Raw genomic sequence first — 124,662 nt, forward strand, 5'->3', positions numbered from 1 at the left:
AAGAGACAACATCATAAATGTAAATATACACTCCCAGACAGGCGTTGCTGTTCGAGAAACTATTGGCAGATTGTCGGACAGACTGTCAGGAGCATGTACACACTGTAGAATTGGCACAGCGTTGTTCCATCGTTAATAGTGATTTTTAGTCAGTTTATAAAATTAAACGATACAATATGCTTTGGTACAATAAAACATGCCCGTAAGCGCATACACACTAATACGATATCGGACCTAACAGTCGTTTGTGTGATTGGAACGATTATTGGTTGACAAAAATTTGTGTGCATTTTAATGTTTTTTAAAAAGTTAGAAGTGTCTTCCTGGTTGTGCATGTATCTGCGTATCTAGTCATGTACCTATCTATAATATAAAAGCCTAGCGGCGTGTGTTAGTCTGTGCGTGGAAAAAACTACCGGGTGACAGAGTGCTCAAGCTGCAGCGCCACCTGCTGGGCGGAGTTATATACTACACTGACCTACTAAATTCTTAGCATTATCTAATATATAAAAGTAAAAGCCTAGCGGCGTGTGTTAGTGTGTGTGTGGAAAAAACTATTTTCTCAGAAAGGGCTCATCCAATTGACCTGAAATTTGGTATACTGACATTATTTGACAAAAAAATTAGAATAGTGAAGTCAGTTAACTTCCATCATCCCCCCTTCCCCTCGTGGGAGGGGTAGTAAAGGCTAAATTTACGAGTTGAGGGCTCAAACTCATTTTCGTGAGGTAATTTTACCTCATGAACACACATTAAAAAGGGGGCTTGCGTAGGGAAGTAACGCTCTTCCCCTGAGGAGGCCTGGGCTAGGCCCAAATGCATGACAAGAACCTTTTTAAGACCTTAAGTAGCTTGATTTGACTAGAATGCATGAGTATCATGCACGGGTTAACTTGTCCTTAATCTGCACTCTACTAAAGAGCCCCCACCCAGGTTAGATCGCTGGAACGTACACATAGCTCCAACCCTTCCTTAAACAACAGGCCGTCATGTATAGAAAATAGTTCCATGAAATCAACCCTGTTACATGAATATTGGGATTTTGAAGCATTTAAATGTTTTTTAAAAAAGTCAGGCGGCCATCAGTTTCCTGTGACCCACGTCATCAACAGAATCTTGTTTTCACATGCAGGCACAATATATGGTGCATGAGAGACCAAACTTAGCAATGACGTCCAGATATCCTTAGCTCCTTCCATAAGGAGCAGCCATGCAGACACATCCTGAAACACTACACTCGTATCTCTATAAGTGGATGCTTTGGTACAAAAATAGCAAAATGGCATTACAAAATTGAAATTGCACTATGGGTCTTTTTTGCGTCTTTGTAAATGACGCCCAGTGAGATAGTAACAGAGATTACAGAATGATATAAACCATGTCACATCTTAAATTAGAGTATGATCAAACATAATGCAACAGTGTCCCAGGTCCCACATTATATCTCCAGCCCATTTTCAGGATAACATGTTACTTAGGACAATGTGCTCTTACTGTGGAGAGTGACTGATATATAATGACATAAGTAAACTGCAGTAAGTTCCACACATGAGCGATCTTTTCCAATCTTATGTTGGTTACACACATTCCACCTATGTATGTGAATGGAAAATTATAAAATGTTAATATACTGTGTGACTGACACTTTGAATAACTCCAATATACATTCTGTAAATGTATTCATGCCTGTTTTTATTATTTACATGACTAAATTCAATGACTTTTAAGAAGGTTGAAATAACTTAATGACAAGAAAAGAAGTCTAAAGTAATGAAGGTTTACTTCAAAATAAAAGATATCAACATCATCATCAACATTTATTTATATAACGCCAGCAGATTCCGTAGCGCTTTACAATTGGGAACAAACATTAATAAGACAATACTGGGTAATACAGACAGAGAGGTAAGAGAACCCTGCTCGCAAGCTTACAATCTATAGGATAAGATAGATTGTAACAGGAAGCAAAACAGCCATCTTACAAGATGAGAGCATACATCTCTGCTGGCTTCAGTCCAAAACACTCCAATCTTCACACTGGATATTAATGGATTATATAACTAATCACATATTCATGATATTATAACATGTACATCTCTATTTCTTAGAAAACATAAGATATTGTCTCTTAAAGGAGAAAGTTCCAATTCTCATAGTCCGGAGGCATTTGTTACATAATAAGGCTTGATCTCCATTAGTTGATTTCTCTTCCAATTCAAAGAATCATCATCATTTATTTATATAGCGCCAACATATTCCGTAGCACTTTACAATTGGGGACAAACACAGTAAACTAATAAACAAAGTGGGTAAAACAGACAAAGAGGTGAGAAGGCCCTGCTCGCAAGCTTACAATCTATGGGACAATGGGAGTTTGATACATGAGGTCAAGTCTAAATTTTGCATTTCGGCCCAGTCAGACTGCAAGGTAAAAGTGACTCATAAGCTAAATGATCCTGTCACACAACAATGTTGGTCATGGGGTAGTTATCTTGTGTGAAATTGTGTAACGGATGGTAATTGGGTAATGTAGCGAGGTTAAGAGGGTGGTTGAGGAATATTATAAGCTTGTCTGAAGAGGTGGGTTTTCAGAGAACGCTTGAAAGTTTGTAGACCAGAGGAGAGTCTTATTGTGCGAGTGAAAGAATTCCATAGAGTGGGTGCAGCCCGAAAAAAGTACGGGAGTGGGAGGATGCAATGAGGGTGGATGAGAGATACAGATCTTGTGCAGAACGGAGTTGCCGAGTTGGGAGATATTTTCAGACAAGAGAGGAGATGTATGTTGGTGTAACTTTGTTGATGGCCTTGTAGGTTAGTAAAAGTATTTTATATTGGATTCTGTAGAGGACAGGCAACCAGTGTAGAGACATACAGAGTGATTCAGCAGAGGAATAACGATTTGCAAGGAAAATCAATTTTGCCGCTGCGTGCAAAATAGATTGTAGGGGTTTGAGTCTGTTTTGGGGAAGACCAGTAAGGAGGGATTTGCAATAGTCAATGCGGGAGATAAGTGCATGAATTAAGGTTTTTGCAGTGTCTTGTGTGAGATATGTGCGAATTCTGGAAATGTTTTTTAGATGTATATAACATGATTTAGATATAGAGTCAGTGTGGGGAACAAAGGATAGGTGTGAGTCGATGATTACACCTAGGCAGCAACCTTATGGGGTGGGATTTAAGGTCATTTTATCAACAGAAATAGAAATGTCAGGTATGCTCTTGTTGGTGGGTGGAAATATTATTCAAAAAACAAAATAATAGGAAACACCTGCGATTTTGTGATTGTGATTTTCATATTTGTGATTGGAAAATATTATTAACTCTGTTTTAGAAAAATTAAGTTGGCGAGAGGACATCCAAGAAGAAATGGCAGAAAGACAGTCAGTTACACAAGACAACACAGATGTCGAGAGATCAGGAGAGGATAGATAAATTTAGGTATCAACCACATAGAGACGATACTGAAATCCAAATGAACTTATTAGATTTCCAAGAGAAGCGGTATAGATAGAGAACAGCAGAAGACCTAGCACTGAGTGTTGCGGTACTCCAACTGATAAAAGAAGCGGAGTAGAGGTGGCCCCAGAGAAATTAACAGTGAAAGAGCAATTAGAAAGGTAGGATGACAACTAGGATAGAACAGTGTCTTGAAGACCTAGGGATTGTAGCGTTTGTATGAGAAGAGAGTGGTCAACAGTGTCAAATGCAGCCGAGAGATCCAGGAGAATGGGACGTCTTGCTTAATTTGAGTATTAGCATAATGAAAGCTCTTTTCCTATGTCCATTTTAGAATGTCCATACAGATCAGATAGTTAAAGCAGTCATCCTTGTTACTATAAGATTTACAACCCACAATCTTGATAACAACTTGTTGAAGCCATGAATGACAGCTTAATTTTATGTAGTAACATACTTTATTCTAATACAAGTTATACATATACATTTATATTCATTTCTGATTAAAATGCCCTATAATACATTGTATTTTTTTAATAGCTATGCAATAACACACTTCTATCATACGTTATTGACTTCAGATATCAAAATATGTTCTAGCCTTATAATTACTTTAACACATTTAAGATATTTAAGAGTATTTTTGCAAAACCTATTTCATGTCTATCAGCTCATGAAAATCACTTTTCACTAGTATGACTTCTCAGATGTCTAACAAGATGTGATATTTGTGTAAAACATTTTCCACACTCAGAACATGAACATTGTTTCTCACCAGTGTGAGTTCTAAGATGAGCAGTACATTGTGATTTATTTGAAAAAGATTTCCCACACTCAGAACATGAAAACGGTTTCTCGCCAGTGTGATTTCTCTGATGTATAACAAGATGTGATTTGCATATAAAACATTTCCCACACTCTGCACATGAAAATGGTTTCTCACCTGTGTGATGTCTCTGATGTATTACAAGAGATATTTTACATGTAAAACATTTCCCACACTCTGCACATGAAAATGGTTTCTCACCTGTGTGATTTCTCTGATGTGTAACAAGAGATGATTTGCGTGTAAAACATTTCCCACACTCAGAACATGGAAATGGCTGCCCACCTGTGTGAATTCTCTCATGTGCAACAAGACTTAATTTATGTGCAAAACATTTCCCACACTCAGAACATGGAAATGGTTTCTCGCCTGTGTGAGTTCTCTCATGAGCAACAAGATTTGATTTTTGTGAAAAACATTTCCCACACTCTGTACATGAAAATGGTTTCTCACCAGTGTGAATGCTCTGATGCATAACAAGATGTGATTTGCGTGTGAAACATTTCCCACACTCTGCACATGAAAATGGTTTCTCACCAGTGTGAATTCTAGGAGTAATAATTTGTGATTTATTTGAAAAACATTTGTCACACTCAGAACATGGAAAGGTTTTCTCACCTTTTTGAGTTGTCTGATGTCTAACACAGTTTGACTGATGTATAAAAAATGTGTCACAATCAGAAGAGAAACATATTTCATCACCTATAGGAGCTGTACTATGTTCAGCAATATCAGAGTTATCTGGAGAGCATTCGTCATTATTAGAGAGATCAGATGATATATCCGCATTGTAAAGTACTGGATGTATATTTTGATTAATGCAGTTTTCTCCTGGAGAGTCTTGTATGATGTGAGGAGGAGACTGGCCAGATCTCTTGGCTGGTAGCACACAATGATATGATGTGAGGAGGAGACTGGCCAGATCTCTTGGCTGGTAGCACACAATGATATGATGTGAGGAGGAGACTGGTCAGATCTCTTGGCTGGCAGCACACAATGATATGATGTGAGGAGACTGGTCAGATGTCGGGCTGGTAGCACACTATGATATGATGTGAGGAGGAGACTGGTCAGATGTCTGGGCTGGTAGCACACAATGATATGATGTGAGGAAGAGACTGGTCAGATCTCTTGGCTGGCAGCACACAATGATATGATGTGAGGAGGAGACTGGTCAGATCTCTGGGCTGGTAGCACACAATGATATGATGTGAGGAGGAGACTGGTCAGATCTCTGGGCTGGTAGCACACAATGATATGATGTGAGGAGGAGACTGGTCAGATGTCTGTGCTGGTAGCACACAATGATATGATGTGAGGGGGAGACTGGTCAGATCTCTTGGCTGGTAGCACACAATGATATGATGTGAGGAGGAGACTGGTCAGATCTCTGGGCTGGTAGCACACAATGATATGATGTGAGGAGGAGACTGGTCAGATGTCTGGGCTGGTAGCACACAATGATATGATGTGAGGGGGAGACTGGTCAGATGTCTGGGCTGGTAGCACACAATGATATGATGTGAGGAGGAGACTGGTCAGATGTCTGGGCTGGTAGCACACAATGATATGATGTGAGGAGGAGACTGGTCAGATGTCTGGGCTGGTAGCACACAATGATATGATGTGAGGGGGAGACTGGTCAGATCTCTGGGCTGGTAGCACACAATGATATGATGTGAGGAGGAGACTGGTCAGATCTCTGGGCTGGTAGCACACAGTGATATGATGTGAGGAGGAGACTGGTCAGATCTCTGGGCTGGTAGCACACAATGATGTGATGTGAGGAGGAGACTGGTCAGATCTCTGGGCTGGTAGCACACAATGATATGATGTGAGGAGGAGACTGGTCAGATCTCTGGGCTGGTAGCACACAGTGATATGATGTGAGGAGGAGACTGGTCAGATCTCTGGGCTGGTAGCACACAATGATATGATGTGAGGAGGAGACTGGTCAGATCTCTGGGCTGGTAGCACACAATGATATGATGTGAGGAGGAGACTGGTCAGATCTCTGGGCTGGGAGCACACAATGATATGATGTGAGGAGGAGACTGGTCAGATGTCTGGGCTGGTAGCACACAATGATATGATGTGAGGAGGAGACTGGTCAGATGTCTGGGCTGGTAGCACACAATGATATGATGTGAGGAGAGTGATCAGATCTCTGGGCTGGTAGCACACAATGATATGATGTGAGGAGGAGACTGGTCAGATCTCTGGGCTGGTAGCACACAATGATATGATGTGAGGAGGAGACTGGTCAGATCCCTGGGCTGGTAGCACACAATGATATGATGTGAAGAGGAGACTGGTCAGATCTCTGGGCTGGTAGCACACAATGATATGATGTGAGGAGGAGACTGGTCAGATCTCTGGGCTGGTAGCACACAATGATATGATGTGAGGAGGAGACTGGTCAGATGTCTGGGCTGGTAGCACACAATGATATGATGTGAGGAGGACACTGGTCAGATCTCTGGGCTGGTAACACACAATGATATGATGTGAGGAGACTGGTCAGATGTCTGGGCTGGTAGCACACAATGATATGATGTGAGGAGGAGACTGGTCAGATCTCTGGGCTGGTAGCACACAATGATATGATGTGAGGAGGAGACTGGTCAGATGTCTGGGCTGGTAGCACACAATGATATGATGTGAGGAGACTGGTCAGATCTCTGGGCTGGTAGCACACAATGATACGATGTGAGGAGGAGAACATGAGTCTAACAGTAGCTGGTGGCTTCTGACCCCCCCCCCCCTCTGGGCAGATCCTCTTTCTTTGTAGTGACTGAATAAGGAGAATGTGTGATTCTTTTCTGCAATAAGTGTTTATTACTCACCAGTGCTGATATCTGTAGGGATTTCCTCCTCCTTACACTGCTGATCACCCCTCACACACTTCTCTTCTTCCTTTATGTCTTCCAGCTTAATATCAGTCAGGTCTTCACCCTAAATAAACCAAAAAATTATAAAATTAACACTTTCATAATGTCTGATTTCATTTATTGAGATTAATCAGAATAGTAGCAAAAAGTATAAGACCCCCATCGCTGCTCTACAGTTCATATAGTGAAAAGTCACTTTGATATCATGGTGAGACCCTCAATTCCATCTACCTGATTCTCCTGTAGGATACTGTGATTTTCCTTTGTACAATTCTGTGAATAAAGAGGAGACGGACATCTCTCTGGGGTATTTCTGTTACTGGAACTATCTGTAGAAGACACACAGTGACTGAATACATTGTAAATAGATGATGATCAGATAATGTGTCTTTCTAGGTGGCCCTCAAAACTGCTCTGTCCTTTACAATAAATGAAAGTCACTTCTTACCCAGTGATGTGAGCGGCCGGTGCTTCTCCATCATCATGTCCTTGTTTCCTTCTTAATTCTCCTGCTCCTGCATGGAAAAATAAACAGTAATATTCTGACATCTTATAGGAACCTGACAAATACACAATGATATAGTCGTCATCCAAATACATCCCCTAGTGTTACTATATAATGTCCTACACTGAGCAGTCACCTCTCCGGTCACCAGCTGGATGATCTTGCTGGTTAGTTCCAGGATTTTCCAACAGATTGTAACCTTGTGAGCAGGGCCCTCTCACATCTCTGTCTGTCAGTATTACCCAGTATTGTTTTATTACTGTGTTTGTTCCTATTTGTACAGCGCTACGAAATATGCTGGCACTATGTAAATAAATGTTGGTGATGATGATCTTCTGGTCATTGTTGGAGTGCGGTGGAGACACTGTGATGGGGATCTGGGCCCTGCTCAATCCTCCTGACACACAGGGATAGCTCCTGGGTGTCACACGCTCACCGGATGTATTTGTTACTACTGTGTAACCCGGAGTAAGGACAGAGATATCAATAAAAAGGTAAATTGACCATTTAGATTTTTTTAATGGGTTAATTGTGCAACAAGTACAATATTTACTGTGACATTCCCAGAATATCTCATCTCTCCAGAGAGGTAGATGATCTCAAAGGTGAAATTCAATAAACTTTAATAATTTTATTGCTAACCTTGTCCATCCTTAACGTGTCCATGACAGGATATCTACAGGACTGTCTCCCCAATAGTCACCTTTTCTTTAACTACACTACACTCCAACAGCTGAATCACTTTGCAAATAAGTGAGAATAAACTTAAATATAAACCTAAGAATAAAAACACAGTAATTGTAAATAAGTTGTTTGAGTCCCAGTAATTTAAATTGTTATAATTAAAAACTGTCATTTTTTCAAATCTATATTAATACAGTAGAAATGTATCAACTGTGGAATCACAACCAGAAGACAGCTGAGTCTAGATATATTGTACACCACAGTCAACCAATAACAGATGGAGAGAGGGGGTGTAGCTTGTATTTATATGCAGATTATCCACTTTCACCTCTGCTCTCGTCTGCCTCTATACTATGTATATAATACCCACTCTTCCCTTGTAAGGTCATCCCTCATCCATACTACCACCATAGTTCCCACAATATACAATTTACACCAAGAGTAAATCATCATCATCACCATTTATTTATATAGCGCCACCGATTCCGCAGCGCTGTACAGAGAACTCACTCACATCCGTCCCTGCCCCATTGGGGCTTACAGTCTAAATTCCCTAACACACACACAGACTAGGGTCAATTTGTTAGCAGCCAATTAACCTGCTAGTATGTTTTTGGAGTGCGGGAGGAAACCTGAGCACCCGGAGGAAACCCACGCAAACATGGGGAGAACATACAAACTTCTCACAGATAAGGCCGTGGTCGGGAATTGAACTCATGACCCCAGTGCTGTAAGACAGAAGCTAACCACTCAGCCATTGTGCTGCCCACCTGTAATCTATGCCAGAAGTAATCCTAGCATAGATAGAGAAGTAGAAGGGACAATTAGAGATAGTAGGTATCAGAAAACAGATAATGTGTAGAAGGCTTTTATTAAGGACCATGGGGTGTTCTTGTCAGGTATTTAGCTCTTCCAACAAGGAACTAGAAGCCTGAGGTAGCCATCTCCCCATAAAATGTTGCCAGCCAGGTGGCATTAAGAAGTATTCGGGCCAGGGCAATGTAGTACTTTGCAATAATAATACATTTTGAAAAAGTTTTAAAGCCTTTTAGCAATTTGAAGATTCACATTTTATATTTTAATTATTCTCTTCTTTTTACAGGCCCAGTTGTTATGAACGTTATTTTATTAAACCTTTAGCTGTGTTGTCATGTTGTTAACTTCACGAAGTATGTACAAACCATAGCCTTGCAAGGCTCAAACAATTTTTCCTAGAATATAGTGTGTGGTAGTTCATTTTTTGCCAACCAATACATAGATCTTAAAGCTTCCACAAAAGCATCTCTCTTCAAGTTAAACTTAAAAATTGAAACAATGGCTTTAAAGCCATTGCCACTTTAAATTTTCAATGCACACTCGCCGATTTCCGATTTGCAGACATCAGCACTTAATATATTTACACATTGAGACCATTTATACTCCTCTTGTGATGAGAAGAGTCAGGTGACAATGGGCCTGATTCATTACCATTCTTATCTGCCGATTTTGTGCAGATAATACGAATATCCATTTTGCGCATGCCCAGAACAGGGAAATAACAAGGAAAATCCGTCACTTAAGTAAAATCTTTCTTAAGTTAAGATCAAAATCCTTCTTAACTTCAATTAAGAAGCTCTCTGACCTCTTAAGAAAAAAGGGTTGGGAAAGGGCGGGGAATGGGCAGAGATAGGTAAATGCACTAACCGTCACCTAAAGACCGCAGTACTATTTGTGTAATATATATGACATCCTTCTCACTAGTCAATGAGCGCTAAGCTTTAGTTATATATTTTGGTCTTTAAGGGAGAGATACCCCTTGTCAATGCTGCTCTTGCAACATTAGGAGTAGAGTGCAGTTCTCCTCCCCCTTTATTTTGGTAATCTCTAATAGTTAGCCTAGTCAACAATTGACAGAGAGAAGAAGAGAAAGGTTTAGAATCTTAAATTTAAGACATCAAAATTTAAATTAATAAATATCTGGCACAAAAATCCCAAGATAGAATGCAGAAAGAATTCAATGTAATGTCAATGTTAAATATGATTTTTTTGTTATGGCCTCATAAGGCCTTTGTTAAGCCATTTATTGTAACTCGCATAGAAATATTATTTGCTACAAGAGATTATTCATTTTTCTGCTGATATGAAGTTTTACAAGATGTAAGCCCATGGCCTTGAGGTTAAGCTGACATAGAGAACACCTGAAGAATGTATCAAGATATGAGAACAATAAGTAGTTTCATGTTCAGCTCGTGGTGTGGGAGCTGTGCCCTTGATGTTGGACATGGAATACAGGAGATGAACCTCCAGCTCCCCTTGAGATAAAAATAATAGGCTCATCTGTCCTTAGAAGGGGGAGAAAGTAAACACCTCAAGAATACGTGAGATAGTTAATTAGTAGTGCTTCTCATAGACTTAGTATGCTTACGATGTAGGATTCATTTATTCAGTAGGCTATAAAAACTTGTATCTTTTTATCAATAAATCAGAGAATATTCCTTGTATACAGAACTTGGTCTGTGTCAATTCTCTCCAGCTGATTGAAGCGCTTCCAGATATACTTGACACCACAGGCAAACTTAGATCAGAATTTTAGATCTAACATCAACAACAGAAAGGGACCTAGGAGACCTAGTTTTATATGATATGAAACAGTGTAAACAGCAGTGGAAAGAGCCAGCAGCAATATTACTTAACTACTTGGTTGCATTGGAACAGATATTAGTAACAGGAAGAGGGAGGTTATATTGCCACTTTATAAGTCACTGAAAAGACCTCACTTTGAGTATTCTGTACAGTTCTGGAGGTTCTATCTCCAAATAATCATTAATAACATAGACAATATTCAGAGAAGAGATACCACAGGGGGGCACAGCAACACTAAGGAAAGACTACAAGGGCTGACCATGTATGGTTTACAGGAGAGAAGGGACAGAGGTGATACGTTAGAGAAGCATTAATAGATATCAGGAACGTAGCATATTTATAAATAATGGTATTTCTAGAACTAGGAGCTAAGAAGAGTGAAAGTAAAAGAAAGAAGAACTTTGTAATAGGAAGGATGATAGATTCATGGAACAGTCTCCCAGCAGCTGTGGAAAAGAGTAAAAGAATTCAAGAAGGTGTGTGATAGACATATTGCTATTGTTAGACGTAAGGAAAAAATATAAAAAGACACAGAAGACAGGGCTGATGGATCTGTTGACTCTTTTCTGCAGCTAAATTTTAAGTGAGGGTAAATGGTAATGCATCATAGATACAAAATTTTTTGACATGTCACACTGAATACTGATAGATAAGTGTTACTGTGCATGCTGTAAATAATACATGCTGTACTACTACTCTTGCTCCTCAAATAATACAGTAATTCTTGGTGAATGAGAAGGACAGAGGGTCCTCACTCACATATGTATACATATACACATATATACATACATATACATATATACATTATATATATATATATATATATATATATATATATATATATATATATATATATATAGAGTTTGTAGACGAATATCATCAACGCCCATGCACCGATTGAAATAAAACCAACGCGAGGTGGTCCAGTTGGACCCTGGCCAGGTTTTGAGGAGGTTAGGGTCCTGGTCGGACCACTCTTTGGTGTACGCTGGGCAGAACTTTGACCCGGGAGATCTGATTTGAGCCTTCCAATGGATGGATTTGGTTGATATTTAATATAAAAACAAAAACGACACAGAGCAGTCAACTCATGGGTGTGTGGAAAGAGCTGCTTAGCCGCTAATTATTTTTAAAATGTTTACAGTTACATCCAACTAATTAATAACTTGAAGATTTAAACACAGGCAACGCCGGGGACTTCAGCTAGTTTTAATCTATTTCAGAAATAGATACAGTACAAGATGTTAGAAATAAATGTGTTTTCCACAACGGGCTGCTGACAAATTTTAAAAGAATATTACTGTTTCACATAATTGTTTGAAATTTAGTTCATATGTGAATTATGTTAAGCGCGGTTAAAGGGAATTATAGCACTTATTACAGTGTAAGATGCACCTGACAGTAATACAATGCAGAGTAAAAGTACATTAATAAGATCAACTACTGGTTCTTCACAAGCACATAGATAGAAAACACATAATACCCGCAACCTATTCACAACCAAACATACACCGATCACACCCTCAGCCTATTCACAAGCACACGTACACCCATGACAACACAGCCCACCTATAAACTCAGATATTCATGAACTCATGCCATTAACAAACTGTCCTTCCCCTGCCACGTTTCTGAAACCTGCAGCTCCTCTTACATTCAACCTCCTCCTACACCCAAAACCAGGCTTACTGTCACTGCAGTGCCACATCATCTTCTGTCCGCTGACAGTCTATTCCTGAGCTCTGGCAGCTTGTCCTCCTACCTCCAGTCTGCCCTCCCCTATTATCTCATGTGTGCCTCGGGCAGATTCATTTACAGCTTTCTGTAACGTCCTGATCCTTCCCACCAATGACTGCCAAAGAATCCTCATCTTACCAGGGGGTATATTTACTAAACTGCGGGTTACAAAAAGTGGAGACACTGCCTATAGCAACCAATCAGATTCTAGCTCTTATTTTGTAGAATGTACTAAATTAATGAAAACTAAAATCTGATTGGTTACTATAGGCAACATCTCCATTTTTTCACACCCGCAGTTTAGTAAATATAACCCCAAGGCTTTCTTCACCCTAGCCATACTTCTCCAGTCTGCATAGTTTATTCTCCTCTGTCCAGTGTCCGCACACTGCTGTCTGCCCAAACCATCACTGATACCTCTCTGCCCAGTAATTACCATCCCTCCATTCTAACCTTTTCATCACCAGAGCTACATGTTAATGCTATTTCCAATAACAACTCCTCCTCAATACTCCCAGAAGTAACTCACCCCGATTCACCAACCCTAATATTTCTTCTGCACTCACCCCGTTATGTTGCTCCAACACTTTACTTAACCCTTTACATGTCCATCTCTCCTTCTGAACTCTGCTCTTTCCTTTTCTGCCAGATGGTTCTATCCTGTCTCCTTCACCTACGACACATTCATTATCAGGCTTCCATCCATGGCTGAATTTTACAAGGGTCTGCTTTAAAAAATAAAATAAGGCTGACTTCCGGTGGGCGGGGCATCTGGAATGGCCGCTTTTTAGGAAGGCTCCGTGCAACCTTAAGCTATCCGTTGGCATCAGGGTACTAGACAATTCTAAAACAATATCAGAACTCGGCTAATAGTAAGCCCAAGAGTCTAGGTGAGACCCATATAGTAGCACGGGGTCGACTCATTGTATATCCCCGGAGTCCGGCTCTGAGTGAGAGCCACGCTAAAATTTTCGGATATGTCTCCAAAGAGCTAAAGAAGATTACTTTGTCACACTCGTATGTGCATCATATGTGAGGCGATTAATACCACAAAAAGAAGGGTCAGCCTAACCGGGAGAAGGCGAGAGATTGATAGTCCCGGCACCTATACCGACTCCTACATATAATCCCTACCCGAAGACTCTGTTAGGAGAAAGACGGATGACAGATGTGAGGGAAACCCTCGGTGAGATTCCGACGGGGAGCGGTGGCGGCAGAGCCAGAAGAAGTACTATCGCTTGCCCGGGAGCCGTGTTGGAGAGTCCGGTGGCGGTGAGAGCGGTGACCCCATTGATGGAGATCGTGCAGCCTAAAGTATCACCACTTACTTGGAAGCAGAGCTGGAGGACCGCATCTCGGCGCTCATGGATGGGCGGCAGTGGTGAGACCTCTCGAGATCGGCAGGTAGCTTTTCGTGGAGAGTGCTACTGCACAGTGCATGTGAACGCCAGACGGCTGCGCTGGAGGGTCCATATCTGACAGCGGAGATCGAACGGAGGCTTTCTGGGGACAGCTGAGGCGCGGAATCGGGGTAGCCCACAACTGGTTTGGACAAAACAGACTTTCTTTTCCCAGCTATACATGCTAGAGTAATCAATACTGCAGTTGAGAAGCAGTAGGTGATAAACTTTACTGTGTAATTTCGCCTTTCTCTTAGCATTGTTTAAATGAAGCTAGGTGTGTAAACAAAGAAAAACAAATTCTTATATGCCTCTAAAATTATCCACATATGTGCAAACTTTCATATGTGTGTCCAGAGATAAGAGAAACCGTAAAATATTCTGTTAAAACTGACATCCCAGGCACACATACTACATATTAGTGACCTCACTGCCACCTAGTGGCGACAATTACTTGCATACTTCTAAAAATACTAAAATTAAAATAACTAGACGAAACAGCAAGAGAACTATAAGATTGTTTACTATTGTGTGCTGAAAATATTAGTTTTAATATCTAGCATATTTGTGACCTTGCTATCTGTAGGTGATGGTGAATGATTTATGCTTTTAAACATCTCACGCAAAACTGTCTAAAAGGTTGTTTTATACAAACACTGTAACTCTGCTGTCACCTGCTGGTGGAAGATATTCAAGGTTTTCGAGTATCAAAGGTTGATATTGCATTACAATACACACAGAAAACCCAAAGGTCACCTGGCCAATTCTAGTGGAACCAAAAGGTCACGCAACATATCTCTGATTTATACGAGATAACTCAATCATATAAAGTGACTTGTTGACTAAAACAAACAAAATTCAACTATATTAAATGTCCCACTCACTTAAATAAATACAAATGTAATCGTTTAAGGAAAGAAGTAAATGTAAACTTTTACCTAAAAATTGACAACCTAGGCAGACCCCCTTAACGGGGGCTTCCTTTTTCTAGATATCTTGTTCATCCCATGGAATGATACTTACACAAACAAATAACAGGGATCAGTTTACCCAAAGTTTCCCTTTCCACAATGGGAAAGCCAAAATCACAAACCAACAAACCTGTCCGCCTCTCCCCCATCCCCCCCATTGTCAGATACTGCTCAATCAAATAATCCTGACCCCACAGTGGCCTTACCGCAGAGCGCCTCTCCCTCTATTTCGGCAATGGAATTCTCAGCCATATTCATGCCCCAGATTGATAAACAATTCCAGGCTCTGCATAATAGGGTTGAAAATGTCCTATCGACTATTGCGGCTAATACAACCCGCATCGCCGAATTGGAACAACGTACTAGTGATGTAGAAGATAAAAACCAATCGCTAGAGGGCAAGGCAGATGGTCATACTCAAACTTTACAGCAACTAATGGACAGGATTGATGACCAGGAGAATAGGAACCGGAGAAACAATCTCCGGTTCATAGGTATCCCAGAGACAATTAAGGGTCAACAACTTACCCATTACTTAAGTGTTCTGATTCCTTTGGCGCTGGATCTCGAGGAAACAATGGAGAAACCCCAAATTGAAAGGGCGCATAGAATTGGTCAAGAAAGAGAGGGAGATAGACCCAGACCTCACCCAGTTATAGCCCGATTTCTGGATTACAGAGCAAAAGAATCGATCCTTGGGGCGTATAGAAAACAGGGGTCACTGATTATCGAAGGAACAAAAATTCTAATATTCCAAGATTTCTCTGTCATAGTGTCCCAAAAACGCAAAGAGTTCTCAGCTGTATGTAAACACTTGATAGATAATAATAAACGCTTTGCCCTACTCTTTCCGGCTAAACTTAGGGTAGTAGAAAATGGAAAGACCCTGTTCTTTGAGGACCCAGCAGAAGCCACTAGATACTTCTTACGTAAGTCACCATCACACGGGACACCAACTGGAGACAGAGTGTCCCCTCACCGCTGAGACATTACATACACTGATAGTGTTCTAGAGCTTTAGCCACTTTTACGAATATTGTGCCTCTTCTATGTTAATAGGTTGTGTTATGTTTTACACTAATATAATAAGTTACATTTCTTCTCGTTTTGATTATGAATAACAAAGTTATTGAAATGTTCACGTCTTTAAGGATGAGTCCCGACTACATGTCTGGGTCTCACCCTAGCTTGTTATTGGAAAAAAGGAAAAATAGAAAATGGTGGATGAAGATTGTTCAGATAATAATGCTTTTATTTTTTTCAACATGTACAGGGATCTTAAATTTGCAAATGTATGGGGGGTGCGGAGGAGACCAGAATCTCTTTGAAGGGCTGGAGACACGCCTCCCCGTCATCTTAAAAACATATCAAGAAGGACTGAAGTTCGTAAGTAACCAATCCCCGGGTGGGGGGGTGAGCTAGCCATGCCGTTAACACATTCTGACATGGATTCATCTCCTCGTCCTCCTCCACCCTTGAAGGTAATCTCATGGAACGTAGACGGTCTAAATACCCCTATAAAGCGAAAGAAAGTTATAACACACCTTAAGTGCCATAAGCCCGATATCATCTTCTTGCAGGAAACGCACTGGAAGACGGGGGATGACTCTAGCCTTAAAGATACTTGGATTGCTGAGTGCATATCAGCCCCTTACAAAAATAAGTCCAGGGGAGTGGCCGTGTTGTTCGGGAGGAATGTGTCCTATACCGTTTCAGATAAAATAATTGATCCAAATGGCAGATATATACTACTTGATGTCCAAATCCATGACTATAAATATACACTCCTAAACATATACGCCCCCAATGTAAATCAAAAATAATTTTTTCATTCTATATCTCAATTAATCTCCTCAAGAGAAACGCCAAATTTAATAATAGGAGGTGATTTTAATGTGGTAGATGATCCAACTGTGGATAAAAATCCTGTTCCCCAAAACCTCAGATTGGAAACATGGAATCAAATTTCTACTCTAAAAATGGCACATAATCTCACAGACCCGTGGAGACTACTAAATCCCTCAGATAGATCTTTCACGTTTCACTCGGGAGTGCATAATTCTTTTTCCAGGCTAGATTACATACTATTAGCCGATTCCTTAATAACTGAAGTCCTTAAGACTGATATCGGCCCTATACTTATATCTGACCATGCCCCTATAACAGTAACGCTCCGTCTGCCCTTGGAAGGACAACGGAACTCAACTTGGCGATTCCCATCTTATCTATATACCTCAGAGAATTTTAAACAGCATCTTCAATACCATTGGTTGGATTACCAAGACAATAACATCGAATATTTTGATAACCCTATAATATTCTGGGAGGCATCTAAAGCAGTCTTGCGAGGGAATATAATAACATATATGGCCAATCGGAAAAAAGAATCGAATAAACTTTACCAATCCCTCTCACGGACAATGCGAACCCAGTACAATGCCTATCTCTCTGACCCTAAAGATATAACATATGCTAGCTATAAACAGGCAAAACAAACATTAGAAAACTTACTACTGACCCAGGCTCAGTCCAAAATAGATTACACAAAAAATAGGTACTATAGGTGGGGTAAAAGAACTGGTAGACTTTTGGCGAATCTCTCAAAGCCTTCTTAAAATACTATCAGACACTATATACAGCTACCCCATCTAATGGTGCACTCCTGAATGAATTAATGCAAGAAGCTAATTTGCCAAAGTTGTCTCTTGAACAACAGGAATTACTAAATGCAGAAATTTCATCTCAAGAGATCTTAGATACTATTTCAGATCTGAAGCTTCATAAATCTCCTGGCCCAGATGGATTTACTGAGGAATATTATAACCTGCTGAAAGTAGAGATAGTACCGACCCTACTGGAGTTATATCGAACTATCCAACGTCACCGCCCTCATTACCCATCTTTCAACCAGGCATACACTACTTTAATACCTAAGCCAAATAAGGACCCTATGTTGATGTCCTCATATCGCCCCATAACCCTGCTAAACCTGGATTTTAAAATTCTTTCCCGTATAATGGCCAAACGCCTCCAGACAATACTGCCCTCCCTGTTAACCTCACACCAACTAGGCTTTGTGCACGGACGCCATTTGGTACGCGGTATTCATACTGCAATAGCTTCAATAATTGCCTCTTCCCAAGACCCCCGCTCACCTAATATGCTTCTCAGCCTGGATGCCCATAAAGCATTTGATACAGTGTCCTGGTCTTTCTTATCAGCTGTGTTGAATGAGAGGGAATTTGGTCAAGATTTCATAGCAGTGATAAATTATTTCTATGAAACCCCATCAATGTCTCTAATCATTAATACAGATCCATTAGTGAGATCCATTAGTGATGTCGAGAGGCACTCGACAAGGTTGCCCGATGTCCCCACTGTTATTTAATTTATCACTAGATCCAATGCTGAGATTGATCCAGCAGTGACCCCGGATGGAAGATATCTCGGTTGGCACAGAGTGCACAAAAATTACAGCATTTGCCGACAATATTCTGCTTCATATCTCAAACCCTCAGTCTTGTCTGGGTCCACTGATGGAGAAAATTATGGAAATAGGGTCTGTGTCAGGATTCGAAGTAAATCTTGAAAAATCAACACCAATATATCTGGGGAGAGGTCCGGCGGAGCCTCAGTGGGCTCGGTCACTTGGGCTGCAGTGGGCGAATAGGTCAATACCATACTTGGGGGTCCGACTCCCGAAGAACATGGCCACTCTCTACAATATTAATATTAGCAAAGTCATAACGGACATGCAAAAGGAGTTAGAGGGTTGGGAACTACTCAATGTATCCTACTTAGGCAGAGCAAAGCTCCTGAAGATGCAATCGTTCCCAAGATTACTATATCCACTGCAAACATTGCCACTCCTTCTAACACAAAAAGACTCTCAAAAAATTAATTATCTGTTCCGTAAATTTATTTGGAAAAAAAAGCGCCCCAGGATTAGCCTTATTAAACTTCAACAACCCAGGTCCAATGGAGGCATAAATTTCCCGGACATGGTACAATATAGTCATGCAGCTCATCTGCGATACTTGAAGGACTGGTTAATGAATCAGAGCACCTTTACCAATTTAGCAGTAGATAAACAATTTCTTTCGGACATTCATTTAAAGGCTTTTCTTCACCTACACGACCAGGAGTTGCCTCCTCATACTCTTGAAAACCCCCTTGTTGTTTCGGTTAGGAAAATCTGGCATATTCTGAGACATAAACTTCATCTTAATCCCTATAAATCTATACATCTACCGTTTATCAAAAACCCTGCGTTTCAGAACGGCATGGCGGCTCGCCCTTTCACTGTGTGGGAGAGGGAGGGGCTGCAGACAGTAGGACAGTTGTTGAGCAGAACTGGGAGGAGACCACTCCGCCACGTGGAGGCACTGGAGTTGTATCCATTTCTGGGTCCATGCGGTCTTTCTTTTATCCAGGCCCAGCATTATGTTCGAGAGGTGATATCGCTCTTCTCAGCAGTGGATTGGGATAACCCTCTTGATACTTTATTATTAGCTGTTTCCTCCAAGAGGGGAGCGATCTCGTCCAACTATGCTTTTTTGAGAACTATAATAGATCACACCAAAATTAAGTCGAGCCTGAGTGGATGGCTGCGTCACTTCCCCCAATTAACAGAGCAGGTGTTGCTGAAAGGGCTGGCCACCTCGATGAAGCTTTTCCCAGCCTCTATATATGCAGAGATGTTCCTCAACATATTTCATAGAGGCTACCTCTCACCACATCGTCAAAATATTATTGGTCTCTCAGCTGATTCTAGGTGTCCTAAATGTGGTAGCAAGCAGACCTATACCATTGTTTTTGGGCATGTCCTATAATCAGGGCCTTCTGGACCCGGGTATGGAGGTTTGCAACTGCAGATTTAGTTAATTATTTGCCACTCACTCCCGAATGGGCAGTATTAGGTATTTTGCCTCCTGATGCGCGAACCTCTGTAGGAGGAAGGTTAATTAAGGCAATATCTGCGGCTGCTAGGAAATCGATCCTCCATATGTGGATCCAGAACGCCCCTCCAACACTCGATCTATTCAAAGAAAAGATGTACTTTCTCCTGAGAATGGACTGGCTGGAGGCTTCTCTCCAGGAAAGTACCCTAACTCGTAAATTTTTGGAGACTTGCGAAAGTTATATTGATATCCTACCCTCCCAACTACGAAACCAACTTTATGAATGCTTTCACCAGACACTGTGGTATGAAACAAGGGTGCTTCTCCGAGACCCCCCAATTCTTGTATGAGATGATGGGCCGGGCCTGTCCTCTCCCTCTGGTCCCTCCGCATCCTGATGAAGGGTTGGGAGCGGGGAAACTACATGATGCGAGCGCTCCTCTCATTGAGGGGATGGTGACATGTTTGTTCTCATCACAAATGTTATCCTATTATAATAATGTCCTACTTCATGCTACAGTCCTGTAGTAGAATAATATCAGATATACATACCCTGGAATATACGTAGCAAGGTAATGTCAGACCCCCTCAAGTAGAATCTATAAAAAATGTAACAATATCTATGTACATGTATGTTGATTGTATTTACAATTGAATGCTTCTTTTTCTGTATGAAACAAATTATATTGTATGATCTGGACATCTTCAATAAAAATGTTTTAAAAAAATATATAAAATAAAATGCCCTTGTAACAATAAATATTGCAATGTGCTAGTTCCAGTGTTTAAAGAGATATGGTTACACTGGTGCTGTCTGTGTAGATGACAGTCCTCACTGCTCCAGCTGTGCACTTCCCGTTGCACATAAGTACATGAACAGCACCAGTGATTGTCATCTCTATATTTCAGCCTGGAGCATTTCTGTATCACTATTTTCCTTCTCTGTTCCCCTCTCCTCCTTCCACTAGGACTGGACAGGAGGAGGAGGGAAGAACTGTACAGACCAGCTGCAGCTATGCTGCTCCTCACACAGCAGCTCATCAGAACTGTTACAGTTACTGAATCATTCAAAACCTGTCACAATAACTTCCGTCCAGTAACGCTCCATTACTCTGATGTAAATCACAGCGTCCGTTCCTCAAGTGTTATGGAGTCGGTACTTCTCATCAATGTTTCACTAATACAGTGTGTGTTGGAAGAGGTCTTATTCCTCATTATAACAAAAATGTACAGACCCCTCTGCTCTATATAATAATAATAATCTTCCATATAATACACAGTCTGTGCTGGGAGCTGTCTTATTCCTCCTCATATTTCACTGTACAGACCCCTCCCCTCTATATAATAACATAATATAATATGGATATAATACACAGTGTGTGCTGGGAGCTGTCTTATTCCCCCTCATATATCACTGTACAGACCCCTCTCCTCTATATAATAATAACATAATATAATATGGATATAATTACAGTGTGTGCTGGGATCTGTCTTATTCCTCCTCATATATCACTGTACAGACCCCTCTCCTCTATATAATAATAACATAATATAATATGGATATAATACACAGTGTGTGCGGGGAGCTGTCTTATTCCTCCTCATATATCACTGTACAGACCCCTCTCCTCTATATAATAATAACATAATATAATATGGATATTATACACAGTGTGTGCTGGGAGCTGTCTTATTCCCCCTCATATATCACTGTACAGACCCCTCTCCTCTATATAATAATAATATAATATAATATGGATATAATATACAGTGTGTGCTGGGAGCTGCCTTATTCCTCCTCATATATCACTGTACAGACCCCTCTCCTCTATATAATAATAACATAATATAATATGGATATAATACACAGTGTGTGCTGGGAGCTGTCTTATTGCTCCTCATATATCACTGTATAGACCCCTCTCCTCTATATAATAATAATATAATATAATATATAATACATTACCTGTGAATAAATAACATTTTCCACCACATAAAATGGCGTCTGGAGACTTTGGCCACGCCCCCTCCACAGCGTCACCGGATGTAACTAGAGGATGTGATGTAAAACCATTGTGGAGTCCGGAAGACTACAACATAATGGCCGCCGCTTACCAAATGTAAGGACACTAATAGCAAATATTGATTTTACTCTAGTAAATATGTTTTTCCCAGTATAGTTTCTGCTGTTTACAGGACGCTGTATGTATTTGCCTACAGAGGTAAAGTACAGAATTTCCCACTAGCAGATATTCACAAATCTGTGCTACAAGGAAATGGCCGCGGCTCTCCTATATTTAGGACACATAATATTATACATTATCTATATGGATTTTCCTCTACTGTTTCCATTAGTAATCGAGCATTGAGCTCATAGCTCTGTCTTGTACACAGTCTATTCTTCTTCCTATGTAATGTATGTGATATGAATAGTGTTCCTATTATAATATATACATGGTATTTCCTATTTATACATATGTATGTATATATCTGTACTGAACTTTATTTTATACCCTATTATATATTATGTACCATATTAGACATCATTATATATTATGTACCATATACATATCGCCCAACTTTCCAGCACCTTAAAACATCACAGTGGACATGACCAGGTCACGCTGCTCCTTACCCCCTCCCCTCCATTGTAACTATGTTGTGGCCGCAGTGCTTGTATATTAATGGTGAATTATACATTACAGTATGATCAGAGAGTTGAGCAGGGGGCCGGTGTAAATGCTCATGGGGTCTGGGCAACTGGAAAGGGAATCCTGCTCATTAAATTGGGCACAGAGGTTAATGTTAATATGTGTCACAGGAAAGTCACAGCTCCCAATAATAATGGATACCAGACCATATCCCATTAGAAACTTCACTTTATTTACCCCACCACCGTACTGGCTTCAAGTTGCATTAGAAAAACACTCATAATTAAAAATAACAGAGTTCATGCACAAGAGCTGACACTCCAGTGTTTCCCAGTTTTCCCTCTTCTTCTATGAATTCCCACCCTGACTTCTCCAAATCTCTGACAAATGTCCACACTGCTCTCAGTGGTCCTGGCAGTCCTCCGAGTGCATCTGATTGTCTACCTTCCCCTACAGCTCCCTCTCTCTGGGTTGACTGCTCAGTCCCAGTTGCAGTGGTTTATCTGTCCCGTCGGTAACACTTCATACCCGTACACAGGTCCGGTGTAAAGCTGCTGGGCACCCTAGGCAAAGCTTAAGCTTGCCGCCCCTCCCCCCCCATAAAAAAATTCTACTTCCCAGCCCCTAACACACTTGACATTTCTAAAATATAAATAATAACTCCTCTTGGCTGGCTAGGATGCAGTCCAGATGTCTGACGCAGCACTGATGTCTGATGCAGAATGCTGTCCAGGCTTCACTGCTGCCCAGGAGCAAACACAGGATATCTAGAGGGGAGGCTCCAGATGCTAGACTTCAGAACAAAACAAACAAAAGAAAACATGACATCACTCACCTGTTACACACTGACATGTACCCCGCTGCCCACCAACTTCTCTCTCACATGCCCATCTGCCCACTAGCTATTTTCCCATGTCACCCCTTGCCCATCAGCTTGTATCACATATGCCAGCCGCATAGGCGACACCAGCTTTACTCACATGCCCCCCTGCCCACTACTTGGCTTTTATTTTTTTAGTATTTGCCCACTACTTGGCTCTCCTCTGTTGCTGTCTATTAATGTATTCTGTAGATGATATATTAAATATACTAACACATGCAAATAAATAGAGAAAGGTAATCTAAATGACAGATAATCTAGACCGTTCTATTTTATTTGCATTTGTTAATGTATTCTGCAGATGTAAAATTAATTATACTAATAGAGGGCAACAAAGGAGAGCCAAATAGAGGGCAAATACTAAAACACATAAATGGTTCCTTAACTATCCTAGAGTAGCCCCAGTGATGTGAATTAAAGCGTTGCTTCATTATGCATCGCTGCATTACGTCACAGCACTATTTTAGTTCATAGACCCCATAGTCTCTAACTCAAGGACATTTCTATGTGTAATCCCCCATCTCCCCATTTTCTCCAGCCTCCGCCCTCTCCCCAATATTCTGTAGCATACATTCTCCCCCCCCATTTTCTGTAGCCTCCATTCTCCCCCCCCTTCTGTAGCCTCCGTTCTCTTCCCCCTTTCTGTAGCCTCTGTTCTCTCCCCCCTTTGTAAAGCCTCCATTCTCCCCCCTTTGTATAGCTTCCATTCTCAACCCCCTTTCTGCAGCCTCCGTTCTCTCCCCTCTTTGTATAGACTCCATTCTCTCCCCCCTTTGTATTGCCTCCATTCTCTCCCCTCTTTGTATAGACTCCATTCCCCCCCCCCTTTGTATTGCCTCCATTCTCTCCCCCCTTTCTGCAGCCTCCGTTCTCTCCCCCCTTTCTGCAGCCTCCGTTCTCTCCCCCCTTTCTGCAGACTCCGCTCTCTCTCCCCCTTTTCTGTAGCCTCCTCTTTCCTGTACTCACCTTAGCTTCCTCATTTTTCTTCTTTTCTCTCCTTGCCCGCCTTTCGTTTCTTCTTTCTTCTGCCTCCTACCGGCTCTTCTACACTGGCAGTCACGACGCTGCCAGAAGCCAAGCTCCGGGTCGATTTTAAAATGCGGTGCTGCACTGTAGCAGCACCGCATTATTGAGGGCGGGCGCTCTGCTCTAGGCGATCGCACCGCCCGCATTCATTTAAGAAAATATGACTGTGTTCCCGGACTTAGTGCCGCCCCCCAGAGGCCGGCGCCCTAGGCAGCTGCCTAATGGGAGCGCTGGCCCTGCCTGTACAGACTGCCTATAACCAAGGGCCAGTTCCCAGGCATTGGAAGGATATAAAGGGGTCTATTTATGACCCACCGCATATTGCTCATGTTAATTATAATGTCTTATTGTAATGTAGGAAATTAATAAACTTGGTCATTTATTAAAATCGATTTGCCACCACAGCAGTTCTGATAGGAGCTTGCCCAGGCCAATGATCTACAGTACAGGTTCTTATGCACATTTTGCGTTGAGGAGGTGCACGAAGCCTGCCGGGAGGGATCCAAATATCTCTCCTGAGATGCTCTCCTCATGGGATAGAATGGCTAACACCATCTTCAGATCTATGTTTATATTTATATATAATGTCTGTTTTTTCAATTTTTTTCCCCTGTAGCCATAACTCTGTAGTAGTTATGATGAGTCCAGCATTGGATGGACCATAGACCTTACCCACCTCCACTTTCCTTCCATTCTCCTCCTCCCTGCGGCTTCCTTCTTTGACCGGGACTGTGCACTGAACAGCAGAAGACAGAGATCATTGTGAGTAGTGCAAAGCCTTCCCACACCCTCCCCCGCTCTCTTCTGTGGACGAGGCTGCACCTTCATCATCATTTATTTATATAGTACCACCAATTCTGCAGCGCTGTACAGAGAGAATATTTGTCATGCACATCAGTCCCTGCCCCATGGGAGCTTACAGTCTAAATCCTCTACGACACACAGACTAGGGTTCATTTTGTCAGCTGCCAATTAACCTACTAGTATGTTTTTGGAGTGTGGGAGGAAACCTGAGCACCCGGAGGAAACCCACACAAACACGGGGAGAACATACAAACTCCACACAAATAAGGCCATGGTCTGAAACTAAACTCAGTATCCCAGCACCGCGAGCCAGAAGTACTAACCACTGAGCCACCTCACAGAGGGTCGCAGGGGAGGAAAAACTGACTGACAGCAGAACCAGATTTTATTTCCAAGTTCCCATATTCAGCTCTACAAGATCCTCGCTGACAAGTAGACTATTTGGATAAATAAATTTATGCTCAATAAACATTTTGTTTACACAATTTAGTGTGAGTAGCTTCTCTTCTCCTCCCGTCACTCCATCTCCCTTGATGTTTGTGTGTGTGGCTCTCTGCTCCCCCTTGTGAGTCTGTCTCTGTCTCCGCCTTTCTGTTTGTTTCTGCTCTCACATTTTGCACCTTTTTTCCTAACTGTCCCACCATGAGTGTCTCTGTTCCCCCGTTTGTGTGTGCAGCTCTCTGTCCTTCAGCTTTATGTCTTTCTCTCTGTCTTCCCATTTTGTATGTGTAACAATTTCTCCCAACTATCTCTATCTCCTCTAGTGTGTTAATCTCTGCCTGCACCCCTAAATTGTGTGTGTCTATCTGCACATTATGGGTACCTGTCCCTTTCTTCCTCCTCCTTTGTATGTCTCTGTTTGTCCCCCATCCCTTCTATTCCCTCTCCTTTTCCTCCCATCTGCCCCCAGCACCCACTGTCCACTTGCCCAACACCTTCTCCCCCTTCTATTCCACTCCTCCCCTCTTCACTCCTTTCCTTAGTCCTCTTCTGTTCAACCATGTACAACCCTACATAATCAAACCTCAGGATGGCAGGTAAGCACAATTTTCAGTCTTTTGTTGTAAACTTTTATCACATTATGGATCTTATTCATCATGTTCAAAATCCCATTAGTGCTCGCTCTAGTGTTGTTGTGAGACATTGCTGGTCAAGGAATCCGCATTGGAGATTTTGCATTCACTTGCCCTGGAATAAATCAATAGGGTTTTTAGTCTCTTCAAACCAGAGTCGTAACTAGGCAGGTGCGGGTGGTGCCGTCGCTCAGCGCGCAAGCCCAAGGGGGCGCAGCACCCCGCTACCTACCTCTGTACCTTCAGCCCTTAACTTTCGGCATTTGGAACGCAAACTTGCGTTCCAAATGCGGAACTTCCTGTTAGTGGAACGCACATGCGTTCCACTGCTGACGTAAAAAGGATGAAGAATCTCTCTCCCCCCCAAGTGCTGGAAAAGTTATACACATGTTAAACTAAATATTGTTTGGAAAAAATTAATTAGTGGAGAAAAATTTGCAGACAGGACTCCATCACTTCTGAAGTGGTGACAGATGGGGACATTATAGACCTCTTTATATTGTAAATTGATTTTTCATGCACAGGTCTAAACAAGCACACAGATGAAAAGGAATAAGATCATTTAAAGGAGGCAGGGAGAAACAAACCAAACACATACAGCAAGCAATGGAAGGAGGGACAAATTAAATACATTGAGAGGGAAAATAAACTAAAAGTTCAGGTAGTGGCAGCAATAACTAATATCAGGGATGGATAAGACAAGTTTACCTATTATCTGACATTCCCCCAGTGAAGAGATGTAAATCAGTGATACTGACAGCAGATAATAGCTGGAGGTGATTGGTCGCCTGTGAGACCCCTTGTACCTCACCTTACAGAGGATTTTCTTCTTCTCCTCCGTAGTTTTGTGCTCATGTTTGGGGTCTGCAGACATGTAACAGAATTATTTCAGTAAAGTGCTAGCCACACCTCCACATTAGGTTGGCCACACCCACTTGACAAATGTCACTCCCACTTAGATGGGGGGCGCCGGTGCCAGGACACTAAAATGTCTAGTTACGGCACTGCTTCAAACCCCGCAAGCAGACAGCTTGTATCACAGCTGCACTTGTACCACCGCGATACCTGTTCTGTTATCGCCATCTCAGGGATAGACCCCACTTACCACCACTGTGGTTAGGACTAATGGTGTGCTAACCCCAACTTCTCTGTGTAGGCCCCACTTACAGGAACCGGCGCCCATACAATGGAGGCACTACCAGACCGCCTACTTGACAAGTCTGCGGCAGGAAATTGAAAATATTCAGACCTCCCTAGACCACAACTTTGATTTACTGGAGAACAATATTTAAGTTATAAATATTTAATACTATATTAAAACATATGGGCCTAAGCCATTAAGGAGCGTATCTGGCTTTTTTGAACGTATCCTCCACAGATGGTTTTGGAGTGAAAAAAGACTTACTACAGCCTACGTTTTAAGAGATTGAACGGGGTGGGGAATGGGCGGATTCATGTAGGCAATGTACAGTAAGGGCGTTTCCGTGCAGGGGCATCTAAGTCAGGTTCAGTGCGCTGATTTTATTCTGTATCTCCTGCTCTACCTAGCGGTCTAGTTTAAGTGCTTGTGCCATAGTAACCTCAAACCCTATTTGATCTTAGTTCTTTGTAAGGATATCCTTATGTCTATCCCAAGCATGTTTAATTTGCTCTTCTGTATTAGCCTATACCACCTCTGATGGGAGGCTATTTCACTTATCCTCTACCCTTTCTGTGAAGTAATTTTCCTCTGAACCTACTTACCTCCAGTTTCAGTGCATGTCCTCGTGTTCTAATTCTTCTCTTCCTTTGAAGAATGTTTCCCTCCTGCACCTTGTTATAACCCTTGATATATTTGAAAGTTTCTATCGTGTCCCCCCTTCCCTGCTTCAAACTATATATATTAAGAACTTTTAGTCTTTCTGGGTAAGTTTTGTGCTGTAGGCCATGCACCATTTTAGTTGCCCTTCTTTGTACAGTCTCTAGTGTATTTATATCCTTCTGGAGATATGGCCTCCAGAACGGAGCTCAGCATTCTAGATGAGGCCATACTACAATGGCATTATTACTTCCTTCTTTCTGCTACTGATTCCTCTCCCTATGCAACCAAGCATCTGACTTGCCATTCTCATTGCTTTGTTACATTACTTACCTGCCTTTACGTCACCTTAAATAGTGACTCCTAGATCCCTTTCTTCCTCAGTAATTTCCATTATTGTGCCATTAATACTATATTTAGCCTTTGGGTTTTTGAGACCCAGGTGCATGATTTAGCAATTTTTGCATTAAACTGTAGTTGCCACTTCCTTGACCATTGTTCTAGTCTACCTAGATCATCAATCATTTGTTTTACCCCTTCTGGTGTGTCTACCCTGTTGCATATCTTTGTGTCATCTGCAAAAATGCATACTGTCCCTTCAATACCATTTGCAATGTCACCAATAAACATATTAAAAAGCACTGGTCCAAGTACAGATCCTTGGGGTACTCAATTGGTAACCTTTCCTTCCTGTGAATTCACTCCATTTACAATAACTCTCTGTTTTCTATCTTGTGACCAAGATCTTATCGATTCCACCATCTTAGAATCCAATCCCGAGTTTATTTCACAGTCTGTGATGTGGAACAGTGTCAAAAGCCTTACTAATATCTAGATAAGCTACATCTACGGCCCACCCTTGATCTATGACTTTAGTCACACAGGGCCTGATTCATTAAGAAAAGTTAAGTAAAAGAATTGAGTAAGTAGTCTCTCCTGGACAAAACCATGTTACAATGCAAGAGGTGAAAATTAGTTTTCTATTTTGCACATAAGTTAAATACTGTGTATTTTTTTATGTAGCACACACAAATACTTGATAGCTCTTTTGTTCACTGAAATTTAAAGTTGATATTTGTGTGCTCTCCTGTACTCAGGACACATAATGTCATACAATTTCTATATTTAATTTCCTCTACTGTTTCAATTAGTTATCAGGTATTGAGCTCATATTTTTGTCTTGTACAGTTCTTTCTTCTTCCTATGTAATGTATGTGATGTGGATAGTGTTCCTATTATATATGATAAAATATACATGTATGTCTGTACTGTATTTTACACACCATTATATACAATCTAATACTCCATTATATATTATGTACCATATACAAACCTCTCAACTGTGATGGTGGTGGGGCTAAATGACACTATTTCACATCATCAAACCCTGTGACCTGCTTTGAAACGCTGTGTATTTGAGCATTTCTTAGCAGGGGGTGGGGCTGTGATGACGCAATAGCGTCACCACGCCCCCTGTCACCTGATCTCTGCCCTAGGATCAGAGCCGGATTTACACCTCATGGGGCCCTAGGCAAGATATCGGTTTGGGCCCCCCCTTCACATAAGCAGTGGCCCCTCACACACACACATAATACACGGATGCAGTGGCTCCTCACACACACACATAATACACGCATGCAGTGGCCCCTCACACACACATAATGCACGCACGCAGTGCCCCCTCACACACACACATAATACACGCACGCAGTGGCCCCTCACACACACACACAATACACGCACGGTGGCCCCTCACACACACACATAATACACGCACGCAGTGGCACCCCGACTCGCGGCACCCCCGCGACTCGGGGGAGGGGCCGATTTTTTTTTTTTTTTAAAAAAAAAATTAAAATTGCTCCTGTCCCCCCATCTGTGCCCCCCGAGAGCCGCTAGGCCCTAGGCAGGTGCCTAGGTTGCCTAGCAGTAAATCTGGCCCTGCCTAGGATCCCTCGGAGCAGAGGTTTAAAAAGTTGGCAAGTATGCAATATAGTATGAGCAGATATTTGAGCAGTGGACCGGTGTAAATGCTGGTGGGGTCTGGGCAACTGGAAATCATAATTCTGCTCATGCCGGTCTAACAAGACTGTTTTAAATTGGGCACAGAGGTTAAAGTTAACAGGTGTCACAGTTCCCAGTATTAATGGAGTCCGGACCATCTCCCATTGGAAACTCCACTTTATTTACTCAGCCAGCAAACTTATAATGAAAAAGATTTTTGTACTCACCGTAAAATCTGTTTCCCTCAGCACAGTTGGGTTACACTGCGGACCATGGGGTATAGAGGGCGTTGTGGAGTCAAGGCACTAGCAAAACTTGTCTAGCCGGCTCCCACCCCTCTATGCCCCCTTCATCACTGGAAGTTCTCAGTTTATTTTACTAACCAAGCCGCAAGAGAGAGAAAAATCAACATAATATACAACGAACTGTCAGAAACAGTGCCCCCCAACTGTGCTTAGTGAAACAGATTTTACGATGAGTACAGGAATCTTCTTTTCTCTTGCACTTAGTTGGGGGACACTGTGGATCATGGGGACGTTACAAAGCTGCCCCTATAGCTGGGAATGCTCCAAGCAAGCCGCATGTAAAACGTTACGGCCAAAACTTGCATCCTTTGAAGCAAACAGGGGTTCCAGGGTGAGAGCGTTCGCTAGTTATGAATAATTTCCCACTGGCTTGTGTGCTATAGAGAATCCGAAAATTACTATCAAATGCCCATAAGTTTCACACATGATCTTAAAGATATCACCAGTAAAATGAGTACCTCTATCAATTTTTATAACTCGCAATACAATATCTGCATACAAGTTCCTGGGTATGAAACAGCAGTATTAGTGGCAGCTAGAAATGTATTTACCCAGTTATAAAATACACAAGTACACACCATACATACTTGAGATTCTTGCAAGGTGGAAATTGGATGAAGTTGATTTGTTTTACCTGGAAAAAGTCCATCTGTAGGAGGGGTATTGGATGGCTCTTTTGGGATTGTCTTTCCAACATTTTTCCTCAATCAAGTAAGACAGGACATTGTAACATATTATATTGTGTCTTCCTACTAGCTTGAAAAGATAAGTCTAGAGCACACCAGTATGCTCTTACCAGCTTGCACATACTTTCTTTACCCAGATGAGTTACACTGTCACTGAATTTCAGAGATGGCCACTAATCGGCATTAGCGCAACTGAACCCCCTGTATTCTCCAGGTACCCCCGCAAGGGAATTTGGGCTTAGCTGCAGAAGGTACGTAGGTCTCGGTTCTCCAAGACAGTCACCGGTGTAGCGACAGTAGTAGTCAGGCAGTCCAGGTCAAAGCCAAACGAGCAGTGTGGTACACAGGGAGGTTCCAGAGAGAAATCAGGTCAAGCCAAATAGTCAAACCAGCCAGGCAGCAAGGTATCAACATGAAACACAGGAGAATAGTAACAGGAAGCTGAGTCAGAGCTGAAGAACACTGGATCAGAAGTTCAGGAAGCGCTGGAAAAGGAGTGAAAAAATACTCTGGCACCCAACATGTGTCAGAGGGTGCTCTATAAACCATAAGGTGCATCCTGATTGGGTTATGGAGACATGGTGGTCAGATACGCTGATTGCCGACAAGTGAGCGGAGATCGCGTTCCGCTGCCTAGCTATGGGATGCTACTGAACAGAGCATGCATTGTGTGCAAGGAACGTCCCATTGCCTAGCAGTCTTTTTGTCACTGTAAAAAGTCCTTTTGTGTGTTGTGACTGTACTACTGATGTCCTGTTACTGTCATAAAATTTCCTAAGTCACCATAGAGCCCCAGAGTCACGCACTACTTTAAAGTCAGTGTACATATTAACTCTACCACATCACATGCCTTTCTTAATCTCACGAGTTTGGCTACTTGGGTTAAGTATGACGGGCCAAGGTTCAGCTTCAATAGTGCTTTCATCATCTATATAACAGTATAACCAGTACATGTCCGTCTGTCTGTGAGAAATATAGAACATAAAACATACAAAAAATTCACATTTTCTAAGGGGGTGTCACCTATGTCAGGTCTTTTCAGTAAATGTCTGATTCCAATATTCTATACAATCATGCGTATATATATATACATGCCAAATTCACCTTCAGCCAGAGTCTCTTCTTCTTCCATGTACATTTGGAGACACACTTTGTACACCTTGCTCAGGAGAGATATGTAATTTATGCAAAATTTAGGAGGGCAGACACTGCATTCAATGTAGAGACAGTTGAATTATGTGTCTATGTTCAATACAGTACACCTCAAAGGTTTTTCATAAATCGGGCATCCACAGAGAAAGTGCTTTTAGTCAGACTCTCTTTAATGTTATAGAGAGTTTGCTCTGACTCTCCAGTATCTGAGACATGCTCAGGCCTTGTGGAAGAGACAAACAACTGTCATGGTAAAGTAAGATTTGAAAAACCTCGGATCCAGCAACAGTACTCACACATCCCTAAGAAGGTACGGGGATCCGTAGCTGGTTTTGCGGCAGTGTCATGTCTTATGTGGTCTGAATCCTGTCCGTTGTCAGATGTCTCAGCCCCTGCGTGAGACAGTGTCTCAAATATTTTAACCCTTGTCTAGCATGGCTGTAATTTATTCTTTGCAACCTTTTGTCTGTGAGAAATAAAGTAACAGATGTTTAGTATGATGACATAAACCAATCAGAACACAGCAATACTACATTTACATACTACTTAAAACCGACCCTTTGCTTTGGTTGGACAGAATAAAAACAGTCATGCCAGGCTTGTACCAAAATACTGAGGCTGTCTATGTATATTGTACCTTTTTATAAGAAAAGAATGGGACACTGACAGTCAAAAGTGCAAGAACAGAGAAGAAAACAGCAAAAAAATAATAATAATGAAATGATTTGTAGAAAAGGAGATTTGTAGAAAGATGACAGCTGGATTGGGCACTACGGGAAATTGGCTCTCAACTATTGTATTAATCCCCTTAAAGCTTAACTAATCTATGGCTCCTCCCCCATTCTTTTTAAAACTAACAGGGAGTTACATTACCCATCCAATCCAGTGTCCTGTCCATCTTTAGTTCATAAGGAACCCGGTATCTCCAATAACAATATTTCTACTACCTGTGATGGACTTATATCTATACCAGTGGAGTGCAAAATTACCCTTGTGAAGTATATTCTGTACCTCCCATGTCTTCCTGGAATATCTAAAATACACGATCAGATGCTCAGTATATTATACATCCTATTTTAAATATTAAATCTTGGCCAAATAAGTGAGTATGAGCCACCGCACTAGAAGAAAGAATGTTAAAATGACCCAATTTTGACTTATGACTTTGAGGGAAAATTGTACACTTCTCCTGTATCCACCACAGTTAATAAATATATATATTTCTGGCCGTCCTTGTCTAAAGAAGAAAATAAAAGTTTAATTAGTATCAGTAAAACAAAACAACACATTTTCCTTTATCTCTTTTATGACTTGCTCACAGTGGCACCAAGTGGGAGGGCGGTTACTAATTACCCAGGCCCGGACATGCCTGGTGGCCTGGGCCTGGCTCTCATTGCCGACCGGCGTTATTTTTTATTTTTGCTTGGGGAGGGGCGGGTTTGGCTGACGGGGTCGGACTGGCTCCGCCCTCTTCGTTGGTGGGGAGAGCAAGGTACTAAAAAAATAATTAAATAAAAATCTTACCTCATCACAGCGTCGGTGCCCCTCCTCCGTTCGCATTAAATGTCGGGCCCGACATTCAGAGAGGAGCGGTGCAGAGAGATCCAGCAAGAAGACAAAAGAAAAGAGATGAAAGAAGCCTATAGAAAGGTAAGTAAAGCAATGGAGGTAAGGGGAAGAAAGCAACATGGCACAGAGTGATGAAGGGGAGGGAAGCAGCATAGCACAGTGATAAAGGGGGGAAGCAGTATGGCACAATGATGAAGGGAAAGCAGCATGGCACAGAGTGATGAAGGGGGGCCAGGTGAAAGGGGGAAAAGCAGCATGGAGGGCGCAGTGTGATTATAATGGGGCATAGCATGATGATGATGGGGCACAGTAGTGTGTGTGTGTGATGGAACAGGGTGCTTGTAGTAGTGTGTGTGTGATGGCACAGGGGGTTTTGCGGTAGTGTGTGATGGCACAGGGGGCTTGTGGCAATGTAGTGTGTGTGATGGTACAGGGGGCTTGATGCAATGTAGTGTGTATGAGGTAGGTGGTGGCTAAATAATGGGTGTTATTTTGTTTGTGGGGTGATGGTGGGACAATTTAATAGTTGGGACTGTTAATTTAAGATGGGGTGGTTTGAGGCTATTAATTGAATGTGGGGGTGATTTTGGGGAGAATGAAGTCTCTATTAAATGTAAATATGAATTATTTAATGGCAGTGATGTTTTCGGGAAATAGGTATATTTATGAAATGTAAATACTATTAATTTATTGCTGGGGCTGTTTGGAGGGAGACAAATAGGTTTATTTATTAAATGGGAAAACTATTAGTTAATGTTGGGGTTGGTTGGAGGGATATAGATCTATTTATCAAATGCGAATACTATTAATTTAATGTTGGGGCTGGAGGAAGTAGCTAATTATTAATCGTGGTTGCTATTGACTTAACAGCGGGGCTGCTTGGAATTTTCTAAATGTATAATTTTTTTTCCAAATAGGGCCCCCAACATTCCAGGACCCAGACAAGATGCAACTAAAGAAACCTGCAGCCACAGGTGGTGAAAGTGACAAGAACAGGTAGGAGAGAGCAGGACAGTGTGCCAAATGTTCTGATTCTAATGGGACAGTCCCAATTTTTGGTGACTGTTCTGCCCAATCTAAGGGGCAGGCCAAGATTGTTAACACTTTATATACACACACACTGCATTCTTTATATACTACACTATGGTGCTAGATGTCCGTTATGGGCTTACCACACCCACTCTGGTGGGCCTCATGCTCCAGTCAGACACTGCACTTATGTGTATCAGAATGTGAATTGGGGGCACTTATGTGTGGCATAAAATTAATTGGGGGCATAACTGTGGTATAATATGAACTGGGGACTCTAGTATGGGGTATGTTATTAATTGTGGGCATGACTATTTACCATAGTATTAACTGGGCTTCTATTAAGAGGCATGATATGATTTTCGGGCACTATGAGGTCCCTGTCCCGCTGTCCTTAAAGTCAGAACTGCTGGGACATATGTCACGCTCCGGCGAGCGGGCACTGCGCACTTCTGCCAATGATGTGTACAACAATGCAGGGTTCATCTCCGTAGGACGGTAGCCTAGCGCTTATCAGGGTATGTGACAGTAAGGACAGCCTATGCCACCCTGTCTGTTGTTGCTGGGAACCAGCTAGACTTACTTTGCTACCATTCCCTTTCTTTATCCCAATTATGCCCTCTCCGTAGTAGAAGGGGCTTACAATGCTGCCACCACTGGACTCATAAAAAACAACTAGAACCACGTTCCTTCTGGGTAACTGTCACTGTTAGTGTACCCTCTTGCTGGTGCACCTGGGCTGGTATCCATGACCTCTTCCTATAGATCAGGATTGCTGTGGATGGATCCCCCTGGCCTATCACATTGGTCAGAGCTGCTGCGTAGCGGGCAGAGCGGTGGTACTAGGAGCTGGGTCCAAACTTCAGAACAGCCGGAAATGGATTAGAGTTTGGTCTAATCTGTAGGTCACAGGAAATTACAGCAGGGAAGAAGTTGTCAAGCAGGTCTTGAAGCAAGTGATGTTTATTTAGCTCAAGTGTCCTCACAAGAATAGTTCATACTGATTAAAGGAACCAGTGATCTGAAGGTCAGTTGGAACAATAATAATACATTTCAGTGCACAACGGCTCTCGTTATAGTTTTTGACAGCAGGAGGTAACGCTGCCCCCTGATCTTAGACGGTTCCAAGAAGTGCATCAGGTTGAAGTAGTCATGGTTTCACCTGTCTTATTTGTGATGCCATGACAGTAAACATCAAATTGAGATATTGAAATGGAGGCAATGAAATGCACTGCTGAGATACTACCTCGGGCTCTCCTGTTTACTAGACAGGTGCTTTAACTAACTAAGCAACAGCACCACATCACAATCATTAACTTTAAAAGCATGAATTATGCTCACACAGCATGGCTATTAGTCTTGTGTGACTGGATCACTTATAAGTAACTTATGGTATAAGTTTATTTAAAGGAAATAGCGCAGGGCACTTATTTATATAATTGCCAATGCACTTATTTTGATATTGTGTATATTTTGATGTAGGAAATCTTTATTTCTGAGACCAGGGGAGAAAATTTGTTTTTTTTGTTTTAACCTTGCTAGAAGAAATGCATTATTTCTGATGTATATATCTGATACAATAAGCCTTTATTTAGAAAGTCTTTTGTATATCTTGGTGTAAGGAAAATGCAATGTTTGGGATTTCTAACTTTTCTTGGGGAATAACGAAAGGGGAAGGTGGCAAAGTAAGCCTTGTCGATTCCATGCAACAATAGACAGGGTGGCACAGGCGGTCCATCCTGTCACATCTTGGTTTGCTGATTTTTTTTCCATGTACAGGCTCTACTTAGGTACTATAAAAAACAGAAAGATTAACTGAAAACACTAAAAGTAACAAACAAACATCCTTACTAAGGGCTTACGTTACGGGTGTCGTTCATCTTTTTTGGGGTGGGCTCCTGGTCCAATATCTTTTATATATATGGATTAATAGTGTTTTACTCTGCGATTGCGATCAGTACGCCACGTGTTACGTGTCATGGAGATATCGCATAATGAAGCACGCATGCATACACTCGCAGTTTCACATTCATTTATATACATATTTCATATTTATAATGGTTCCATTCCACAGTCGTTTATGAGCAGATGTTATTTGGTTTATAGTTATATATTATAAGGTTATATGTACACTTTAGTGATATTTTAAATTCAGGTCAAGGGAAGCATGTCATGTTTGGTATCATTCTAATCCCCTATTTATCCGCAGTTGTCCGATTCATTCGCTGAAAGGATCGCACATTGTGTGCGCTAGTTATTGATGATAGGGAATACATGATCATAATGATAGTCTGTGTAATGCTAATAATCCAGTTTGAAACAGTTCTTTGCAGGAAAACTAAGTATGCATCATCTGGAGAGCTGACCCCCACCCTTGCGTTCCAAATGCCGAACTTCCTGTCAGTGGAACGCACATGCGTTCCACTGCGGAGGTAAGTAAAAGGCTGAGGTGGAAATTAGGAAGCTTAAGTAGTCCTACGGAAACCTGCCAGGTGAAAAGCATTGAACGCTGTGAGGAATGTACCAGATGCAACTGGCTACACGCGTCTTCGCCACCTGAGTCCGGGAATGCACTGTTCTGCCCACCTGCGCTTGGACGCATGATCGACTATTGTCGTGAGAGGCCGGGGAGGGGATCATTTTAAGTGACCACCCTAGACACTGGGACATCTGCAGACCGTATGTAATACTTTGATTACTAGATGTTGGATATATCTACTTCTAGGAACAATCACTGTTAGAATTTCATTTCTTTCAATACATGCAATATAATTGTGTGGAGTTTTCCGCTTTATTGAATCAATTAACACTTGTAATTGGCTGTCCTTTTTGCTAGTAGTACTAATTACCCTATTAAAAAGGTTAATGGAATCTGTTGTATCTTATATATGATGCTAGAAGTGTTCTCCATGAAGACTGGTGGAATGCTCACGTTCACTAGAACTAATTGTATTAATTAGTGATCGTGTTCTATTCTCTGCACCATCTACATGTTACCAGTAGCTGCTGCATTTCTCACCCTAGGCTTATACTCGAGTCAATAAGTTTTCCCAGCTTTTTGTGGTAAAATTAGGTGCCTCGGCTTATATTCGGGTCGGCTTATACTTGAGTATATACGGTATATATATATATATACACACACACACACATACATACATATATATACATACATACATACATACATACACTGGAGGATTGTAGCTCAAAAGCCCACATGTACCATGTAGTAGGAACCTTGACAGTGACATCATATCTATGCGCTCAATTGCTTCGCACCTGGAATTTCTTCCAGCTCACCGCCCAGAGGACTTACCGTAGCAGTGGCCACTTTCCCTTTGATTGGAGCCTGTAGGGGCCAGATCAGCCACATCCTGATGTCTTGATGATGATGATTACAAGTGGGCAATATTGTCAACCCTCCAGCCTCTGCACACGACCCCGTGCTGCTACCCAGTTGTAACAGGAAGCGTCTCAGGAGAAAAGCACATGAAAATTAAATAAACAGAGGGATACGAAATATAAAATAAATGTGCACTTAACACACCAGTAAATGAGATGTTTTAGATATTATCTACGTAAATGTACGTGTTAACATTACATGATGAATACACTTTTAACCGCTTGACATGTGTATGCAGGGTGTATACAGGTGTACTTAACCTGTGTACTTGTCCATGTTTGATAATGGCCATAATAGGCTATCAGAGTGGAAATCTATATATATATATATATATATATATATATATATATATATATATATCTATATAGTTAACGGGGCTCCTCGCCTTTATACACACAAATCTGGTAAGATGTTTGCAAGTGACTCTTGTGTACTGGACTATTGTTACGGACTAGATTTTCCTAATTTATTGAGCTTATTTTGTTTGGTTTTATTCAGGTTTTTTGTGTGGCAATTACTATTTATACCGACCTTTGTTATTCCAAATTGATTAGATTTTCTAGACATTCGTTTTATTTGCACTCAGTGTTACATTAATAGGGATGTACTAATTAAAGCAACAAAGTGTAACTGCGGTGACACCTAAAAGGAAAAATAGTCTGCTGTGGGAGTAACTGCACATCAAGAAGCAGCAAAAACATGCAGGGCGGAGAAGTATAAAGCCCCATGACAAACTATGACTGATGACCAAAGAACGCAAACATGATCGTCATCGCCTTGCAAATGTGACTCATCAGCAAATTTCCCGTCACAGAGAAAGCAATTGAGAAGTGAACAGGATAGAGGTAATATCATGTCAATGCCTACAAAGTAAGCAAACAAGATGCCATTCTTAATGTCAGAATTAATGATGAAACAAATATTAATGCTCATAACTGTGGTCTGATGAACAGTATTTGTGAATTTTGCCACACCAAGCATTCTGCAGCTAAACAGCCATCTGATAAACTATTCTATCAATGCTGACACAAGGGTAAACTCAAATTGGGTGCAAAAGGGTCCAACGTGATCTTACTCCTATTTTGTTCCATCATTTTGAAGGGCTTTTAACACACACACACATACAAATATACAGAATTGAAGAAATGGACACGTCGTAAATCAGTAAATAAATTGAGAATATGTATTTTCACAACTCTTAACAATTCAGGTTGCATACATTTACATACAGGAACACATAGGCGACATATTTGAGCATATAAAAAAGGTTTGTTATTGATTTGCTATGAAAAGATCACTACTTCCAGGTGCTTCATGTTTAGACAACACGGCACGTGGGAGACGTAAGAGACATCATAAATGTAAATAAACACACCCAGAAAAACGTTGGTGTTGGAGAAACCATCAGCAGAAATGTCGGACAGACTGTCGTAAGTATGTACACACTGTAGAATTGGCACGACATTGTTCCATTGTTTACATTGATTTTTAGTCAGTTCACAATGTTAAAAACAAACAATACAATGTGCTTTGGTACGATAAAACATGATCATGGGGGAATACACACTAATGTGATGTCGGACCTAACAGTTGTTTATTGTGTGATTGACACGATAGTTGGTTGAAAAACCTGTAGTGTGTACCCAGCTTTAGTACTAAACAGCTGTAGTACATGGTTAAATCACTACAAAATACTGTGAGATATGTATGTCTGTGTGTCATAAATGAATTATGTAAGCTACATGAATTTGTGCAGTTTAATGTTTTTAATAAAGTTAGAACTGACTTGGATCATGCAGGTATTTATTTTTACGTATCTAATCATGTACCTATCTTAATCTGCACGCTACTAAATAGCGTCCACCCAGGTTAGATCGCTGGAATGTACACGTAGTTTCAACCTGTCCTTACACAACAAACCCCACTATGTATAGCAAATAATTCCATGAAATCATCCCTGTTACATGAATATTGGGAGTTTGAAGCATTTAAAGGTTTTTAAAAAAGTTAGGCAGCCATCAGTTTCCTGTGACCAATAAAATCTTGTTCTCACACGCGGCCAAAACATATGGACCAATCTCAGCAAGGGATGCCCAGATATCATAGCTCCTTCCATAAAGAACAGCCATGTAGACACTAAGCCACACTCGTATCTCTATAAGTGGATGCTTTGATACAAAAGTACCAAAATGGCATTAGAAAATTGTAATATAGGCCTTTATTTTGCATCTTTATAAATGACGCCCAGTGAGATAGTAACAGAGATTACAGAATTATATAAACCGTGTCACATCTTAAATTAGAGCATGATCAAACATAACACAACCGTGCCCCAGTTCCCATATTATATCTCCAGCCCATTGCCAGGACAATGCTCTTACTGTGTAGAGTGATGGGTATATAATGACATAAGAAAACTGCAGTAAGTTCCACACATGAGCGATCTTTTCCAGTCTTATGTTGGTTACACACATTCCACCTATGAATGTGAATAATACTTAAATTTGAAAATGTTAATATACTGTGTGACTGACACTGAATTGCCCTCCATAACTAAATATACTTTTAACTACACACTCTGTAAATGTATTCATGCCTGTTTATTTTAATTTACATTACTAAAATCAATGACTTAAGATATTAAAGATTATTTTTCAAAACCTGCTTACTGTCTATCAGCTCACTAAAATCACTTTTCACTTGTATGACTTCTCAGATGTTTATGAAGTTGCGATTTCTGTGTAAAACATTTCCCACACTCTGCACATGAAAATGGTTTCTCACCTGTGTGAATCCTGTGATGACTAACAAGATATGATCTGTGTTTAAAACTTTTCCCACACTCTGCACATGAAAATGGTTTCTCACCAGTGTGAATCCTGTGATGACTAACGAGATATGATTTGTGTTTAAAACTTTTCCCACACTCTGCACATGAAAATGGTTTCTCACCAGTGTGAATCCTGTGATGACTAACGAGATATGATCTGCGTATAAAACTATTCCCACACACAGAACATGAAAATGGTTTCTCACCAGTGTGAGTTCTCTGATGTATAACTAGAATTGATTTGTTTGTAAAACTTTTCCCACACTCTGCACATGAAAAAGGTTTCTCACCAGTATGAATTCTCTCATGCACAATCAAATGTGATTTATCTGCAAAACATTTCCCACACTCAGAACATGAAAATGTTTTCTCACCAGTGTGAGTTCTCTGATGTATAACTAGAAGTGTTTTTTGTTTAAAACTTTTCCCACACTCAGAACATGAAAATGTTTTCTCACCAGTGTGAATTCTCAGATGTGAAATAAGACGTGATTTGTGTGTAAAACATTTCCCACACTCTGTGCATGAAAATGGTTTCTCACCAGTGTGAATTCTCTGATGTGTAATAAGAGTTGATTTGTGTGTAAAACATTTCCCACACTCTGTGCATGAAAATGGTTTCTCACCAGTATGATTTCTCTCATGCAAAACCAAATGCGATTTTTGTGCAAAACATTTTCCACACTCTGTGCATGAAAATGGTTTCTCACCAGTGTGAGTTCTCTGATGTATAACAAGATATGATTTGTGTTTAAAACTTTTCCCACACTCTGCACATGAAAAAGGTTTCTCACCAGTATGAATCCTTTCATGCACAATCAAATGTGATTTATGTGCAAAACATTTCCCACACTCTGTGCATGAAAATGGTTTCTCACCAGAGTGAATTCTCTGATGTATAACAAGATATGATTTGTATGTAAAATTTTTCCCACACTCTCCACATGAAAATGGTTTCTCACCAGTATGAATTCTCTCATGCACAACCAAATGTGATTTTTGTGCAAAACATTTCCCACACTCTGTGCATGAAAATGGTTTCTCACTAGTGTGAATTCTCTGAATAGGAAGTTGTGATTGATTTGAAAAACATTTGTCACAATCAGAACATGGAAAAGTTTTCTCACCTGTTTGAGTTGTCTGATGTGTAACACAGTTTGCCTGATGTATAAAAAATGTATCACATTCAGAAAAGGAGCATATTTTATCACCTATACGAGCTGTACTATGTGCAGCAATATCAGAGTTATCTGGAGACAGTTTGTCATTATTAGACGGATCAGATGAAATATCCGCATGATAAAGTACTGGATGTATATTTTGACTAATGCAGTTTTCTCCTGGAGAATCTCGTATGACGTGATCTTCTATTTTAAAATCTGAAGACAAAATGAGTTGTCCCTCCGAGGTACTCCTGCTTTTGCATCCATCTGCTGGAAAAATATGTATAGAGATGGATATCTTATCTTTACATAAGGAACACATCATATTCTCCAGAATGTTTACATTATTAGTCGGTTCAAGATGTTCTGTTGTTTAATTTAAATTTGCAAGCAAAGAATACTTCATTATGATTATAAATGTACTAAAACAACATATATGAGTATTTTTTGAACAGATAAAACATTTTCTTACAAGATAACACAACCCTATTACTATGCACATTGCATAGACCCAGCCAAAGGAACATGCAGACTTCTTATTTTGCTTTAGTATTGCTCAGTGTTAGTATGTGCACACTGAGGATCAGACATTCAGATTGTCAGTACCAGCAGTCTTAGACATCACTGGCAGCCTCCAACACTCAGCAGACCACTGATTGCTGGGATTCTAAATTAGAATCCTTAACAGAACTCGGCTGGGCTCAGCCTCAGGCTAGAGATGACATAACACCTCTCTCAGACCTTACCACTAACCTCCATTAGTGATGGTTAGAGTTAAACAGAAATGTGGTTTTCATGTGACTATATACCTTCAATGAATACTATTTTCTCTACTTAAATAATGTAACCATCGATGGTATGCTGTGCTAAGCAAATCATACATTGTATTATTACCTTATATGGTCATGGTCAAGGGGACCATCTGTAATATAACTTTTATAGAAGCATGAGTTAAACAAAAAATGACCAGCCTCATACTGGAATCACAAAAAAATAAACAAGTCCAGGAATCTTATCTAAAGAAATCAGGTGTCTGAAATGAAACAACAGAGCTCCCTGACTGATCACTGCTTGTAGCTAAATATAATCTATTTAATCACTTAATGGTTGCTTGTTTTTACTGCTAGAAACTTTCTTGTAGGCACTTAATAAATCACTGGCATTATTTGAAAATACGTTCCACTGGGAACACTGATCTGTGTGTGTCTACTCCACTACACTTGCTGTTTGTCTCTGTTCTACCTGATTATGGCGATATACTAAGTTGTATCCAGTTGTTTATTGCACGCTATGCGCTGTTCACAGTGCCAACACATCCGTGTACCTCTCTACAAGCTACGCACTGCTCAACATGTGATAACACCTCAGTATACCTTATCGCTCGCTACCCGCTGTTAAAACACTTGCAACACATCCGTGTACCCCAGAACACACTACGCGCTGCCCAGGCCATGCCTAAAAACCCTTTGTACTCTATTGTACGATCCTCTCTTTGTATCGCATCCGCTCATCTTCTGGTGTGTTCCCCTTTGGATAAAAAAAATCCCAAGATCTCACACAGGTATTATTTACAAAGGGGGTCATATATAATGTCACATGGTGCAGTGCATACGGAGGATTATGGTTAATGTCAAACTGTGTCTTATCCGACTAATCCATAAATTAATCACTATGGTGATGTCACTTGTACAGATGTAAGGAAATTAGAGAGGAGGAGACCAGTGAGATGTCTGGGCTGGTAGCACACAATGATATGATGTGAGAAGGAGACTGGTCAGATGTCTGGGCTGGTAGCACACAATTATATGATGTGAGGAGGAGACTGGTCAGATATCTTGGCTGGCAGCACACAATGATATGATGTGAGGAGGAGACTTGTCAGATCTCTGGGCTGGTAGCACACAATGATATGATGTGAGGAGGAGACTGGTCAGATATCTGGGCTGGTAGCACACAATGATATGATGTGAGGAGACGACTGGTCAGATCTCTGGGCTGGTAGCACACAATGATATGATATGAGGAGGAGACTGGTCAGATGTCTGGGCTGGTAGCACACAATGATATGATGTGAGGAGGAGACTGGTCAGATATCTTGGCTGGTAGCACACAATGATATGATGTGAGGAGGAGACTGGTCAGATCTCTGGGCTGGTAGCACACAATGATATAATGTGAGGAGGAGACTGGTCAGATGTCTGGGCTGGTAACACACAATGATATGATGTGAGGAGGAGACTTGTCAGATCTCTGGGCTGGTAGCACACAATGATATGATGTGAGGAGGAGACTTGTCAGATCTCTGGGCTGGTAGCACACAATTATATGATGTGAGGAGGAGACTGGTCAGATATCTTGGCTGGCAGCACACAATGATATGATGTGAGGAGGAGACTGGTCAGATATCTGGGCTGGTAGCACACAATGATATGATGTGAGGAGACGACTGGTCAGATCTCTGGGCTGGTAGCACACAATGATATGATATGAGGAGGAGACTGGTCAGATGTCTGGGCTGGCAGCACACAATGATATGATGTGAGGAGGAGACTGGTCAGATCTCTGGGCTGGTAGCACACAATGATACGATGTGAGGAGGAGACTGGTCAGATGTCTGGGCTGGTAGCACACAATGATATGATGTGAGGAGGAGACTGGTCAGATATCTTGGCTGGCAGCACACAATGATATGATGTGAGGAGACGACTGGTCAGATCTCTGGGCTGGTAGCACACAATGATATGATATGAGGAGGAGACTGGTCAGATGTCTGGGCTGGTAGCACACAATGATATGATGTGAGAAGGAGACTGGTCAGATGTCTGGGCTGGTAGCACACAATTATATGATGTGAGGAGGAGACTGGTCAGATATCTTGGCTGGCAGCACACAATGATATGATGTGAGGAGGAGACTTGTCAGATCTCTGGGCTGGTAGCACACAATGATATGATGTGAGGAGGAGACTGGTCAGATATCTTGGCTGGTAGCACACAATGATATGATGTGAGGAGGAGACTGGTCAGATCTCTGGGCTGGTAGCACACAATGATATAATGTGAGGAGGAGACTGGTCAGATGTCTGGGCTGGTAACACACAATGATATGATGTGAGGAGGAGACTTGTCAGATCTCTGGGCTGGTAGCACACAATGATATGATGTGAGGAGGAGACTTGTCAGATCTCTGGGCTGGTAGCACACAATTATATGATGTGAGGAGGAGACTGGTCAGATATCTTGGCTGGCAGCACACAATGATATGATGTGAGGAGGAGACTGGTCAGATATCTGGGCTGGTAGCACACAATGATATGATGTGAGGAGACGACTGGTCAGATCTCTGGGCTGGTAGCACACAATGATATGATATGAGGAGGAGACTGGTCAGATGTCTGGGCTGGCAGCACACAATGATATGATGTGAGGAGGAGACTGGTCAGATCTCTGGGCTGGTAGCACACAATGATACGATGTGAGGAGGAGACTGGTCAGATGTCTGGGCTGGTAGCACACAATGATATGATGTGAGGAGGAGACTGGTCAGATATCTTGGCTGGCAGCACACAATGATATGATGTGAGGAGACGACTGGTCAGATCTCTGGGCTGGTAGCACACAATGATATGATATGAGGAGGAGACTGGTCAGATGTCTGGGCTGGTAGCACACAATGATATGATGTGAGAAGGAGACTGGTCAGATCTCTGGGCTGGCAGCACACAATGATATGATGTGAGGAGGAGACTGGTCAGATGTCTGGGCTGGTAGCACACAATGATATGATGTGAGGAGGAGACTGGTCAGATCTCTGGGCTGGTAGCACACAATGATATGATATGAGGAGGAGACTGGTCAGATGTCTGGGCTGGTAGCACACAATGATATGATGTGAGGAGGAGAACATGAGTCTAACAGTAGCTGATGGCTTCTGACTCCCCCTCTGGGCAGATCCTCTTTCTTTGTAGTGACTGAATAAGGAGAATGTGTGATTCTTTTCTGCAATAAGTGTTTATTACTCACCAGAACTGATATCTGTAGGGATTTCCTCCTCCTTACACTGCGGATCACCCCTCACACACTTCTCTTCTTCTTCCTTTATATCTTCCATCTTAATATCAGTCGAATCATCACCCTAAATAACCCACAAAATAATAAAATAACATTTTCAATGTCAGATTTAATTTATTGAGGAGATTAAACAGAATAATAGCAATAAGTATAAGACCCCCAACAGCTGCTCTACAGCTCATATACTGAAAGTCACTATTGTATTCTGGTGAGACCCTCAATTCCATCTACCTGATTCACCTGCAGGATACTGTGATTTTCCTTTGTACATTCCTGTGAATAAAGAGGATGGGGACATCTCTCAGGGGTATTTTACATCTCACAGGGGTATTTTACTGGAACCATCTGTAGAAGACACACAGTGACAGTGACAGTTAGGATCTGTCTCAGGACACTGCTTCATCTCGGCAGCTCCCGCCTCTGGAACTATATTAGACTGTTATTGTACCTACCCTGCAGTACCTGTGAACCACCATAGGTGCTGCTATTCTGCCTTCCCGTCCCACTACCAGGGGTTAACTAGCTGCAGCTAGTTAATCAATTGCACCCAAGTGTCTTCTATATATATGCCTGCCTCTCCCAGCTTTCATTTGCTGGTCATTAATGTTTCTGTGCCTGTTTATGTTTTTACCTTGGACTGTCTTACATTCTCTGTTCACGTGGATATCCTCGCTTAGCCAGTTCCTGCTTCTCTGTAAGCATTTAACATTCACCTGTATCCTGTCTACTGGAGAAAAACCTTATATCTGCATTATACCGGTTATTTTGCAATACCTGGAAGTCTGTTTATTGACTGACCTGGTCTGTGTTTACCTTGCATCACCTGGACTATGTTTTCACTGCAATAAACCGTTTAATGGTTTCAACATATGTCTGACTCCATGGCTGTAATTACAAGGACCTAGTTTGTGGAACTGAATTGTAACAATAGTCACCTCTTACCCAGTGATGCGAGCGGCCAGCAATTCTCCATGATCATGTCCTTGTTTCCATCTAAAATCTCCTGCATGGAAAAATAAACAGTAATATCCTGACACCGTATAAGAACCTGACAAGCACACAATGATATAGTCATCATCCAAATACATCCCCTAGTGTTACTGTATAATGTCCTACTCCCAGCAGCCATCTCTCCGGTCACCAGCTGGATTATCTTGTTGGTTAGTTCCAGAATCTTCCAATAGATTGTAAGCTTGCAAACAGGGTCCTCTCACCTCTCTGTCCGTCAGTATTACCAAGTATTGTTTTATTACTCTGTTTGTTCCCAATTGTAAAGCTCTATGGAATATGCTGCCACTATATAAATAAATGTTGATGATGATTGTCTTTTGGTCATTGTTGAAGTGTGGTGGAGGGCCTGTGATGGGGATCTGGACCCTGCTAAACCCTCCTGGGACACGGGGATAGCTCCTGGTTGTCACACGCTCACCGGATGTATTTGTTACTACTGTGTAACCTGGTGTAAGGACAGAAATATCAATAAAAAGATAAATAGATTTTTTTTCTAAATGGATTAACTAGGCACCTGATAGTGAAGTAATATCGGTATAATCAGCCCAATAAAACAAAGTGATTAATTGTATGCGTACCCGGTGTATGAGTAAAATAGGCACAACAGTAAGGTTATCATAAGTCACAATGGTATCAGCAGTTACTAGATCTTATAAATCCAAACAAAGGTACCGAACAAATGAAAACACAGATAACCAGATAGTGTAGTAGTTTTGTAACTCCATAATAAAAACACCCAAATAAAGTGCATGTGTGTACCAGAAAAATAAAGATTGAGGCTTATCTCTAGAAATTCTTTGCGCTGTCTCGCCAGGACCACTCTGTGTAACTTCAAACAAGAAAAAAAAGACTATATAGCAGAGTATTTAATACACAATCTAATATAAATATGATAAGGAGAAACACTCCCAAAAGATATTAGATTGCTTATCTGTAATTCCAGACGTCCTAAACTGAAGTCCGAATCAGTAGGTAGTTACCAATTTTATTGGCCCTTGGTTTTGGAATCCAAAGAATGGTTCGTCCCTGATGGGACACAGGTAAAATAGGGATATGATTAAAGAGAATTGCTTTATTTCCAAATTCCTCAACATGTTTTAATTCATAGACTTTGTCAGAAGGATACAGCAGATCAATGTGTCTATTCATTGCGATAAAAATAACTGGGGAGCGCCATTTTGCGTGTATGCCAACATCGGGCTCTGGAAACAAAAGAGCCAGAGAGCAGCTCACAATTGGAGCTGTGTGTGGTGAAAGGGAACATAGATCGATATAATAATTTGTTTTAAAGTAGAAACTTCCTCTTTAACATTCAGATGTGCTTACAGGTATAACCAGTCCAACAGCAGCTAGTTTTGCAAAATTTGGGGAAGATACTGTGAGCTCAGATGTTAATGAAAATGTAAGTACTATTTGATTCAAATCTAGATTTTTGTAGGACTGAATTTCAAACAATTTTGCTGCAACTGCCCATTCTAGTTCCTAATTTCATTGTTTAATAATGCAGGACTTCCATTGTTAGAATAATGCTCAAAAACAATCTCAGAACCCTCATTTTGACTATTGGGCTTTGTATTGCACACACTTGAAAACCAAAAAAAATCATTGGAATATCTGGAATTCTTGCTTCCAAGTGGTTAATAACTGTGTCTATGAATTTATCATAGATTATCATCTTAAAAGTGATAGCATTAGCATCTGAACAATCAATACAAAGGTCTGACCATTCACCAGCAATATGCAGATGGAGATTCTTTAAACGATTAGCAGGGGAGTCTATCAATTCAATAATGCAGTTTTGTGGCTTCTAAGATCGGATCTATTTCTGTTAAATTAACATCTTGCCTTTGCCAAACTTTAGAAAATTTAAACACATGAGGAAGCACATTTGTATGTTCTCATATTTTCTTAAGATGTGTTGTCATTTCGTTAAGCATGTACAACCCATAGCCTGGCAATGCTCAAGCTATTTTTTGCCAACCAATACATAGACCTTACAGCTCCCACAAAAGCATCTCTCTGCAAGTTAATCAAAACTTCAAAATTGAAAGTGATCGTTCAATTTGACCTAACACAATTTCATCAAGTTTTTGAATTATATCTGAACACGAATCGGTGTTTAACTACATTGTTCGTGGTTAAAGTTTTCTTTTCGAAGTCTTCTGCACTCCAATCACTTCCGTGTTTGTGGGCGATCTCTTTCTGTATTTTATACACGTGGAAGAGATCATTCTATTATCTTTTACCACCAATATATAACATGCTTGAAACCAGGCACTGTCTATACCTCATAAGTGGTGGGCAGAGTTACATTTTTCATTTGAAACAGACTGTTTCACGATATGTACCAGCCTCCGCTGGAAATCACTGGCTCTGCTGCTGTTTTCATAGTCTAAACTTAACAGTTTTGTTTTCTGATTTACCTTCTTACTCATTACTGTTAGCTGCTTGCTGGTTGGACTGGACACAAAGTTTTATAATTATTTTTTTTATGCCTAGTTACTGAGCCTCTGACTGCCTGGACTGACTGCTAGGACTGGTCTGACTGGTGGTCCATTGCCCCAAAGATTGCAAGCTTGCGAGCAGGGCCCTCTTACATGTCAAAGTCTGATAATTGGATATAGTCATTTCAAATTAATATCTAACAACTTGATTGTCTTTGTCCGAAATTATGCGTATAGCACACTACGACGTGGAGGAGGGTATTCAGCCGCAACAAGTGGCAAACAGTTTTACACACATTCACACGAACATGCACATTTGTAATTAGCTCATATTAAATGTAGTTGCAACACATAGATATTTGTGTATAAATGTAGCAGAGTTTATGGTTGATATTATAAGGTTATATACATGTTAGTGAAATCTAAGGTTCAGGTCACAGGAAACATATCATGTCTGGTATCATTCTAATCCCCTATTCACAGACGTCCGGTTCAATCGGCAAACAGAACGCACATTGTTAATGGTAGTTATAGATTGTAGGGAATAAATGATTAGAATGATATTGTCTGTGTAATGTAAATAGACTAATTGAAACTGGATTCTTGGCGGGAAAATTGGAATGCATCTCCAGGAGAGCTGACCCCCACCATTGGATATTTTCGTTTGAACTGGCCAATGACCTGCATTACACTGGACCCTCCTGAAGCCTGAACCTATGGAAGCAAGCCACATCATCTGTATTGTTTCACTGTATTCACTGACTGTATATAAGCAGGAGCTCTGGACCCAGTAGCCAGTCTACTTGACCACAGCCTTCAGACCTGAATGACTGCACACTGGATCCAGAGCTCCTGCGATAAGTAACAGATGATATGAAACGGTGTAGTCAGCATTGGGAAGAGCCAGCAGCAATATTACTTAAATACTTGGTTGTATTGAAAGATATAGTAGTAACAGGAATAGGGATGTTATATTGCCACTTTATAAGTCACTAGAAAGACCTCACGTTGAGTATTCTGTACAGTTCTTGAGGCTTTATCTCCAAACCATCATTAATAAAATAGAAATATTTAGTGAAAAGAAACTACAAGGCAGCATGGAGGGCCACAGCAAAACCAAGAAGAGACCTCAAGGGCTGACCATGTATGGTTTACAGGAGAAAGGACTGAGGTGATATGTTAGAAAAGCATTAATAGAGATCAGGAACGTAGCATTTTTATAAATAAGGGTATTTCTAGAACAAGGAGTGAAGAAGGCTGAAAAGTAAATGAAGGAAGAGCTTTTTAATAGAAAGGTTGGTAGATTAATGGAACAGACTCCCAGCAGCTGTGGCAAAAATTAATAGAACTCAAGAAGGCATGTGATAGACATATTGCTATTATTAGACGTAAGGAAAAAACATATAAAAAACACACAGAAGACAGGGCTGATGGACCGGTTGGCTCTATTCTGCAGCCAAATTTTATGTGGGGGTAAATGTTAATGTACTGTAGATACAAAAAAATGAATTTTTAGACATGTGGCATGGATAACTCAGTACCCCCAGGGTATTCACAAGCACATATACACGAATCAAACCACACCCTCAGCCTATTCACAACCAAACATACACTGATCACATCACACCCTCAGCCTATTCACAAGCACACGTACACCCATGACAACACAGCCCAGCTACAAACTCAGATCTTTACGACCCTCTGCCATAAACGAAATGTTCTTCCCCTGCCACCAATTTCTGAAACCTGCAGCTCCTCTTACATTCAACCTCCTCCTACACCCAAAACCAGGCTTACTGTCACTGCAGTACCACATCATCTTCTCTCCGCTGACAGTCTATTCCTGAGCTCTGGCAGCTTGTCCTCCCTCCATCCTCCAGTCTGCCCTCCTCTATCATCTCATGTGTGTCTCAGGCAGATTCATTTACAGCTTTCGGTAACGTCCTGATCCTTCCCACCGATTACTGCCAAAGAATCCTCATCTTACCAAGTCTTTCTTCACCCCAGCCATACTTCTCCAGCCTGCATACCGTTTATTCTGCTCTGTCCAGTGTCCACACACTGCTGTCTGCCCAAACCATCACTGACACCTCTCTACCCAGTAATTACCATCCCTCCATTCTATCCTTTCCAACACCAGAGCTACATGTTAATGCTATTTCCAATAACAACTACTTCTCATTACTCCCAGCAATAACTGACCCCAATTCACCAACCCTAATATTTCTTCTACGTTCACCCCGTTATGTTGCTCTAACACTTTACTTAATCATTTACATGTCCATCTCTCCTCCTGAACTCTGCTCTTTCCTTTTCTGCCAGATGGTTCTATCCTGTCTCCTTCGCCTACGACACATTCATTATCACGTTTTTGAACATTGCTGAATTTCACAAGTGTCTGCTTAAAAAAATAAAATAAAATGCCCTTGTAACAATTAATATTGCAATGTGCAAGTTCCAGTGTTTAAAGAGATATGGTTACGCTGTCTGTGTAGATGACCAGTCCTCACTACTCCAGCTGTGCACTTCCCGCTGCACATAAGTGCATGAGCAGCACCAGTGATTGTCATCTCTACATTTCAGCCTGGAGCATTTCTGTTTCACTATTTTCCTTCTCCGTTCCCCTCTCCTCCTTCTCATGCTTCCACTAGGACTGGACAGGAGGAGGGGATAACTGTACAGACAAGTTGCAGCTATGCTGCTCCTCACACAGCAGGTCATCAGTCTGTCAGTGTCTGCACACAGTTCTCCAATAGAAAGTGAGAAATGTGATTTTGCTAAGCTGACGCTATCTTGTTCCCTTATAGCCATTTTGTTCTCTTATAGCTTAAAGACAGATTAGATACTGCTAGTTTGTAGGAGTTATTCATTGTTTGCAGGAGTCTGTGCCCATGACCTTGAATATAGCAGAAACAGGAGATAAACCAACTCCCCTCCTGTGGAGTATTCCTGTGTGAAAATGGCAGAATGTAGCAACATCTGTATAAAGGGAGAATGAGTGCTTAAAACCTTTTGGGGCATAGTTTTCTGTAATACTGTCACACGGCGCTCATTCGGCTTCCATAACCGAAGACTAAGATACTCACCTGTCCCTCATTAAACAGACTTCAGCTCCTAGTGCTGGATCTGCACATGCACCTAGTACCTGTCTGTCCGTGGCAAGATTCCTATTGGTTTCTGGTTCTGGCTCCAAACTTGAAAAGGCACTTCCTCCCTTTCCTCTGTGCCTGTTGATCAAGTTACCTGTCTGATTAGGATCTTGCCTATTCCTTGTGTCTCCACCTGGATCGTCAGTGCCTCTACTGTGTGTTGCTGTTCCACGGGCTATACTGCTCAAGCTGCACCAGTCTCCGCTGTGTTGCTGTTCCATGGGCTATACTGCTCAAGCTGCACCTGTCTCCGCTGTGTTGCTGTTCCACGGGCTATACTGCTCAAGCTGCACCTGTCTTCGCTGTGTTGCTGTTCCACGGGCTATTCTGCTCAAGCTGCACCTCTCTCCGCTGTGTTGCTCTTCCACGGGCTATACTGCTCAAGCTGCACCTGTCTCCGCTGTGTTGCCGTTCCACGGGCTGGACCGATTAAGCTACACTTGTCTCCGCTGTGCCACCGCTCCACAGGCTTCTATGCTCAAGTCGCACCAACTCCTACTATCGTGCTGGCTGGCTCATCTACTCTGCATCTGTCCCTGTGGTTCGGTTGAATTATAGGTCGTATTTTTCAAGCTGCTTGATCTCATCTACCTCTGCTGGCTGAACCTTTCCTGCTGCACTTGTATCTATTTTGCATAGCTGTATTACGGGCTACTCCACTTAGGCTGCACTTATCGTGATTACCCTGCTGGCTGGACTGTTACCTGTACCTCTCTTATCGTGCTGCCATATTGTGGTCCCAAATATCTAAGCTGCATTGTCACTTCCATTCTGCTGCTGGACTGTTCATACTATTACTGCTATTGATTATGCCGTTATACTGCTAGAGCTGTATTTATTCCTGTTACGCTGCTAGTGGAATTGTTCACGTTGCCATTACTCTCCTTGTGTCAATATTCTAAAGACTGTTCTGTTCAACCTCTAGTCATCATTAAACCGCTGATTGTATTGTTCATCCTGCATCTGTCTTCACTCCGCTGCTTGGTTGTAGAACTTACATCTCAACATCACCAGTGTGTCTACATATCATTTACAATCCACTCCCCTGGGACCTTGCCTAACACTCCTGGTAGGGACAGCGACCTATGGGCGAACGCTGCTAAGCCCAAGTCATCTTGCGGTGACCCCTGGTGAAAACCATTCGTCCGGTAGACTCCGCGCCCTGCTGGGAGTAACATCAAGTTGGGCAGGTCCAAGAGTCCAGAATATCAAACCGTGACAAATACGTGATTTTTGCTATACAGATAAGGACTTGTAACTAATAAAGCACAGCTAATTGTACACGCAAACCATGCCGTATATTTAATTCTCTCCAGCTGATGAGCTCATAATTGATAAACTGACACTTACAGGTGAACAAGCTGATTCAGATTCAACAGCACTGGAGGTCGACACAGAGACTGCTGACCTGAGCTTAGGACAGAAAAAAACTGGAGGTCGCCCTGGACACAGGACTAACTATAACCCGGGTGAGTAGAGTTTTCTATTAGTCAGGCACCTCTGTTTAAAGCTTGTTCATGTCCGTCTAAGGTATCAGGCACGCAGATCTGTAAGTCTCAGATTTATACAGTAATTACTAACTCAATTTGCTTACTGTAATTGTATTGGTAATTAGATTTCTGAAAGATGAGTAAATTTTGTGTGATACACCAACACCATCCCCAGAGCTTTGTCAAGAAGTTTAGAAAGAGTTTTCAGACCTTCATCCCAGATGCTGTCAGGCTATTCTGCAAAAGGGGCATCCAGTGCACAGAGCCCACAGAACCGGACATCCAGTGTAAGGAGTCCAAAAGGGGCATCCAGTGTATGGAGCCCAAAAGGGGCATCCAGTGTATGGAGCCCAAAAGGGGCATCCAGTGTATGGAGCCCAAAAGGGGCATCCAGTGTATGGAGCCCAAAAGGGGCATGCAGTGTACGGAGCCCAAAGAACCGGACATCCAGTGTCTGGAGTCCAAATAACCGGACATCCACCCCAAGGTGTCCACAGAACGGGACGTCCATTATTGGGACAACCCACAGAAACTAGAACAGAGTCTCTATTGGGACTCAAAAGTACTGTCAATATAGGGGGATATAGACAGTAAGCAGATAGATGACAGCAACCCCCTCCATAGAAATGATGCACAGTTTTCGAGGATGTGTGGGGAGTAGAAGGTCTGCAAGTAATTTGTCAAGAAAGCGGGGATAGCCAAAGAAGGAATTGATATGTGTTAATGCAGAAACAAGGGTGTTGCAAGTGGTAATGTGACAAGAACAAAGGGGTATTGAGACCAAACCCCAAGAGATAGTTTGAGGTGGCAAAGGGAAAGTTAAGAGAACTGGAAAGTCGTAATATATGTGAATAGGCTAAATGTATCACAAGCTAAATGATATGACTAAAAGAATGAATCAAGTAGGTTGTGTACTAAAAATGTATGTTTGATGCTGCACAGCTGAAAGAGTGAGATGTGCCCCTCCCTTATTCTGTGTAAAAGATTTCAGTGTGTTGAGATAAGAAGCACGCTGTTTTTTGTTATCTGGCAATGTATGTAACATTGATAAAAAGGTTCTTCAAGTATGCTTCAATATTTCAAGAGTAAAAAAATATGTCCGGAGTGCTGAGTGACAATAATGTTGAAGCTAATTTGTATTTAGTCTAATGCTGGGACTTGTAGTTCCACAGCAGTAGGCTGGAAGATATCGGTTAAGTTTTCTTTCTCTGCATGTGAGTTTTATCTCCGTCTTACTGCGTGTGAGGCAGATCCATGTTTGTCTGTCTTTACGGTTTTAAAAGAGACATGTTTCAAGGTTGAAAAAGTTGTACATTTGTAAATGTAATGCCTGCATTGCTTAATTGTAAGCTTTTGAAGAAGTGCAAAACAAGTGTTGAAATGTTTGGTCCGTCACTGCACGATTCAGTGGACGGACAAGACTGTAAATAATGTAGATAGAATAATGTCAGAAGAACACAGTGACTTTCAGCTGGCTGGGGTCCAAGAAGCCGTTTCTGTATTTGAATAAAATAATTTTGTGTCTGAAGTCGAGAAAAATAGCTCTCTCTTTAATGAAGTTGTGAATTGTGGGAGTGAGCTTTTACAAGCTGTTTTAATCTGTGTAAAAATGGCGCTGATAAATGTTCTCAGAAATCAGGAGGGTTTATTATGCCCATAAAGAAATGTTACGAGATAAAATGTTGTCTGTGAACAAGACTTGCTTAAATGAATATATTTGTACTTTCAACATAGAAATCCCAGAATCTGGAAATGTGTGAATATTTGGTGACGGGAGATTTTGTTGAGAAAATTTTGAGTGATTTACAGACAAAATGTGAGGTGTCTAACGAGAGTACTCCGATTTATGAGAAAAGCAGTGTTTCTTTCAAATGGTTGAATGTCTGGAACCAATAGAGATTACAGATTGAATGTTTGTAACCCGGAAAACATATTAGTGTCATTCAAGGGGGTTGTACTAAGTGATGATGATAAAGGAGTGGCTTAGAAAGCCCAGGTCACGTCACTTTGACATTCCCTGTTTGTGAGATTAGGGACTGCCCCTTTGAGGAAATCATGGCATGGAACGCGTAGCGTCACAGTTAAGTTTTTAGCAGCTATTCACTGCACAAAAATGATTACTGGTTACCTTATAACGGTGTACTGATACTGACAAGCATGATAGTTACTGTAATCCCTAATGAATAAATGTTAATCTCTATGCAAAGTTTTTTTTCTTCATAGATCTCCAGCTACAGAGAAATCCAGATTGAATTTAAGGATTTAGACTCTGTGAGTAATGACCACTGTGCTTTTAAAGAGAAAAGGAGAAATTAACTAAAATAGTTGAATATGAAATAGTGTTTGGGTTTGTTTTTGCTTTTTTAACCAAATTTTATGGTTTGAAAGAAAGTAATGCAATGTCAAATTATGGTAGATAACAAAAGGTTTTTATTTTTATCCTCATAATAGTTTTGAGTCAATCAGTGTTGTAAAGACATTCACTGCCCTTATTTTCTGTGCTATGATCATCATGTACTGTAAATACCTCTTTGTATCATGGGTATAGTAATGCATTGATGGGAATTCAATGTTTGTACATAAATGAAAAATGCCTTAAGACTTTATGAGCTATTATCTGTGCTCCTGCATTAGCATTTCTGGATGATAGCAAGCCGTTTACACTCTCCTCTGAGCAGAGCCAAATGTTTAGCCAATTTTAAGATGAAGTAACTTCAGCGCCAGCACTGACTGTCAGATTATGACAAGACTTTCACATTATTTTGCTATGAAGTAAGTGCACACGCACAAGGGGTACTGACACAGATACATGGTCAAGCTAAGGTCACTTGCATACTACTTTGCACAATTAGACCCAGTCATACGAGCAGCACCTACTTGTGTTAAAAGCAGTAGCTGCAGCGGCCATAGTGTTTGGAAAAAGTACAGATATTGTGCTAGGGCACCCAGTAACCCTAATGGTGCCACATGCAGTAACAGAAATTTGAAATCAAGCACAAACAAAACACTTCTCAGCAGCCAGACTAAGTAGCACTGCCAACTCCCTGTAACGTTGTGCACTTAAGCGGTGCACAATGTTGAATCCTGCTGCCTTATTGCAGCAAGTTTCAAAAGATGTGAGAAGTACCTGTATATATCGGGGTTCCCCTAGGGATTTGGGGGAATCCCAGCTTAAAGAGGAAGAAAAAAATGCAAACACAAAATTTTTCTGAATATGATTGTGTAGAATGAGACAAGGACCTTTGGTTTTATCTGACATAGATACACTGCTGCCAAATGCAGACATCTTATGCTACCACATAGATGGTGTTTCTTATACAGGGTGTGCTGTAACCACACACACAGAAAGAGTGATTCAACAGACTACCGAGTCACATGTCAGCACAAGAAGCTGAATTAAAGGCCCTGACACTTGCATGCATATATGCAAAAGGACAAAGAGTAAACAGTTACACTGATTCAAGTTATGCGTTTGTAATTGCACATGATTATGGCCCTATATAGAAAAGTAGGGACTTTATGGGTTCAGGAAGCAAACCAGTCAACAAGCTGAACATATCAGGGCACTGTTCACCGCATTCCAGCTGTCCTCCAAACTTAGTGATAAAGATGAAGGCACACACAGACACACTACACCCAAAGCTAAGGGAAATAGACTGGTAGATCTGGCCGCACGAGAAGCCGCCATAGCCCCAGTACCCCAAGGGGAGTCTATTTACATGGTGACCCCCTGACCCCAAGTTTTGACCGTACCACATTCCAAATTATGCAGAGACAAGCAACAGAGAATGAGAAAAAGACTTGGGCAAAACATGGAGCACTAGAAGTGCAAGGAGAGTGGTGTAAAGGTCAGCGCTTGTGTCTGCCAAAAGCACTTTATCCCATTATGTCCAATATAGCACATGGGAAAGTGCATCTGGGGAAAGATGCTATGGTTGCACTCACTAGCAGGTTATGGATAGCAAAAGGGGTTTGCCCAAGCAGCACAGGTGTTAGTGGCAGGATGCCTAATCTGTGCCGGGAATAACCCAGGTAAGTCTGTCCCAACTCCATGGAAAAGCACAGCCCAGGCACAGTATCCCTATAAGAGGATGCAGATAGACTTTATACAAACTTCCTAAATGCTCAGGCTTTGAGAATGTGCTAGTCTGTGTCGACTTCTTTAGTCACTGGCTGGAGGCATGGCTGTATAGAAAAGCAAATACTAAAACAGTACCCAAGAAAATTACGATTGAGGTAATCTACAGATATGGGGTACCAGAGGTCATTGAAAGTGACAGAGGGACACACTTTACGGGGCAAGGATTCCAGGAACTGATCACACCCCAAAGTTCGGGATGTGTGGAGCGCCTCAATGGTACTCTGAAATTGAAAATGCAGAATATAATGGCTGAAACAGGCCTGCCATAGATCTCATGTTTACCTATTGCCCTGCACTGAGTAAGAAACACTCCTAGGGTAACAAACACTCCTAGGAAAGACACAGGTTTAGCACCAAATCAGATACTGTTTGGCACAGCACACAGAACAGGCTGTTACTTTCCATAGCAACTACAGCATGTACATGGTGATTTGTTGAACTATGTTGTTTTATTACAGAAACAACTAACTGAAATATATGGTCAAGTGATCTCTTCAATTCCAGGCCCTAATTTTGATGCAGGTACCCATAAACTGCAACCAGGGGATTGGGTGGTAGTGAAAAAGCACGTCAGGAAGAGTCTTGAACCCAGATATGAGAGTCCTTTCCAGGTCTTATTAACGACTCCCATGGCAGTGGAAGTACAGGGAAATGACACCTGGATACACGCATCCCACTGCAAGATCTTCAGACAAGGGGAACATGAGTAAAATGTATTTTACAAGTTTTTTAAAGGTCCAAGGGAGACCAGAGAGTGGTGTTCATTGATATTAGCAGGAGGAATATTGATTGCACATTATGTTCCTTTGCTGTAGGCTGTAGATATGTACTAGTCTAGAAAGGAAAAGTTAGGTCTGGAAGAACCAGACTCACGCCAATAGTAATGTAGAGGTCATTATACATAATGAGAAAAATTCTAATATGAAAGTTTAACCCAACCAAATAAAGAAAAGAGCAACCATGACTGTAGGGGTTTACACCCAATACAGAAATGTATTTGTGAGTATTGTGGCCCAACATATTACATTTACACAACAATAGGTTAATATTGGACTACCCGACAGCTTAGTCTGGAGGGTACTGCCTGACCCTAAATATTTAAATTGAAGCCCAGGGTTTCACCTTTTTAACTAGTGATGCAGATGATACTGAGAAAATGTTTGATGAACACTTACAAAAAATTAAGACATGAAATATAAATTTTTAAAGGAGCACACTGGAGATGCTTATCTAGAAGGATAGTTTTCATGGCTGTACCTGGCCGATTGGTTCAAGGGTATAGGAGGATAGATATCAGGTTTTATACATGTTGTACTTCAAGGACTGTTCCTTATTATTATATATATATATACACCAATAAAATTGATGATGTGGCTTATTAACAAGTGTAGTAAAGCTAAGTGTTTCTCGTCCAGAAAAATTAAAGTTACCACACATGTCTTAACCGCTGTACTGTACACCCTATCTAACGAGTGTGAACCTTGTGGAACTCTCAGTACTACTGCCAGTTGTGATCAATGCAGAGCGTATTATACACGCAAACCATGCCGTGTATTTAATTCTCTCCAGCTGATGAGCTCATAACTGATAAACTGACACTTACAGGTGAACAATCTGATTTAGATTCGACAAAAGCCACATCTCTCATGACAAGAAAAATTATATAAAATTCCCCTGAATACCATAACAAATAAAAACGTTAGAAAATGGTCTGGTAAAAAAGTGTAAAATCATTAAGGGGTTAAGGGGCATATTTAACAAAGAATGATAGTGCACTATCGTGCACTTACCGTGATATTAAGGTCACTCTGTGTGTCCCGCATATTTAAGAAGGGTGCATCGCAGCAGATATCGTGGATATCTGCTGCTTTGCATTCCTTTTCGTTTTTGGGAGCAGTCACCATTCTACAGTATGGTGACTGCTGCCAACCGCAATCTAACAAGTTCCGAAAAAACATTTTTTTCTGAAACTTGTCATGTTAATGTACATGCTGGCGTACATTATCATTAATGAAAAGTTTCAGTGCTGTCAGCTCTGCTCCGGAGAGCAGAGCTGGACAGCGCATGTGTGGAGGGATCACATGATCCCTCCCTGCCACTCACCGCTCGCTCTCTGCAGTCGCAGAGACAGAGCGGAGATGTCTGTGCGCATGTGCAGTTCTTCGAAATGAAGATGACCAGGAGATCCATAGACATCGCGTACGAAGAGGGGGGTAAGTGTGATTTTTTTTTTTAGCACAGAAACAGCAGTTTTTCGGAACTGCTGTTTCTGTGATGCGTTTTTTCATAAATGTGAGAAATAGTTCAATCCTTGTCATTGCGATAAGGATTGAAAACTATTTTTCACTTTATGAATAGATTGATAAATGTGATGTCTTTTAAAGTCCTAAGAGAAAAACACTGACAGTGATCACTTTATCAACCAATAACGTAACATTCCTATAAAGATGACATACAGCAATGTTCTGTAATATGGCTGCATGTTTGCAGAGCATGTCTGACAGCAGGGATCAGTAGTGCACTCACTGTGGGAGGTCCTGTGTTCTGTCTTTGTAACACTCCTTAATAATAATAATAATATATAATTAACAACAATTTATATGTACATAGATGGGAACTTCGAACCTGGAGAATCTGGCAGCATATTACACTTGCAGAACTCAAGCCTGGATTGATATGAAAGTGATTGACAACATGTGGAGGGGGAGCAGGACATGTTACAGTATACTTTGATGTAAATCACATCCTCTGTTCCTCAAGTGTTATAGTCAGAACTTCCCACCAATGTTCACCTAATACACAGTGTGTTCTGGTAGCAGCCTTATTATTCATTATAAGATAATGTACAGACCCCTCTCCTCTATATAATAATATATATAATAGATTACCTCCACGTATTACACAGGACACACAGAGGAAGCCGCAGTCTGGGTCACACCGCATCAGAGGATGTGATGTTGAACCATCGCGGTGTCCGAGACTACAACAAAATGGCCGCTGCTCAGTTGAGGCGAGGACACTAATAGCTAAATTGTATGTAACTCTAGTGATTTAGTTGTTCCCAGTCAGACAGACTTTGCTATGTACAATATATCCCGTGTATGTCACCTCCGATATACAGTACAGTATTTTCCATTAGCGGATATTCAATATCTGTAGTACAAGTAAATGGGCAGCTGTGGTAATAGGGACAGGTGTTTTATATACATAACCTCCCCAGCAGGAGATGATCTACATACAGCCGACAAAGCTACGAACTCACTGCTAGATAACTAGAGGAAACAGTAAAAGACTGAAGTATAAATAATATATGACGATATTTGTCCTCAGTGTAGGAGGACGGCGGACATTTTCCTGTAGTACTCACAGGGAAGATCTGCAAAGGGGAAAATACTGCACTTTGTTTCTATAGACAGATAGAATAATGTCTGATAAACAACAGAACCCATACTTCATTGGAGACAACTGAAGAGCTAGTGCAACATTAAATATTATTAGTGACGTCACTTAGGTGAGCGGCGGCCATTTTGTTATAGTCTCCCAGAAATTGTTTTTAATCATATCCTGTACATAGAAAGGGGGGGCAATGCTGAGGGGGCGTGGCCACAGTCTCCAGGTGCCATTTTCAGAGGTAAAGTATTCTAGGAATGTAGTTTTATATTGTTATTATTGTAATTATTTACATACTTGCCAACTCTCCCGGAATGTCAGGAGAATCCTGAAATCCGGGTAAGTCTCCCGAACTCCCAGGAGAGCAGGCAAGTCTCCCGCACACTGCAGTTTGCTTTGCAGTGAACCACCGCTAACCGGCTGCTCACTTCCGGGTGTGTGACGTCCCCATGACTAAGCCGATACGGCGAAATGTACGTCGGGTCACGTGTGACGTATGACGTCACACACCCGGAAGTGAGCGGCCGGTTAGCGGTGTTTAGCCGCGACTGCGCCACGCTTCCTAGCAGTTCTCCTACGGTGCTAGTAATGATATACTAGATGCTTAAACTAAGATTGAGAAATGGGAATCTAAGAGTAGTTTTTATGGGAACACCCAGAAGGGAGCTTTGCTGCCAATAACATCATCATATATGAGACTACTCAATACAGCGCTATTGAGATTTGACATCAATAGATGTATTTTCCAAGAGACCTACCTGAGGCACTGATTGATCTCTTATTATGCACTATACCTCTGTTTTATAAAATCTGATTGTGCAAAATATTACTAGGTTAATAGGCAGCCAATAAACATTATGTTAATAGGCCTTATGGCCAAAGAATACTCCTTTTTCCCATTATAAAACTACTTGATATTCCAATGGTCCCATGACTTAGAATTTCTATAGCATATACAACCATAGGGATTGCAAAAATTCTATTTTGGAAGTGGATGCAGCATAACAATGTATGAACGCAGTATAACAATGTATGAGAGTTGACACAATGTATCGATGAATATGTGAAATAAATAATTTTTCTTGTTTCCTCAAATATAGTGATACAGTGTCCACACTAATGGATATCATTCCCATATAGTAATAATATTAGTTGTTACAACAACTCACTAACCGACCTCCCGAAAGGGTTCTCTACTTTTATCTTTGTCATCTTTTCTTATTCTTTATCACTTTTCTTTATTTTAAATTAATTTTTCGCCGATTCCATTGATACTTGGTTTTCTTATTTTAAAGATAATTCCTAATAAAGTTTGTTTTTATACTCCCCAAGAGACTGGAGTGCCTCACTACCCAACTCTCTCTAGGTGATCTCTTTTTCACCATTTGTGTTTTCTTACTACTCTGCTTGCCTGTGACCCTTGACCTTGGCTACTGTCTGACTATCCCCTGCCTCCTGGCCTGCCGTTACGGGCCTGCATTACGAACCCTAAACTACACCTGGAGTTTAGTCCTGGGGGCGTCTGAGTACCGGTGAGCACATTAAGGTCTAAGGGAAAGGTGGCTGCTATAGGTGAAGACCTCCGCCATATAGTTCTGTGGGTTGGTGAGCAGACCGTCAGCCTAACACCTACTGAATGGAGAAGTCAGGCATTCTGGGAATGTGACATCATGCATCTGTCTTTTTTTTTTTTTTTATGTTTATTTTAGTCAGAGATGCGGTGATTTCAGTGACCAATAGACTATGCTAGGGACTTGGTTATTCTACTCCTATCCCCTGGAGTTATAAGGTGTCTTAGGAAGATAAGGATCTATAGGACTCCCCTGTAGCTTAAAACTAGGAGACCCAGGACTTTATTAATACACAGGGTAAAGGATGAGTAGAGGTGAAATTAGTTCTATTCTTCCTCAGGACTTTCCATGATGGAATAGTTACTTAGCAGACTGTGAATCAGCCTGCACAAGTCCTGGACCAACATCTTCTTCCTTTTTAGTATTGTGATTCTTGACGAGCCGCAAAGTGTCTTTAGCACAGTTCGTAATGAGCCAGGCCTCCTGCATTGCCCCATAGGTGTGAGTACCAGGAAATAGTCATAAAAGTTCCATGTGGTGCAAAAGAGTTCCTGGGCACACCGTTCAGGGAGTGCTTGAAAGTCCTAAGGGGCAGTCCCCTCCTGGATGGCTATCCATGCCAAGTGTTTATGTCTGTTAGAGGCTACATTCTACCATACTGTCTTTTCTGTTGTAGCAGGGTGCCCTGGAATAGACTTCACAGTGTCCTTAGCTCTGATGAGCTGATGGATAGTTTTTTGTTTCTACAAGTCTGGCTTAGCTCCCTCCAGTTGCTGCTCCCCCACAAACTTGCTCACATCCAGGTAAAACCAAGGAGTATCCTAGTTGTAAGAGAAGGAGCTATCCCACTAGTCCAAACAGAGGCACTTCCAGAGGGGTAGGAGGAAAAAGTGACACATGGAGTTGCCCGCAGAGCACTTGTTCCTCTCACAAATAGTCCTGTGGATGCAGTTAAAAACGAAGAAGGCTTGCAGTATGGTGTGGATATATGGGATCCCTGCCTTTCCCACCTTTGTGGAGCAGTAACTTGTATAACTGCCCACATTACTCTGTCCATTTTTGAGCCCCAGATGAAGTGAAACTATGCTTGTGATGAGACTGCAATCAGAGGTGGAAAGGCCTTGACTGTGTACTGCAAAAGTGAAGTAAGACATCTGAGGCTCCATAATCCAATCTTTTGTCATATGTCACCATTCTCTTGTCCCTGCTCTTCAGGACCGCACCCTATCCACCGAACCAGACTTTCAAGATCTTAGTAAAGTCTGGCGTGATCACTAAGTGGAATGGAGAGGATGACACCAAAGAGCATCGTGTCTGACTTCCTGTAGTTGACTATTGCCACTGAAGCTTGGCTAAGTTCCTCACAGGTGACAAATGCTGTCACCAAATGCTGATCTCTGCAGTAGACAGTGATGTGGTCCAAGTGGAGTGGGCACTGTGTTTCGTTGGTCAGGTTGTGGTGCTATGATCTCTCTGGTGTCTGCATTCTGTCTGATACACACAATGAAGAGCTGTATACAAAAAAACAAAAAGCAGAGGTGAAAGAGGCCTGCTTTCTCTCACCTCAGAGACTACAGGAAAGGGATCAGTTTTCAAGCCCTTCCCCAGCACTAAGCTGTAAATATCAAGGTATATCAGGTTACAACATATGAACAAAACATTTCTCCCAACTTATGTGAGACATGATCAAAAGCCTTCTCCTGATTAAGGGTCACAGGTATGCAATCCTTGATGTAATGAATGTAATGTAATGTGTCCCTGAGTAGGACAAGGCTATCTGCAATCCGGCAGCCAGGTATGCCACAGGTCTGATCCAGGTGAACCATCTCTCTGATGACAGACTTTAGTTCCAGATCAGGACAGAGATGGGATGCCACTTTTTAAGGTTCCATTACTCCCCCATCAGATTATACAAGTCTGTGATTATTTCCTAGCGTCTGAGGCATACTGCCTTCCACCACCATTTCCTCTTATAGCTCTAGCAAGTCCAGACCAAGGAGATCCTACTGCGCTACTTAGAGTTCTGCTGGGAGAGCTTCACTGCCTGGTGTCCTACTTGGCCTAAAGAATCTAGCGACTGAGTACATCTCCTTCAGTGCCAGGGGACAGAGCCGTAACGAGGGGTGTGCAGCCGGTGCGACCGCCCAGGGCGCAAAGCCAAGGGGGCGCCACTGCCACACTTACTGTGATGCTAGATATGTCCCCTAACAAAATCGCCTCCCCCTCCCCCTTCCCGTATCTCTATACATTTGGTCGCATGCTGCCTGTTCCAGTATAGAGGCAGCATGCGACCACTCTGATTATACAGGGGGCATGGCCTCTTCATGTGCACACTGCACAGGCTCACCCCCTGACCTCTCTGCTCCTGGTCACATGATACCAGCAACGTTTCCCCTGCTGTCTGCTGTCGGTAAGCATCCACCCCGCCCCCCTCACTTCCCACAGTGTTTCTATCTGTCTCTATCTTTCACCCCCTGTCTCTTCCTGCTATTTTGTATGTGTGGCTCTGCTTTCCCCCTTTCTGTGTCTGTGTATCTTTGTATCTGTCTCTTTCTTACCCCACTTTGTGACTGTCTTTAACTTAGTTGAACTCTGTGTGTCCCCCAGCCCTGTCTCTTCTCCCCTGTTGTGTTTTCCTCTATCTGCTATTTTAGATGTGTTGCTCTGCTCCCCCCTTGTATGTCAGTGCATCTCTGTCTTCTGTGACTGTCTTTCTCTTTCTTACCCCACTTTGTAACTGTCTTTAATTTTGTTGAACTCTGTGAACCCCACCCCCATCTTTTCTCCCCTCTTGTGTTTTCCTCTATGTATGTGTGGTTCTGCCCCCCCCTTTCTGTGTCTGTGCGTCTCTGTGTCTGTCTCTTTCTTACCCCCACTTTGTGTCTGTCTTTAATTTTGTTGAACTCTGTGTCCCCTGTTGTGTTTTCCTCTCTGTCTGCAGTTTTGTATGTGTGTCTGTGCTTCTCTCTTATCTGTCTGTGCATCTCTTACCCCCACTTTTTGTCTGTGTTTAATTTTGTGCAACTCTGTCTCCCCCTGTGTTTCTTTGCCCACCCTTTGTTTTATCCATTTCCTCACCTTCTACCATTTGCCCCAACACCCACTTTTTCTCTGTGCCCCTCACAGCTACCCCTTCTTCTCCCCTCTTACCTTCTTCCTCCTCTTCTGCTGATGTTGATGGAGTCCTGGTGGCTGCCGATTGGAAGAGCTGCGGACAAACTTGAGTATGGCAGGTAGGCATAATCTTCTTATTATAATCATTTTTTTGTACATTATGTGGCAGATTCAATTACTTACTATGTTGTGAGGAACATCGTGGCCGTGCATTTTTACCGTTACTACGGTAATTTCTCAGCTGACTTTTCCTTACACCTCAATGGGGGCGTGAGAAAAATCAGCAGATATTTCTTGTAAAAATTCTGCAGCCGCAATGTTCTGAACAACATGGTGGCTAAATGAATTTACATAGCATGTTTACTTTGTATAGCGATAAAAGCTTCCCACATGAATGGACTACACTCCCCTGCACTGCTCCGGAGAAGCTACAGAGGAGAAGCAGACAGGACAGAATACCAGATTCAAGGTAAGTAGGCTTTCAGTCAATTACTTTTATCGGTGCCTCTGGCTCTTCAGTGTTGTGGAACTACAAAGCACAGCATGCCCTACCAGAGGGCAAGCTGGAATCTGTCGTTCGACAAAAGCTGGAGAACCATAGTTAACACTGTATCCAGCCAGCCACATAATACACTTGTGGAACTGTCATCACAGAGATGAGCCGCTGGTTGTGCAGGCTTGTTTTGTGATTGCTAACATTATTTGTTGTTAGAAAGTTGTTTGTGTTTTTCTTGTTTTGTTTTTATTTACTATACAAATTGGGTTTGTAACTAGAGCACTGTGACCTCCCAGGGCGCAATGCCGAGCTTTCGTCACGGCTGGGAGAGACCACCTACAACTACCAAGGTAAGTGTGTGCGGGGGGGGGGGGGGGTGCCAGTGCTCTTCCTCGCCCAGGGCACTAAAATTCCTAGTTACGGCTCTGCCAGGGGAGCGTCTCTGGCTGCTTTAACTGCTGAATCAATAGTGTTAGTGATACTGGACAATAACTTATCAAGACTATAGTTTGGATCAACCTCCACGGTGGGTGGCAGAATTTAAAAGTATGCAGAAAAATGGATACTCATCACTAAGTAGCAATAGGTTCTCAAGATCATCATTCAAGATTGTAATTCCACTCTGTACCCAGTGGGAACATCTTACTGAAATCCAGGGTTCCATGATCACTAGCAAGTTGAAGGCATTACTGTGCAGTCTACAAGTTCTATTAGGGAAATAGGTACTTGCTCCTGTATAGCACAGAGAGGCAAAGGTTTTTACTCCAAAATATTCCAAATAGAAAAATCACCAGGGGAATTTCGAACAGTTCTCGGTCTGAGACACCTCAATCAATTCATTTATACATTGAAGACATTACCGCACAGAATCAGTTCAGTCCATTCTACATGCATTAGTGAAAGGGAGATTTCTATCTTCCTATCTTCAGTATATTTTCATGATACATACAGTATGTATACATTCCTATTGTAGCTCAGCATAATCAATTTCTCAATTTTTTTCGTGTGACGGGACTTCATTTCCAGTTTACTTGTCTCTAATTCGGACTATTCATTTCTCCAAGAAACTTCACCAAAGTACTGGTAGTTCTTATGACCACTCTCAGAAAACAAGAAATCAGAGTATGGCCTTATCTGGATGACATTCTAGTAACAAGAAAATCAGAACACATTGCTAGATACAGAAAAGCATGGAGTGTCCCTTTTGGAACCAGAATGGATTGTGAAGTCCATGGACTTCAGAGGGTGGGTTTCTCATCGAAATACAAAAGTAGAGCCTGGCTACAGAACTAAGGACATTTGTACACAAGTATTCTTGAAATTAGGACAGTATGCAGTTCAGCATTTTCAACTCGTCTTAAGACACAAGCATCTCAATGTATTCTCTGACAGTCATACAATGATTGCTTTCTTAAGCCATCAAGGTGTCAAGGTCAGATGCAGAAATATAGGATCCCTGGATCTGTCTAACTTGGCACTACTCTACCCTGAGGCATGGAGTCTAACTGGACAGGTTGTCTTCACCAGGAACCCCCGCAAGGAAGGCAGCCACTGTCCCACAGGTTGCGGACCTCAGAGCATTAGACGAGACCCGTATGGAAAACACAGGAATGGGAGAAACTCTGCAGAGAGATGCCGCAGATTGGCACTGAACAATAACCAGGGAATCACTGGAACAGCGAGGTGAACACAAGGTGGTGATAGTTGTGGATGAGTGGCACTGAACAGCAACCAGGGAATCACTGGAACAGCAAGCTGAATAAGAGGAGGTGATAGTTGTGGATGAGAAGCAGCAAGAGCAAAGGGAGCCATGTCTGTGCACTGTCAGGGCTTGACACACAAAGAACAGGTCCGATTTTTTTCAGCGTGTTAAAATTGCAGCAACTCGCGGGTGATAACCCGCGTTTTTTGTCAAAAATTCTGAAATGTATCAAGCTGCGATTTTTACCTTCACTTTCAAAATCGCTGGTTATCTCTGGCACTTTGCTGCGATGTAAAACACTCCTATGTTTAGCTAACTCTTCTGTGTTATCCTTATCTAACTATGAGAATAGTAAACCTATCACTGTTACACTGCCCTGCTATACAGCCGGAGGTCCCGGCAGCTGTCAAGACTTTTAAAAATAGATGAAAGTTTAAAAAGGAAAATAAAGCGTGGGGTCCCCCCTATATTCACTATTAACCCTAGTGCTGCCAGCCTGCTGCTGGTTCCGTGAAAATCGGGAAAGAATTTTGCGTGGGGTCCCCCCGTTTCCACTGAACCAGCACTAGGCAAACCAGCCGGGTGGGAGGCACTATAGCAGGGGGACAGGCGGCAGGGGTCCCCCTGCCATAATGACAAACCAACCCCAGAATGTTCAGCGCTGGGCTGGATTCCCTAGAGAGTGGGGTCCGCCGAAAAAAAAGAGTGGTTTCCCCCTCTAGGGACACCCAGCCCAGTGCTGAAAGCAATAGGGCTCTTCCTACAACCCTGGTCGGTGGGTGTAGGGTAATAAATGACGATTATAGATAAAAAAATAAACGGACGCCATTTTGTTTTGTGGAACCAGCCAGCCAGGGTGCCATAAATAATGTGGGCATGCTGATACTTTTATAACTACAAGCACCAGCATACCCATGGCAGCCAGGGCATGTTGGCACTTGCAGAACCACAAGTGCCAACATGCCCTGACACCCTGGGCTGGCTGGGACCTGTAGTTCCACAAAAGAAAATGTTAAATAAAGCACCACACCCTTGTTAAAACCACATACATTTAATAGAAATAATAAACCCACAATAAAGACAGTAAACACCCTCATTTATAACACTTATATTTATTAAAAATAATAAATGCCCTATACTCACCACAGATGTTTTCATCTGTCGTCAGCAGCTTTCAATCCCAAAATGGCTGTCAACAAAATCCCAATTAAATTTGTATCCAAAGTCCGGCTTGAACAAGTCCAAAATAAATTTGTAATTCCCAAAGTCCGGCTTGGAGCGTCTCTAGCTCAACCAAACGATACCGCACCTGCCCATCTATCCTCGCTTAATGAATCTCCTTGGGGGTCTCCATAGCTCCCTTCAGGTGGCCAGATCATGGATATTTTTTTTTTCTCTTTGAATAAGTGGCCTACAGGGTCTTTGACTTTCCATACTGAGTGTATTATTGTTATTGTACTGTTTGCAATGTTCCCCCCTACTATGTACCCCCCCTTCCCCTTTTTTCTTTTGTCCTTCCCTTTTCCCTTCCTCCTTTATTTTCTGTACCCCTTAGATATGTAAAACCAATAAAAAATACTATTGGAGTTAAAAATAGTAAGGCTGTCTAAAATAGTATAAAAAGGGAGCCCTTGTAAACTGAAATGTATCATTCTGATGTGCCATCTGACCTGACCACTGATACCTTTAATCAGTGGAACTGTCCTTGTCAGGGCACTTGAGCAAAATAAACATCACTCTCTGCTTCAAGACCCTGCTTGACAACTTCTTCAATATTGCTGTAATCCTGTGACCTACAGATTAGACCCTAAATCTAATCTGTCCTTCGGCTGTTTTTGAGGTTTGGACCCAGCTCTCCAGTACCACCACTCTCCCACTACCCAGTAGCTCTGGCCAGTGTGGTAGGCCAGGGGGGATCCATCCACAGCACCCTGATCCATAGTATGCGGTCAGGGGTACCAGCCCAAGTGTACCAGCAAGGGAGTACACTAGCAGCAACAGTTACCAAGAAGAAACGTGGTTCTGGGGACCATAAAGGAGTCCAGTGGTGGCAGCAGGCTCCTCCTATTGCGGCAGGAGGGGCGTATTCGGAATAACGAAAGGGGACGGTGGCAAAGTAAGCCCAGCCGGGTCCCAGCAACAGCAGACAGGGTGGCATAGGCAATCCATCTGGTCACAGTGAGGTTTGTGCGCTCTATTGGTGGATCAAGCATCCTTTAATTAAATTCCAATGTGCTCACCTTTATAGTTCGGATGAAGTTCACTTGACGTTAGAGGGTATGGGTTTGTTCATCGGGCAGATTTATGGGAGTTTAGGTCTAGGTATGGTGATGGATCTTGGTTCTTGAGTGAACCAGGCATGGTCAGTAAACAATGAGCAGATGGCGGCCTATGTTTGGTGTTTGTTTTATTTATGTAATGGCTGATCCCTCACACACGCTCACCTCCCCCCAGATCCCCCTCACCGACTCTTCCATGTGATTGCTGTCTGTTTGCCCTCCCTGTAGGTTGTAAGCTCTTACGAGCAGGGCCCTCCTATTACTTCTGCTCCAGCTAGACTGCAAACCACCTCCTTGGGCTTTCTGCCCTTGACTCCACTCCTGCACATCTTTGCACCTCTTTCAGTAGATCCTAACCTGTTAGCTGTGCCCACACTTTTAGGCACAGGTTCTCAGCTTGTGCTGAATATACCCTGCTCCCCCCTCTTCTTCCAGCCTTCCTATAGCTGGATACTTGTAGCTGTGCTGTGAGGTTTAGACGTTATAGCTTACTCATTTATTGTTCTGTGCTGTTATCTTGTACGGTCTTATGGTTTGTAATCTGTACAGCTGTCATCTTCTGGCGCCATAAAAGGCTAATAATAAAATCCCGCCTCCTTTCGAAGAGTCAACTTTAGTGTCGGTACAGGAAACAACCCCGGAGACGGGCTTGTTGGTTGTGTTCTATCAGCCCAGAAGGGACACGGGTTCTCGGATAGTTGTGATATTATTATTGTTTATTTATGAGGCGCCACAAAGGCTCCGCAGCACCATACATAGAGCAAGGGACAACAGTACAGGGAAAAAACACATGGCATACAAGCATAACAGTGCAATAAGTACAAAAATTACAAACTCAGCAGAGAGCAGGTGCAAAGGCAAAGAGGTAAGAGAGATTATTAGTGCATAGGAGTGGAAGGGAGTGAAGAAAGGAGACTGAGCTGAGTCCACAAGTGGAGGGCCCACTAAAAGGATCGGGCAATGATGGAGATGCAGAGGCAAGGGAAAAGAGAAGGAGCAGCAGGAGTCGAGTGACAAAAAGGAGAAAAGAGGGGGTAGCTGCGGGCAGAGGCAAACAGGAGGAAGTTAACATGAGGATGGGGGGCCCTGCTCAAGAGAGCTTACAATTTAAAAAGGGGGGGGGAGAGACTGACCAGAGACACAGAGGCAAAATATAGGGTGAAGGGACAAGAACTCTAAGTAAAGGGATGAACTCAAATAGGAAGAGTGGGGGATGGGAAGTAGAGTATGGTATGTGTAAAGGAATAGTGAAGAGGAGAAGATGGTTAGATGGAGGAGGGATAGGCTAATCTGAACAGATGGGTTTTGAGGGAGCATTTGAAGCAAGACAGGTTGGGGTAGAGCATGAAAGAACGGGGTAAAATGTTCCAGACAAGGGGGCAGCACGTGTCAGTATTTACCAGAGAGGAACAAATGGCAGGAATAATACATAAAAATGGAAATGAAACCATGCCATTAATTAATACTTGGTTGTCAGAGAAAGAAGTCCAAAGGCGACTGAAGAATATTAAGATAAATAAAGCTCCAGGTCCAGATGGCATACACCCAAGGGTCCTTCTGGAGTTAAACTCGGAAATAGCTGGACCGCTATTCTTAATTTTCAGAGATTCAATCTCATCAGGCTCAGTACCAAGGGATTGGCGAATAGCAGATGTGGTGCCGTTGTTTAAAAAGGGGACGATATCACAACCAGAGAATCATAGACCTGTAAGCCTGACATCAATAGTGGGGAAACTACTGGAAGGTATTTTAAGGGACAGTATTCAGGATTACTTGGTACGCAATAAAATTATTAGTGGGAATCAATATGGATTTGTGAGGAATAGGTCATGTCAAACTAATTTAATTAGTTTCTACGAGGAAGTTAGTGGGAACTTAGACCAGGGCAGGACAGTAGATGTGGTCTACTTAGATTTTGCAAAGGCCTTTGATACAGTGCCACACAAGAGGTTGGTTTACAAAATAAGGGAACTGGGTCTAGGAATCAAAATTTGTACTTGGATCGAAAACTGGTTAGAGAATAGGGAACAGAGAGTTGTGTTAAATGGAACATTTTCTAATTGGTCAAAAGTCTTAAGTGGAGTACCTCAAGGTTCCGTGCTGGGACCACTCCTTTTTAATATATTTATTAATGACCTTGGTGATGGTTTAGAGAGTAAAGTTTCTATTTTTGCAGATGACACTAAACTCTGTAAGGTAATAAAATCAGAGCAAGATGTAGCTTCTCTACAGAGGGACTTAAATAAACTGGAGGATTGGGCGGCCAAATGGAATATGAGGTTTAACACAGATAAATGTAAGGTTATGCATTCAGGGATCAAAAACAAGAACGCAATCTATAAATTAAATGTGAGAATCTATAATGGAAAAGGATTTGGGAGTGCTCGTAGACAGTAGACTTAGCAATAGTGCTCAATGTCAAGCAGGAGCTGCAAGGGCAAACAAAGTATTGGCATGCATAAAAAGGGGCATATATGCAAGGGAGGACAGTGTAATTTTGCCACTGTATAAATCGTTGGTAAGATCTCATCTTGAATATGCAGTACAGTTCTGGGCACCACTCTATAAAAAAGATAATTTGGAACTAGAAAGGGTTCAGAGAAGGGCGACAAAATTGATAAAGGGTATGGAGTCATTAAGTTATGAGGAAAGGTTAGCCAGTTTAGGCATGTTTACTTTAGAAAAGAGGCGTCTAAGGGGAGATATATTTACTATGTACAAATACATTAGGGGTCAATACAGAGAGCTTTCATGGGAACTTTTTACCCCAAGGACCATACACAGGACACGTGGTCATCCCCTAAGGTTAGAGGAGAGGAAATTTCACAACCAGCAAAGGAAGGGGTTCTTTACAGTAAGGGCAGTCAAGATATGGAATTCATTGCCAGGGAAGGTTGTGATGGCAGATTTAAGAGATATGTTTAAGAAAGGGTTAGTCAAATTTTTAGCGGAAAGGTGTATCCAGGGATACGACCGTTAATTTAAAATGAAGGATAGTAGTGGATATAGGGTAAAAATAGGACTGCAATATTGAGTCTGGGGGGATTTTCACAATTGAAACAGATTGGCGGTTGCTTACTCTGGATTAATTTCAAATATAAGTGCAGGATCGCAGGAGATCCAAAATAGGTTAAACTTGATGGACTGGTGTCTTTTTTCAACCTCATCAACTATGTTACTATGTAATTTTACCTCTCCTTTATAAAGTCCCTTCAGATATCAGTGATATAAGATGCTGGTTAACCAGGAGATCAGTAATCAAGACACAAACATGCCAATGTCAAGAGGGAACTGAGCTGTGCTCATTTATTAGTGGGCTACATTTATACATGAAAAAGCGTTTGATCTGGTTATAGGATAGAAACACGATTGATATTTTCCTGAGTAAATATATAAATCTTCTGACAAAGCTAATTAGTTCTCTTCATGTCACTTTTATGGGTTCTTCTTATCAACTTTCACTGGAGCCACTACTTCCAATGTCATCATCCATTATCCCCTGTCCTAGGGGTCTTTGAGATAGTTCAAGGCTGAAGCTGGTGATTATGCTGAATTTATTTTTAAGGCAATACCAACATTTTTTACTCCTTCGCATATCATTATTACCATAAATGCTGAGGACCCTAGAGGTCCTTTCACACACGGGAGAAATCTTGGATGCGAGTGTGAGAGATGGTGACCAGGTGGGAGGTAAGGTGGCGATCATTGCAAGACTGTAGAGGGCGAAAGGGAGTATGAGTGGAGATGAGGTTGGAGAGATAAGGAGCAGTGTCATTAGAGAGGGCTTTGTAGGTGATGGTGAGGAGTTTGACTGGGAAGTCTTGGGATAAGGGATTCCCAAATAGAAGGGGACTGTTTACATGTGAGAACGTCAAACATTAAGAATTTGAATAATCTTAATAAAAACAAGAAGTCCACTTGATTGGTAATTATAAATTTTATTACATTACATAATTGCATGACATGTTCAGCACGTTTTTTTCAGCTACTTATTCACTATTTTATTTATATAAACTATAAAAAGTATAGAAATAAGACACCTAAAATATTCCATTAGTCACTGTACACAATACATTAGCTAAAATAAAACATAGGATAGAAATGTACATTAGGTTTCATAGTGTGACAGGATGGACTGCCTATGCCACCCTGTCTGTTGCTGCTGGGAACAAGCTTGGCTTACTTTGCCACCATTTCCTTTCGTTATCCCAAATGCGCCGCAGTAGGAGGAGCTTACAAATGCTGCCACCACTGGACTCCTTACCGGCATTTAGAACTGGGTTTCTCCTGGGTAACTGACGCTGCAAGTGTACCCCTGACCTCGTCCCATGTATCAGGGTTGCTTAGGAAGGATCCCCGCTGGCCTATCACGCTGGCCAGAGCTGCTGGGTAGCGGGCAGAGCAATGGTACTGGATGCTGGGTCCAAATCTCAGAACAGTGGGGAACGGTCACAACAATTAAAACACAGATGTCACAGACACACAGTGCAGGCAGATATTTTGTGGCCACTCTTTAGAATGCAGCCAATCAGTTAGTGAAATACCTAAGACATGTCTCTAATGCCTAATGGATAGCTAGGCTGTTTTCTCATGAATGGTTCAGGAAACTAAATGGTTGCCTTCCTATGTGTTATGCTGTAATTATTAGAAGAACTATTTATCAGTTACTACTATAAAGCTGCAGTGCAAGACTAAATTACCACACAATTCTGAGAAATATATGCGTTTGTCACCTTACTAGCTGGGTACAGTGGTGATTTTGGCTATAAAGATACTGAATCATTTAAATTTTGCTTTTTATGGTTTTCAATAATGCTACAATTGCTCTCTAGTTCATGTATGTCTTTCATTTTACATGAATAATGGGAGTGTGAATCATTGAAATGTTTTATAAAAAGACAGACATCAATTAGTTTCCTGTGACTCATGTTAAGACCATATGATTTGTTCAATATGCAAATGAAAAGGAGCCATCACAACGTCACTTAAACAAATGTCCTCAACTCTCTGTATACAAGCCCAAAGAGAAGGTGAAAGAGGTTCTTAGGAAATAGAAAGGAGATGAGTAATCTGTGTACCCAACCGGAGAATTTCTCGATCCACCGGATGTAAGTTAACAACTGGGAAAATGCAACAATTCAAAGCATTGGTTTTTTTTCAGAAGATATTACATTTTCAGAAAATACAATAATCTAATATATCCTGTCACTGAAAAGAAAATCAACATCAAAATGTTTTTTTAATTGAAATTGCAGCAAGTGAACAAAGAGCAAATGGATGTTGTGTTTTTGTTTAAATAACCACCGCCAATAAATGGTTCCTACCTTGGCATCAATTCACATTTCTATAGCAGCAAAAAGCTTGGTTCTACACGTAGGTTTTCAAAATAAAATTAGCATTTAAAAATGATAATTCATTTTTATTTGCTTTTGCGAGTTTGCAATGGCCTTGAATTAGATGTTTAGGAATAATATGGGTAGCCCATTTGTAAAAATAGACAACCTAGCAAAGTGTTTATAGAATCCGGTATGGGAGGGATCTGGGCATTACTCCCCTCTTCCAATCTCTGGATTTCTTAACACTTTTAAAAGTGTAGTTGTTGTCTGGTGAACATCATTCAAAACCTACTAAGGGGCACATTATATGAAAGAGGGGACTGTCCTGTATCAAATGAGGCGTCCCCAAAGTTTATTGGCATCAGGATGTGTGTTACAAAACTCCGCCCACATAATGAACTCCGTTATGTTTTCTGTAGTTGACTCCCTCCTCTGACAGACACTCTCAGGAACAAAAACATCAAATACAAATGGGGATTTCCTCTGTGTATACAAGTCCAATATTATGGGCACCTTTAAAGACACCAAATGTCTGGATACATTTTGCTAAATCCTAGAACTAGAGAAGGTATCTATCTGACTGGCTTATCTCCTATTCATAAAGGGACAAACTGTTAGCTGCAACAAAAGAGAACAAAGGGAACCATCTAGTCCAAACTCACCGTCAGAAACTAATTTGAACATGTTTTTCTTGTTAATAAGCTACAGATTGATACGGGGATCATAAAACCTCCTCACGTAACACAAAGTAAATCCCCTTTTACAATGGTCCTACACTTGTTAGGGAAGAGTTTATAGTTCATAGTTTGTGTTTTTTACTTAATGACGGATGAACATCATTAACCCCTCCCCTCATTTTATACGCCTTCGACCTATTGATCATGGGTCATTTAGTTGCACTGTTGTTTCTGTGTTTTGTTGTTTACACTGTTACATTGCTCCCCTATTCCTTTATATGGAATTCAGCAAGGTAAGATGCACTCTACACAATCACCAGCTGGCTGACACATGGAGAATACAATATGCAGATGATATCTCACTTGCATGCGCACCGAACATATATTAAAATAGACTATATCTTCTTGAGTCACAGACACCTTGCCTTATTGAAATGGACACATACTGGTTAAGTGGCATGGTTGGACCATGTGCCAATTTATCCACCTATGTGATACACACTCACCCCACCCCCAAGCATTATTACTGGCAGTTTAACAAAAGCCTTATAAATTACAGATAGTTACAGATAGCCACTGGAGTGTATTTCCCTTAATGACAATGATGCAACTTACAAAACTACTATTTGGAAGGCACAAAAATGTGTCCTATGAGGGAAGTGTTCACAACTTAGCACCTTCCTCACAAAACAAAATAACTTACTAATAGAAACCCTGACAAAGACATTCACAAAAAGAATCTCTCAACAAACCCATATAGACTAATGATACAGCTGCCCTAAACAAATTACTGACAATATTATACTGTCATATCGGAAATGTTAGATCAGATACTATCATTGGGGCAATAATCCTAGAAGGTTATTGGCCAAAGCACTTAGAGCCCAACACAACATGACTTTTATACACTTGAACAGGGCACAATCCATCACACTAGAGATGATAGCTAGTTCACTCCATGCATATTATTCAAAACAATGTCAAGCCTAGCAATCAGCAAATGAACCTGCTGACCAAACACATATCCTAGACTAACTCGATCTAATTGAATTCCCTAAACGATCACCAGAGACCACTCTTGCCCTCAACTCTTTACAAATAAGAGCTAGATATAGCGTCTTTACCAAATGGTAAAAGTCCAGGTCCTGACGATTTCTTCATTACATATTCTAAGACATTTAAATAACAACTAGCCCAGCTCCTACAGGTGTTCAATGACATATATGACACCTTTCCCTTTTCTGCTCAATCTCTTGAGGCCCACATAACAGTGCTGCAGTTACCAACCAATCTCGTTGAATGTGAATATAAAACTTTTTATTAAACGGATTGCAAACCAATACTCCCACTTACCTTGAAAAAGATTTCCAGTTGAAACGCATTGGTTTGGAGTGTAAAGGACTGAAGATTCTTCTTTTTACACCTACCTGAAAGTTTTGGAGATATTGATGGGTTCATCTATCAGCAAAGCCCCAGGACAATGACATCTGATGACTGATTGTTTGATGCTCATTTGCTTCTTCTCTCTGGTAAGGTTATATATGTATACCTTCATGTTTTGTAAATTATTTATTTTTATGTGAGTATATTTTTGTATTAGAATAATTTGTGTTTTAGAAAAACAATATTACGCCAGAATTTCTTCCTCTACTTTTTACATTTTGGGTTTTGTGACCAACAACAAGAGGGACCCAACAAGATTCAAGAGGGACCCATGCAAAGAAACCTTTATAAGCTTTTTTCAAGTTATCTCCATTTACCAACAGATCTTGTTTAATATCTATATAAAAAATTTGTTAAATGGATTGCAAACAACTTAAAAGACATACTCTGGTAAATTGTCCACTCTGACCATGTGGGCTTTGCCCCCGGGAGAGACTCACAAGATTTCTAAAATTATAGACATAGTACATAATTATACTGTAACAGACACCCGCACTTTGTTAATTTCCACTGATGCCAAAAAGTTGTTCAACAGGGTGTATTGGCAGTTTATGCAAGGGACAATGGAATGCACTGGACTGTGCCCAAACATGACCTCCTACATAAGTGTAGGACCAAAGGAGGGTCCAAACTCCCCTGGATTCAGGGCTATTATTGCAATGCAATAATTTAAAATAGAGTAGTGGAATGGACTAAAACAGCAATTCCAAGTGGGGAGATATAGAAAACCACTCTATTACCACACCAAATGGACACAAGACATGACACTTATACCCCCCAACATTGAACGAACCACGAAGACATGGAAAAAGCTCAGGACACGCACACTGAACTTATCCATTGTATTCACTATCTCATATCACATGCACTCACAGAAATTCAGAGCTTGGAGTACCTTGGGCTTTCTGAGAGACAGTCACCTGGTGGACTCAAATTCCATCATTTCCCAAACCGACGGGAATTTCTTTCACTTACTGTCAGAGAACACCGTATGTATTTTCAAATTACACATTTCTTAATGGTGCGGGGTTGGCAACAGGTCCGCCACCAGAAATGAACTCCCTTTGATGGAGGATCTCTGCTCATCATCTCAGAACCCGAGCCACACCATGTTGTATCTCTACCAAATCATATTAGATAACCCCAATGCCTTATTGCCCAAGTATAGCCAGGCTTGGCAAAGATACTTAAATATATCTCTGGAGGAGGATCATTGGTTAAAGTTCTTTACAATGGCAAATATATGTTCTACTAGACTTTTGGTTGTAGAAATGCATTTCAACATTATGACACAATGATTACAGGTGCCCTGAAAGATGCCCTTAACAAAATATTACCAAATATCCCATCCATCTTTTGGAAATGCAACTCTGTAATTGGTATGTTCATATGTGGTGTGAATACCCAAGTATAGCACTCTTTTGGCCAAAGAGGTTTCAGCTTTCAGGTTTGCACATAGATAATCTGTACTGAGGTTCCAGAAGACCCAGGTTCTGCCTTCTTCTACACCACAATCTCCATAATTCCGTTGCACTGGAAATCTGACAGACCCCCCCCCCCCCCCCCACTATATAGGAGTGGTTCAGCAGGGTAGATTTATAACTGGGCATGGAAGACCTGGTTTTCTCAGCCCAAGATAAGTTCACCAAATTCACAGCTGCATTAGGTTGACTAATGTTTAAAGAAACTGATGGTTACTGCCAGTGTCGGACTGGGACATGAAGGGCCCACCGGGGGAAATGCAGCGGTGGGGGCCCACTACAATGGGGTGTGGCCAACTGTAACAGGGGTTGTGGTCAGTCATTAAAGGGGATGGGGTCAGCCCATGGAGGACAACGTATAGCACCATAGTATGGTCCATAAAAAAAAAGTGGACATTTGCAGTGAGGAGCCGCGACGGACAAGACAGAATAGAAGAAAGAAGTCAATAGGAAGGTAAGTGAAGGGGAGCAAATGCAGCATGGAGGGCACTGTGCAAGACATGGGAGACAGGGGAATGGGAGGGATGAATTGAATACAATCAATCGTCATCAGCTATTAATATAGTTTCACTAATTCCGCAGCGCTGTACAGAGAACTCACTCACATCAGTCCTTGCCCCATTGGAGCTTCCAGTTTAAATTCCCTAACATAAACACAAACAGACCAAAAGACACCAAGGTCAATTTAATTGCAGCCAATTAAACTACTAGTTTGGGAGTGTGGGAGGAAAACGAAGCACCCGGAGGAAACCCACGCAAACACCGGGAGAACATACAAACTCCCCACAGATAAGGCCATGGTCGGCAATTGAACTCATGACCTTAGTGCTGTAAGGCAGAAATGCTAATTACTGAGCCACAGTGCTGCCCAAAACAAGGCATTTCAACAAACTAGACAGTAATAGACATCAATTGATACACAACACTCTTGTGCTTGCACCATCGCAACACAGGTCTAAAAGCAACTATCATACATATACATATCATACATATATGCCAGTATACACATGGCAAATATTGGCACACATGCACACAGACCTACACCTCCTAACATTTGTACGTATCAATTGGAACAAAATAAGCCCCATCACTGATAGCTACTCCTCCTATCTGTCCAAGTCACTTCCTGATTCAAACATCCACTGGTTACAGCAAAGTCACAAACTTTAGGGAACTGAACATTTCGACTTTCTCACCAAAAATGGGACTATGGAGAGATACGTGGACGTTTTTTTATAAAATCTGTAAGGGCCTAAGCAGAAAGTGGAAAGCCTCAGGAAGCCATACTCCAAATTAATAACAATGGGTCAGGGAGAAAATCCAGTCCTTTTGGGAGCACTGCAGTGAATTGGATGACAGTGGGTGATGAAATGGCACCGCGCAGTTTTGCTAGGGCCATGGTTTATTTTCAGTTTATCATGACGTTACACAAATATTTTTTCGCACATACATCAAATGTGGTAACCTTCATATACACTGTAGAAATCAGTTGTCAAAGTATAAATCAAGAAGTGTCGATATGGGAGATGTAAGTGAATGGTGTCCTGGTTTCCGCCAGGGCCCCCTGCAGCTTCTAGGAACTTGATAGTTTAAATTCATTTTAGATGCTTTTTATCACTAGGGACAGATACATATTAAATGCAAGGCTATACCCTCTGTGTCCATCTGCTCCCATTTCCCTTACACTCCCCCTCTGTGTGCTGTCCATTCTTTGTGGTTAGTGTTCTCTCCTCTCATAGTGTACACAGAAAACAAATGCTATAATACAGCACTAGAGATCAACCATTCATCATATGAAAACCACAATATAAGGGTATAGACTAAAAATTAATATATCCATGAAGCACTATAGAAACCACAAATTTATTAGCATAAAAATATATGCACATTTAAAATATTACATAAATCTAATCACACTCCCTACACTCTAGACACTGGCAAATAAAAACAGGACTCTAAAAAATGATCTATCCACAAAATGTACAATCAATAATAATCCAATGCCACTACAAAGGACAAAAGCAAAACATTAATATTAAATCATGTAGCAGATGCAATCCTATAAGGACCTAACTGTCTCAATGTGTTTTATTCTGATTAAGATATGCTTCTATAGGGAAGAGTCCCAAAATTGATTGAAAACAAATAAACATGGAACATGAGATAAACAGTGAATTTGGTACTAGTTTATTAGAAATCCATTCATTGGTCAGCTGCAATAGGATCCTTTTATAGAGGCACTGAAGACGTATATCACCATGAAGCCATTCTAATTTATCTCCCTCCCTCCGAGGTCACACAGTGGAGAGTTCTAGAGAAGTTTGCACGATTTATTACACTTACTGATTACACGGTCTCACACTGCAGTTAGGACGGCAACTTTATGACTACAGGACGCCTGCAACTACAGCAGAAGGAGTAATCTGAGATCTGTGTCACTGGGCAGCATTTCTGTCTCGGGAGCAGGAAGTGTTCTCACGTGTTGGCTGTAGGGAGGGATTTATTAGTTTCACAGTCTCCGTTTCATATGTAGACTGACCGCAACTCAGTAATTCTCTGCTCCGCCCCACCAACAAAGAGGGCGGGGTTATCAGGCAACAGGGCCTCCCGGGGGATACCCCGGCTACCCGGCAGGCCAGTCCGACACTGGTTACTGCTAGTACTTAGTACTTATCTCCCACCAAAATCCAATACTTCCTTCACAATAGTTTAAACTACTTCTAAATAGAGCTCATTTTATGCTACTCTTGGATACTGAACTATACATTTATAGTTCTCTTGCATCTCACACTACTAAGAACCACACCGTCCATTTAGCAGTCTGTCTCTCTGTATTCCTTTCCCTTCTACTCTTTTACTCCTCCCAGTTTTAATAGATAATATTTTTCTCTGTGACAATTCTCAGGCCACTGTTACATTCAGGACAACTGTTTACAGATTTGTGTGGAGTTGTATCTGTTTATTTAATGGTCAACAAGCTATAAAGAAACAAAATAAATGATTAGCTTCTTACATATGGATGCTGATACAAAAATAGCCACATGGCATTACAAAATTACATTTGCACTGTGGTTCTTTTTTTGTATTTTGTAACTGACGCACAGAGAGATAGTAACAGAAATCACAGAACTAATGATATAAACCATGTCACATCATAAATTACAGAGTATGACCAAACAAAGTAATTGCTTCCCGGACCCCACCAGTCTATTGCCGGGATTATATATTACTTTGGACAATGAGGTCTCGTCATTACTGTGTAGAGTGGCTGATATAATAGAATAAGGAACTTACAGTAAGTTTCACAGATGAGATCTGTTCCAGTCTAATGTTGATTACACACATTCTACCTATGTCTGTGGAAGGCAAGTATAACATGTTAATATACTGTGTAAATGCAGCTTTGAATTGCTCTTTATTACTCAGTTGACTATTTACCTTTAAATATTCTCTCTATAAATGTGGTCAAGCCTGATTCAATAATTTACATTAACAAAAATCAACGACTTACTATATTTAGAGTACTGCTGCAAACCTGTTTTGTGTCGGTTAATTCATGAAAATCACTTCTCTTTTCTGTGAAGTTTCTGATGTCTAATGAGATTTGCTTTTTGTGTAAAACATTTCCCACACTCAGAACATGGAAATGGTTTCTCACCTGTGTGAATTCTCTGATGTTGAGCAAGGACTTTTTTATAGGCAAAACAATTCCCACACTCGGAACATAGAAATGGTTTATCGCCTGTGTGAATTTTCCAATGGTCATCAAGAGCTGATTTTTGTGTAAAACATTTCCCACATTCAAAACATGGAAATGGTTTCTCACATGTGTGAATTCTCTGATGTTGAACAAGGATTGATTTATGGGCAAAACAATTCCCACACTCAGAACATCTGAATGGTTTCTCACCTGTGTGAGTTCTCTTATGGCTCTTAAGCTGTGATTTTCGTGTAAAACATTTCCCACACTCAGAACATGTAAATGGTTTCTCACCTGTGTGAATTCTCTCATGTCTATTAAGATCTGATTTCTGTATAAAACATTTGTCACACTCAGAACATGGAAAGGTTTTCTCTCTTGTAGTAGTTCTCTGAGGTTTATCACAATGTTTACCACAATCAGAAGAGGAAAATATTTTATCACCTCCATGAGCTGTACTACGTGCATCAATATCTGAGTTATCTGTAGAGCATTCCTCACAATTAGAGGGATTAGATGGCATATCCGAATTGTAAAGTACCGGATATATATTTTGGTTACTGCGATTTTCTCCTGGAGAATTCTGTAAAATATGGTTATCTTCTATTTTAAAATCTGGAGACAAAATGAGATGTCCCTCTGAGATATTCCTGGTTTTGCATCCATCTGCTGAAAAAATAAGAACAAATTATAATTCCCCACAAATGTTCAAGCTATTAGTCAGTTCAAGATATTCAATTGTTTCATTTAAATATGCAAACAAATAATATTGTATTACAATTATAAATGTACTACAAACATGCATGAGTCTTTTTGAACAGATAAAATATTGGCTTAAAATATAACACAACCCCATTACCAAGCACATTACACAAAGCCACCTACAGGAATATTCAGAATTTTTATTTGACTTTAGTATTGCAGTGTTAGGGTGGTATTCAATTGTTAGCGAGATCCCCGGAAAAACGAGCGCTCGAAAAATCTTACCATTAATACGGTAATATGCGCGTAAATACCGTTAATACGGTAGTTTACTCGCTGAATTTCATCTCACAGCTCAGGGAGCTGCAAGATGAAATTCAGCGAGTAATTACCGTATTAACGCTAATATTTTTTAAACGCTCGTTTTCCGGGGATCTCGCTAATAATTGACAACGCCCCTTAGTATGCAAACACTGAAAAATAAACTTTTGGGTATTATTACACAGGGAGGTTCATGGGTAATGTCACACAGTGTCTCATCCCATTGATACACGATTGAATCACTTCCCTTGTACTTATATAAGAGAATCAACAGAGTGTGTTGGGAGGAAACTGGTCAGAACTTTTGGCTTATAGAACACAATTATATGAGGAGGAAAACAGGAGTCCGATAGTGGCTGATGGCTACCGATTGCACATTGGGCAAATACATTTTCCTCATGATGAGGGTGTAGAATAAGAGATTGTTGTATTGACTAAACAAGGAGAATATGTGATTCTTTTCTATGATTAGTGGTTATTACTCACTCATGCGGATATCTGTAGGGATTTCCTCCTCCTTACACTGCTGATCACTCCTCACACAGTTCTCTTCTTCTTCCTTTATATCTTCTACTTTAATAACAATCAAGTCTTCAACCTAAATAACCCACAACACAATAATATAACACCTTAATAATGTCTGATTTCATTGTTTGAGATTAAACAGAAGAATATCAGTCAGCATTAGACCCCTTATACCTCCTCTTCACATCATATATTGAAAAGTCACTTTGGCATTTGGTAAGACCCTCAATTCCATATACCTGATACGCCTGCTGGATACTGTGATCTTCTTCACTACAATCCTGTGGATAGAGAGGATGGGGACATCTCTCTGGGGTATTTCTGTTACTGGATCCATCTGTAGAAGACACACAGTGACTGAACACATTGTTTATAAAATATGATCAGATAATGTATCTTTCTAGCTTCTCTTCCCTTACATTCAATTAAAGTCACCTCTTACCAAGTAATGTAAGCAGCCGGTGATTCTCCATCATCACGTTCTTGTACAGACCCTTGTTTCCTTCTAAATTCTCCCACTCCTGCATGGACTCATAAGACAGTAATATCCTGACACCTTATAGGAACCTGACACACACAATGATAGTCATCATCCCTGTATAATGCCCCATTCCCAGCAGTCACCTCTCCAGTCACCAGCTGGATGATCTTGTTGGTGAGTTCCAGGATCTTCTGGTCATTGATAATGTCATGTATCAGTGAGTGACATGGAGGCACTGTGATGGGCTCTGGGTCCTGCTGAATCCTCCAGTGAAACAGGGATGGATCCTGGGTGTTACACTCTCACCGGATGTAATCCTCACACTGTGTATTAAAAGAGATATTAATACAAATCTAAATTGGGCAGCACAGTGGCTAAGTGGTTAGCACTTCTGCCTCACAGGGGTCATTAGTTCAATTCCCGACTGTAGCCTTATATGTGTGGAGTTTGTATGGGTTTACTCTGGGTGCTCTGGATTCCTCACACACTCCAAAAACATACTAGTAGGTTAATTGGCTCCATTCCAATCAACAGTGTGTGCTGGGAGCTGTCTTATTCCTCCTCATATATCACTGTACAGACCCCTCTCCTCTATATAATAATAACATAATATGGATATAATATACAGTGTGTGCTGGGAGCTGTCTTATTCCTCCTCATATATCACTGTACAGACCCCTCTCCTCTATATAATAATAACATGATATAATATGGATATAATATACAGTGTGTGCTGGGAGATGTCTTATTCCTCCTCATATATCACTGTACAGACCCCTCTCCTCTATATAATAATAACATAATATAATATGTATATAATACACAGTGTGTGCTGGGATCTGTCTTATTCCTCCTCATATATCACTGTACAGACCCCTCTCCTCTATATAATAATAACATAATATAATATGGATATAATATACAGTGTGTGCTGGGAGCTGTCTTATTCCTCCTCATATATCACTGTACAGACTCCTCCCCTCTATATAATAATAACATAACATAATATGGATATAATATACAGTGTGTGCTGGGATCTGTCTTATTCCTCCTCATATATCACTGTACAGACCCCTCTCCTCTATATAATAATAACATAACATAATATGGATATAATATTCAGTGTGTGCTGGGAGCTGTCTTATTCCTCCTCATATATCACTGTACAGACCCCTCTCCTCTATATAATAACATAATATAATATGGATATAATATACAGTGTGTGCTGGGAGATGTCTTATTCCTCCTCATATATCACTGTACAGACCCCTCTCCTCTATATAATAATAACATAATATAATATGGATATAATACACAGTGTGTGCTGGGATCTGTCTTATTCCTCCTCATATATCACTGTACAGACCCCTCTCCTCTATATAATAATAACATAATATGGATATAATACACAGTGTGTGCTGGGAGCTGTCTTATTCCTCTTCATATATCACTGTACAGACTCCTCCCCTCTATATAATAATAACATAACATAATATAGATATCATACATTACCAGCGAATATGTTTTCCACCACATAAAATGGCGTCTGGCGACTTTGGCCACGCCCCTTTCGCAGCGTCATCTGATATAACCTTAGTATGTGACGTAAAAACTTCCTGGTGTCTGTGACTATAACAAAATGGCCGCCGCTGATCCGATGTAAGGACAAAAATAGCAGATAATATTTTACTCTAGTAACTACGTTTAACCCAGTAAGATATATTTTACGCTGTTTACAGACGTCATTTGTATTTGCCTGCAGAGATAAAGTACAGCAGATATTCACTAACTTGTACTACAAGAAAATGGCCGCCGCTCTCCTATACTGAGGACACATAATGTAATAAAATATATAAATTTAATCGAGCATTGACTCATAGCTCTGTCTTGTACATAGTTTATTCTTCTCCTATGTAATGTATGTTATATGAGCAGTGTTCCTATTATGTATTATTATACATGGTATTTCCTACCTATAATATCATATGTCTGTATTTAGCTGTACTTCAATTTATTTTACACACCATTATATACTATATAAGAGTCACATCATTATATATTATGTACCATATACATACCTCTAAACTTTGCAGCACCTTGAAACATCACAGTGGACATGACCAGGTCACGCTGCTCCTTACTCCCCTCCCCTCCATTGTAACTGTGTTGTGGCCACGGTGCTTGTTTATTAATGGTGAATTATACATTACAGTATGATCAGAGAGTTGAGCAGCTGGCTGGTGTAACTGCTGGTGGGGTCTGGGCAACTGGAAATGGGAATCCAGCTCATGATAACAACACAGTTTTAAATTGATCACAGAAGTTAATGACATGTGTCACAGGAAAGTCACAGTTCCCAATAATAATGGATACGAGACCATATCCCATTAGAAACTCCACTTTATTTATTCCACCACCGTACTGGCTTCAAGTTGCATTGGAAAAAAAAAAAATCACTTATAAGTAAAAATAGCTCAGTTAATGCACAAGAGCTGACACTCCAGTGTTTCCCAATTTTCCCTCCTCTTCCATGAATTCCACAGAGTCCACCCTGACTTCTCCAAATCTCTGACAAATGTCCACACTGCTCTCAGTGGTCCTGGCAGTCCTCCGAGTGCATCTGATTGTCTACCTTCCCCTACAGCTCCCTCTCTCTGGGTTGACTGCTCAGTCCCAGTTGCAGTGGTTTATCTGTCCCGTTGGTGACACTTCATACCCATACAGACTGCCTATAACCAAGAGCCAGTTCCCAGGCATTGGAAGGATAAAAAGGGGTCTATTTCTGACCCATCCCATATTGCTCATGTTAATTATCATGTCTTATTGTAATGATAAGAAATTAATTGGTAATAACTTTGTAATTTATAAAAAATTGATTAGCAGGGATATTGGTTCTGATAGGAGCTTTTCCTGGTCAATAATCTACAGTACAGGTTCTTATGCACAAGTCATGGGGTTGCATAAGGAGGAATTTGAATATCCCTCTCCTGAGACATCTGTCTGTATGTATTACCCAATATTGTTTTATTAACGTTTGTTTCCAATTGTAAAGCGCTATGGAATTTGCTGGCGCTATATAAATAAATGTTGATGAGGATGATGCTGCTCCCCCCTTCTTCATTTCACTGTACTATGCTGCTCCCTTCTTAATTTCACTGTGTTATGCTGCTCCCCCCTTCTTCATTTCACTGTGTTATGCTGCTCCCCCCTTCTTTATTTTACTGTGCTATGCTGCTCCCCCTTCTTCATCTCACTGTGCTATGCTGCTCCCTTCTTCATCTCACTGTGCTATGCTGCTCCCCCCTTCTTCATCTCACTGTGCTATGCTGCTCTCCCCCTTTTTCATCTCACTGTGCTATGCTGCTCTCCCCCTTCTTCATCTAACTGTGCCATGCTGCTCCCCCCTTCTTCATCTCACTGTGTCATGCTGCTCCCCCTTTTTCATCTCACTGTGCTATGCTGCTCCCCCCTTCTTCATCTCACTGTGCTATGCTGCTCTCCCCCTTCTTCATCTCACTGTGCTATGTTGCTCCCCCCTTCTTCATCTTACTGTGCCATGCTGCTCCCCCCTTCATCTCACTATGCTATGCTGCTCTCCCCCTTCTTCATCTCACTGTGCCATGCTGCTCTCCCCTTCTTTATCTCACTGTGCCACGCTGCTTCCCTCTTCATCTCACTGTGCTATGCTGCTCCCCCCTTCTTCATCTCACTGTGCTATGCTGCTCCCCCTCTTCCTCATCTCACTGTGCTATGCTGCTCCCCCCTTCTTCATCTCACTGTGCTATGCTGCTCCCCATTCCTCATCTCACTGTGCTATGCTGCTCTCCCCTTCTTCATCTCACTGTGCTATGCTGCTCTCCCCCGTCTTCATCTCACTGTGCTATGCTGCTCCCCCTCTTCTTCATCTCACTGTGCCATGCTGCTCCCCCCTTCTTCATCTCACTGTGCTATGCTGCTCCACCCTTCCTCATCTCACTGTGCTATGCTGCTCTCCCCCTTCTTCATCTCACTGTGCTATGTTGCTCCCCCCTTCTTCATCTTACTGTGCCATGCTGCTCCCCCCTTCTTTATCTCACTATGCTATGCTGCTCTCCCCCTTCTTCATCTCACTGTGCCATGCTGCTCTCCCCTTCTTTATCTCACTGTGCCACGCTGCTTCCCTCTTCATCTCACTGTGCTATGCTGCTCCCCCCCTTCTTTATCTCACTGTGCTATGCTGCTCCCCCTCTTCCTCATCTCACTGTGCTATGCTGCTCCCCCCTTCTTCATCTCACTGTGCTATGCTGCTCCCCATTCCTCATCTCACTGTGCTATGCTGCTCTCCCCTTCTTCATCTCACTGTGCTATGCTGCTCCCCCTCTTCCTCATCTCACTGTGCTATGCTGCTCCCCCCTTCTTCATCTCACTGTGCCATGCTGCTCCCCCCTTCTTCATCTCACTGTGCTATGCTGCTCTCCCCCGTCTTCATCTCACTGTGCTATGCTGCTCCCCCTCTTCTTCATCTCACTGTGCCATGCTGCCCCCCCCCCTTCTTCATCTCACTGTGCTATGCTGCTCTCCCCTTCTTCATCTCACTGTGCTATGCTGCTCCCCCCTTCTTCATCTCACTGTGCTATGCTGCTGCCCCCGTTCTTCATCTCACTGTGCCATGCAGCTTTCCTCCCCTTGCCTCCGTTCTTTTACTTACTTATGTATTGGCTTCTTTCATCTATTTTCTTTTCTTCTGTTCTATCTTCTTGCTGGGTCCCCTTTGCGGCGCTCCTCACTGAATGTTGGGCGTGACGTGATGACGTTACGCCTGACATTCACTGCAAATGGTGGGAGGATGAAAGAGAAACGCCGGCGCAGCGAACATGTAAGTATTTGTATACTCACATGATCAGTCTTTTCTGAAGTTCCTGGAAGCATGTCTCACTCTTGTTACGACTCTGCCTGTTCTTTGTATCTAGCAGCAGTACCTCATACCACCAGAAGTACTGCTGTTTTGTTCCTGAACTCTGCTACATGCCTGAAGGAGTTAATCTCCTTGCAGGATGCCTAATTAGAACTGCACCTGTCACACTGCTTCAAATACCTGCCTCAAGCTGTGCTCTGTGCAGTTCATCCGTGTATACCTGGCAGCTGCATGTGTTCCCCCTGTTCCAGTTTGGTTCTGCTAATACTTGATCTCCCGATGTGACCTTGGCCTGTTTACCGTTTATGCTTCTCTGCTCGTGACCCTGAACTTTGCCTGAATAATAGATACTGCTTGACCTCTCGTTGCCCTAGTGTCAGAATCACTAGGTGGGTGGAATTGATGATACCTGCCAGCAGTTGGCGCTACTGAGTACTGAGGCGCGGAGTCTAACACGCCCCTGGTTTTCACCAGGAACCCCCGCAAGGAGGTATGGACTTCGCTGCAAGGGACGTGCAGGTCGCGGCCCTCAGTATCAGTCAGCTGGCAAGGTACCAATTGAGGCAGCGGTGAGAGCCCACCAGGATGCAGGATGGAAGAGTAGTCAGCAAGCCGGGTCAAAACCAGAGGAACGGATATAGCCAAATCAGAAGCAGGAGAATGGTCAGGAAGCCGGGTCAATACCAAATATCAGTCTAAGCCAGAATCGGGAACCAAGGAGAAGTCAGGAACAAGCCGGGATCAGAATCCAAATAACAGCAACACAGGAACAAACGCTGGAGGAAGGCTGAAGACCAAATACTCTGGCACTAAACATGTGTCAGAGGCTGCTTTATATACCCTAAGGTGCCTCCTGATAGGGTTAGGGAGATTTTGGCGGTAAAACATGCTGGCTGCAGACAGGTGAGCAGAGATAGCGTCCCGCTGCTAGGCAACAGGACGTGGTTGCTTGGAAGGTGCAGGCGTCCGTCTCCTGCACCAAGTGTCAGTGCGGAGACGGCGCCTGACACCTAGACCTCGGCCTGATAACCGGACTATGCAAGTTTGCTTGTGAACCTGTTCTTTGCCTGGACTCTGTTTGTTTCCCTGGACAGACTCTTGCAGTTTCTCCTGGCATTGGGTAACTCACCACTCTTATCCCTGCATTTTAACTATATTTGCATTCACTGGAACCTGTATTTCTGTGTACCTTCCTGCCACACCTGTTCCTATTTATGTTGGGAGTTATACCTGGTTATGAAAACCTGCATGTTCCTTGAACTGAATCTTTGCTTATATATTTTGCCGGAATAAAGACATTTGTATTATACTTCCATGGCCGCTTCCTGAGTTTACTAGGAATCACAACAAGTCTCTAGCAACATATAACAAAGATAAAAAAAACTATTCTCATGTAGTTTGTTTAAAATATAAACATTTTAATGGTACATAGAAAAAAAATAAACTCCTTCAAAATATGTATGTTAGGACTCCTACCAAATAGATGATAGGAATCAACATATAATATATTTTTACATCAGAATGTTCCAAATGGGGAGAAAAGAAATCTGGAAGGTGGAAGGAGTCACAAATATATAATGTTGTTTATGCATTGGCTTCCAATTGTCACTTTAACACCAGTAATACAAATATATTCACAAAAGTATTATAAACTGAACCATTCACAACACATAAAAGGACTTCTGACAGCGATACAGTTACCTAGAACAGTAGCCAACATAAAGTGCAAAGCCCATACCTTTGAAGAAGACCCAGTGTCATTGGGCAACAACAGGGCAGACGAAGCTGCTTAATGGGCAGCAGGGCAACCTATGACTGTATCGACCGAGACTATGATGGTTTTTCAGACATTAGACATGCAGAAATTAATTGAAATGGAAGATTTGTGTTCCCTGCAGGAAAAGGCGGTCTGGAAGGCGAAGGGATGTGGTCAAGAGTCCTCAGGACTCTGGAGGGATGGACAAGGTAAGCCTGTAGCTCCCCGAACATACTATCCAAGCCTGGCTGAAGCAGCACACGGTCTGACTCACCTGGGTAAAGAAGGTATGTGCAAACTGGTGAGAGCATACTGGTGTGCTCCCGGATTTTCCTCTCAGGCTGGTAAGAAAGCAATGTCATGTCTTACTTGTTTGAGGAAAAATGTTGGGAAAACTATTCCAACTGAGCCATCCCACATCCCTCCTACAGACGGACCTTTTCAGGTAATACAAATTGACTATATCCAATTACCACCGTGCAGGAATCTAAAGTATGTGTTCGTGTGTATTGATGTGTTTTCCGGTTGGGTAGAAGCATATCCGGCAGCCACTAATACTGCTGTGTTCACTGCAAAGAAAATTGTACAAGACTTTGTGTGTAGGTTCGGTATCCCTAGAATCATTGAAAGTGATAGGGGTACCCATTTTACTGGTGAGATCTTCCAAAATATGTGTAAACTCATGGGAATCGGTAGCAGACTTCACACCCCGTACCGACCACAAGCCAGTGGTAAGGTGGAGAGAGTAAATGGTACTATAAAGAACAAGCTTGGTAAGGTAATGGCTGAAACTGGGTTGGCATGGCCAGAGGCTTTGCCATTGGTCCTCCATAGCATTCGGACCACTCCTAGACCTCCTCTTAATCTGTCCCCCTTTGAGATACTGTTCGGACGACAACCTCATTTGATCGTGAGTCCACAAGATGACTTGAAGTGTAATAATGAAGTGACTATACAATATCTTATAAGAATGAGTAGACAGCTAAAGCAACAACAACAAAAACTAAAAATGCTGTCACCTGGTATGCCAGAAACGAACTGTCATGATGTTGAACCTGGAGACTATGTTATGATCCGCAATTTCTTACGTTCAGGTTGTTTAACAGACCGTTGGGAAGGCCCGTACCAAGTGCTGCTGACCAGTACTACATCACTGAAGGTTGCAGAGAGAGACACTTGGGTCCATTCCACCCACTGCAGGAGAGTCCATAATCCGGAGAAAGTGCAAGATAAAACTAAGACCGACGACATAGATCTGTCACTTGTGAGTCTGTTCCGGGAGACCTAAAGCCTGCAGTCGAGACACCTGAACCAGAGACGTTGCCCCAGAACTATCTTTCCAGCGATGGAGTGGCGGTTTTTGTTTTTCTTTTGTTCCAGGATTTTCCTTGTTTTTACTCTTTCTAGGACATTCTATTTTTGTGAAGGAGGATGGAGGACGGAGGAGAGTTCTGGTAGTGATACGGATGAGATGGAGGCAGAGGAAAAGTTATTAGGATACTCAGAGCAGCCCATTATGAAACTTGGTCCGGGGGTTATGAAAAGGTCTGCTAGCTCAGGAACTCTGAGGCAGTGTGAGGGGCTATTGTCTGATGAGTATTGTATCTGCAAGTTCTGCGACTCCCTAGTTGAAGAGAGATGCATCCAACGATGCCAGTCCCCCAGTACTCTGAATATAGGCGGGCGTCCTTTGGAGGATTATCACTCCCTGGTGGGTAAGGTGCTAAACCAGACCGAGTGTTGGGTGTGCTCTCACGTGCCGCAAGGGCAGAATAATATAGGACTAGTGCCATTCCCTCTAAACATATCTGAAGTACTCAAATTGAGGGGTGGGAGGTACAATAACACTAGGTCCCCTAGTCTGACGCTTCGACAATACTCAATAGGCAGATCTTTGCTGTGCCTAAATATATCTCATGAAAAGCGCCTGGAGAATTGGGAGGCTGACCTATCAGATCAGACAATGGCTCGCCACACTCATTTTAGAGGGAGACTCACAAGGTCACTACTAGGCAGGAATGTTGATGGAAGTCACAAATTAGGGCGTATAACCAAACATAAGAAGGTATCCATTGGAAAAGTCTCTACAGATAAATGTAAAAATGTCATTAATGCCGACACGTGTCTAGAGCAAATGGAGACACTAGGCATGGGTAGTTTTATCAAAACTGTGTGATATAATTCATGGGCATACTGTTCCCTATGTTCTCCCTGATGATGTGTATTTTGTTTGTGGAAGGAAAGCTTATTCCTGGGTGACTCTGAGTTCCAAGGGCTTGTGTTTCTTAGCTAAACTGGTTCCTGAAATCATGACTATTACTCATGAAGAAATGGTTGGTATTCACAAGACTACATCACCACCATACATACACACACAGTATGAACACCGTGGCAAGAGAAATATGATTCCTGGTGAGGAACCCATAGCTACAAAATTGATTAGTGAAACTGCTGGTTTCCAAGTTATGGTTGCTCTAGATCTCACCAGGACCGCTCGGGAAACAAACTTTAAATATATCCAAGACCTAGCTAAATTAATAGATAATATCACCGAGGTGTATGATGACACTTTCAGGTATACTGGAAGGGAGCTACAAGCGTACAAGAAGGAGTTGGTGCAACATAGACTGGTACTAAATTATCTCACCTCTATTACTGGTGGGTACTGTGTGACACTGGCCACCCAGTTCGGTGTCAAATGTTGCACGTACATCACTAATAATACGGATGACCCTAAAGAGGTTATAGACCGGAAGATGGATGAAATTTTGCAGCTGAAATGGGAATTTCGAAAGAGCCATAATTCTTTGTTATATGAGGTCGGGGAAAAGGTGGCGGGTTGGTTCTCGTGGTTAAACCCTGTGAAATGGTTCTCCGGTCTGGGGGAGTGGGTACAGGAAATGGTTGCTAGTGTAGGTAAGCTCCTTCTCCTTATACTGGGTGTCATCTTAGCAATTGGTTTAGTTGTCAAATGTGTTCCTACTGTGTTGAAGTGTGGAAAACGGTCTCATAGGAGTAACACTGAGAAAGAGACTGAAAGGGTGGTACCAGATACCGAGATCATGGTCTGTGAAGAAGTATTGTATAATCCTGAATTTGAAACGGTGATTGGGTGATAGTTTATTACACTATCAAAGGGTGGAGCTGTCGAAGTCAGCAAATTGGATAAAGTCATTTCAATTAAAGTCGAGCAAACTTGGTTGTCTTTGTCTGAAAAGATGCGTACGGTACGCTACGGCGTACAAGGGCACGCTACGGCGTGAAAGGGCGTACGCATCCACTACACGTGGCAGCAACAGTAATTGGTCTTTTACCATACATTCGCACAAACACGCATACTTATAAAATAGTACACATTAATGGTAGTTGCAACACATAGTCAGTTATGTCGAAATATAGTAGTGTTTATGTGTTATATTAAAATTACATGCATATTAGTGAAATATACGGAACAGGTTGAAGGAATCATATCATGAGTGGTATCATAATAAACCTCTTAACATTTCCTACTGTTTGGTTCACTCTGCGAAGGAATGGCTGAGTGCATACACAAGTTATGAACGATAGGGAATTATGAACTACTTAAGACTAAGGAATCTTGGCGGGAAGAGCCGAGCATACCCCCTGGAGAGGTGACCCCCTCCTTTGGATTCCTTAGGATGAACTAGCCAATGATTGACAACCCCTTGGACCTTCCTGAGACCTGGACCAATAGATGCAAGCTATACCATCTTCATTGTATTACTGTATTTCTGTGTGTGTATATAAGCAGCAGCTTCACATCTAGTGTTCAGACATCTTGTCCCCAGACTTCAGGATTGAATGACTGCACATTGGATCCAGAGCGCCTGCGATAAGTAACGGCTGTATTTATTATCAATTCGCTTGAACATATTATTCTACTATCTGCGAATAAATCTTTGTGCGTTGGAAACACAAATCGAGGTTCGACAATCGTTATTGGTTAGCGACAATACGCACATAACAAACGTTTGCCTTACTCAAACCAATTCGGAGACATCCACATTACCCTCGGTCTATCTAACTTTTAAGGACGTCTTTTCCAAGCAAAAATCAGAGATTCTTCCACCTCATCGCCCTTTGGACTGTCCAATTGATTTAATATCGGGAAAACAGATTCCTCGTGGTAGGACTTATCTCCTGTCTCTGCCAGAAACCCAGGCCATGTCTCAATATATCTCTGAAAACCTAGCCCGAGGGTTTATCAGAAAATCTTCCTCTCCGGCCGGAGCAAGGTTCTTTGTCGTCAAGAAAAAAGACGGATCTCTACACCCCTGCATTGATTATAGGCAACTAAATAAAATTACCATTAAAAATCGTTACCCTCTGCCCCTTATTATGGATATTTTTGACTGAATCAGCGGAATTGGATCTCCGAGGGTCATATAACTTAGTACGAATTCGCCAAGGGGACGAGTGGAAGACAGCGTTCAACACGCGGGACGGACATTTCGAATATCTAGTTATGCCCTTCGGGCTTAGTAACGCCCCCGCTGTCTTTCAGTCCTTTGTAAATGAGATTTTTCAAGACCTATTATATCATTCTGTAGTTGTCTATCTGGACGACATCCTGATTTTCTCCCGAGATATTTCCTCCCATCGTCTTCATGTCAAAGAATTTTTATCTCGACTACGAGCTAATCAACTCTTCTGCAAATTAGAGAAGTGTATCTTCGAAGTTGAGCAACTCCCTTTTCTAGGGTACATTGTTTCAGGATCAGGACTACGCATGGATCCTAAGAAGGTTTCCGCTATTAAAAGTTGGCCTCTTCCTCAAGGCACCAAGGCCATTCAAAGATTTGTTGGGTTCGCCAACTATTACAGACAGTTTGTTAAGGGGTTCTCCTCAATCATAGCCCCAATAACCGCTCTGACCCGGAAATCATCCAATCCCAGAGAATGGTCTACCGATGCCTTGAAGGCGTTTGATTCCCTAAAACAAGCCTTCTCGTCTGCACCAGTTCTTTCTCAACCGAATCAATTAGAACCCTTTTTTCTGGAAGTTGATGCGTCTGCAATAGGTATTGGAGCAGTGCTTTTCCAAAGATCCGAACTTGGTACTCATCTTCCCTGCGGATTTTTCTCTAAAAGATTCTTGCCGCATGAGAAAAATTATGGTATTGGCGACAAAGAGTTGCTTGCTATCAAGGCCGCTTTGGAGGAGTGGCGACATCTCTTAGAAGGGTCCTGTCATCCAGTAACAGTTTTAACTGACCATAAGAACTTGCTTTATATCAGTGAAGCTCGGTGCCTCAACTCACGCCAAGCTCGATGGGCATCATTCTTTGCACGTTTTGATATTATTTTAACTTACCATTCTGGGTCCAAGAACATCCGAGCGGACGCCTTGTCTCGATCTTTTGATAACACTGATTTCTGCGCATCTCTGAAGCCACTGCCAATCCTAACACCTACCAAAGTTATCGCCCTTACCAGAACCTCCCCCAAAACACCTCCTAGGGGTTGCTCTTTCTTGGAACCTAAGCTACGAGTCAAAGCTCTACGGTGGGCACATTCTTCCAAGCTGGCAGGACACGCCGGGGTGAAGAAAACCTACGAATTTCTTCGTCAAAAATATTGGTGGCCGGCCTTGCATGCTGACATACAGAAATTTGTGGCCTCATGAGCCACGTGTGCTCGTTGTAAAAACCCCAGATTGGCTCCACCAGGTCTTCTTCAACCACTTCCTACTCCAGATATTCCTTGGCAAAGCATATCCATGGATTTCATCACTGACCTTCCTCCCAGTAATACATGTTATCAACCCGGTTACCTACAGACTTCGGTTACCTCCCTCCCTGAAAATCCATAATGTGTTTCACGTCTCTCTTCTGAAACCACTTATACTCAATAAGTTTCATCGCTTGCCTCATTATCCAGCTCCTGTACGGACTACCAATAGTGAGGAATTTGAAGTAAGCCGCATCCTGGACTCCCGTGTCCTCCACGGACGACATCAATTCTTAGTCCATTGGAAGGGCTTCGGTCCAGAAGAGAGATCATGGGTGGCTAAAGAGGATCTTCACGCCCCATGACTATTGAAACAGTTCTTGGACCAAAGATCTATCCAACAAAGTAGAGGAGGGGGTACTGTCAGGCGCCGTCCCCGTGCTGTGTCCGTCGCACAGGAACGGACGCCTGCTACTGCCGCTGAGCGCCCAGTTGCTAGTCGGGGTCGGCGTTCACGTTCCATTGCTAGGCAACGGAACGCTCTCCAGTAAATCTGGCGGTGGTGTTCAGCTAATTAAAGGCAGCACTATTTAAGGATCACTCTGGCACTAGGAGAGTGCCAGAGTAATAGGTCCCACCTAGCTCCAGCGTTCCTGTGTCATCCTTCTTCTCTGTGAATTACCCGGCTTGCTGACCACTCTACTTCTGATATTCCTGTGTACTGAACCCGGCTTGCTGACCATTCTACTTCTGATATTCCTTTGTACTGAACCCGGGTTGTTGACTATCCTCTCCTGCGCTTCTGACCCCGGACCCGGCTACTCCTAACTACGGCTTTGGATTTTCCCTGTGGCATATCCTGATTCTCTCGTTTCTGAACCGGCCTGCTTGACACCGTTTTCATCTTACCGCTTCACTGGTTGCTCCCTCTGAGGACCGTGACCTGCGTGTCTCCCGCAGCTAAGACCATACTCTCTTGCGGGGGTTCCTGGTGAATACCTGGAACACGTTAGACTCCGCGCCTCTTTGGTGAGTAGTGCCAAAACCAGTAAGCAAATACTCAAGTTGTGACAAGAGGGTCAAGAACAGAGCCCTGCGGGAGGAAGAACCAGACATGGATACAGAGAAGGAGCGATTAGCGAGGTATGAGGCGAACCAGGCATGGACCAAAGAGGCTGAGAGAGATAAGAGTTTGCAGCAGGAGGGGGTGGTCCACGGTGTCAAAGGCTTTATCTATTGTACAGATCTCAGGCTGCCTTTTGCAATTTTCTAGCTGCGTATAGAGAATTCAAAACCCAGCATGTCTCTATTTTCTATTTTAATATCTAATGTACCACACCTAGTGTACCTAATAGCATTACTGATTTGCAGGGCCGCCAACAGGGGGGTACGGGGGGTACCAGGGCCGGACTGGGACTTCCTGTAGAGTGAGCAGGGAAGCTCTTAGTCTCACAAGATTACCAAATCTTTTGAGACTTAGAGCTCCTCGGCTTGCTCTGCAGTCTGTGTCCTATCCAGGGACTGGGAGCATCTATCTGCTCCCTCCTGCTAACCAGAGCTGGATTAACCCTTTGGGTCCTGAGGTATTTAAGACAGGGAGCTTCTATTATGTAACATGGCTATCATTTTAGACAAATGTTAGACAAATACACAGGCAATACTGTGTGCAATACTGTTAGTTGCACGCAGCTCTGCCTTCACAAGCAGTACAGTGTGAAGCGGGACATACCTCCCAACTGTCCTTGTAGTCGGACCAAATCTCATTAACGAGACAGTCACCAAAATTCGGGACTTCCCCACCAGATTCAGGACAGTTGGCAGACTGTCCTGCTTTCAACCTACCTGTCTTGTTACTTTCACCACCTCTGGCTCCTGGTGTCTTTAGTTCAGTTGCTGCTTGGAATGGATACTGGAATGTTGGGAGGCCCTTGGACTTTTGCCTTTATTTATATATCCAGTTTGCAGTACCACTGTTCCACCAAAGGGGCCATTGTGGTTCTTGGACTGCTCTCCTACCTGCCAGAGCTAAACTAGTTACTCCAGGATGCTTAGCACCTGCCCCTAGCCTATAAAAGCCTACATGTCCCAGCAGCCTTTGCCAGTTCATCTGTTGCCTTTACTGCTGCTGGGTTTTCTGTGAATGTATCCTGATTGATTTCCTGGAACCTTTGCTTGGCTCCTCGTTTTGAACCTCATCTTATAATTCAGACCCAGCTTTGTTGTGACTTTTCTTCTGCCTTCTCCCTGGTATCGTGGACCATGTGGCTTTGATCCCTGGCTTGTTTGACCCTCCTGCTTTACTGTGTATGCATTCCATTGCACCACTAGCAACATTGCACCTACACAATCCAGATCCTGTGTCTGCAGTTGTTCTGTGTCTGATACAGTCTCCTGGCTGTCTGCCTATTTGGACCTCCAGTACTCCACCCTGCAGACATTACACTTTCTCAGCTTGATGATCATCATCTGGTACATCGTGCCTCCCAATTTACCTGGAGATCTGCTACCTGACTTACCCGGTGCCTGGTGTCTCTTGAATAAATTGCAGTCCTTACACTTGTGACTCATCCAGTGCCTCGAGTCCAAGTAACCTGCAGTCCTGACATTTGTGACTCATACGGTGCCTCGAGTCCAAGTAACCTGCAGTCCTGACACTTGTGACTCATCCGGTTCAAGTCCAAGTAACCTGCAGTTCTGACACTCGTGCCTCCCGAGTAAACCAGGTATCCTGACACCTGTAGGTTCTGCAGCTTCACAGCCCTGCCTCTTTGGACTATATTACAATTGACCATCCCCTTCATCTGTGGCTTCCTAAGTAATTCTTACTATAACTGCCATACTCTGCTGACTTGTATTTGATGCCTTACCATCATCATCATTTATTTATATAGAGCCACTAATTCCGCAGCGCTGTACAGAGAACAGGTAGAGACTAGGGTCAATTTTTGATAGCAGCCAATTAACCTACCAGTATGTTTTTTTTTTGGAGTGTGGGAGGAAACCGGAGCACCCGGAGGAAACCCACACAAACACAGGGAGAACATACAAACTCTACACAGATAAGGCCATGGTCGGGAATCGAACTCATGACCCCAGTGCTGCGAAGCACAAGTGCTAACCACTAGGCCACGGTGCTGCCCATTTATTGCATCCCTAACCTGTGTAATAATAAACCACTTTGTTTCACTTACACTCTCTCAGTGGTTTTCATATTGGGAATCCTGACAGCGGGTGTTGATAACAGGCTAGTTGACGCCTTGTCGCAAAGATTCTGTGATAAATTTAGGGCCTTGGCACGCGCCCCAGCACTCAATAGTTCTCCCTGTACTGTTTCATCTGACAGATTGTCTAGCCGTCATAGGTAGCTTGGCAGAGCCGACTCTTGCCCCTACCACCCTGAGGATGTATTGGTCAGCCTGGCAGAAAAGTGTTGAGTTTAAACAGACTTTAGACTTAATGGGTGTAGATGGCACGCATTCATTTCAGATAAGGGCGGCCATGTCCGCAGCTGTAGATGGCACATCAATATAATGCATCCAACAGTCAAAAGCTTTCAAGAGGTATGTGAGGCCTTCTCTGCTATCATAATTTATGTGCTGACTTTCTGCTTTCAGGTGACACAGGGCTTTGGTCAATTGTTGCTTTTGGAAGTAAGAGCGCAAAGAGGGCCTTATTGACTGTTGGAGCCACAAGGTTTTTTATAGTTTTACCTTCGCTTGTGACTCCTGTTCTTCTCTGGTTGCTTTCTCAACCCACTTTTTTCTTTTTCCCTTAAAACATGAGTGAGAGGACATTGTTATTTAATGTGTTTCACAGTATTTTATTTTTTATTCAAGTGTATTTGTGCCCATTTTCTGTATTGTGTCTGGAAGCTACAAGAAGACTCTGCCCTTTCTAAGCATGTGTAAAATGCAAAAAAAAACCTGTATCCACCAGGTAAACCGAGAGGGATCCTGAAAATGTACCGGCTCCACCCACTGAACCTTACTTTCATACATTACCCTGCAAGATAAAATCCTTTCACATGCAAGCAAATACATAGTGCTTGAGAGAGAGCACATTCAGCAATGGATGATTAGCTTCTCTAATGCGGGGGCATGGATTGACAGCAGAAGCAAGCGGACACAGCCTTCTGGACCTATGGTGGTCTTGCTACTATATTTTAGAGTATTAGTGACTCCTTCCCCATTCCCTTCCAATAGCCTCTGAAGTCTGTGGTTGGGTTCCTCAGAGAACACAGTGGAAGATATAGCCACACAGACTAATGGCAGCCGTGATTACAAGGGACCAATGCCACATCTCTCTAGGGCCAAATATCCTTGCTATAGACTCAATGGGAGCATGATCCTGACGTCAAACCACCTGCACAGCTCCCTGGGACAATGCAAAGCATGAGTGAAGCAATCACCCGGAGAAGTGAAATTAATACTGATTAAGGCATCCGCCCCCATTTTGACACATTCTGTATTGACATGGCACTGTCAAGCTGCAATTTCAATTAGATAATGTATTATACAGCCACACTCCATATAAGTGTCTCTGCTGCCAACTTGTGACAATCAAATTTATTTTATTGTCATTTTAAAAACAAGTACTCACCTCTAACTGGAGAGTCACACTACATACTGCTTCAATGTCTCTCTCAGTTCAATGAGGCTGCTGCGCAACATATCATACGCAACCACCAAATAGAACAACTACCACCCCTGTCAAAATGGGGGGACCTTGTTCGATTGCCAATATATTTGAAAATGCAGATAGTCACATTCTACATCCTCGAAATTTTGCAATTTTAGCTGACTGCAATGAGAAATAAACAGGACCAATTGAAAAAGGGGTCTACAAGAATCACTGTAACTTCCTCCAAGCTTAGCATGTGCCACTTCATTACACCAACCCTGGATTCACCACCTTCTTCATCACAACTGGATAACTCTCTCCTTCTATACAGATAGAGGTGCCTTGCCAAGAGTCAATGGTCTCGTCAACCACCCCACCATAAAACGCAGAATTTGGTGAAATGCTTCCACACCCATCTCTCCAGGATCTTTCAAAAAGGAGCTTAAATAAGATCTCCAGGAAGCCTTCAGATTGGAAATCTTTCAATTGGCTTCCATGCTTACCACACTAAAGTAAAACTCAGGAAGACGGGGCGTGGCCTGGCAGCCATCTGAGCTGGATGGATTTTTTGGCTGCTCTCCACCTCTGGCTCTAAAATCGGCAGCCATCTGCATTTATAAATCTTTGGCGTGCCCTATCTTCGGTGCTACAGCAAGAGGAACATTACCCTTGACTGGCGGAGAGCCTTTTGGCCCAAGAAAGCCCATCTGGTGAGCGGTGGCCTGGTTGGCGGGAGCGGATACTGGGAATGTGCCCGGGAAGACCAGAGGGTTATGGCCCCCTGAGAGCTCCGTATTCAGCACATAAAGATTCGGGGAATCCCAGAACATGTTTCTAACGTGGATCTCTACTCTTTCGCTACTAATCTGTTCGAGAAGCTCTTACCCACAGCCTCTACACAGGATCTGCTTCTTGACCGTATTCACCACTTGCTAGAAACATATCTGATGCCCTTCCCAGGGATACCTTACTACGTGTCCACTTCTTCCACATCAAGGAACGTATACTACGGGCAGCAAGAGAAACGGATGCCTCAGGACCTTTAACAGGGACTCCAGCTGTTCCCGAACCTTTCCCAAGCTACAGTCGCAAGACGTTGCTCATTTCTTCCAGTAACAAAGCTTTTGAGAGAGAACACTATTCCATACAGATGGGGCTTTCCAGTAAAGCTTTTAGTCCACAGAAATAGTGTTTTGCATGTCATATCCTCAGTAGAGGAGGAAACTAAGCTCCAAGCATCCTGGAGTCTTCAGACCCAACAGCCTGACCCCAAACCCAGAGCCCATATTCCTGAGGAATGGTCTAAACAGAGAGGTTCAGCAACTCAAGGGGAGACATCTTAATATGTGAGCCTGGGTCTTACAATCTACAAGTTGCAGTTGTTTTTGGTTCTGACAGACTTCCCACTTGGTCAGCAGTCTGCAAAGCACTAAGGCCTTTGCCCTGTAACTTACAATTATTCACCTCTCGTCTCTCACCCTACCTCTGGGACATGGTCATGGAAAAATGCAAGCATGGACCTCTGCGTACCAAGTCAAGTTTTGATCCTCTGCTCTATCCAGGACTTGTGGACCATATGGGGAAAGTCTATGGCTGCTCTTATTGGTTGTTTAAATGTTTTGTGCTTTGACGTTCCTACATTTTCTCCCCTTCCCCTCCTTCTCTGTTCCTAAGCAGGTCCTCTCATCATACCAGCGGAATCCAGGGAGAGGTGGTTCGGGTACTACGGCTGGAGGGTTTGGGTGACACAACCTGGTTGATGTATGTATATATTTATCTTTCACTCAAAGATACCCTGGAGAGACACATTTCAGAGGGGAAAGGTTGGGTCAGCATATATCACACAAGTTGAAATGAGGTTACCAGCCTGCTGGGTATTGAGTCATGCAGGGTTAGGCTCTCCAGTTTCCTGGTCTCATCTTATGACATGTTGTCAAACGCTTACTATAGAGTCATACTTAGGTCAGACTAGTTTGCTGTCAGTGTAATAGTTCGATAAGGTTTTATATCTACAAGTATCTATTCATGTTCTATACTCTGGTTTATTCTAGTTTATTTGTGTTTTGGTTTTTGAGAATTTGCATGCTGGTGGTGGTGTAGAGGGGCCTTGGCCATGCACCACGCACGAAGTATTTTGCCAGTTTCTGTCCATTCCGGCAAAAGCTTTAACCTTATATATAGGGTTATTTTTGTATCCCTCCCCTAGAGGAGAGTCATAGACCCCTCACATTCCTTCCTATTTTGGTTACCTCCCCTTTTCCCATGGAACACAACATTTTTAGTGCTATGTATGTTTTTAAATGTACAATCCAAGACCCGCTTGTTCGCATCAAGCCTGTTGCCCTACACTTAAGTCATATCTGGTTCCTACCACTTTAAGATGGTTAAGTTTCTATCATTGAACGCTAAGGGCCTAAACTCCCTAACAAGCGGAGAATGGCACTAACCTCCTTTCATTAAGCCAGGGCGGATATCATGGCCCTACAGGAAACCCACTTTGCAGCTAATGCCCCCCCCAGCTCTTAGAAACCACCATTATCCTAATTGTTATACGGCTAATGGCCACCATAAAAAGGGCGGAGTGGCGATATTGCTTAATTCCAAATGTCCCTTCTAATTCTCCTTCAAAGTAGAAGATAAGAACGGTTCTTGATAGTTATTGGCCAAATGGAAGGAAACTGGGTCACCCTGGTGTCATTATATGCCCCCAATTCTAGACAGATAGCGTTTATGAAATCCACTCTGGCTCTAATCGATAGAGTTAAACGACATAGGGTAATCATAATGGGAGATTTTAACCTAGTGGTAGATCTGAGACTTGATAGATCATCTAAGCCAGGGTTGTCCAACCCGGGTCCGCATGCGGCCCAACCCGCCTGCAAATGTGGCCCAGTGGTTGTGGCAAGGGGGCAGCGCTGTTAATGAAAAAAATATCCTGCAAAAAAAAAAAAAGAAAATACTTATCTTGCGGTCACGTCAGCTGGCGCTCCGGCTCCCTCCCTGGTCTCCTCCTCCGTGTGGCGCTCGCAGTGAATGTCGGGGGTGACGTCATCACACCCGACATCCATTGCGTAGCGCAGCACCGAGGAGTCACCCACGCGAACTATCAGCAGCAGTGAAAGATTATCCAGTATCTTATTGTTGTTACTCTGAATTTGGACTTTCTGCACCATGCAATTATGAACTAGCTGTGTTCTCTGTATGTATCTAATATTAATATTAAGAGATGATTGTATTTTTAATATTTTAAACCATTTTAAATGTGCAGTGCTGAGTAGGGTGAAATTATCACCCACTGTTACCCTCATCGGAGGCTGCTCCATGAGCCATTTTTCCCGCCACCCTATCTTTAAATCTCTGTAGATTTCTATTAGTCCTCCTGATGCTACCTATATCGGTGACCATTTCAAACTGGTCAATAAAAAGATGATTCATGGGTGCAGAAAGAGAGGAAAAAAAAGTTTGGCATTTAATTCCCCGAACCCCACTAAGGGGCAGATGCAGGTAAGTTAAATTGCAGCTGGTAATGGGACTACTGCTTTAATCATGATTCTGCAACAGGTTTCCTAACTCTTACTAACTTCATTTCCAAGTAAGTTTAATATGTTAACTATGTTTTCTATGTTTTTTTGGATGATCAGCTATCATTAGTGTTAGTGTATTTTAAGTGCGGCCCAAACCAACTCGTCGTCTTCCAATGTGGCCCAGGGAAGCTAAAAGGTTGGACACCCCTGATCTAAGCCCAATACATTGCCCTATTCATGCCCTGCTCAACCCTCACTGGCCTTTGGTAGACTCCTGGCAGAATATGGCTTGCATAATGTATGGATGGTTGTTAACCCTAGCGAAAGAGACTATACTTTCTTTTCATCGGTACATAATATATATTCCCGAATCGACCTTATCCTTTCGGATAAGTGGACATTACAGAACACTCACAGTGCTAAAATCCTTCCCATGACATGGTTGGACCATGCCCCTGTAGTCTGGGCATGGAAGCTTAGCAGCTCGCCCCCTCCGTTAAGGCCATGGTGTCTACCGGCCCACATACTGTCTTCTTTGGAAGTTAAGCTGGCAATTACAGAGTCTTTTCATTCCTATACACAAACTAATGATCCTAAGGATACCTCTATCTTTACATATTGGTGTGCTCTAAAAGCGGTAGTTAGGGGGACGATAATTCAAGTGGCTGCTAGATTGTGCAGAGCAAATCTCCACCAGCAGACAGAGTTAGAATCTAAGCTTAAACTTTTGGAAACTAGGAACAAAAAAACCCTTCTAGAGCCCTGGGGGCTGAGCTGCAAAAATGACTCATGAACCGTACTTTTAATGCTTTAGCAAAACTGCGGCAAAAGTTTTATAAGGCAGGAAACAAGGCAGGGAGGCTGTTGGCAAGGAAGCTATGGGGAGTGCAGGCTCGCAAACGGATCAAGGCCATTGTGAATCTCAAAGGATCCAAATGTTCCAACCCAAAAAGGATAGCAGACATTTTTGCGTCTTTCTATGCAGGCTTATACAATTTGTGGGCTAACCCATCTTCCCACTATCCAACATATCCGACAGATATTTCCTCCTTCTTAGAGGGACATCCTCTCCCCTCCATAGACCCTCTTACTAGAGAAGTATTGAACGCCCCATGGTCCCAGGAAGAAATCAGGCAAGTGATTAAACAGCTCCCCAGGGGTAAGGTGCCAGGCTCGGATGGATACATCAACAAATTTTATAGCTCCTTTCAGACAGACTTGGTACCCGTTCTAGAGCAACTGTACAATGCCGGCGCTTACCTGGGGAGTTTCCCTCCCGAGATGTTGGAATCTCATATTATAGTAATCCCTAAACCTGGGAAAGATCCCTTCGATTGTAAGAACTATGGACCTATAGCCCTCTTAAATACAGACGTCAAGATCTTTACGAAACTTATTGCTAATAGACTGTCCTCTGTTATACCTAAACTAATACATCCGGACCAAGTGGGTTTTGTTACAGGCAGACAGGCCCCGGATAACTAGACGCGTATATTTCATCTTATAGAACAGTCCCACAAAACTAAGGAGGCTATGCTCTTACTTTCTCTAGACGCTGAAAAAGCGTTCGATAGACTCCACTGGCCCTATATGATAAAAGTTCTCGAACAATTTAGATTTAGGGGAGATATCATGAAAGCCATACTAGCCCTATGTTCTAACCCGTCTGCGAGGGTATTCAGTGATGGGTTTCTGTCCTCAAACTTCTGCATTTTTAATGGTACTCGGCAGGGCTGCCCTCTGTCCCCCCTTATCTACCTTCTAGCGATAGAGCCATTGGCGGCACGGGTGAGCTTGGAGCGGGACTGTGGAGGTGTGGTGTCAGGAGGAGTGGCACACAAATAATGCGTGTTTGCTGACGATGTTATGCTATTTGTCACAGAGTCGGAGACCTCGTTGCCAGCAATCCATAATATCCTTTCTCAATTTAGCAGGGCATCCCTTTATAAGCTTAACACTTCTAAGACAGAGGCTCTTTCAATTAATATCCCTATTGAGAGTTTGAAAGATAAATTTAATTACGCATGGAAAACTACTGAGCTATCATACCTGGGTATACAGCTTACTCCACAGCTGGACTCATGAAGACATACATATGGAGAGCTAAGGCTCCTCGTATGGCAATGCAACGCATGACCCGGGGGGGGGGGGGGGAAACCAAGGGGTTTGGCTCTTCCCAATTTGAGAAATTACCATGAAGCTTGTCTGCTGTCCCAGGTGAGGGATTGGTACCTTCCGAAAGGCGAGAAGCCTTGGCTGGACCTGAAGCTCGCTTGCAACCCTGACTTTCCCCTGGTGGATCTCTTGTGGGTGCCCAGAGACTGGAGGCCCCCTGCCAACAGTCTACCTATTCTCACTAGAGATGCCTTAGTAACATGGGACCGTTTATGCAGGGATACTGAGGGGATGACTCGCCCCACAGCTAACATATCCATACAGGCAGTGGCTAAACAGATTCCCGATTTGAACCTGGTGGGGTGGTCAGCCAGAGGTATCCAGACACTGGGCCACTTATTTGAAGAAGGTAGACTCTCCTCTTTTACTCACTTTTGCGATCTCTATCAACTACCTAGAGGGGATTTTTATAAGTATTTGCAGGTCAGGCACTGGCTAGCATCTCCACCACTTAGGGATAGACCAATTGTTCCCCCCACATCATTATACTATTCTAAATTGTTGAAAGGGAGTAATAAAGTAGGCATAACTGGTTGGTATAATATTTTGCAAATGAAAGCGAATCCACCCAAGTGCAAAGTGCAGCTCCAGTGGGAAGCAGATCTCAGATTGGAGCTTTCAGGAAAAGACTGGGAGTGTATTTTTTTTAATTCCTTTCAAATGTCCAAGTGTTTCAACCACACCGAAATGTTAGTAAAGCTTATTAACAGAATGTATGCCACCCCAGAAAAGTTACACAAAATGTGGCCCTCCACTCCCCCAACATGTTGGCGTAATTGTTCAGAGATATACTCCATATATTTTGGGCCTGTCCGGTGATACAGCCCCTGTGGAATGAGGTATTCACGATCTTAAATAAGGTTTTTGGCTACCCAGTTCATTTGCCTCTCCTACACCATTACTCAGCTTCAATTCCGAAGTGGGATAGATATGTGATGGGGCAGATCTTTGTAGCCACTAGAGTGGCGATTGCCCAGGTGTGGAAACAGCCTCTCCCTCCTCCATTGGCAAAGGTTATCTCTAAAATTAATTTAAATTTTGAAATGGAAACTCTTGGTGTGCCTTATTCCACGGCGGCTGTCTCCCCATTGGTGAAATGGCGGGCGTGGCATATCCATGTGACTGAGGGAGAGGGTGCACTGGTACGAGACCCACAGTAGAACATTGGAGCTAAGCCTTCGGGAGATTTCAAGAGTTAGATTGGTTGATCGAGTAAGCCTTTGGTTCCTGGGAAGATATAATGCTGGGCCACCATGTCCATCTTTGTGCCTGATACAATACATTGAAAAGGTTTTGATGTGTTTTCTTTGGTTACAACATGTATCTTTTGGTATATTGTTTGTGTTCCGTACTCACTATGTACCCCCTTTTCCCATTTGTCTTTGTTGTCCTTCCCTTCCTCCCTTTTTTATTTCTGTACCCCTTAAATTTTTTCAGAATCCAATAACAAATTTTAAAGTAAAAAAAAACAACAAAAAACTCATTTCAGACATGCCTTCATGATCTGCATAATAGAGGCATGTGCAATCATTTATGAATTAGGAGGATCCCTAAAGATATTCCATACACTGGTTTTCGCAGATGTCTTGAGATAAATCTTCAATATCCTGGAATAAAGCCCTGAAAACTACATTTTTTTTGGCTATGTTCAGGGATCTCTGCTGCCAAGGGACTTACAGTCAGACAGAGCATGTAATGTATTCTATCGATTACACTACTATACCATAAAAGAGGAAATAGCTAGATGTATCATCCAAGAGATTTTGACAGCCAAATAGGCCAAGCCGATCAGGCTTTATCTTGGAATATGCTTCAACAGAGATTCTGGCTCCATTCTCTACTATACACTCTTAGGAACAAAAACATCAAATACAAATGGGGATTTTCTCTGTGTACAAGTCCAATATACCCTGAACATTTGGATACACTTTGCGAAATCCTAATACTAGAGAAAGTATCTATCTGACTGGCTTATCTCCTATTCACAAAGGGACAAACTGTTAGCTGCAACAAGAGAGAACAAAGGGCACCATCTAGCCCCAATTCACCATCAGAAACTAATTTGAACATTTTTTTCTTCTTAATAAGCTACATATTGATACGGGGGTCATAAAACCTACTCACATAACACAAAGTAAAAACTGTTTTACAATGGTCCTACACTTGTTAGGGAAGAGTTTATAGTTCATACAGTTTGTGTTTTTTAACATAATGACGAATGAGCATCATTAACCCCCTCCTCTCATTTTATACACCTTGGAGCTATTGATCATGGTTCATTTAGATGTTTCTGTGTTTTGTTGTTTACCCTGTTACATTGCTCCCCTATTCCTTTATATGGAATTCATAAAAGTAAGGTGCACTCTACACAATCACCAGCTGGCTGACACATAAAGAAAACAATATGCAGATGATATCTTACTTGCATGTGCACCGAACACATGCTAGAATAGACTATTTCTTCTTGAGCCACAGACACCTTGCCTTATTGAAATGAACACATACGGGTTAAGTGTGTCAGACGCCGTTCCCGCTGTTCCCCTGTCAGTCCGGGAACGGACGTCTGACCTCCCCGCTGGTGCTCCGGAGTCCTTCCGGGTTCTCCTTCTGTCGGGCGCATGCGCCCTTTCCTCTGTCCCGTTGCTAGGCAACGGGACGCCGCTGCCTCCGCTGATTGCCGCTTCCTGTTCCTGCCAATCAAGTCCTCCTGACCATTATTTAAACCTGACTCTGGCGCCATTAGGGTGCCAGAGTAACAGGTCCACTAACCTGTGTTACTGGTTCTTTTGTTCCTGGTTTCCTGTGAGTTCTACTGTTCCTGCTTTCGTGTTGTGACCCCGGCTTGGCGACTATCCCACTATCTGAGTGACCCACATTGTACTTCGACCCCGGCTTGGCGACTACTCCTTTGGATTTCCCTTGGTACCACATATTCCCGATTGGTGTGACCCGGACCGTCTGACCCTTCTACACTACACCGGCAACTGGCTAATAGGACCGCGACCTGCGTACCCTGTGCAGCGAAGTCCAAACCTCCTTGCGGTGGTCCATGGTGAACACCAGGGGTACGTTAGACTCCGCACCTACTAGTTCAGTAGTGCTAATACCGGTTAGTGTTTTGCTCTGTTACATTCCTCAAACGGCCTGACAAAGTGACATGGTTGGACCATGTGTCAAATTATCCACCTATGTGATACACACTCATCCCACCCCCAAGCATTATTACTGGCAGTTTAACAAGAGCCTTATTCAAATTACAGATAGTTACAGATAGCCACTTGAGTGTATTTCCCTTAATGACAATGATGCAACTTACAAAACTACTATTTGGAAGGCACAAAAATGTGTCCTATTAGGGAAGTGTATAAAACTTAGCGCCTTCCTCACAAAACAAAATAACTTACTAATAGAAACCCTGACAAAGACATTCACAAAAAGAATCTCTCAACAAACCCATATAGACTAATGATACAGCTGCCCTAAACAAATTACTGACAATATTATACTGTCATTACAGAAATGTTAGATCAGATACTATCCTTGGGGCAATAATCCTAGAAGGTTATTGGCCAAAGCACTTAGAGCCCAACACAACATGACTTTTATACACTTGAACAGGGCACAATCCATCACACTACAGAGATCATAGCTAGTTCACTCCATGCATGTTATTCAAAACAATCTCGAGCCTAGCAACCCGCAAATGAACCTGCTGACCAAACACATATCCTAGACTAACTCGATCCAATTGAATTCCCTCAACGATCACATATTCTAAGACATTTAAATAAAAACTAGCCCAGCAACTCCTACAAGCTTTCAATGACATATATGACACCTCTCCCTTTTCCGCTCAATCTCCTGAGGCCCACATCGCATAAAGAAAGAAGACCACTCTCAATCCTGCAGTTACCAACCAATCTCATTGAAGGTCAATATAAAACTTTTTATTAAATGGATTGCAAACAGGTTAAAAGACATACTCCCACTTACCTTAAAAAAGACTTATTTCCAGTTGAAATGCGTTGGTTTGGAGTGTAAAGTACTGATAATTCTTATTTTTTCACCTACCTGAAAGTTTGGAGATATTGATGGGTTCATCTATCAGCAAATCCCGGGGGCAATAACATCTGATGACTGATTGTTTGATGCTCATTTGCTTCTCCTCTCTTGTAAGGTAATATATCTGTACCTTCATGTTTTGTAAATCATTTATTTTTATTTAAGTGTATTTTTTAATTAGAATAATTTGTGTTTTACAAAAACAATATTAAGCCAGAATTTCTTACTCTACTTTTTAAATTTTGGTTACTTTGTGAACTCTGAGCAAAAATACTATTTTGATGGAAGATTCAAGAGGGACCCATGCAAAGAAACCTTTATAAGCTTCTTTCAAGTTATCTCCATTTACCAACAGATGACGTTTAATATTGATATAAAATGTTTTGTTAAATGGATTTGGAAACCGCTTAAAAGACATACTCCGGGACATTGTCCACTCTGACCATGTGGGCTTTGCACCTGGGAGAGACTCATGATATTCCTAAAATTATAGACATAGTACATAATTATACCGTAACAGACACCCCCACTGTGTTAATTTCCATTGATGCCAAAAAGTTGTTTGACAGGGTGTATTGGCAGTTTATGCAAGGGACAATGAAATGCACTGGACTGTGCCCATACACAAGCGTAGGATCAAAAGAGGGTCCAAACTCGCCTGGATTCAGGGCTATTACTAAAATGCAACCATTTAAAATAGAGTAGTGGAATGGACTAAAACAGCAATTCCAAGAAGTGGGAAGATATAAAAAAACACTCTATTACCACACCAAATGGACACAAGACATGACACTTATACCCCCCAACGTTTGAACGAACCACAAAGACATGGAAAAACCTCAGGACACGCACACTGAACTTATCCATTGTATTCACTATCTCATATCACATGCACTCACAGACATTCAGAGCTTGGAGTGCCTTGGGCTTTCTCAGAGACAGTCACCTGGTGGACTCAAATTCCATCATTTCCCAAACCGAGGGGAATTTCTTTCACTTCCTGTCAGAGAACACTGTATGTATTTTCAAATTACACATTTCTTAAAGGTGCGGGGTTGGCAACAGGTCCGCCACCAGAAATGAACTCCCTTTGATGGAGGATCTCTGCTCATCATCTCAGAACCCGAGCCACACCATGTTGTAACTCTACCAAATCATATTAGATAGCCCAATGCCTTATTGCCTTATAAGTATAGCCAGGCTTGGCAAAGATACTTAAATATAACTCTAGAGGAGGATCATTGGTTAAAGTTCTTTTCAATGGCAAATATATGTTCTACTAGACTTTTGGTTGTAGAAATGCAATTCAACATTATGACACGATGATACAGGTGCCCTGAAAGATGCCCTTAACAAAATATTACCAAATATACCATCCATCTTTTGGAAATGCAACTCTGCAATTGGTACCCAGTTCATATGTGGTATGAGAGCCCAAGTATAGCACTCTTTTGGCAAAAGAGGTTTCAGCTTTCAGGTTTGCAAATAGATAATCTGTACTAAGGTTCCAGAATACCCAGATTCTGCCTTCTTCTACACCATAAACTCTATCTCCATAATTCCGTTGCACTAGAAATCTGACAGACCCCCCCCACCCCCCACTATATCGGAGTAGTTCAGCAGGATAGATTTATAACTGGGCATGGAAGACCTGGTTTTCTAAGCCCAAGATAAGTTCACAAAATTCACAGCTGCATTAGGTTGACTAACATTTAAAGTAACTGATGCTTACTGCTAGTACTTAGTACTTATCTCCCACCAAAATCCAATACTTCCTTCACAATAGTTTAAAAAACTTCTAAATAGTGCTCATTTTATGCTACTCTTGGATACTGAACTATACATTTATAGTTATCTTGCATCTCACGCTATTAAGAACCACACCTTCCATTTAGCAGTCTGTCTCTCTGTATTCCTTTCCCTTCTACTCTTTTACTCCTCCCAGTTTTAATAGATAATAATTTTCTCTGTGGAAATTCTCAGGCCACTGTTACATTCAGGACAACTGTTTACAGATTTGTGTGGATTAGTATCTGTTTATTTGATGGTCAACAAGCTATAAATAAAAGTATAAAAAACAAAAAAAATTGATTAGCATCTTACATACAAATGCTTTGATACAAAAATAGCCACATGGCATTACAAAATTACATTTGCACTGTAGATCTTTTTTTCTATCTTTGTAACTGACGCACAGTGAGATAGTAACAGAGATTACAAAACTAATGATATAAAACATGTCACATCATAAATTACAGAGTGTGAGCAAACAATGTAATAGCTTCCAGGACCCCACTAGTCTATTGCCGGGATTATATATTACTTTGGACAATGAGGACTCGTCATTACTGTGGAGAGTGGCCGATATATTAGAATAAGAAATTTGCAATAAGTTTCACAAATGAGATCTGTTCCAGTCTAATGTTGATTATACACATTCTACCTATGTCTGTCGATGGAAAGTAAACTATAACATGTTAATATACTGTGTAAATGCACCTTTGAATTGCTCTTTATTACTCAGAACATGAAAATGGTTTCTCACCTGTGTGACTTCTCTGATGAGCAACAAGATACGATTTAAATTTATAACATTTTCCACACTCAGATCATGGAAATGGTTTCTCACATGTGTGAATTCTCTGATGTTGAACAAGAGATTATTTGAAGGCAAAACATTTCCCACACTTGGAACATAGAAATTATTTATCGCCTGTATGAATTTTCCAATGTCGATCAAGAGTTGATTTTTGTGTAAAACATTTCCCACACTCAGAACATGGAAATGGTTTCTCTTGTGTGTGAATTCTCTGATGTTGAACAAGGACTGATTTATAGGCAAAACAATTCCCACACTCAGAACATATAAATGGTTTCTCACCTGTGTGAACTCTCTTATGGCTCTTAAGCTGTGATTTTCGTGTAAAACATTTCCCACACTCAGAACATGTCAATGGTTTCTTACTTGTGTGAATTCTCTGATGTCTATTAAGATCTGATTTCTGTATAAAACATTTCCCACACTCAGAACATGGAAATGGTTTCTGACCTGTGTGAATTCTCTGATGATGAACAAGAACTGATTTGAAGGCAAAACATTTGCCACACTCGGAACATAGAAATGGTTTATCGTCTGTATGAATTTTCAAATGTGCATCAAGAGTTGGTTTTTGTGCAAAACATTTCCCACACTCAGAACATGGAAATGGTTTCTCACGTGTGTGAATTCTCTGATGTTGAACAAGAGATGATTTGAAGGCAAAACATTTCCCACACTCGGAACATAGAAATGGTTTATCGCCTGTATGAATTTTCAAATGTGCATCAAGAGTTGATTTTTGTGTAAAACTTTTCCCACACTCAGAACATGGAAATGGTTTCTCACGTGTGTGAATTCTCTGATGTTGAACAAGGACTGATTTATAGGTAAAACAATTCCCACACTCAGAACATGGAAATGGTTTCTCAAGTGTGTGAATTCTCTGATGTTGAACAAGAGTTGATTTGAAGGCAAAACATTTCCCACACTCGGAACATAGAAATGGTTTATTGCCTGTATGAATTTTCCAATGTCCATCAAGAGTTGATTTTTGTGTAAAACTTTTCCCACACTCAGAACATGGAAATGGTTTCACATGTGTGTGAATTCTCTGATGTTCAACAAGGACTGATTTATAGGCAAAACAATTCCCACACTCAGAACATGTAAATGGTTTCTCACCTGTGTGAATTCTATTATGGCCCTTAAGTTGTGATTTTCGTGTAAAACATTTCCCACACTCAGAACATGTAAATGATTTCTTACCTGTGTGAATTCTCTGATGTCTATTAAGATCTGATTTCTGTATAAAACATTTGTCACACTCAGAACATGAAAAGGTTTTCTCTCCTCTAGCAGTTCTCTGAGGTTTATCACAATGTTTACCAGAATCAGAAGAGGAAAATATTTTATCACCTCCATGAGCTGTACTATGTGTAGCAATATCTGAGTTATCTGTAGAGCATTCTTCATGATTAGAGGGATCAGATGGCATATCCGAATTGTAAAGTACTGGATGTATATTCTGGTTAATGTGATTTTCCCCTGGAGAGTTCTGTAAAATGTGGTTATCTTCTATTTTAAATTCTGGAGACAAAAAGAGATGTCCCTCTGAGATATTCCTGGTTTTGCATCCATCAGCTGGAAAAATATATATAAAGGAACAAATTATAATTCCCAACATATGTTAAAACTATTAGTTTGTTCAAGATATTCAATTGTTTCATTTAAATATGCAAACAAAGAATATTTTATTACAATTATAAATGTACTACAACCAACATGCATGAACAGATAAAATATTGGCTTAAAATATAACACAACCCCATTACCAAGCACATTACACAGACCCACCCACCTACAGGAATATGTAGAATTTTTATTTGGCTTTAGTACTACAGTGTTAGTATGCAAACACTGAAAAATAAACTTTTGGGTATTATTACACAGGGAGGTTCATGGGTAATGTCACACAGTGTCTCATCCCATTGATACACTGTGACTGGATCACTTATAAATAACTTATGGTTTAAATTTATTTAAAGGAAATAGCGCAGGGAAATTATTTATATAATTGCCAATGCACTTATTTTTGACATTGTGTATATTTTGATATAGGAAATCTTTATTTCTGAGACCAGGAGAAAAAAATAGTTTTATTCCGTTTTAACCTTGTTAGAGGAAATTCATTATTTCTGATGTATATATCTGATAGAATAAGCCTTTGTTTAGCAAGTCTTTTGTATATCTTGGTGTAAGGAAATGCCTTGCTTGGGGTTTGCAACTTTTCTTGGGGAATTCTTTTCTTTGGAGGAAATGTGTATTCTGCAACTGTTGGAAGAAAGCACCATGAATCTCATGTTGATTATACCTTTTGATGTGAGTGTCCAATACCCCTTAAGGGAAAGGAAGGGGTAAATAGACTTGCTGTCAGATGTCCACTGTGTCCAAGATAACATGCAGGAAGTCACAGCAAGTTTATAGGAAATCACAGAAAGCGTAAATATTGTTAGCTTTGCATTACATGTAAATCCATGTTTGGGAAAAGAGGTTGCATCCTGATTCTAAAAATAGCCTGTGAGGCTGTCTAAAACTGTATAAAAAGAGAGCCCTTGTAAACTGAAATGTATCATTCTGATGTTTCATCTGACCTGACCACTGATACTTTTAATCTGTCCTTTTCAGGACACTTGAGTGAAATGAACATCACTCTCTGCTTCAAGACCCTGCTTGACAACTTCAATATTGCTGTAATCCTGTGAACTACTGATTAGACCCAAAATCTAATCAGTTTCCGGCTGTCTGTCGTTTGGACCCAGCTTTCCAGTACCACCGCTCTGCCGCTACCCAGAAGCTCTGGCCAATGTGAAAGGCCAGGCGGAATCCATCCACAGCACCCTGATCCATAGTAAGCGGTCAGGGGTACCAGCCCAAGTGTACCAGCAGAGGAGTACACTAGCAGCAACAGTTACCTAGAAGGAACGTGGTTCTGGATGCCATAAAGGAGTCCAGTGGTGGCAGAAGGCTCCTCCTACTGCGGCAGGAGGGGCGTATTCGGAATAACAAAAGGGGACGGTGGCAAAGTAAGCCCAGCCACAACAGACAGGGTGGCATAGGCAGACCATCCTGTCACATACATGATTGAATCACTATGGCGACGTCCCTTGTACTTACGTAAGAGAATCACCAGAGAGTGTTGGAGGAAACTGGTCAGATCTCTTGGCTGGTAGAACACAATGATATGAGGAGGAAAACAGGAGTCCAATAGTGGCTAATGGCTGCTGACTCCACATTGGGCAAATACATTTTCCTCATTAGTTTATACAGACAGATGACGGTGTAGAATAAGAGATTGTTGTAGTGACTAAACAAGGAGAATATGTAACTCTTTTCTATAATTAGTGGTTATTACTCACTCATGCGGATATCTGTAGGAATTTCCCCCTCCTTACACTGCTGATCACTCCTCACACAATTCTCTTCTTCTTCCTTTATATCTTCTACTTTAATAGCAGTCAGGTCTTCAACCTAAATAACCCACAACACAATATTATAACACCTTAATAATGTCTGATTTCATTGTTTGAGATTAAACAGAAGAATATCAGTCAGTATTAGACCCCTTATACCTCCACTTCAGATCATATATTGAAAAGTCACTTTGGCATTTGGTAAGACCCTCAATTCCATATACCTGATACGCCTGCTGGATACTGTGATCTTCTTCACTACAATCCTGTGGATAGAGAGGATGGGGACATCTCTCTGGGGTATTTCTGTTACTGGATCCATCTGTAGAAGACACACAGTGACTGAACACATTGTTTATAAAAGATGATCAGATAATGTATCTTTCTAGCTGCTCTCCCCTTACAATCAATTAAAGTCACCTCTTACCAAGTAATGTAAGCGGCCGGTGATTCTCCATCATCACGTTCTTGTACAGACCCTTGTGTCCTTCTAAATTCTCCCACTCCTGCATGCAGTCATAAGACAGTAATATCCTGACACCTTACAGAATCCTAACACACACAATGATAGCCATCATCCCTGTATAATGCCCCATTCCCAGCAGTCACCAGCTGGATGATCTTGTTGGTGAGTTCCAGGATCTTCTGGTCATTGATAATGTCGTGTATCATTAAGTGACATGGAGGCACCGTGATGGGCTCTGGGTCCTGCTGAATCCTCCAGTGAAACAGGGATGGATCCTGGGTGTCACACTCTCACCGGATGTAATCCTCCCACTGTGTATTAAAAGAGATATTAATACAAATCTAAATCGGGCAGCACGGTGGCTAAGTGGTTAGCACTTCTGCCTCACAGCTGTGGGGTCATGAGTTTAATTCCCGACCATGGCCTTATCTGTGTGGAGTTGTATGTTCTCCCCGTTTGTGTGGGTTTACTACGGGTGGTCCAGATTCCTCCCACACTCCAAAAACATACTAGTAGGTTAATTGGCTCCAATCAAATTGACCCTAGTCTGTATGTGTATGTGTTAGGTAATTTAGAATGTAAGCTCCAATGGGGCTGGGATTAATGTGAGTGAATTCTCTGTACAGTGCGGAACTAGTGGCGCTATATAAAGAAATAAATTATGATGATGAACTGCCCATTGTTAGTTCATATTTAAGGTATTAATTATATAAAAAAATACAAGTCTATTTGAAAATATTTTTTTCTAAGTTTTTTTTTTCACTCTTTACTGCCGGCCGGCCGGCATTACCAACACAGTGTGTGCTGGGAGTTGTCTTATTCCTCCTCATATATCACTGTACAGACCCCTCTCCTCTATATAATAATAACATAATATAATATGGATATAATACACAGTGTGTGGTGGGAGCTGTCTTATTCCTCCTCATATATCACTGTACAGACCCCTCTCCTCTATATAATAATAATATAATATAATATGGATAAAATACAGTGTGTGCTGGGAGCTGTCTTATTCCTCCTCATATATCACTGTACAGACCCCTCTCCTCTATATAATAATAACATAATATAATATGGATATAATACACAGTGTGTGCTGGGAGCTGTCTTATTCCTCCTCATATATAACTGTACAGACCCCTCTCCTCTATATAATAATAACATAATATAATATGGATATAATACACAGTGTGTGCTGGGAGCTGTCTTATTCCTCCTCATATATCACTGTATAGACCCCTCCCCTCTATATAATAATAACATAATATAATATGTATATAATACACAGTGTGTGCTGGGAGCTGTCTTATTCCTCCTCATATATAACTGTACAGACCCCTCTCCTCTATATAATAATAACATAATATAATATGGATATAATACACAGTGTGTGCTGGGAGCTGTCTTATTCCTCCTCATATATCACTGTACAGACCCCTCTCCTCTATATAATAATAACATAATATAATATGGATATAATACAGTGTGTGCTGGGAGCTGTCTTATTCCTCCTCATATATCACTGTACAGACCCCTCTCCTCTATATAATAATAACATAATATAATATGGATATAATACACAGCGTGTGCTTGGATCTGTCTTATTCCTCCTCATATATCACTGTACAGACCCCTCCCCTCTATATAATAATAACATAATATAATATGTATATAATACACAGTGTGTGCTGGGAGCTGTCTTATTCATCTTTATATATCACTGTACAGACCCCTCTCCTCTATATAATAATAACATAATATAATATGGATATAATACACAGTGTGTGCTGGGAGCTGTCTTATTCCTCCTCATATATCACTGTACAGACCCCTCTCCCCTATATAAAAATAATAACATAATATAATATGGATATAATACACAGTGTGTGCTGGGAGCTGTCTTATTCCTCCTCATATATCACTGTACAGACCTCTCTCCTCTATATAATAATAACATAATATAATATGTATATAATACACAGTGTGTGCTGGGAGCTGTCTTATTCCTCCTCATATATCACTGCACAGACCCCTCTCCTCTATATAATAATAACATAATATAATATGTATATAATACACAGTGTGTGCTGGGAGATGTCTTATTCATCTTTATATATCACTGTACAGACCCCTCTCCTTTATATAATAATAATATAATATAATATGTATATAATACACAGTATGTGCTGGGAGCTGTCTTATTCATCTTTATATATCACTGTACAGACCCCTCTCCTTTATATAATAATAATATAATATAATATGTATATAATACACAGTGTGTGCTGGGAGATGTCTTATTCATCTTTATATATCACTGTACAGACCCCTCTCCTTTATATAATAATAATATAATATAATATGTATATAATACATACCGTTTTCAACAACATAAAATGGCGTCTGCAGACTTTGGCCACGCCCCCTCCGCAGCATCACCTGATATAACCTTAGTATGTGACGACCTGTACTACACAAAAATGGCCGCCGCTCTCCTATACTGAGGACACATAATGCATAAAAGTTATAAAAGTATTTTTTTTCTACTGTCCATTTGCAACGAGCATTGACTCATAGCTCTGTCTCTTGTACAGTTTATTCTTCTCCTATGTATGTAATGTATGTGATATGAGCAGTGTTCTTATTATATATTATTATACATGGTATTTCTTACCTATATCATATGTCTGTATTTAGCTGTACTGTTATTTACTTTACACACCATTATGCACCATATAAGACATCTTTATATATTATGTACCATATACATACCTCCAAACTTTGCAGCACATTGAAACATCACAGTGCACATGACCAGGTCACGCTGCTCCTTACTCCCCTCCCCTCCATTGTAACTGTTGTGGTCACAGTGCCTGTTTATTAATGGTGAATTATACATTACAGTATAATCAGAGAGTTGAGCAGCTGGCTGGTGTAAATGCTGGTGGGGTCTGGGCAACTGGAAATGGGAATCCTGCTCATGATAACAACACAGTTTTAAATTGGTCACAGAAGTTAATGTTAACAAGAGTCACAGGAAAGTCACAGTTCCCAATAATAATAATGGATACCAGACCATCTCCCATTAGAAACTCCACTTTATTTATTCCACCACCGTACTGGCTTCAAGTTATATTGGGGAAAAAAAATCACTTATAAGTAAAAATAACAGTTCATGCACAAGAGCTGACACTCCAGTGTTTCCCAGTTTTCCCTCTTCCATGAATTCCCACAGAGTCCACCCTGACTTCTCCAAATCTCTGACAAATGTCCACACTGCTCTCAGTGGTCCTGGCAGTCCTCAGAGTGCATCTGATTGACTACCTTCCCCTACACCTCCCTGTCTCTGGTTTGACTGCTCAGTCCAAGTTGCAGTGGTTTGTCTTTCTATCGGAAGTGAAGGCAAAGTATCCCGTTAGTATCACTTCATACCCAGGCTGCCAAGAAGAGTTTGGGGCTCTGGTACAGCAACTCTGTGGGCCCAAAGAAAAAATGCCCATATATGTATACAAAGCAAAAGACAGTTGTCGTCAGCGCTTATCCTTTACACTGCATATCTGTGTGTATCTAGCAAAATGAAAACATGAGGTATTAGTTCATATTTTGATGAAAACATTTAAGCCTGCATACCAGCGTCAAGGGCACCTCATTGTACGCAGGTCCTACACTGACCTATATGCTTTAAACACTATTAAAATGCAGTTAAAATTAGATACACTGACCTTCCTGGAACAGGGGCTTATATCACACTAGGGAGGTGAGTGCATCTGATTTTAACTGCATTTGAATAGTGTTTAAAACCTATCCCAGTCAACCCTAGACACATTATGACACCCACATTACGACACCCCAAGACACATTATGACATCCCTCCAGACACATTAAGACACCCCCCAGACACATTATGACACCCCTCCAGAGACATTCTGGCACCCCCCAGACACATTATAACCTCCTCATTATGCCACCACCCCAGACACATTATGACACCACCCAGACACATTGTAACCTCCTCATTATGACACCACCCCAGACATATTACGACACCCCCCAGACACATTATGACACCCCCGTCCACTGTACTTACCTGTGCTGTGCTTGAGCTGCTGACATCCATTAGACAGGAAATGTCCTGCAGAGTGAGCAGGTAGTAGGTCTTAGTACCAAATCTCACGAGATTTAGAGCTCCTCAGCTTGCTCTGCAGGCTGGTGGACAGTGTGTGAAGCAGAGCTGGAACTAGGGTGGTGCGGGCGGTGCCGTCGCCCAGGGCGCAAGCCCAAGGGGGCGCAGCAGCCGCCTGCTACCTTCCCCTTCCTGCCAGCATAGTAAACAAAAAAATTGCGGCAGTGTTAATAAAGAAAAGGAAAATAAAATTAAAAAAAAGGTCACCTGATCTCGTGGCGGCTCCCGGCAGTCTCCTCGCTCCCACTGAATGTCGGGCGTGACGTCATAACGCCCGACGTCATTTTCAGTGAGGATTCAGCGAGGAGCACTGCTGGGGCAGATAGGAGCAGCGGCAGTGCAACATAGAAGAAAGAAGAACAGAAGAGATAAAGGCGATGGAAAGGTAAATAAAATTGTATTTATATTATGTGTGTGTGGGCAGGCATTGTATTATGTGTGTGGGCAGGCTTTATATTATGTGTGTGTGGGTAGGCTTTATATTATGTGTGTGTGGGCAAGCATTGTATTTGTAGTGTGTGTGGGCAAGCATTGTATTTGTAGTGTGTGTGGGAAAGCTATGTATTTGTAGTGTGTGTGTGTGCAAGCTATGTATTTGTAGTGTGTGTGGGCAAGCATTGTATTTGTAGTGTGTGTGGTAAAGCTATGTATTTGTAGTGTGTGTGGGCAAGCATTGTATTTGTAGTGTGTGAGGGCAAGCTATGTATTTGTAGTGTGTGTGGGCAAGCATTGTATTTGTAGTGTGTGTGGGCAAGCTATGTATTTGTAGTGTGTGTGGGCAAGCTATGTATGTGTTGTGTGTGTGGCAAGCTATGTATTTGTAGTGTGTGTGGGCAAGCTATGTATTTGTAGTGTGTGTGGGCAAGCATTGTATTTGTAGTGTGTGTGGGCAAGCTATGTATTTGTAGTGTGTGTGGGCAAGCATTGTATTTGTAGTGTGTGTGGGCAAGCTATGTATTTGTAGTGTGTGTGGGCAAGCTATGTATGTGTAGTGTGTGTGTGGCAAGCTATGTATTTGTAGTGTGTGTGGGCAAGCTATTTATTTGTAGTGTGTGTGGGCAAGCTATGTATTTGTAGTGTGTGTGGGCAAGCATTGTATTTGTAGTGTGTGTGGGCAAGCTATGTATTTGTAGTGTGTGTGGGCAAGCATTGTATTTGTAGTGTGTGTGGGCAAGCTATGTATGTGTAGTGTGTGTGTGGCAAGCTATGTATTTGTAGTGTGTGTGGGCAAGCTATGTATTTGTAGTGTGTGTGGGCAAGCTATGTATTTGTAGTGTGTGTGGGCAAGCATTGTATTTGTAGTGTGTGTGGGCAAGCTATGTATTTGTAGTGTGTGTGGGCAAGCTATGTATTTGTAGTGTGTTTGGGCAAGCTATGTATTTGTAGTGTGTGT

General features: G+C 41.8%; 1 protein-coding gene and 1 pseudogene across 1 annotated transcript; both read right to left on the minus strand.

The window, feature by feature from the left end:
- Positions 1–1,689: 1,689 nt before the first annotated feature.
- LOC142151062 (uncharacterized) lies at positions 1,690–5,319 on the minus strand. The gene has a single exon (XM_075206358.1). The coding sequence runs from the start codon at positions 4,755–4,757 to the stop codon at positions 4,137–4,139; it is 621 nt and encodes a 206-aa protein (XP_075062459.1). The 5' UTR covers positions 4,758–5,319; the 3' UTR covers positions 1,690–4,136.
- A 34,220-nt stretch (positions 5,320–39,539) lies between these two features.
- LOC142150421 (uncharacterized) lies at positions 39,540–121,522 on the minus strand (annotated as a pseudogene).
- Between the last annotated feature and the right edge of the window lie 3,140 nt (positions 121,523–124,662).

This window comes from Mixophyes fleayi, chromosome 4 (assembly GCF_038048845.1).
Source record: "Mixophyes fleayi isolate aMixFle1 chromosome 4, aMixFle1.hap1, whole genome shotgun sequence".
Taxonomy (NCBI): domain Eukaryota; kingdom Metazoa; phylum Chordata; class Amphibia; order Anura; family Limnodynastidae; genus Mixophyes; species Mixophyes fleayi.

Coding starts and splice junctions, on each gene's coding strand:
- LOC142151062 (XM_075206358.1), bottom strand. CDS start 4,757: ATGCATCAGAGCATTCACACTGGTGAGAAACCATTTTCATGTACAGAG.